Here is a 121896-nt window from a genome sequence, read left to right as displayed (position 1 = left end):
AGTCCTCCTGAACTTTTCTGCCCTACCACTTTCAAATGTCACCAGCCGCCACTGATTTCCACTGCCCCCCGCCCCTTTGTACTTCGTTTATACTTGTATATCCCTGGACCCCCACATTGACGGGTCAGGCTCCTGCAAACTCGGCCGCAGTGCCCACGTTCGCAGGCTATTTTTCTCCTTCGTATCCACCGGTTCTGGCCTGTTCCGTTCTGAGAATCTCACTCCACAGTAAAGCGAGTTTGTTTCGCCGCATTAATGAGGTGGGACATCGCCCCAGAAACCTGGCGCCCCGAATCGTCAATGTTCACAGGTTTACCATACTTTACATCGACTCGGAGAGGGAGGAGCTGGCAAAGAGAAGCAGGTCCACGCCCAACCCGAAACCATTTCCTGCCTGCAGTGATTTCCTGCTTGTTAGCCGCAAGCGGAACAAGCTCCGGGTACAAGCGTTGCGACGTTTCTTCCTACAGCGGCTGACTCATGTCTGTTCCTCACTCTGAGTCCGATGTTTGAGCGCAGCTTGGCTGTGGGGAAGAGGGCGAGGAGAACCGGAGCGCCCCCTCTGCACTGTGCGGTTTGGTTTAGCAACATCTGGTGCACTGGGCATCGGAGGCTCGTCTGTGACGAGAAGGTGAGGGTGTGGCGCACATGTCTCCAGGCCATACCACCTGTTGTTTCCTAGCAACTTCTGCGGTGCCAACACGAGGAGTGGGGGTTCTTGCCGCGAATACCTTAATCCACTGGTGTTTACATTAAAGCATGCATCTTTTGCCTGTTAGAGGCACTTCCAGCAGCTGCCACTTAACTCCTAGTTAGTAAACCTTTTTACACAGTAAGTGCGTCACAGAACAAAGCAGAGCCCTTCGTTTCGTCACTAGCACCAAGCTAGAAATGGCGGTTATTGTGAACGTGTACTGCTTGTGAAAATGTACCAATGGGAGCCTGCCAGCTGTGTGTTTCACAGCAGAAAAAAATACAGTTGAGCCAATAAACACACACTTGCAGTGCTTACAATCTTTACACGGGATGGAAAGACTTGTGTTTGTGTGTGGGGGGTGGAAAGACTTGTATTTGTGTGTGTGTGTGTGTGTGGGGCGGGGGGGGGTTATCTTTAAAAGGAGCTTAGCAAACCTGCTAAAGGGATGTACCCAACCCAATTAGGGGCGTGGCCTAAACCATTGGCATTGTGTGCTTAAGAAAATCATTTTCTCCCTCGTAAAGGATAGAAACTAGCAAAAGCAGGGTACAAGTCCTAAAAAAAAAGAAAGTGGGGGGATGCTGACGTCAGAGCCGCAACTAGAGCCAAATGTGTGGGGGGGCTAAGAAAAATTCAGGGGGGGGGCTGAATCTTTTAAGCCATAGGCAGAGTGGAACTGCAGGGGCTCTTAGAAGGGGTGAAACAACAGCGAGGCCTCATTAACATGCATATGGTCTTTTAAAGACCTGTGAAGTGCTCGGGTGCGGCTGTATGTGCGCCGGGAAGCTGTCTCATCCCGTGCTGCCACACACGAGGGGGGGGGGGGGGGGGGCTGAAGCCCTTTGAGTCCAATGGGTGTTGCGCGCCTGGCTGACGTCACAACAGGTAGTGACGTCACGAAAAGTGGCTTGCACCATCAGACTCATTGCCTCCCCTCGCTCACCCCTTGGATGCAATTGCATCAGAGAAGCCAGCGCATGAGCAGCGTTCTGTATGAGCTCCGATATCTCCCCCAGAGAGGCCAAAGAGTGAATGTGTGGCTCCATTTGCTCCAGTTATCGAGGTCCCGGTAAAATAAGTGGGGAGACGCTGTCCACCCGCGTGGTACCCCGACTCGAGCCCTGAGCAAAAGGGTATATTTCTTGGGGGGGGGGGGCAGGCAGAGTGTGGACAATAAAAACAGCAAATTCTTTACAATAATTTATTTACATTACTTAAAAATCGAATTGACGGCAGAGCAGGGCAAGGTGTGGCCTGACCTGTCTTTCCTGCTATGAAATACCTTTGGGCCAAGTCCGCTCTATATAAAAAAACGAAAAAAAGAAACCAAGGAATTTAATAAACTGCTTAAAAGAGAGCAACTCTTTAGACCCATGTTTGCTTTGTCGTCTTACTTCTGCCTTCATGACCCATCAGTAGTGTCCGGGTAGCTGCTTCCCCCGCCCATCCTCGCTGAGTTCCATGTGGTAGGTGCTGTACCACCGCACCCTTGCTCGCTCGTCTGTGATGTCCAGGCATGGCTGGACACGCGCTGCACTGAGGCTAGGCCTCCGACGTTCGGTCGCAGCAAAAATGGGACACAGGCACGTTGTACTGTGTATGAGCTAAGACCTAGAGCGGTCTTGAGCTCCTTTGTTTATGCCTTCAGGCGAGCCCGCCCTCAGGCTTAGGGTGACTAGACGTCCCCGTTTTTCCAGGACGGTCCCCGTTTTTGGAGAAGTGCCCCCGTGTCCCGACACTTTTCTCCAAGTGACTCAAATGTCCCTGTTTTCAAACAGTGTCCAGGTTAAACACAGAAATGTCCCTGTTTTTCATTGTTCCGGTTGAGCATGCACGCGCATGCTCTCCTTGCACTGTTTACGGCATGTGTCGTCACTGAGGTGAGCGCTGTAGGAAGAAGGGAAATCCTTTGAGACATTTTACACGTAGCTCCACCTACGTCATTGTGCCAGCCAAAGTTTCTACTTTGGATAAAACAATATTTCTCCGTCCTGTAGCTTGTATTCATAACCATACAAACTTTTCAGTACCCCTTATGCATACCGTGCAAGGATTAATGCATTGCTCATTGCATGTTTTATTTATAACCAATTGATGCATGCTCTGTGTTCTCCATATCAAAGCTATGACTTTACCTTTTGACTGACCTTTCAGATCACGGCAAACTGTTTAGCTGGAAAGGACTTAAAGGAGCTGTATTAACACCTGTGGAAGAGGCGAGCAGCGCTGCTCGAGCTTTTTGCTCAGGTCTTCACACTATTGCACTATGAGATGATACCAATGGCTAGAGTGCACTATACATACCCCAGTAAGGTAACATGACATCCCAGCAGTGACCACGCAAATGTGGGAGGACTGTGGTTGGCCAGCCTTTGCCGCCCTTAAGACCCTAAGGCAGCAATACCTGGAGAGAAGTGTTTTTTTTTTTTTTTTACATTGGTCCATGACTGCCATTTGGCAATTTAGCATTCCGCAGTTTACCACTCATGCTTTTCTGTCATGAGCAACTAAGCAACATTGGTGAGTTGTACTTTATGTGGTGCTGACGCGCAGCTATAGAAACTAGCATTGATAAATCTAGTAAATCTGGTGTTTGCTAGCCTGTGATGTTTTATTGATTTTTGGCAAATATATGCTATAGTCCTTAAAAGTGTAAATGTAATAAAAAGTACTAATGCTGCTGTGTAAAGGAGAGGGGTGCCAATAAAAGACCGCTGATTTGTTGTCTGTAATGCTTCATCTCGGTCTGTGGAGGGAGCTATCATTGTAGTCCCTTTTCTAGGTCTATGACAGCTGTCAAATAGTCCTACTTTTATGTCCATGGTTACTGCAAACCGTAGTCCTACTTCTATGTCTATGACCCGTCCCCGTTTTTTGTTTTGAGAATCTGGTCACCCTACTCAGGGTGCATGTATGTATGCTACATTGTATAGGGCGGGCCGGGTGGCTCCGTCACTACAGTCTCCTGTCTCCGGCAGCTGATGAAACCGGCTATGCTGGGCAGCCAGAGCACAGCTTTTTTGTTGCAGTTTTAAATTACAGGAACTCAATCCAAAGGTATGCCTGCTCCTTACACGAGCCCCAGTTACAATTCAGAAGGACACATTCATTATTATGAATGAAGACACAGGAAAGCAAGTAAAGAGCGAAGAAGGAATGAGAGAGATCTAATCAGTGGTCAAATTATAACCTGTCGTTTAAAATCCCAGCGTTTACGCTTTACTAAACTGCATGATCATTGCCATGTCTCTGGGGCCTGTTTACCTCAGGCCGGGACACGTGGCTAGGCCTTGTGCTGAGTTGCGGCGTTCAAAACAGGACACACACGTGTACTTTGATTATAGCGCGGGACTGCCTCAGCGCAGCCGCACCTGTTTATTTATATGGGCAGCCACATGACCGCGGGCACAACCAAACTGGTGCGGTCAGGCTGGGACACCCCTGCATGGCCGGCCCCATTACATTTTTTTTTTTTTTGTAGTTTTATATAGTGCGAACTTGTCCCGGAGGTATCAGTGCACTTTGCATGAGCACCAGTTACGTTACAGATGGCCACACTCATTTTTTTTGTTGGGCACCTTTATTATAACAAAAATAAAACTATAAACTAAAACGGCTAACTCCCTTAACAGTGAGGTTCCCCTCAACATATTGCGCAGACCAGGTCCCATGGACAAGGTCCCTACAACAGGATCCCCCTATACGAGGGCTAAGTACTTGGATGCACTGTAAACGAAAGAAACAGAGGGTAAGTCAAAAAGGATACAGAAGGTTCTCTTCTCTGTTCACACTGGCTAACTGCCACCTCTTGGTCAGTCCATCACGAAGTCCTGGAAATGTTGAGACGGTGCCAGGTTTTTCCTGAGGTGGTACCTTAGGAGACCCCGCTTGGGTCCAGGCAACTCAGTCCCAGAGTGGACCCTCTCCATGCCAGGGGCTGTGTTTTCTGATTGGGCGGGTTCACCCTACGTGCAGTTGGGCGGTGAAATTGAGTCTATCAAGGGGATGTGGAGTGGGTGTTAGGTCAGCTTCCTCTTGGTAAACTTGTGACTCCAGCATGTCCTGATTCTCCACCCCCAGCTCACGTGGGGCTCATGGGTTTCCTCTGAACAGTTTGAAGCAGGATGCACTTCGTGTGACAATATCTCACCCTTGAGAGGCGGCTATCATGGATCCACTGACTTCCGAAATCTTCCACGGATTCAGTTGAAAGGGATGCTGGAACTTGCTCCCTGGGTGTCAGTCCTTTACGAGCACCCAGTCTCATACGGCGTGCTTGGAGACTTGCGCTCTTCTGTGATGTGACGATTGGCGGTTTTGTTCCTCGTGGGGGTTTTGGTGTGGTTCTGTGGCACTGGGGGGGAGATGACATTTGTGACCCTTCTCCTAAAACAGAGAGTACATGGGGCCACCCCAGTGGTCGTGTGGGGCATCAGCCGATAGTTTAAAAAAAATGTGTATATGGCTTTCTTGATGCACTGCTGCTCGGCCTGTGCAATGTGGATAGTTTTTGTGATGGTTTGCATGAACCATTCTACCTCCCCGTTGTTTTAAGGCCAACAAGGGTAATCCAGCGGTGTTTGGTCCCTCTGGACGCTATGTAGCTCGCCAGCTGTGGGCCATTGTCTGTGCGTAGTTCTCGGATGAGGCTGTCAGTTGCTATCACTTTTTCTAGTTTTGGGATGGTTTCCTTAGCTGAGGTGGTCCAGACTATTTCCACCTCTGGGTAGCAACAGAAGCCATCCATGACATCGAGGAGATGGTTGCCGCCTGGCAGGCTGCCAAAGTCTGCACTGGCACATTGCCAGGGGTGGTCAGGAGTTAAATGATGATATGCGGAGGAGGGTCACCCCACGCTGCCTTGGCAGAGGCTACACTGTTGGACTGTTCTTTTGTCCTTCCCATCGAGGCCGGGGAACCACACCTTACTTCTTAGCCTCCTCTTAGTCTTTGACCCTTTGGTGTGACCCATGTGCAAGGTCTAACATCCGTTGGGTCAGCTTGGCTGGCACCACCAGGTGAGTTCCATGGAGCAGACATTCATTGGCTGAGGCGGAGAGGTCTTCCTTCACGTGGCGTAGTGATTTAAGCGTGTCCCACTGTCCTGACTTAGGTGGCTGTTATAGCTTGTTGGAGGCATTCATTAACTTGTGCAGCTTCGATAATCTCGGCCAGTGAGATGTGAAGTGGGCGCTATCTCTCTGCCATGACTTTCACTCCTGCTTCTTCGGCCTCTTGCTCTTTTTGGGGGTAGCAGGCCCGGCATGCCGCGAGAGGTAGTCAGCCGGGTTGGGAAACTTGGGTCGGCATTCCACAGAGATGTGATACTCTTGAAGTTGTAGGATCCACTTCTTGATTCTCGGTGGAAGCTTAGACTCCGAACCTTTGAAAAGTGGTAGAAGAGGCTTGTGGTCTATGATGACCTTGAATGGGTGCCTGTAGAGGTAGATGTGGAAATGCTTGCAGCCCCAATGGATAGCGATCTCCTCTTTCTCAATGTGGGAGTCATAGCACAGCTGACATAAGCAATGGGGGCCCACTTTTCACCCAGTTGCTTCTGGGACAGGACTACCCCCAGATCTGGGGGGCATGCATTTACTGACAGCTTGGTGTTTTTGCTGGGTTCAAAATAAGCAAGGGTGGTGTCAGCGGACAGAGCTTGTTTTGTGTCCAGGAATAATTTTTTTGCTCTGGACCCCATTGCCATGGAGCCTACACCTTGGCAAGTTCCCGCGGCAGCCCAGTGAGCTGGGTCAGGTTTTACATAAAACTGCCACAATAGGTGGCCATTCCAAAGAAACTTCTTACTCCTGTAACCGTGGAGGGGGCTGGTGCATTCTGGATGTCGCTGAGCTTGGCTTGGTCAGGTGTGTTTCTTTTTGCAGACAACGGGTATCCAAAGAAGCATATCTCCTCACATTTCTCTGCGTAGAGTGAGGCTACAGCTTTGGAGTTGATGAAACACAGACCACAGTTGATGGAGATGCTCTTCCAAGGTGAGGGCATGAACCAAAATGTCATCGCTGGTGTTCAGAATGCCAGCCAGGCCCGCCAGTACCCTTCTGATAATATCCTGGAACACTTCCGATGCGCTGGAGATGCTGAGATTGAGGCGTTTTATCACAGTAGTCCCAGAGGAGTGGAGAAAGTGGTCATGTGTCGTGAATTCGGTGTGAGAGGGATCTGGTGGTATCCTAAACATAGGTCCATATTGGAAAACCACCAGGAGCCTGCCAGCTCCCTCACGATGTCATCAACTGTGGGTGTTCTATGGTGTTCTCATCTGATCGGGGTGTTTGGAATTATGTCTAAACATATTTGCACTTCCTCTGGCTGTTTGGGCTTGTGCGCATCAACAATTGGTGACACTTTGCATCGGTCCCTCCACCTTCTTGATGATGTCAGTCTTCTCCAGCTTAAGTAGTTCTGCTTCGACTTTGGGACGTAGGTGGAACACCACTCGCTGGTGGCATAGCGCAACTGCGTGCACCGTCTGGTCAAAATGGTCGTGGACTGACTGGTCTTTTAGACATCTAATGCCTTTGAACAGTTGTTCGAACTTGCAGCTAAGAGTCAAGGGCACTGATGTGGACCCTATATGTGAAGTGGACTAGCTGGTTCAGTGGTGTGGTAGTTGAGCAACATGTCCACCCCTCCTTTCGTGACATAGACTTTTGTTCGGGTGGCTTGTCCTTGGTGGCTGATGGTTGTGTTGAAGACTCCTGCTAGCAGGAGGTGCTTAGAGGTGCTGTAGGTGTACACCTTAGTGGTGGGTGGGTACAAAGTCAGAGGTGTATCCATCTTCTTATGCAGAGATGGGGGTAAGATATTGATCAAGGCTTCTATATCAATCAGCACCACTAGCGGTTGTCCTTCGAACATAATTTGGCATCCCCGGGTACGGCTGACTCAACCAGGAATCAGTTTTATGATGTGAATGACGTGGACAGTGCCTTCAGACTCGTTGCTGTCATCCGTGGCTCCAAGTTCCCCACGCAACTGGTTAGTCGTCTTGTTCCTCGGTCCCTTTGCAGCCGGCGTTGATCTGCGGACCTTGACGAAGTTGCTAATTTTTCCTTAGGCTGGGCACTTTCATACTTTGGTTTGGCACTCTCGCGCCTGTGGTGTGTGACCCCCCCCCACACCCGCATTGTCAGGTGGTTTGCTGCGTCTTCTGATGGCCTTTCTTTGATTGAGGCGAGGCAGCGGCGCCAACTTGGTTGACAGGTTTGGCCTTGATGGCCCTTTGGAGCGCAACTCCCATGTGGGCAGCTCACAATTTTGAAACCCTCTTCGACCTGCCCATGGTGAGGATTTTATCCATTGTCGTGCATGGTACCTGCAGCATGCGTTTGCACAGTTTTGCTGACGCACAGCCCCAAATGAATTGGGCACCTATTTCTCATCCTGCTTATTGGGCGCATGTGGTTGCCACCTTGCAGAGCCTTGCGTAAAATTGATCTACTTGTTTTTTGGTGTCTGTCGCCCTTGCCTGAGTAGGAATCGCTCGTAGTCTGGATTGGCCAGAGGTGCAAAATGAGACGTAAGGGCCACTTTCAGCGTGGCATAGGTTTGTGGGGGAGCCTGCTTCTCCTACCTTCTTGGACAGTTTGTGGACAGCAGCACCTCTGAGGTGTAGGAGCATGGGTCATTGCCTGTTTTCTTCAAGTGCCACTTCGGAGACGTATGTCTCTATACTGTCTACCGACATGGCCCACTTTGCAGCTTGACAATATGGTGCCCCTGCAACTGAAAAGAAAAGGTTCAATGGTGGGTATAGATGTCATGTGTGTGGACGTTTGGCACTTGTTTTGCCTTCAGGGGTGGTGAGGGCACTGGTGACAAGTCTTATTCTGGCTTGGCGCTGCTGGGCACAAGCTACATGAAGGTGTGAGCTGTGTGCTTGATTGGCATGTTTGGGCGCGCTTACCGCCTCTTTTCCGAGGTGGTTTCAGCGTGGCTCTGTGATTTTTTTCCCACCCTATTGGGGCAAGCGTATGGTGCTGATTAACTGTTGCCTCTTGGATGCCAGGCTCACAGGGAAGGAGCCTTGAAGTTTTCTTTCCCCTCTCCAGACGTCTGGGGTTTCCAAAAATTGTCAAACGAATACTCCAAGCACTCAAGTTATAATAATGAGTCAATTTCCAATCCGACAATAGGTGATGTAAAGTCCACTTTAATCCAATTCGTCTGTTCAGGTCAAGGAGGTGTAGCCCATAGGTCTTCTCAAAACAAGGTTAGCAGCGGTCCACACAGCCAATGTAAATTCCAGTCAATGGTAGGATTGTACATCCACAATACATTAGTTCAGTCAATAGTACAGTTCAGCCAACACATATTTCGTCGTTAGTTAATACCTATACTTTTTCAGGGCTGTAAACATTGTTCCCAAAAATGTGCTTGCTGAGCACGTGTTTTTAGACAGGAATAGGGATGCAGTGTGTGTGTGTGGTGGGCCATTAGCTGCAGGGCTGCTGAAACTGCTGCTAACTCTTACTGGGATCAGATGTGGTCAATGGGTGGAGCCACACCGGTACCAGCTGCACTGTTTCCTGCTGCAGAGGATCTAGCCCCGTGCTGTGTCGCGGATGGTGGATCCTGTCCTCCGTTACCAGTTGTCTTATCCCTGGGCCCGTATGATTCACGCCGGGCCCTGCGCTGTGTTGTGGTGCACAAGGCAGGACACACACGTAATTGGGTTCTAGTCGGGACTGTAAGGCTGCCCGGGGGGGGGGTTGCGCAGCGGCCCGCCCCTTTGAGGGCGGCCGCCTTAGTGCCACAGGAAGGCACAGGGGTGGGAGGTCGTGTCCCTGGGATAGACCAAGGGAGACCCCAGCAGATAGCTGCTTCCGGCGGGGAGGAGCCAGGGGGGTACATATTCTGTCTCCGCCACGGAAAGTGAAGCAGAGACTCCGGGGAGGGTGGCTCCCGCCCAACCTCTTGGTGGTTCACCTGGGGGGGAATGACCTCACATCACTAGGAAGGAGAGCTTTGCTACAAGACATGAGGGATACTTTCTGCAAGTTGAGCGTGTTGTTGGGGCCGTGTGAACTGTGGTGGTCTGAGATGACACCACGCGCGATTTGGCATGGTGCTCGCTCAGGCGACGCCATCGAGGTGTCTAGAAGAAAAGTTAACAGCGCCATGCGCAAGTTCACTGAGCAAAGAGGCTTTGGCTTCATCAGGCATGGCCTTCTGCACGCCAAATCAACGGGATGTCTGAAAGGCGATGGGGTTCACCTCTCGGATCTAGGCATGGAGTTGTTTTTACTGGATCTAGGGGAAGCACTGGCAGCTGCGGGTTGCGAATAATAGGGGACTTTGGTGGGGGGCCCTGGTAGTGACGGTGGCCACTCCCAAGGCTGTGGAGGAGTTACAGGGCGATCCAGGGTCTGCACATACCAAGGGGTATAGCATGCAGCAGCACCGCGTGGTGCTAAGCCAGGATACCCAGGGATCTTTAGCGTGTCCACTGGAAGACCTACGGCGCCCCGCTAACCGACAGGCGGTTGTGGGTCTGAGCAACCGGGGGCTGCCATGTATGCTCCGCCCACCCATCACGGGGGGGCGTGTGAAGCAAGTGGACTGGTGTTCCACGGATGGGAGGGGGGGACCCTCCCAACATTAGGTAGACACCTATTGGCGTTGCCATGGTGACTCTAGGCTTATCAGACGGGCAGGCGGCATAGGAGCTGGCCTGCCCTGGGATCGCCCGTAAGATAACCCACCATGTTTGCATATTGCTTATGCTAATAAACCTGCAGCAATATTTCTCCACTTACATTCAGTGTCGTGTGTTTTATTTATGTACTTATGTGTGTTGTGATAACTGTTGCCGATATTGGCACTATGCCTCAGCGCAGCCCTGTCCATTTATTTATATGGGCTGTCACATGACCGTGGGCGCAGCCAAACGGGCAAGGTCATGCCGTGCTGTCGGCAGGAACAACCTTGCGTGGCTGGCCCCATAACAATCATCGGCATACTGCTACTAAACCACGCCTCGTTTTTCTTGGCCAGTTAATATGAGCGGCGCTTGAAGAAATTTGGTCACTTGTGCTATTTCTTACAAATGTTGAAGGAATCGTTTTTTTGTGTTATATGTTAGTCAGTTTTTTCGAATACGTTTTTTAGCGCGATTTGCGTACACATGTTCACAAAAAGCTAGGGTTGTGCTTTGACCCATACCTAATGTATAAATGTGCAGAACAATGTCTTAAAGTAGAAATACAGTCTGAGGGGCACACCAGAAAACCCTGCATGGGGCGACAACTGCCAGGTTTTCGATGCAACCAAACAGTGCACCACAGGATTGTTTTATTTAATAAAATGCAGGCTTGGCCCCTGTACAATGTTCATTGAAGCGTGTTCCTGCCGTTCGCACAGCGCATTCTTTCTTTACAGTGCACACAGCATTCACACGCCCCTCAGGTTCACATAAATACAGCATGCATGGGGTATGAGAAATTCCATTGGTTTAATTCTAGTGTTAAAATGTTATTATATTATAGTTTTGCAGTTTTATATAGCAAACTAGAACTGCGGGTATAGGAGCGCTGCACATGAGCACCAGTAACATTACACCATTACTTCCGATGGCATTAGAATCATTTGTCTTGCATTGGAGTTAGCAAGAAGAAAACACATACACCCCCCTACAATTTACTCATCTTCAGAACACAAGGCATCCAAATCCTTGCTCAGGTGGATTTCAGAGGTTCGGCAGAGTTGAGACCTATCCGTGCTGTTAGGACTGGGCCAGGATCACACAGGCTGGTTTATCTGCAAACCCCTTCGGAAAGAGAGGGAACAATTCTTCCCTTGTGGCTGAATTCCACTGTAGTCTGCATGGTTGAGGCTCCCTGTGACTGGGCAGAGAATCGGGTGTCTGGCTGCAGCTTGGCCTCTGTGAGTTCGGACTTGAGTCTCCAGCGCAGTGCTTAATTTGTTAAAAAACATAATAATACTGCCAGGACCCTTGTCAGGCAGCCGCTGCAGCTTGCACCATCCACTGCCCAATTCAGTGCCACCTGTAACAGCACAATCAATCAGTCAATCAATCAGGTGTTTGTTGAGCGCGACTACTCACCCGTAAGAGTCTCAAGGCACTGGCAAGGGGGGGTTCGGGGGGAGGGGGGGTCGGTTGCAGGTTCCAGTCCCTCAGGGAAGGGGTCTGTCGAAGAGCCAGGTTTTGAGGTTTCTCGCGAAGATGAGGAGCGATGTCTGTCTGAGGTGGAGCGGAAGTGCGTTCCAGGCTCTGGCCGCGAGGAAGGAGGAGCAGCTGCCCCCAGATCTGGTCTTTCTGGTGCGGGGGACCATGGCATAGGAGAGCTGGGCTGATCGTAGGGTCCTTTGGGGTGCGTGGAATTTGAGTCGGCTGTTCAGATATGCTGGTCCGGTGTCGTGGAGGGCCTTGTGTGCATGGGTGAGAATGTTGAAGGTGATTCTAGCCTCGATGGGTAGCCAGTGGAGTGAGCGCAGGTGCTGGGAGATGTGGCAGTGTCTTGGCAGGTTGAGGTCCAGTCTTGTGGCGGCGTTCTGGATGTTTTGTAGCTTGCAGGTGAGGTTTTTGTTTATTCCGGCGTATAGTGCGTTGCCGTACTCGAGTCTGCTGGTGACGAGGGCGTGAGTGACGGTCATTCTGTGCTCGGATCCATATGAAGGTCTTACATAGGAGGCGAAGGGTGTGTAAGCAGGATGATGCGAGGGAGTTCATCTGGTGGACCATTTTGAGCTCGAAGTCCAAGATGATTCCAAGGTTGCATGCGTGGTCCATGGGGGTGGGTGGGCTTCTGACGGCGGGGGGCCACCAGGTGTCGTTCCAGGCGTCGGGGTGTGGGCCCATGATGAGTACTTCTGTTTTGTCGGTGTTGAGTTGCAGGCAGCTGCTTTTCATCCATTTGGCGAAGGCTTCCATGCCTTCTTGAAAGTTGTGTCTGGTGGTGTTGGGTTCGTTGGATAAGGAGAGGATGAGTTGGGTGTTGTCTGCGTATGACATAATGTTGAGTCTGTAGGTTCTGACGATGGGGACGAGCAGAGCTATGTAGACGTTGAAGAGCGTGGGGCTTAGGGAGGACCCCTGGGGGACGCCGCAGGTGGTTGGTGTAGGGTCTGAGAGGAAAGGGGGGAGTCTGACCCGCTGCGTTCTGCCGGAGAGGAAAGAGTGGATCCAGTCGAGGGCCTTGTCCTGGATCCCTGCGTCGTGGAGTCTGCGTATTAGGGTGCGGTGAGTGACTGTGTCGAACGCCGCTGAGAGGTCGAGGAGGATGAGGGCTACTGTTTCGCCTCTGTCCAGTAGGGAGCGGATGTCGTCTGTTGCAGTGAGGAGGGCGGTTTCTGTGCTGTGGTTTTTTCTGAAGCCGGATTGGGAGGAGTCGAGGATGTTGTGCTTGTCGATGAAGGTGGCGAGTTGGCTGTTGATGGCTTTCTCAATGACTTTCGCTGGGAACGGGGGCAGGGAGATGGGTCTGTAGTTCTTGAGGTCGGTGGGTTCTGCCGAGGGCTTCTTCAGGAGGGGGTTGATCGCGGCGTTTGTCAGGGAGCAGTTGATGGTGTGGCGGAGCATGTGTGAGATAGTGTCGGCGGCTCTGTTGAAGATGTGGTGGAGGCCGGGGTCCGTGGGGGGCCCCGGAGTGGATTGACTTCATTGTCTTCAGTGTGTCTTCGGTATTGAGGGCTGTCCAGTTGTCAGTCGTTGGCTTCAGGGTGTTGGGGTGGCTGGTGAGGGTTCAGTGTGATGGTTGTCTTCGTCGAAGTTGTCGTAAATGTTCTTGATTTTGAGGTGGAAGAAGGTGCTGAGTTTGTTGCAGAGGTCTTATTAGGGAGGGATGTCAGTAGACTCGGTGGTGGGTTGGGCGAACTCCTTGATGATGCTGAAGAGTTCTTTGCTGTTGTGTGCGTGTGTGGAGATTCTGTCTTCAATCGCTTTTTTTTCTCGTTTTTCTGATATATTGATGGCACAAACATAAACACAGTTTGGTATCAGTTCCTGAGAGGGCAAAGAGCATGGCAGTCCAAATCGGATCTGCTGCATAGGAAGTCTCGAAAGCCAGGTTCTAGAGTGTTCGTGAGTTGAAGTCCAGGTACTCCTATGTGGGTGCTGGAAGTGCCCTCACACACCCTTGCGGGTGCAAAGCATCATCATAGGGCAAAAGCTCCTCGTGGGGGTGGCGCTGCAGTCCCTCACGGGCCCTCAAAGAGGGCGCTCTGTCGGAGATCTTTTTAGGAGTAGCCGCAGTTGTGCATGTGGGTGTGTGGGTGATGTGGGAAGTGGTGAAACTAAAAAGACCCTTTGGTACCCCAATAGTTTTATTCGTGAGTCCTCGAGGTCTAGTTAAAATAAGTCGGGGAAGGATGCGTAAATTACGCTCGAATGAGTAGGGGAAAAGTATTTTCTTGTTCTCCCGCTGCTCTCAACCCGTGTGTGAGTGTTTAAGGTGAGAGAGAAAGTGAATGGTGGGTGGTCGACATGTTTCACGCTGCCCGTGGTCCCTAATGGATCCCTTAGCGCTTCGTCAGGACCTTCATAAAAAAGAAAGAAGGACAAATAGGGACTCAGGGAGGGAAACACCCTATAATCCCTAGTAATAAATATCAGTAAGTTTGATAATGAGGCACGTCTTATTCGTGTCACATGCGTAGAACCCTCAATGATATAGGGGAGGGCTGCACCGGAGAGGACCGTCTGGTGAAGGAACCCCAGGTGTACCCCGAGTGTTAGCCTAGGCTTCTAGCTTGGAACACTCTGGGTACACCTGGGGTTCCTTCACCAGATGGTCCTCTCTGGTGCAGCCCTCCCCTATATCAGTGAGGGTTCTACGCATGGGACACGATTAAGACGTGCCTCATTATCAAACTTACTGATATTTATTACTAGGGATTATAGGGTGTTTCCCTCCCTGAGTCCCTATTTGTCCTTCTTTCTTTTTTATGAAGGTCCTGACGAAGCGCTAAGGGTCCGTGAGTGCGTCTCGGGGTGGCTCGGTAGCAGGCGGTGTTTCGTTCGGCGTTGAGTGCGTGGAGGGTTGAGGCGTCGTAGGTGAGTCGGGTGTGCTGGTGACGGCGACGACCAGGGGGTCTGGCGCTGGGCGCGGTCCAGTCGCAGACGGGCGCAGACGGGCTTACCTTTGGCGCACCTTCGGCGCAGATACGGCGCTCCCGCTGCGCGCGGTCGCTCTGAGGGCGTCATAAGTAAGGAGCCGGGAGGGAGGGTCAGCTGGGTGGCGGGAGCGGGGCAGTGAATGGGCAGGAGGGGGGCGGGGCCGCAGGGAGTCAGCGGCGGGAAACAGGAAAAAATCGGCGGGAAGGGATCGGCGGGAGAAGCAGGAGGGGGCGGCTCAGCAGAGGCTGGGTCGCCCACAAGAACGGCAAATCCGGTGGTGCCCGGGGAGGGCAGGGGTCAGGAGGCAGCAGAGTGGGGGAAGAGGTCCGCAGTGGGGCAGCAGATAGGGGTCATCAGCAGTGGGTTGGGGTGTGGGGCCATCTGCAGGGTTGGGCGCCTGTGCAAGTGCCCCACTCATACTTTCCAGCACTGGGAAAAGCTCCGGTGGAACTTCTTTGGCAGAGGGATTCCTTTTCCGTTTTCTGACTCCATTCTGAAATTGTTAGCAAGAAGTAAAATTAGCAAAATGTACATCCTCCATTGCAGGATTCATTTCGACTAACTCGAATGCCGTAACAGACAGGAGAGCAGACTTCCAACGATACCAGCAAACATCTACCATGTTGCATTGCTCTTGCGGTCAAAATTGGCAAGTTTCTTTTAGAATGCATTCAATACCCTAATCAGCCGCAAGCATGCAATAATTTTTCCTATACAGAACATCTGACGTTTTTTGCCCCAACGCTCTTAAGCATGGGGATTTTTTCCAAAGCTGTATGGAGTCGTTGTACATACATTATCCGGGGGTTTTACTCTACAATGCGGAACGTGGTTTAGAGAAGCTCTTTTATCAGTTATCAGTGCGCACAACCTTTTGTGCTTAAAATGGATAAACACACTTGTTTGCATTGGGAGTGCAAAGCAATTGTGAAACTGGGTCGGACTGCCCCTAACCCTTAAGCAAACCAGGTGAGGGACACGAGCTCAAGAGGGGCGTGGACCAAGAGAAGTTAAATTGAAAAAAATAACATTTCATTGGAACCTTTTAGTTCGAGCTCTGCAAACCTGTTGAGTCCTCTTTTGTGAGTTTTGGCACACCCACCGATTGCCATTGGTTGTTTCATGTGGCATTTAGACCTGCTGCCTTCTTATTGGTGCGTTTCTTTAAATGCCCCTCCTTTGTGTGCTTAGCTCTCTTTTAGGTGATTTCACTCAAGAAGAGCACTCGGGCCATCGCACTGTACAGCGTGTGATTGTCCCTCCTCCTGTATGGGCAATTGCAGCCTTCACACAGCTGGGTTCCCTCCCACCTCTTTGCTCCCAGCTGCACGGAGCTTGTAAGTGCTCCTCGTTGTTGTTTTGCTGACCTGCCCTACAACACTTGTTAATCTAATACCAACTAGAATTAAACATATATATTAGAATGTTTCTTTCCAAACATCTGACAAAAAAGCACCGTAAATATATTGCCTCATTGCTAAAAGCGTCTTATTACACCTGAAAGCAGCGAGGTGTGTTTCTTTTTTGTGTGTGTAAACAATAAAAATGCAAGAGTGACATCAAGTGGTCTTCTGTGGGTATTCATGCGATCGTTACATCAAACGAAACCAACCATCTATGATTAAAATAACCACATGCCTGGCTCCTAGATAAGAGCAGGAGGCCGGGCACAGTTATCTGGCTCCGGACAGAGACATAGTTCACAGGTGAGTGAGCGCTGGCAAAGCAAAGAGCCATGCATGCAACCACTACACAACAAACACACAAATAAAAAAAGAATATCATTACAACGCCAATAACCTCAAATAACAAATGGGAGACCTATTGATTGGAAGACGGTGGAGCCAATTATGCCGCTTGACTCAGGGCAGTGAGTTTGTCTGTTGACGACATTCTATGCTAGTACTCGGCACCGTATTTTTGTACCATCATTTTCCTTATGCAGTGCAGTTTCCTTCCACTAACTTTCCTAACCTTTATGTTTTCCGCAGAAACATTTTCACTATATCAGTCACGCCCCTGGGAGACCTCTCTTTGGTCTCTTGACTCGAGTCCTCACCCCTCCACGCTGAACAGCCCTTGGAGGGTCCTCTCTCTTACCATGCTTTACTCGCCATAGGAGGTTTTATATATGCGTTCAGTTTTACCTTTAACACTTGTTTAAAATGCACTTCTTTTATTCTTTGTGACTCTTGAGTACATGTGCTATGGCCCTGAGAGAGCACTATGAATTGATTGGGACAGGCTTGTGCCTTGTTTTCCCTCCAGCCGTTAATATTCTCCAGCGCAGGGGAGGCTCTTTTCTCACAGCTGCTGCATTCATGAGACCGCAGCCAGCACCACATTGTGGGAGATGTAGAGAGCCACCCGGGCTCTCTACATTGTTGCGCTAACACACGCATTCAACCACCCCTCGGGGCGGGCTCGTCCAGAGGGGATAAATAAACGTGGGGAAGACCGCACGTGGTCTTCGTGTATCCCAGAAGTATACACTACGTTTCTGTGTCCTTTATTTGGTGCCATCCAACTAACTGAGACCGAGGCCTGCCGCGCTACACTGGCGACGAGGCTGGTCGTGCCTGGCGAGCTGCTCTATCAGCCTGCGCGGGGTGCGTGCGGAGCCCACCCGCGTTGCTGACGCCCCCGCTGCTCACCTGCTTCGTTCCGGTGCCTGCGGAGCCCACCCGCGAGGTGCTGGAGGCGGGCCGCCTCCCGACGTGGCCTGCTGTTCGCGGAGCCCACCCGCATGCTGCTCCCTGCACCGGCGACTTCCTGAGCTGTGCGCGCTCTCCGAGGGTGAGTGTCCGACCCGGCGCCTTATCGGAGCTCTGCTCCCGCCCCCGCTCCGAGGCCCTCTGGAGGATTCCCCTCGTGCAGGCCCTGGTTTGAATCGGCCGATCAGGGGAAGGGGGCCTTGACAGGGCTGCCTGTTTCCTGCCTGCCTGAACTGGTGCAACAGGGCTGCCTGTTACCTGCCTGCCTGAACTGGTGCAGCTACTGAAGCCCGTGGGAGGAGAGAATAAGGCCCAGGGCAGGGGGAAGAGGTCAGGAGCAACAAGCATTGGCAAAACCAACACAAAAAATAAAACAAATACCTAGGATCACAGCGGCCTATGAATCCAGCCGTGGCAGTGCCTCAGCACCAAGTGAGAGTGCCTATACTGGGTTACAAGCACTGACAAAACCCACAGGTCCCACCAGTTCACTCGCACGATATCTTCAGGGCCGGCGGCCGGCACTGGTGTGCCACAAGCTGGAGGGTCCAACGCAGGTGCTGGCAACAACCCACCACCGCCACCGGTGGTCACCTACAACGCAGTAGCGCCCCTACCACCATTCAGCGAAACCGCAGACCCAGCTACCGCCGCCCCGCGATGGAAGGCATGGGTGGGGAAACTGAATCACTACTTCAGAGGAACCCGAGAAACCGATGGGGCAGTGAAGCGGTCACTACTGATATATCATGGAGGGGCTGAAATCTATGACTTGTTCGACACGCTTCCCAACACTGGGAATGACGATGATTATGACGCAGCGGTGGCTGCGCTGAACAGACATTTTGATCCTCAACTGAACCCGGATTTTGAAAAGTTCAAGTTCTGGAGGGCGTGGCAAACCGACACCGAATCCGTCGATATGTTCTACGCGCGGCTGCGCCGGCTGGCCAGCACGTGCCCCTTCACGGACCAGAGAGTGGAGATCAGGGATCAGATTATACTGGGCTGTCGCTCCAAACTCTTACGGAAGCTAATTTTCCGGCAGCCAGGGATCTCGCTGGATGAAATCCTAGTACTAGCACGGTCCCACGAGCTGTCCGATGCCAGGGCAGAGGAAATGGAAGCGGCCCTACATGCGCCCGTGGCCGCAGGGCCGGGGTTCAAGAGCGTACCCATCAAAGAGGAAAAGGTGGAAGCGATACAGAGGCGGCCGGCCGCACCTCGCCCAGCTCCCAAACCTGCGACAGGGTGCTCGTGCGGATACTGCGGGGACGACCACCCGGCGACGGCAGTCTGCGGGGCGAAAGGCAAGGTGTGCTCCCGCTGCAGAAGAATGAATCACTACGCCCGAGTATGCCGGGGCGGGCATTTCAGACAACTGTCCTCGAGACCCAGGTTCGGACCTCAGCAAGTGCGCCAGGTCTCGCAGGAAGACCCGCTGCCAAACGAAGACCGTCAGCCACAGTCGAGGTCCCCGATTTACGAGGACAACGAGGTATTTGTAGTATCATACGTTAGCAGGACAGGCTCCCGGCGGAGGCCGCCGCCCATGTGTTCAGTCAACGTGGGGGGCACCGAGGTCCAAGCCCTCATCGACACAGGGGCGTCGGTCAATGTGATGGACTCCGACCAATATGCCCGTCTGTGGCCGAGACCCCCCTTGACGCCGTCCAAGGCGCGGATCTATACATACGGAGGGACGGACCCTCTTCCCCTCTGTGGCGTCATCAGTGCCACCATCGCCAGTGGGGGATACTGGACTCAGACCCAGTTTCATGTCACAGAAGGCAAGAAAGGGACGCTGCTCAGCTGTCATACTGCAGAGGACCTTGTGCTAGTGTTCTTTGCGAACCAGGTTCATGACTCCCACGCCGAGGACATACTCAAGGAGTTCCCAACACTCTTCACCGGCCTGGGAAAATTAAAGGGCAAGAAGTTCAAGCTGCACATAGACACGTCCATACGACCGGTGGCCCTCAGACATCGGAGGGTGCCGTTCAACCTGCACCCACAAGTGGAAGAGGAGTTGTGGAAGCTCGAAGAGCTGGATGTCATTGAGAAAGTCTCCGGCCCCACTCCCTGGGTGTCCCCGCTGGTCGTGGCGCCCAAGCCCAAGCAACCAGGGGCCATCAGACTCTGTGTGGACATGCGGCTGCCCAACACAGCGGTGAAGAGGGAGCGGCACATCACCCCCACGATGGACGACATCGTGGCGGACCTCAACGGGGCCAAATGGTTCTCGAAGCTGGACCTAAATGCTGGCTACCACCAGCTGGAACTAGACCCCAGCTGTTGATACATCACCACGTTTTCGACCCATGTCGGCCTCCGGAGGTACAAAAGGCTGAGTTTTGGTGTCTCCTCCGCGGCAGAGGTGTTCCAGAACGCCATCCGAGAGACCCTGTCCGGTCTGCAGGGCGTGATCAACCTCAGCGATGACATTCTAGTCTACTCCAACACTCTGGAAGAGCATCACGCACACCTGCGGGCCACCCTCCGGAGATTGGCAGAGTGCGGGCTGACGCTACACAAGGCGAAGTGCTCGTTCTACCAGGACAGTGTAGACTTCTTTGGATACACGTTCACTCGAGAGGGGTTGCTGGTAGATCAGAGAAAGGCGGAAGCCATCAGAGCGGCACCCACCCCGTGCAGTCCCACTGAAGTAAGAAGCTTTCTTGGGATGGCTACCTACTGTGGGCGGTTCTTCCCCAGGCTAGCCGCGATGTCTGAACCACTACGCGCCCTCACGTGCCATGATCACCCATGAGAGTGGACCCCGGCGGCCTACAAGACGTTCCAAGAGATCAAAGAGGGGCTCCTCGACAAAACAATCATGGCCTACTTCCACCCCCGGAGAAAGACGGAGTTGGTAGTAGATGCCAGCCCGGTGGGACTCGGTGCCGTCCTCTTGCAGGAGCACAGGCACGAAGTATGGAAGCCCGTTGCGTACGCCAGCAAGGCGCTTACTGACACCGAGACGAGGTATGCCCAGATAGAGAGAGAGGCGCTGGCCATCAAGTGGGCCTGCCAGCACTTCCACTTGTACCTGTGCGGACAGGACTTTACCGTCGTGACGGATCACAAGCCGTTACTCCCCCTGTTCACAGGATTTGCAAGGCTGGCACCGCCGCGGATCGAGCGCTGGGTCATGCAGCTCCAGGCGTACCAGTTCAAGGTGATCTACCGGCCGGGAGTTCACAATCCAGCGGATTACCTGTCCCGGCATCCGCGATCAACCCCATCGGCTGCCATCCCGGAAGACACATGCAACACGGAGGCCTTCGTCAGCATGGTATCGCAGGGGTCCTGCCCGAAAGCTATGACCCTGAAGGAGATAGGTCAGGCCACTCATGAAGACCCTACTCTCACCCGCGTCCGCAGGGCGCTAGACAACAACGGATGGGCCCGCTTCCTAGACGGGGCTCGAGCCCTGCGATCAGAGGTCAGTCACGCTCGACAGCAACTATGGCAGGTCAGGAGTGAACTCAGCATAGGGGGAGAAGGAGTCATTCTGAGAGGACGGCTCATCGTGGTCCCGGAAAGCCTCCAGAAGAAAATCCTGGTGCTTACGCATGTAGGCCACCAGGGGCTGGCCAAGACTAAGGCCCGGCTCCGGGACAAGGTGTGGTTCCCGGGGATGGACGCGCAAGTGGATGAAATGGTCCGACAGTGCCACGCTTGCACTATCACCGGAGGAGATCCGGCTCCAGCTCCAGTGCTTACAGAAGAAGCCAGTAAGACGTCGTGGACTCATCTCAGCATTGACTTCGGGAGTTTCCCAGACGGCAGGCACATGCTGGTCATGGTCGATTCCTTCTCAAAGTTCCCGATAGTGGAGGTGATAGCGTCCACCGCATTCCCTCACGTCAAGAAGGTTCTGGATAGAATATTCGCAACTATGGGGCTGCCGGAAGAAGTCAAGTCGGACAATGGGCCCCCATTCCAAGGGCGGGAGTTCCAGGAGTACCTGACAAGTCTGGCGATCCGACACCGGAAAATCACCCCCCTCTGGCCTCAAGCCAACGGGAAAGTGGAGCGGCTGATGAGGACGCTCAATCGAGTGCTGCGGATTGCCGTGGATAACGAGCAAGATCTGGAAGCAGCTCTAGATCAGTTCCTGGGAGTGTACCGCCAGACCCCACACAGCACCACCAAGTGCGCTCCTGCTCATCTCCTGTTCAAGCGAGCCCCGCGGGACAGCATTCCGGCGGATCCAGGCTGGGCCCCGGTGGAAAGAGACAGGGTAGCCATTCAGGCGCGGAGGGAGACAACGAACCGGAAGGCTAGCGAGGCCCGGAGAGCCCAGGACACCGTGGTCTGAGTTGGAGACCGTGTGGTCATCAAAGATCGGCACCCTGGCTGGAAGTTCTGAACTCCCTATGAGCCTGAAGTGTGGACGGTGACCCAGGTGCAAGGGACCATGATCACAGCACGAAGAGGACACCAGACTGTCACCAGGAATGTGTCGAACTTCAAGGTGGTTCCCGAGACGGGCATGGATGGCGAAGGGCTCGAGTCGCCAGGGGTTTTGACGGAGAGTGGTGCCCCGGCATCTCCCGGCGGAGGGGTGTCGCCTCCGGCAAGCGGGCAGTTGGCGGCCCCAGGTGGAGAAGATCATCAGAGACTACCTGGGTGGGGTCCCGCGGCCGGGGCTCCCGGGGGTATCCCGCTGGATGGGTCCCCCGATCCCTCCACCCGAAGTCAACGGTATGGGCTACACCCCAATCCTGCACCAAGTCAGAGACTAAAAGACTATGTATATACTTCCCCGTGACGGGGTGCACCAGGGGATAGCTAACTAAAAGAAAGGAGGGATGTATAGAGCCACCCGGGCTCTCTTCTACATTGTTGCGCTAACACACGCATTCACCCACCCCTCGGGGCGGGCTCGTCCCGAGGGGATAAATAAACGTGGAGAAGACCGCACGTGGTCTTCGTGTATCCCAGAAGTATACACTACGTTTCTGTGTCCTTTATTTGGTGCCATCCAACTAACTGAGACCGAGGCCTGCCGCGCTACAGGAGATATTGCTTTCAAAATAAACATGCTGAGGGGTTATTCCTTCAATTTATTTTCATTTTAAAGGGGTCACACTCAGGTCCCCTCCCTCGAGGTGTAAAGCTATGGGGTAAATGGTGCGGAAAATACGTCCTTTCTCTTTCCTTGAATAAATGTGACTTATTTGAATCAAAACGGGTTGATCGATATTTGTGATTTCAAAGAGAAACATGACAACTGAAGTAACTGAATAAATGAACATAAACAAAATACTTTTTGACTGTTCTCTAAACCAATATTTTTGATTTCAAAGAGCAACGGGATCCTACCCCCCCCCCCAACACACCCTTGCACAAATGGCTTCCGCACCACAAGTGTAATGTTTGAGGGCCCTAGGCCCTCATGCCTGGAGAATGACCACGCAGACACGAATAGTTAGGGTGTAGAACTGGCCACGAGGACATGCGCTCGGCCCCTTTTATTGTCAGGGTCACATGACTGGTGATGCCTGTGAGGGGTGGGTCTAAAGTGTGGTTGCAGGACACTGCTAAACACTAGACCAGTGATCAGACAATCACTACATCCCTCCCAAACTTTATTAGAAGTCAAAACAATAAGTCCAAACATGTGGGAGAGAAATATAATTGAAACAAAATACAATATCATAGCAAAACTTCCTCGAAGTTTCGTTAGCTGCTTGCCAACCGCCGGCAATGGTATCCTTGCCGTCGGGATCACTAGTTCTCTTTGGCACGATGTCAGGGTGCCCGGAGGATCCCGTTGCTCTTGGACTCCCAAACGTGTAATGATACTCCACAGTCTCTCTCTTCCTGTTCTCCGTACAGTGACGGTACATGTGGAGTGATGGTGGACGAGGTACGTGTTGTCTTCCACCACACAGTCCTGGTTAAGGTAGTCGCTCCTCATGGGTAGTATTGATCCTCTCTGCAGATAGGTTTGCAGTTGCAGGATGTCCCTCTCACGGATGTCCCTCTCTCGAGGTTGTTCTCTCTCACCGAATAACCCGGAGGCCCTCTTCTGCCAGGCTTCCACTGGACCGGGTGGACTTCCGCCGTGTCACTCCAACCTCGTTGAAGGAATCGCTACGGGCCACCTCTCGTGTCCCACGCTCCACCTGAAAGGGTTGTTGTTGGCTCCTGTCCTTTCTCACGAGACCTTCGTCCCCCTGGAACCTGCAAACGAGCGGTTGTGGATTCATCTCTTGTGCCAAGACCTGCTGCCACCGGCGTCCCTGAGGCCCTTGCTCCTTGGATATCCATGGTCTCCCGTTCTATCCCAAAGGTAGGTGTTTTTCAATGGTCCATCCTGCTTGCCTCTGCCGTTACCAGGAGATCTGGGGACTCGTAGGTAGATGTCGTATATGGATATTCACTCCCTGTGTCCCTGATGTTGGTTCCAGGCCCTGTACTCCGATGCGCATGCACTATTCACTTTTCCCTTCAGGTGTTTTCCTTCTGGTGTGTGAGTTGACTTGTCACACACTTCTTTAATCTTCTCCTTTGCTTTTCTTCATCACCATGGAGTCTTGCTACTCGACTTCCATCTTCTCTTTTCCTTCCTTTGCGACGCAGTCTGGCCTTCTCTCTTGCTTGTTCGCCCTAACCAGGCTTCTCCGTGTAGCGTGCACTCCACACGTTTCCCCCTGGTCTTGTCCAAACACTAGGACACTGCCTTCACTTCGCTCAGTGACTGGACCTGTCATCGCGACCTTCTTTCATTCGATTACTTCTGACTTCCGATCACTATTGTCAGACTTCTCTTCTGATCTCTTTTTCGGTCCATGTTCCGGACCTCTCCTTGGTCCTCTTCGTGACCCTTTTTCCGGCCATTCTCTTCACGGACCACTCCTTCCTTTTCCTTGTCGGACTTCTTGTCCGGTCTCATCTCACGGACTTCTTCACTGGTCATTTTGCTCACTGACCTCTGGTAGGTCGCCTCCTTCGCAACCCTCTGGCGGGTCGGCTTCTTCCTTGCTACCGTCTTGCAGGTCGGCTTCATCCATGCGACCATCTGGCAGGTCGACTTCTTCCTTGCGACCATCTGGCAGGTCAGCTTCTTCCTTGCGACCGTCGTGTAGGTCGGCTTCATCCTTGCGACCATCTGGCAGGTCGACTTCTTCCTTGCGACCATCGGGCAGGTCGGCTTCTTCCTTGCGACCGTCGTGTAGGTCGGCTTCTTCCTTGCGACCATCTGGGTCTTCGTGCTTCTGGTGGTCTGCGCAACCACTTCTTCGTCTTCTCTCTGGTTGCATCGCTTCGGCGCACTTCTGACAGCGCCCTTCGTTTGCTTCATTGAATTCGCTTGCTGCGCATTCTCTTCAGTCTTTCGCGTATGCAACTGTGGCAGCTGTTCCTGTGCTGCTGTGCACTTGATTGGTGCTGTGTTCCTGAACCACCCTTGTTCTTCTGGTGGTGTTCCTTCCCCTTTTCCTGCTGCTGCTGCGACAACCTGTAGCCACCAGGTATCACTACACTCTCTGTCTCAGCTATTTTCAGTGCTCCCTTCTAGCCGATGTCCTCCTCACTGTCAATGGGTTTTCAGTCACTGTTCCTGCGCTGCCTTTCACCTTAAGCGTCCTTCCGGGTCTTCATTTGACACCATCATCTGACCCCTGGTGTTCCACCTCCTACGCATATTCGTCTTGCGCTCCCTCTGGATTTGCTTGTCCCTTCAGCCAGAGCATGTGCACTGACCTTACCATCTGTTGTGGGTTGCAATAGCGGTCTCGGTGGTGCATTCATGTACTCCTGAAGCTTTCCTGCGCACTCCTCACCCAGGGGCTTTTAGTGCTTTCCTCACGGCCACCTCGTGTTGCTCTTTCTCCTTGCACTTGTTTATTTTCTTGATGCACCTACTTGTCATCAGGGCAACTCTCCATCAGTCATTCCTTCCTGGTAGGTCACTGCCGCTTTCCTTTCCACTGTGAGCTCCCTGTTCCTTGTTCTTAGTATGCTATGCGAAGTCCCACAATTGGCCACTAGATGGCAGTGAGTCCATTCATCTCCACAGTGTTTCAACGATGCGGGTCTCGTGCTCACTGCTCTCATGGACGGGGCACTTTCACCGATGGCCGCTACTCACACCCCTTCACCAGGACTCCTCCAGGCCGCTGGACAGCTCTCCTCAATGCAGTAGGTGTCTTTTGTTTCCCCAGTGCACCTCAGATGGGTGCAGCTGCAATTAATTACCCGCTTGGCAGCCCTCACGCGATTTGGCTCTTGTGGTGGTAGCTTGGGCTGAGATTGTCCCCGCTGTGCTTGGATGGGCCTCAGCAATGGTTACTCGCACTGCGGGCCGCACTCTACTGCCTCTTTGCTCACGCTTTTGGCAGTACTGGGTGCACACCGTCTCTTGGTGCTTTCGGTCCCTCGCAGCAGGCTCCTCAAACTTCATGAACTACGCGGGGACCAGCGTTGCTACCAGCAGTCTGCTTACTTTGCTGGGGGGGGGGGGGGGGGCTCACCTCATTCCTGCACTGGACCAGCCCCATTTCTCTAACGCTGGAGGCTGTTTCTGCTCTCCTCCACCCGCTCACACGCTGCGTGGGAGCGGGGGGGCTGGCTTCAGTTCACGCTGGCCATACTGAATGGCCACAGGCCGCCCGCTGTCTCCTTTCCCTGATTCACCCCCACTGCAGCAGCCTCTGACACTTCACACGCTGCACGGAGGTGTGGGGGGCAGGAGTCGCTGCTGGAGACTGTGGACTTACTTCACTCCACACCAGTTTCTCTCCGGGAGAGTCCTTTTCTCTCCTCCACCCCACCGCCGCAGCCTCACTCCTCACACGCTGCGCGGGGTGGGGGATGTTCGCGTTATTTCCAGGGGCTGCTTACTTCATTGGGGGCATTGGGCACAGTTCATTACTCCTTGCGGGGACGGGGGAGTGGGTAGCTACTCCACTCTCCGTCCTCCCGCCTTAGGATCACTTCGCTGCCCCGTATAACCATGCTCTGGGCTCACCTTCCGCCCGATGTTGGGCCTTACATCACTGGACACACGGGCAGCAGGCACTTCCGATGCGGGGTGGGCTCCCGCTCGGATTCTTGCAACCCCGGGGCTCTTGTCACGCCCCATGGGCTATTGGGCGCGTTGGGCGCCTCCTCTGGGGGGAGTGCAGGGACACCAGGTGCGGGGTGGGCTCCCGATCACCTTCTCTTCACCCCTGGGGCTCTTCACATGCCCTGTGCGTCTTCACATCAGTGCGGGGTGGGCTCCCGAACACCTCTCACGCCCAGGGCTCTTCACATGCCCAGCGGGCGGTCAGGTGCTTCCCTCGCCTGCTCCAGGGGGTGTCCTCGACACGGGCAACACTCTCCCCCTTCCATCACCTTCAAAAGGCGGCTGCACACCCGGGATTAGCCCGCTCGTCGCCAATGTAATGTTTGAGGGCTCTAGGCCCTCATGCCTGGAGAATGACCACGCAGACACGAATAGTTAGGGTGTAGAACGGGCCACGAGCACGTGCGCTCGGCCCCTTTTATTGTCAGGATCACCTGACTGGTGATGCCTGTGAGGAGTGGGTCTAAAATGTGGTTGCAGGACACTGCTAAACACTAGACCAGTGATCAGACGAGACGACAAGGAACAAAGTTTTTCCCCAACACTGCATGAGGCGTTCTTCTGCATAGGCGAAACGCGCACTACAATGTGCACCATACCTGTGTGGGTGCAACTGTTGTTGGAGGCTGACTGCGAGTCAGCACGAGTGGCAGAGAGACCACTGAAGGCACCGTGATCAGTTCTGGAGTGTATTACGCATTGCATTATTTCTGCATAACGAACTACCTGATTGTCATATTACACATTGCAATATTTCTGCATAACAAACTACCTGATTGTTGTATTACGCATTGCATTGTTTCTTCTGCTTAGCGAACTACCTGATTAGTGTATTACGCATTGCATTATTCCTGCATAACGAACTACCTAATTAGTGTATTACGCATTGCTTTATTCCTGCATAACGAACTACCTGATTAGTGTATTACGCATTGCATTATTTCTGCATAACGAATTACCTGATTGTTGCGTTATGCATTGCATTATTTTTACATTGCAAAGTGCCTGATTCTAGCATTACAAACTGCATTATTTTTACATTGCAAAGTGCCGGATTCTAGCATTACGAACTGCATAACATTGCATTAGGACTGCAATGGAACGTTTAGAAGTGCTCATTAATATCGCCAGAACTTACAAGGGCTGGCTGGCCTAACAACCGGCCAGGAGGAATATTACAAATACGCATATGCTGGATTTATATTGTGTGGTCTTATCGTATATCTTTTTACATAGATTTATACTCGTTTTTATGAAACTCGTGTGGAGTCCATTTGTTGTGTCATCATTGGGTTGCTGAGAGCGTGGTTGCAAATACTTTAAACATTTGCCTTGAAGATAAGCCTGGTTGCTCGTGCCAAGCTACCAAGGGGGTGAGCGGGGGCTATCTGAGAAGGTGTCCTTCCTTTCCCTGATGTGGAAACGAGGGTCCCTATTTGGCCTAAGGTACCTACCTCAGCCAACCAGGGATTCCGGGTCTAACATTTGGTGACAGTGGTGGCATTTGAACGTGTATTTGCAAATTCACTCAATGATTGGTGTACATCACAAGTTTAGCGCAGACAACGACGCAACCACATATTGTGTTTTTTATTTTATTGGTTCTATTTTTGAGCGACCTTTAAGCCACACATCATGTCTCAGAGGAGTCAAGTAGCCAGAGAGGCTACAGAATTAGAGTTCAACATTGAGGCATTGCTTACCTACAAAGTTGATCAATTGAGGCAATTCTGCAGAGCTTTGGGATGTCCCATGAAAAGTATCGCCAAGAAGGAGATGCAAATGGCCTTGAGGGCCTGGTGGGAAGCCAAATTGGCTCAGGAGACGGGTGATGTTGAGGTGGATGAGGATGACCCAGGGAATGGATTTGGTCCACAGGATTTGCCAGTGGAGGGACCAGCCTCAGGGGCTGGTAGTAGCCATTCAGGAAGGAGTTTTTCACCAGAGTAGCTGGAGGAAAACCAAAGAGTCAGAGAGCATGAGTTGGAGGTTTTAAAACTTAAAACTCAGGCAGAAGAGAAGAAGCTGCTCATTGAAAATGAAAAGCGAGCAGAGGAGAGCAGGAACGCTCTCGCCTTGGAAGAGAAAACGATTCTCTTAGCTCATGAGTTAAGCATGAGGGAACTGGACGTTAAGGTTAAACAGGCAGAGTCCATTTCAAATGGTAGCAGCGTACAGCCAGTGCCAAGTGTGGATGAGTACAAGCATGCACTGGATGATTGGGTGTTGGGGAGCATGGCAAATGATTTGAAGGGGTTGCTCAACTATGCCCCAAGGGAGCCTAGGCTCAGTAATTGTTTTCCAGGATTGCGCCAACCTGTGTTAGGGTGTGAGCTCTTTGATTTCCGTGAGCTGGCACAAGAACCGGACCCCTGGTCATGGGTCCATGGGTCTGAAAAGACCTTTAGAAAGGGAAGAGAGGCGAAGTAGAACCGTTAGGCCCCAGAGTAGTGGGGGGGGCATGCGGGTTAGCGCCCTATCTCAAGGGAGAGGGAGGGAGTGTGAGCAGTGTCCCCAGGGGTTCACCACCCCACCCCAGAGACTGGAGGGTTCCTTAGAGGAGCACCAGGTTGGAGGCCTAGCTGTGTGAGGAAGAACACCTAGCATCAGAAGGGCGTGGCGCATCTGTCACCAGAGCTCCCGCAGTCCTGAAGTTCATGGGTGCCATTCCTAAATGGCAGGCACAGAAGTCTAAATGGAAGGTTAAGGGAAGAAGGTGTCTCCCCGTGGGAAAATCTTTGGGACCGTGTCCAGCCAGTAGGGCTAGGTCTCCTAGGGGTGATCAGGGTACACCCACTTCTAACCTGGAGGACAGGATAACTGGGAACAGTATCCTGACTGATGGGTCTTCCATGGATACAGCTCTAGGTGGGGGTTGGCAAGGGATCGGCACCCCTAGAGAGGCCCCAATTGCCTGGAAGTACCCATGGAGCAGCATAGTTGGCCCAGGGAGTAGTGACCAAGAGAATCCCCTGGGGTCAGGTAGGCATACAACAGTAGGGTGGCCTTGCAGTAGCGGGCCTGCATCTGTGTTCTAGCGCCCCAAGCAGGGAAGTCCATCAAGGTAGTTGATTGGTCTACCCTGGCTTTTGGCTGGAAGGGGGTTGTGTTGGACTTGGCCCTTTTGGCTAAAGTTCTAAAACATTTTGCTTTTCCCCTAGACCTTTTTTCTGACATGGTGTTGCCAACTTAGATGCTTTGGGAACTTTGCCACTGCTGATCAGTGTCGAAGTGCAAGTGTTCCCTGTGTAAAGTGTAATGGTAATTGGTTGTCCAGGATTGGTATGTTTGCCTTACTATTAAAGTCCCTAGTAAACTGCACTATGTGTGCCAGGGCTGGTAATGCAACTGCTACTAGTGGGCCTGCAGCACTAATTGTGCCACCCACACAAGTAGTCTTAAAGAGAAAACTCAGGCCTGCCATTGCAGTGCCTGCGCGCAGTTTGTTAAACTACCATGTTGCCCTGACAAGTGCACCCACTTGCCAGACCTTACCCTTCCCTTTTTATGCACATCAGACACCCCTATGGTAGGCCCAAGGTACCCCCTGGACAGAGTGCAGTGCATGTGAAAGGTAGGACATGTACTAAGGTGTGTACCATGTCCTGACAGTGAAATAATCTCCATTTAGTTTTTCACTGTTGAAAGCCCATCTTCTCCATAGGATAGAATGGGGAGGCTGTGTAATATGTTTTTCCAGCCTATCTTCCCAAAGGCTTAAGATGGAAAGGTGACGTTTAGTATGACTGAACTCACAATGTAATAACACATCTTTTTAGGAAGGTGGTTTTTGCATTGTGTATTTAGAAGCCATTCTTTTAGAAGTGGCTGGGTTTTTGTGGTCTAACATTTCTGTGTGTCTCTGCCTGGTTGTGGATTGACTGTCAGGATTTGAAAGTGATAGGATCTGGGGAATGTCTTGACCCAGGGGAGGAGGTGAGACAGCAACAGGCTGCCCTGCATCTGGAGTGTAGGGGGAGGAGTAGCCCCTAGGGGTGAAGAGGCCTGGGTTGCTGCCATAAAATAATTGCATCATCTCCTGCTGAGTGATTGAGAATCCAGACCCCCACTAATCAAAGGAAGAAGATGTCACTGGCAGGGAGGCACCCAGAACTTGTATGAACAGGGGTCAGTGCCCCCCTGAACACAAAGATTTCAAAGAAATATAGGGGTATAACTATCAGAGCTGAAACCCCTGAACTTTGGAGAGATGGATTGATCAAGTTTGGACAAGACTTAAGCTACTTCGTGGTCAAGAGGAACCTTTGCCAGGGAAGAAACAACTGAAGCGACTGAAGGAAAGGACTGACCCATGCTGTGTGTTCTGGGGCTGGCCTGCAGTTTGCTGTTTTAACCAAGGGGAGGCTAAAGGGACTTTGCTGTGTGCTGTGTCCCCCTGCTTGAATGGACTTTGCTGTGTCCGGAAGTAACTTATCCCCAAGGGCCCGAGGTGAGCTGGCTCCCTGTTGTGGAAACTCAGGAACACAGACGTTTTCAGGAGAGTCTCAGCAATGCTGTGTGCATGTGCTTTTTGCAGCCTGAGACCCTTTTAAAAAGTGCCCTGTGATCATGGGCACCTGGAGTCCAAGTGAGTCTCAGCGACGCTGTGTGCGTCTGCTTTTTGCAGTATGAGCCCTTCGTAAGGATTGTTCTGTGACCGTGTGCATCGGAGTCCAAGTGAGTCTCAGCGATGCTGTGTGCTTTGGGCAGCCTGAGACCTTCGTGAGGATTGCCTTGTTATCGTGCACACCTGGAGTCCAAGTGAATCTCAGCGATGCTGTGTGCTTGTGCTTTGTGCAGCCTGAGACCTTTGTGAGGATTGCCTTGTTATCGTGCACCCGGAGTTCAAGTGGGTCTCAGCGACGCTGTGTGCGTGTGCTTCGTGCAGCCTGAGACCTTCGTGAGGAGTGCCTGGTGATCGTGCACCTGAAGCTCAAGTGAGTCTTGAGTGCTGTATGCGTGTGCCCTGTAGTAGCCTTAGATCTTCGTGGCATCAGCGGCCCAGACCGGCAGCCTCGGAGAAGCTGAGCCGCCGGCCCGAGCCCGCCGTTGCTAGAGAGGGACCTCGAACCAACCTCATCGAGGGCAGGCCCGAGTCCCACTGCCCGGAATTAACAAAGATTGCATCGGAGGCCCAAGTCGCTGGAAGAGGAGGGGAGATCGAGGTCGCACCCCCCAGGTAACGGGTGTTGACGTCTGGGGCGGGGTGCGGGCTCAGAGGCAGACTCTCTCGGCCTCTCCCATTCCTGCAGTGTGAGCCTCTGCTTCGGCTCGTATCGCAACCCGTACTTGCCAATGAACTGGCAATACCGGGGCCGGAGTGGGGAGCTGCAATTTTTGATTACACCATACCCGTGTGGAGGCAACTGTTGTCAGAGGCTGACTGAGAGTCATCACAAGTGGCGGAGAGACCGCCGAAGGCACCATGATCAGTGCTGGAGTGTATTACGCATTGCATTATTTCTGCATAACAAACTACCTGATTGTTGTATTACGCATTGCATTATTTCTGCATAACAAACTACCTGATTGTCGTATTACGCATTACATTGTTTCTGCATAACGAACTACCCGATTAGTGTATTACGCATTGCATTATTCTTGCATAACGAACTACCTGATTAGTGTATTACGCATTGCATTATTTCTGCATAACGAAGTACCTGATTGTTGCGTTACTCCTTGTAATATTTTTTAATTGCAAAGTGCCTGATTCTAGCATTATGAACTGCATTATTTTTACATTGCAAAGTGCCTGAATCTAGCATTACGAACTGCATAACTTTGCATTAGGACTGAAGTGGAACGTTTAGAAGTGCTCATTAATATCGCCAGAACTTACAAGGGCTGGCTGGCCTAGCAACCGGCCAGGAGGAATATTAAAAATACGCATATGTTGGATTTATATTTTGTGGTCTTATCGTATATCTTTTTACATAAATGTATTCTCGTTTATGAAACTCCTGTGGAGTCCATTTGTGGTGTCATCATTGAGTTGCTGTGAGTGTGGTTGCAAATACTTTACACATTTGCCTTGAAGATAAGCCTGGCTGCTCGTGCCAAGCTACCAGTTGAGCAGGGTCCTTCTGAGAAGGGGGCCTTCCTTTTCCTGACGTGGAAAGGAGGGTCCCTATTTGGCCTAAGGTACCTACCTCTGCCAACCAGGGATCCCGGGTCTAACAGCGTCAATGGGTTAACATTTTTGAAAACCATTTAGTTGCTAATGATGCTGCTAAATTTTCTCCTACTCGCAATGTTGCAGTCTTACATAGTTGTCTGGGTCTTGCAGCACAACAGACCTTTGAAAACTTGCCTTCTGTTCCCCCTCCTCAAAGAAGCTCTGGCGATAGTGAGCATTGGGACGCCTACAAAGAGGCCTTGGCTTGTTTAGCTAAACGTTATGATGAGGAACCGAGAATAATGTTGGCGAGACATAATTTTTTAGGAAGTTCTGATGAAAGTGTGGATGATTACATTAATGCTTTGCGCGTCCTGGCATCCACTTGCGAATTTGAAGCACACGCTGACATTTATATTAGAGATCAATTTGTTTTTGCTTGTTTTTCAAAGAAAATTCAAGAACTTTTACTTAGTTGTAGAAAACCCTCTCTGCTGGAAACTATGTATTGACATTGCAAAGAGCATTGAACGGTCTATGGTCACCTCAAAGGCACTTCATAATGAACAATTTCTAAATGAAGTAAAAATCCCTGTTAATGAAATAACAGATACTGTAAATGTTGTAAGTGCACCTAGGGATGCCAAGCAACCTCCGAGCCAAAATAGTACCAGTGGTTACAGGTGCGGGTCAAGGTCAAACTTAAGCAATAACCCCACTTGTCCTGCACTGGGTAAGAAGTGCATGCTTTGTAAAAAAAAAAAAAAGGCCATTTTCCAGGATTCTGTAGGTCAGGGAGATTTACATCAAAAGTCAACAGTGTTGAAGGTGTTGAAGCAGTTGATAGATGCACAGAACAATTGCAGGATCTGCTATTAACAATATAATGTAATATGATTTTTGACGGCAAAAAGGTCAAAGGACCTTGGTGTAATGCATTATTTGGTAGATTTGAGGTTCCTATTATGGCAGATTCAGGATCTCTCATCACCATTTTATCAGAAATGTTACTTTTAGAGAAATGGAAGGGATGTGTCACTTTAATGAACACTGACGTAAATCCCAAAGCCCTTGGAGAATTTGATATAGACATGTTAATTTATTTCATGTCGAGGGTGGAATGCTTGGGTAGATCGATTCGCACAAAGGTTTATGTTGCTATCAAAGGACGCAACATAATTGGCTGACAAGATCTAGCTATAATGGGGTTACATCTTATTCCAGGTTCAGATTATCCCATTGTGTTAGGAGAGCCACCTAAAAGTTATGTTGATATTGAATTTGATGATGATGCATACCAAGTAAATTGATTGGGACTTGAAGAGCACAATGCGGCTGTTAAGAGAGTGTTAGACTGTTTTGCCACCTTGTTCTCTGACAAGATTGGGACTTTCAAAGCTTTTCAACACCAGCTAATACTCAAAGCTGATGCTCAACCTATAGTTCATAAGGTACGTCCGCTTCCCCTAAGTGCCAGGAGTGAACCTAAGACAGTTCTTAAGTCTTTGTGTGACAAAGGTGTTGTTGCACTATGTGACTCTTCGGAATGGGTCTCTCCCATTGTAGTGGTTAGGAAGAAGTCAGGAGAGGTCAGGTTATGTGCTGACTTGCGCTCGCTTAATAAGAACATCCTCTTTGACTGTCACCCCCTTCCCAAAATACAGGAGCTCCCTGCTGGTCTTGGGGGTGCGAATTTTTTTTCAGTAATTGACTTACGGTCAGCGTATCATCAAATATCTTTATCTGCTGACTCTCAGGTTCTTACTACATTTGTCACTCCCTTTGGAGTGTACAAATATCTCAGATTACCTTTTGGCCTGGCCTACGCAGCCAGTGTCTTTCAGAAGTCAATGGATAAACTTTTTGGAGACCTGCCAGGAGTCCAGGCCTACCAGGACAACATCTTTGTATTTGCGAGTGACTGTGAAACACATTTTGTCAATCTTAGAAAGGTTTTGAGTGAGCTAACTAAAACAGGTATGACCATCAGGATTGACAAGTGTAGGTTTGGCAAGAAAGAATTGGATTATTTGGGTCACACGGTATCGTCAGAGGGCATTAAACCCAAATTGTCCTTGGTCAAGGCAATCAGTGATACTGGCTGTCCTAAAGATAAGGATGCTCTGTGATCTTTTTTTGGATTGGCAGAGTACTATGCAAGATTTGTAAAGGGTTATGGTCAGATGATTGAGCCTTTGCGTGTCCTTTTCGAAAATGTAAACAATTTGCATGGAGAGATGAAATTTCAGCAACTTTTGACCAAGTGAAAAAAATGATTATTGATGCACCTGCGCTACTTGCCTTCCAAGACAGCCGTAAGTGTTTTCTCATGGTAGACGCAAGTCTTACTGGGTTGGGCGCGATACTCGGTCACTGGGTTGATGGCAAAGAACACACAGTAGCTTTTGCTTGCAGAATGCTGAAGTTATCGGAAACACATTATCTAATACACAAGCTTGTTCCTCGATGAAACTCAACAAAAGAGAGTTTGATATGTGTGACTGGTCTAGTTGGTTGCACGATTCAACCTCAGTTGTTTCTCAGCCCCTGATTGAAAGTAGCACCGAAGTACTTACAGATTCTAAGCGTGATACTTCTCATGAGCAACTTGATCCTTTTTCTGTTGTTGATGGAACCTGCAAAGAAGTTTCCAGAACTTCTAGAAGAGTTGTCTCCGATAATGAAGGTCTGGGCAGTCACTTGAGAAAAATACCTTCAGAGTTCAATGATTATATTTTAAGTTAAAATATGTAACCTTTGAGTTATATATGTTTTCCTTTGCTTTTTCTCATTTTGTTATTTGTGTTTTCACTTTGTTAAGGAGGGAGAAGTTGTGGTATGGGGCTTCTCGTGCCATCCCTGTGCGTAGATGTTCTCTGCCACGAGCTCCCTACATGTTTTAATTGTTGTTCCACAATCGATGCTGGAACGATGTGTGCAGGAGCTCTGGAAACGTTAATTTAGTTTCCAGAGGTCTACGCAGGCATCAGGAGCCTCGATCGTGGGTGTCTGCACATATATGGAATAAATCTGTTAAAAGCTTATCTGCTTCCTGTGGATCATTCTTCATTTAACACAGCACCACGAGTGAAAGCTGGATGTGTCACAGCAAGTGTGCTGACAGGGGGTGCAGCTAATAAAGAATGCTGGAGAGCCTGTGTATTTGCTCAATCATTCAACCATACACTCATGCAAGTGGATTAAAACTCTGCTCCAGAAATCTGATGTGTAACCTAAATGCCACTGAGGTCTTAACCACATCTATTCTGCTAATGGTGGAATCCTGCATTATTGTGGCAATGCTGTAGCAGTTCTGGAGGGAAGGGAAGTTTGCACTGCAAATGCCGTCTTTTAAAAGAGAAGCTTGCTTTGCTGTTGCCATGCTGTACCTGACAGGAACCAAATCTAGTGCTGCTGCTGCCCAATTTGTTCCTGCCAGTGAGGTTGGAAAACTTGCACCTTTGCTCCTGGGAGGGAGGCAAGCTTGCACTGCAGCTGTTCAAGCTGTACCCCATATGTGAGAGAAGACGCCTGCACTGCTGCTACCCTTCGACTCCAATTCAGCTGTCCTGAACCAGGGGGTGTTACCCAGGAGTGGGTTCTGTCTGGGAAAAGAAGCAGGGCGGGATAGTGGGTTGGGAGGTGGGGGAATGTGGGACGATGGAGACAAAGAGAAAAAAAAGAAAACAGAACTTGTTTGCCGCCCTCCAGCATCGTGTCGTGCTCTACTGCTCCTCGCCTCTTACCTGCAGGAAGGCACTGGCTCCAAGCCTGCCTTGCAGCCAATCCTGAAGCTGCTCTCATGCATGAGAGCAGCTTCAGGATTGGCCTCAGCGCTGATGATTGTGCTCCAGGACAGATTGGGAGCCCGTGCCTGCTCTCTCCAACTCCTGCAATGCGACTGGGATTGGAGAGAGCTTCACTACGCATGTGGGTTTGGCCAGCCTCAGACAGCCGGCCAAACCCATATGTGCATTGAAGGCAGTTCCCACTCCTCCAGCCTGTCACCACCCTCCCACGCCCCCAAGACTCTGCACAAGAAAAATAAAACGATAATAAAACAGGTTTTAAACCCATTTTATTACGTTTTATTTTTCACATTTTTGAAAATGCCGGCATGGAGGACGAGGCTCCTCCGCCACAGTGGAGGAGCCGCCCTGGTGATACCACTGCTGTTGCCCCATATATATCTTTTGGGTGTGGACAATAAGATTGTAATGCTGACACGTGAACTGTAGCTAATCTGAGAGGAAGCAAAGCTTTCAATTTTGCTACCTGTGTTGCGTGTGTTTTATGAGCGTGAGAAACAGAACTTGGCTCTGTTCCCCCTTTTGCTTTCACTTCTCTTGTGCATATTGTTTGTGTTAGATAAAGGCGCACCTCTGTTGGCTGTACTGTACTCTTGTTCTGTGTTAAGAAATCTTGTTATATAAAACTTTTCCCTATACAAAAGCCAAAATGGTTTCCATTGCCAGTATGTGTTTTAATGCATAACAGAGTAAACAGTTACAAAAGCCAGTTTTTAAAATATACTGCAATATTTTGAAATTTTTAAAACATACCTGCCAAGTGGCTGCTTTTCAAAAATGATACGTTCAGCTTATCCTAACTTTTTTAGGCAGCATCACTTTTCACTGTGGGATTTTAAAGACCATAATGATAGTGGAACCTAACTACATTTCCCAGACTGCAATGTGCTGTTACCTCAAAAGCTAGGACTAGGTTATATTCTCACATCATTTATCCACTTGCAGGGTCGATAAAAGATAACAATAAATAAAAATGTATTCATTAATTCTCTCTCTTTTTTTTCTTGGAAGTACTTTTGGATTGAATAGTCCCGAGGAGGAGAGGGCAACAATGGCATTTCAAATGCAGATGGAACATCCCGCTGCTAATGGGTAAACATTACCACTGTCCTAAAGCAAAGGTGTGTGCTCAAAATAACTTATTTTTGGCTACTCAAACACCTCTGGCAAACCCCACGTCTCCTCTGATTGTATTGTTGCACTAGCACACTGACACATGATAAACAAGTATTGGCAAAGCCACTATGTCTGGCATTGGCCATCAGCCTTCTGGCAATTGTTTTGTTTTGTCATGGGTTTTGCAAAACTCAATGGTTTGGGAATATGCCAGGACCTCATCAATCTAAAAACCGAAATCATTTGGTACAGGCAAAAAAAGTTTTTGAGTCTAAAAAAACACATGCATTACCCTATTACTCTCTGGCACAGAAGAGAACTATGCTGTGTGTGGAGGTGTTCCTTGTGAAAGGGCAGCATGCCATAAATCATATTGAAGTTAGCCAATGCCTGAGGTGGGCTAACATTGTCCCTTAATGCATGCTGGAGTAGGTGGAAAAAATATGAGTGACACCAACCACAGAATAATGAATGATGTCTGGCTGAAACCCCTATAAGTAACTGTTACACACATGATTTTTGTAAAAAAGGTCTCTGCTAGCACATACCTAAAAAAGTCAATCAGTTTGGCATTGGCTGCAAGCCTCTTGCCTTTGATAGAGAGGAAAAATAAAGAAAGAAAAAAAGAAAGGAAGGCAAGAAAGAAAGAGGAAAAATGAGAGAATGAAGGAAAGCGAGAAAGGGAAATAAATCAGGAAATAAAGAAAGATGGAAAGAAAGAAAAATAGTAAAAGAGGATAACTTAATACAGAACAGTTTAAATTAACACAATTTTGTATGCTGTGAAACAAAAACAGCCAGAAAAGCAAAACAGCCTGAAAGGAATTGAAAACAGCATTGGCAGGAAATGGGGTCTCATAAAAATGGAATGTACATCAGAAGCTTCCTGTTATCACACCAGGCTCTAAACACAGATGCCACACTAAAGTAATTATAAACTAAAAACAAAAACACTGCAATGAAGGGAAATAGCTAGTGTGTGGGTGTGCTCCTTGTGATTGAACAAAATGCAATCACTCTAAGTGAAGTGAACTACTGGCTTAAGTACGCTGACCCACTGCCCCATGCTATGTGCTGAGGTTGACGGAAGCAAAATGTGAATGACACAACAGCCTAATGGATGAAGAGAGGTGGCTAAAAGTCCCTATTTGTAAGTATATTGGAATGCCATTGGTCTCTTATTTGTGAAAATTAGAGCTCTTGGCGTTGAAAATTACAATATTTTTTACTTTAGTTTTTTTTATTTGCAGTGGAGTGATCATAATGAGCATAACACTATTGCAATTCGTATGACCTCACATCACTGAAGAACCAGAAATGGAGAACAGATTATGAGGGAGGGGAGACAAGAGTAATATGCTGCCTGAATTTTTTTTTACATTCTATAAAAAGCAAACATGCAAGATTAAGTCAATCATATGAAATGTAAGCAGGAACAACATGGCTACTGTAATGCTTTTGCACTTATTATTCAGAAATCAATTAGTGTTTTTGCCTGAAAAGTTAAGGACAAGACTACTGGGCCTGGAAGGGACCCGTTTAAATGTCCATTGCTTATATCCTTACAAACCATAAGCAGTATGGTTTAAAAAGACCACATCCCTGAACAAAGAGCCACAGTGCACATTTTAGAAACGAAAATAAGGAAAACAGCTGATAAGGATCACAATAAACGTTTTCCACTCTACGCATCAACCAGGTATTGCAGTACCTCCAGAAATGGTGCACTTCCCCACCCGGGAAAAACAATATTGTTCAAAGGAAGACAAGAAAATGAAAGTTGAGATTCACTGGCAAATTCTGTAAAGTGGCGCTAATGTGTGTAGGTGTGAAAAAAAAACAACCTGGCCACTTTGTGACCACTCTGTCTTGCTTTATTTCATTTTTTATTTATTTTTTGTATTTTGAACCTATATTTTTGGCTTTGTCCAGAAGGTGCACTTTGGAATAGAAAAATGTCAGAAAAAGATGATATTTGCTACAAAAGTGTTTCTTTCTCTTTTTGAATCCACATCACAGGAGAACAAATAAAGGAAAGAGAGGGTTAAGAGCCGGTTGTTGAAGTCACTGGGGCATATTTATGAGAGCAGTGGCGGAGCGTGGCGTAAGCTTCCTTGGCTTAACACCACGCTCCGCCACTTCTGAAACGCAGGGCTGCATTTTCCCCTCCGCTGGCGCTAATTTTGCTGCCTAGCCCCAATGCAGGCACTCTTGCACCATAGTGCAAGGGTGTCTGCGTTGCAGGGGAATGATGTTTATGTGCAGGAAGCTGTCCCTTCCTGCACATAAACAATCAGCAATGACTATTTGTAACTTCTGTGTGTGCTGCTCAATGCGGCACATAAACAAACAATGGCGTTTTGCTGTTTCTATGTGTGTTGCACAATGCAGTGCACATGGGCACAGCAAAAACGAGGAGAAATAAGACATTTCTCCTTGTATCGCCTGTTTAAGACCAGGTTTTCCCTGGTCTTAATTTTGGCACCGCCTCCTATTTATGCCACCCTTGTAAATAGGGGACAGCTTCAAAATCAATGGCTGTTGTGGTGGAACGCCCACTGCAACACCCATTGCCCTCCCCTTTCACTGTGTGTAAGTGTAGTGTGAAAGGGTGCCTTATTTACAAGGCAGCGTTAAGCCACGTTAAGTGGCCTAATGCTGCCTTGTAAATAAGGCGAAGCCCCTATAGCCACCACAACGTCTGAAAAAATGACGTTGTGGTGGCGATAGGGGCTTGTAAATATGCCCCACAGTTTTCAACAAGCGAGGAGGAGCTAGAGACAGAAAGAGAAAGACTAAGAGGAAGAGGAAGAAAGAGAGGGGGACAGCTGCCAGTGGTAGGGCAGGAGAATGTGAAAAATGTAGGGAGGTGGGCAGTGTGAGATGAGTGTGGTAAGGGGGGATTCACCATATTTAGAAGGAGGCCCCTACATTGTGGTAAGGCAGATGAATCCATGCGATCGGTTGGATTTATTGCGAGTGGACCAAAGACGTGCATTGTGACTAAACATACACAAATAAATAAAATATTCTTGCTTGTGGATTTAGGAGTTTCTGCTTCTTTTTTTCTGTTAACGAGTCACATGCACTATTTGGGGGTAAAAAACAGCGGTTACAGAGCCCATTTTATTTGTTACCACAACAGTACCATAAAAAATAAAAAAATAAAACGCTGTAGGTGAGGTGGAGTTGGGGAGGCAGAGAGCACTCATCCTGAATTCTGCAGTGCCTAAAACTCATCTTTGTGTTTCAAAGAGAGGATATTACCACCTATATGCAGCATGAGGGTGTTCAGCAGGAGCAGCCGGTCCATTTGGGCTGAGGGGCCACGCCCCTCCATCCTTTGCCCCTCCCGAGCAGTGCCTATCAGGCTGAACAAAGGTCAGCCTGACAGACACTGTTCATTTCAGGTCAGGTAGCCAGGAGCCAGACATGTGCTAAATGCGCAGGCTCCTGGCTGCCTGTGCTGAACTTTGCTGAGCTGACGAAGTCAAAGCTCCTGTGGGTGTGACCTCCACAGCTCAGCAAATGTCCCTGAGACCCTCCTCTCAGTGACGTGGGGAAGCGTCACTGATTGCCTCACACCTGGGCGCTTCAGTTTTAAGCCCTGAAGCATCCAGGGTAGAGTTTCAATCAGTGACACTTCTTCACAAAGTGGGGTGGGGTGGGGTCAGCAGTCTGACTGACCCCATCCCACTCTGTGATCACGTTGGGACCTTCGGTCAGCCCACGTTGGGACCTTCGGTCAGCCAATGAGGTAAGGCAGCAGTCCCAAGCCTCTTGGAACCTCCTAGGCAGAGCTGGTTGCATGTAAGTGTGTGTTTTCTTTAAATAATGTTTGGTGTGTGCGTGTGTGTATGTATGAATGTTTGGTAAAGAGTGTTATGAATGGATATGTGTGTGTGTGCTCGATGTGAATGCATGGCTGTGAGTGTTATGTGTATATGTGCGTGTGCTTGTGTGTGTCCTGTCTGCCCTCCTTCCCTCCAAAACTTACCGGCTGCCACTGGTGTTCAGGGCATGTGCAGCAGAGTAGGGAACATTAAGCGAGAAGGATGTTGTGACACATTTAAACTCTCAGCAAAGGGGAAAATAGCTGATAAGGAACATATTAAATGTTTTCCAGTCTACCCATCAACCAGGTGTTGTAGTACCTCCAGGAATGCTGCACTTTCCCACCTGGGGAAACACTGCTGTTCAAAGAAAGATGAGGAAACAAAAGTAGGACTGCACTGGCAAACTCTGTAAAGTGTGAGACAGGTAAATCCATGTGATTGGTTGTATTTATTGTGAGTGGACCAAAGACGTGCATTGTGACCAAACATATACGAATAAATAAAGCATTCTTGCTTGTCCAAAACATGATGCGCAGCACCTGTGAAGCGGGTGCCATACTGATATACAAGCTGAGGGAAAGCAAAAAAATGAAGCAATATTACATGAAGCAACTAAAGGTGTCGAAACGCTGAGTAATGGATACACACTGGCACCAAAAAAATGTGCATTGACTCTGGGTTTAGGAAAGCAAGTCTTGACTTTGGCTCGATATCCTGTGATTCTGTGAAAAATACCTTAATAAACGAGTTGTGAGCACATAAGCGTGGTGCGTGATGTAGTTGTAAAACAACAAGTAGGAGGGAGGAGAGGGAGCGAGCATTCACATATGTGAAGAGCACTGCAGCTGAACAATATGCCAAGAGTGCACAAACACTACGGACAAATCCTTCAGAGAAAGAATACCATACTAGGCCAATACTCTAGGGGAGGAGTAAGACTTGATAAGGTGGGACATATACCCACAAGAATTCATAGAGAAGAAAGTTTTTCGGTACAACACACGCTTTAACCAATTGGCAATGAGGGCACGGCCAAAGCCTGTAGAAGTGAATACAACATGCCTCGAGGAGCAGCACATGCATGCTGCTAGGCTGGACCTAAACACTAGGGGTGTGTGAAATGTACATAATTTTCTTTTACTTAATTCCGTGAAATTTCAAGGATATTACGCAAAGCCGCACAAACAGCAAACCAGGAATTTAGTGCAACTGTTTAAGCACGAAATGCTTCCTTGTGTCCATTTTGGACATCAGGACGAATTATGCACTCAATTCTCATAAGGGGAAGAGCAATCGCTTGTATTCTGTTCATATGTGTTGTTAATGTGATCTTGCAAAAGATTTGTTCTGCAAAAAGTATGGAAAATTGAGCACCGTGGCGTAATTTTGGTATTTCGTCTAACAAGCTCAACGTGAAATGGCAGACAATTATTTCGGTGTTGCAAGAAATTCACAGGCCCTAAAAATCGTCCCCTTCTGAGCACACATTCACCTACTGAATGGCTTGTTTCACAGTGCCACAATTACAACCCCTTTATGAAGCACCCTGCCTTGAACAGGTGTCGCACGAATTTCAGGTGCGGCACAATTAGGTACGTAAGTATTGCACATGATTCACACAGCACAGTGCAGCCCCCCGTGAGGCTGCGTTGCGCGACAGGGAGGGAGCAGGAGAGCACATTATTTTCAAAGATATGGCTCTTTCCTCCCATTTCCCTTGCGCCAGCGATGATTACAGGTGCCGTGCCCCAACCACACGTCTTAGCGCCATAGCACTAGGGTGTCTGTGTGAGTCCAGCATAGTCCAGCATAGGATTTGTAGGATACACTTCCTGTACAAAATTCTATGCCTAGACACAAGGGAAAGCTTTTCTGACTTTGTATGCGTGCTGCACAGCATTTCTCCGTGCGCCTAGTTTAAAAGGGCACAGTTTACTCTTGCTAAACCCAATCTACTGTGTTTAGTAAATTGGGTTTAGCGTGAGAATGCTCATGCACCGCCCTTGGCACGCCACCATGGCCAAAGTAATGCATTACTTATATGTTATTTCCAGCGCGCGCTGGAAAGTAAATTGGAAAAAAAATATTTTGTGCCGTTTTGCATCACTTTTGCGATGCAAACATGGCACAAAAGCTTAGTAAATCTCCCCCTTCATCTTTTAAGAAATCAGGCACGCAACGCCCGTTAGGCTGAATGGGCTTCAGCCACCCTTCCCCCCCCGTCAGCGTGTCTCAGCCCGGCCTGCTGCTGTGGGCTCTGCTTGACAGTGTCTAGAGTCTTATCTCCAGCATGCCCAAGTTTTTCACAGGTCTTTAAAGACCATTTGCATATTTAAATACTTTTGTAAACTGGTTACGGAGGCTTCGTTTTTTTTCTGTTTCCAGTACCCCCTGGGCCCCCACTTTGCCCATTCCTTCCATTGTATTTTACATTTACTGCCTCAGTGTAAGAATGCATTTCATGAAAAGGAAGTAGGGTTGCCAAAGAAAAATGCCAGCCATGCGTTGTTTAAAGAGCCTGCAAAAACCTAGTCTTGACAGTAAATAGCGTTATAAATAAAAAAATATGTATTCATTTGTAATGTGACTTTTCTGTCTTTGTTCCCTTTAATTATCAGTCATGTATCATTCAGGCAGCCCGAAAACACAACTAAAAGTGCTTTCTATTTATATTTGCTATTCAATGTATGCACAGAAAAGTGCTGAAAATACGGCTTTAGATGACTGCTTATTTTTGTACCATCTGGGACATCAAAAAATTAAGCTGTCAATCCTAATCATAAAACTGGAGGTTTGTTGCAGGATCAGCACATTGTTTATTTCCCCACCCTCGATTACTGATTAATGCCATAATAGCAGGGTTTTAAGTGGGCCGGGTCGTGCCAGTGCTCAGCACCATCAGTTATTAAAAGCAGGGGCCAAGATAGGTACCTATCGGGCTCTCCATTTTCACCCTCACACTGGAAAAAAAAATCTTAACTCTGCAGCAGTTCAATGTTTTAATGTAACTTTTATTTTTTTGCAGTTCTGTATTGCTAAACTAAAAGTGCTTTACATGAGCACCATTTATTTTTTGGTAGGCACAGACAATTACGTGTTTTGCCCAGAAAAAAGGGATATTGAGCCGACGCTGAGACTCAAACCTGCTTCCTCAGCTCCAAAGTTGGCAGCTGTAGACATTACACCACAACCTCTTGCACAAGAACTAAAGCATTTTCAATATTATATACAACGAAGCCATAGTTGTATGTATGCATGTAGTATGTTTATCTTATGCAACTGACAACCTTTGACAAAGCCAATAGTCCTAGCTTGTCGTAGGTGTAATGTTACTTATGTGGAGGCAATAACAGAAGCAGCGAAATACCAGTCGGGCGTCATATTTTGCTGAGCACAGATTTTTGCAAAAACAACAGTTGATGGACAGAACCAAGCATCCTAGGACCGGTTTCGGGTTTCACTCCTCTTCAGCCAGGATAGCTTGATTCCAGTGGCATGGAGAGCACGGGACCCACATCTGGGCATACCCATCCCACTCAGGGTGACAAATGCAAAAACAACAGTTGATGGACAGAATGCAGAACAATGTCATACATTCACCCCAGTACAGAGATCTGGGCCTAAATCCATCGTTTTTTTGCTCACCATGCCATTCCAGTTTGAACCCAGCCATATGCAAATCAGTCTTGACCCTGTGCCTCATGGGAACAGTCCAGCCCGAACTGCCAAGCCAGGTCTTCAGCCTATGTTGGCAGGGTATGCCCAGACGTGGGTCCCTTGGTCACTTTGCCACTGGATTCAAGCTAGCCTGGCTGATGACGGCTGATTAGCCAGAAACCGGTCCCAGGATGCTTGTTTCCGGTCCAGGGAAGACATGGCTTGGCAGTTCGGGCTGAACTGTTCACATGAGCACAGGGTCAGACAGATTTGCATATGGCCATGTCTGAACTGGGGTGGCGGAGTGAGCTAAAGAATGATGATGGATTAAACCTAGATCATTTGACTGGGGTGAGTGCTTGCAATGTTCAACACTCCGTCCATCACCCCTTTTGGTTGAGCACAGATTTTTAGCATAAATGTTATAAGCCACACCCTTAATTATTTCGCCCCTTTGAGAGACCCGCTGTAGGAAGCTGGCTCTGTATATACTATACCAAAATGAGGTATACTGTGCACAGAGTCCAGTGGAACCTCAAAGGTAGGCAGTGGTAAAAGTAGATAGCACCTTACACTCTATTTGTGGTAGTGTGGGCGAGCAGTAAAGCTTTATCAGAGGATATTGTTAAGCATTTATTGTACACACTCAGGCAAGAAATGATGTCACACACTCGAAGTCTGTACTCAGACCAATTTGTTTGTATAAAAATAATATTTAATTATTTTATTTCTAAAACCAAGCCAGGCCTGGTACAGGTAAGTCAAATAATACTTTGCAAAATCTTATGCAGTGATTCACAGTTGTACACAGGTTCAAATGCAGTTGGTTGATTTACAGATAAGTCAACAGTTCGAAATTACTTTTCTGTTACTTTACAGATTACTAAGTAATTCTAAGTAATTCAGTTTTTACACATATGCTATTTTTTCAATGTTTCATACAAACCAACTCCACACTGGAGTACTGGTTTAAGGGAGTTGGTATTCTGGGGTTAGAACGAGGGTTTCCCCTGGGTCAAGGATGCACTCTCAAAACACCCTCAGTGGCACTAGGTTGGCCGGGTGCAGAGTGCTAAGACCCAATGTTATCCAATGGGGGATAGGGGGCCTCCGGTTGGTGGCTGACAAGCAGGCCACAAGGTTGTGGGAGCAAAGCTCCTGGTGTTAGGCGCAGGGCAAAAGGGGTCCGAGTTAGCACACAAGGTGCACCCACAGCGGCACAGGGACGGCTGGGTGCAGGGTGCTGTTTTGGCATTGGGTGCCCTGTTGTTTTCAATGAGGATTGCCGATTTTGTGTTTTGGCTGCAGGCTCGGTCCAGGAAGACTTCCAGGAGGAACCAACAGCTGGGTAGATAAGTTGGAGGGCTCAGGGACGTAGGTGCACCTCGGGTTCTCTTCTCCAGGGCGCAGGGCGGCTAAATGCAAGGGTGTCTTTTGAGGTCTGATTTCACCTTACCAGGCCACTTGCTGTTGGGGGGGTCTCTGTGCAGAGGTCGCAGGTGATGTTGGGGAGTCCTGGAGGGGTCAACCCACAGTGGACTCAAACTCTGGAGTGCTGGGGGACCTCACTGGGGGAACTCACTGGGACAGGTTGTCCACCCAGATTCAGGCTGCAGGCGTCGGGTGCAGTGGTGGTTCCAGGCATCGAGTTTCCTTGTCCTCATCAGCCACAGAGTCTGTCTTGGGAGTTTCTTTTGAACAGAGCTGCTGTCCGGTCTTTGGTGTATACCAGTCAGGGAACCCACCAGAGGCTGGTCATTTTTCAGGGGGCATCTCTAAGATGCCCTCTGAGTGCATTGTATAATAAATCCCACACTGGCATCAGTGTGTGTTTATTATGCTAAGACGTTTGCTACCAAACTTCCCAGAATTCAGTAATGCCATTATGGTGCTGTGGACTTCGTAATGACAAACACCCAGACCATATACTCTTTATGGGTTTACTGCACTTAGAATGTCTAAAAATGGACGTAGACACTGTAGGGGTACAGTGCACATGCAACTGTACCCTCACCCGTGGTATTGTGCACCCAGCTAAAGGGGTGTCTTTACTATACCATAGGCAGTGGGTTGCAGGCATGGCACACAGGAATGTGTGCCATGTCGACTCTTCACTTTTCTCTGCACCAAAACACGCAGCCTGCAATGGCAGTGTGTGTGTGTTAAGGTACAGGACCTCTAAGGGTGACACAATATGTGCTGCAGCCCTTGGAGTCTTTCCCTGGACACAGTGCCCTTGGTACATTTTACATGGGACTTACATGTGACCAGAGGGATGCCAATTTGTGGTACAAAGGTACAGTTTTGGGAAAGAATACAGGCCCTGGATACCTGATTGGAAGGGACCCAGGGCACATCAAGTTAAAGTGCATCAGAAATATAGCAAAACGTGGCGAGGTTACTGCAAACCCAGCTTCTTACACTCCCCAGGTTTTTCATCTCACTTAAAGGACTGCATAATAGCAATAGTTTACTTGTATCTTAAACTCTATCCCGCCATCAATAACATGCTGAGTTACTTCAAGTGTCTGGGTAGGCACCCTGCATTCACACAACTCACTCATTCTCGCCCATCACTTTCACACTCACCCTGCACTCACAGCGATCACAATGCACTCACACTGATCACACGCTCACCCTGCACTCACAGCGATCACTGCACTCACAATGCACTTGTGCTGTTCACCCTGTACCTCACCCTGCAGTCACACGAACACACAACTCACCCGAACTCATGTGACACTTCACCCACCTGTCCCCCTCACTGCTTAATCTGCAATCTCACTCAAACAAGCCCATCACTAACCATGCATTCATTTGTCACACTCTGCACTTACATCTGCACCATATGGTCACCTCACTCACCCTGCAGTCACTCCTCTTACACAACTCTCACACTGTCACATCGCTCACCGTGCACTCACATGGGCTCTCCTGCCACCCACATAGTGCAGAGGATTAATGTGCCTGCTACAAAGAACGTGTACCATGCAGATCACATAAATGAGTGTGTGAGTGTACCATGAGTAGGGCTATCAAAAATATAATGTTTGTCAGAAAGGTGCTATAGAGAAATGAGGTTTATTGTTGGTGAGTGGTACTGAGGGAATTCCTGGAAAAGACGGAAATGGGGGAGAGGGCGCCAAAAAATAATGTTGCACCGTGTACGACCAGTGCTAGGGCCAACCCTGGCTGAGAGTGTTCTGCCCCAACCCGAAGTTCGGGTCTAGTTGCGACCCTGTTAGAAATATTATCCACCCCAACACAGAGACTCTTTCTTCTTGGAGATACTGTTCTGAGAGTTTCAGTTTGTGATACAACAGCGGTAGAAACCAGTACTACGCCGCAAGTAGTACACGGCTCTCAGTCCGCGGCGGATCAGGACCTGTGGACGTGCAGTCGAACACGCACGTGACTAGGTGGATGATGCTTTGTTTCCCTAAAGCACGGGTACTCTTAGTACGGCCCGCGGGCCGCCAGTGGCCCGGCAAGCCTTCCTTGGCAGCCCGCGGACCTTGCAGACATCGTACCTGTGTTTTTTTTTTGTGTTTTTTTAAAAGTGTCAGCAAACACCGCCGGTTGCAGCAGCGCAGACTCCAAGAGACTCTGCTCTATGGGGGCCGGGCGATTCCAGCGATAAAGTGGAGCTGCAGGGGGCGCTAAGAAGAGGTGAAATACAACAAAGCCTTGTTCGCAAGTCAATGGTCTTTTAAAGACCTGTGAAGTACTCGGGTGTGGCTGTGTGTGTGCCTGGGAAGCTGTCTCAGCAGGGTCGGAAAGGATTCTACTTCTTTCAAGCAACATATTCAATTTCTAGTGCCGTTGATGAAGATTACATGTTCACATTTAGAACCTTTTTGGAAGACATATATTAATGGCTTAACATCAGATTTGTCCTACAAAAAAATAAACACCACCGCCCAGCATTCTTATGACTGAGGCACCAGCACGGTGTATCCCATTGCACGTTCCTCATTAATGTACATGTTCATGACGTTAGGAGCAATGTATAAAGTGATTAATAAATAAGCGCAACAGGAACCACCTACACCCACAGACTACGCATTTTTCCATGGGTGCCACAGCCCGCCATCCAGTACAGTAATAAAAGGCCTTAATAGATAGATTGGGCTACTATTCAATTATAAATGTAGCATGACAAGTTCCCACGCGACATCAGTTTCTTCCGCGAGCTATCGAGTTCCTCATGCTGCGAGTGTCCTGGCCCTAGTCCAAGTGTCGCAGCGGTGAGGTGACAGAGGGTGACAGAGGACAGCAGGGTGTGAGAGTGAGGTGACAGAGGGCAACAGGGAGTGAGAGCCGGGTGAGGTGACAGAGGGCAGCAGGGAGTGAGAGCCGGGTGAGGTGGCAGAGGGTGACAGAGGGTTGCAGGGTGTGAGAGCCGGGTGAGATGGCAGAGGGCAGCAGGATGTGAGAGCCGGGTGAGGTGACAGAGGGCAGCAGGGAGTGAAAGCCGGGTGAGGTGACAGAGGGCAGTAAGGACTAAGAGACGGGTGAGGTGACAGAGGGCAGTAGGGTGTGAGAGCCAGGTGTGGTGACAGAGGGCAGCAGGGAGTGAGAGCCAAGTGAGGTGGCAGAGGGCAGCAGGGACTGAGAGCCGGGTGAGGTGGCAGAGGGTTGCTGGGTGTGAGAGTCGGGTGAGGTGACGGAGGGCAGCAGGGAGTGAGAGCCGGGTGAGGTGACAGAGGGCAGCAGGGTGTAAGAGCCGGGTGAGGTGACAGAGGGCAGCAGGGACTGACAGCCGGGTGAGGGGACAGAGGGTGACAGAGGGTAGTAGGGACTTAGAGACGGGTGAGGTGACAGAGGGTGACAGAGGGCAGTAGGGTGTGAGAGCCGGGTGAGGTGGGTGAGGGCAGCAGGGACTGAGAATCGGGTGAGGTGACAGAGGGCAGCAGGGAGTGAGAGCCGGGTGAGGTGACAGAGGGTTGCAGGGAGTGAGAGCCGGGTGAGGTGACAGAGGGCAGTAGGGAGTGAGAGCCGGGTGAGGTGTGCGTTAAGAGCCTGTGATGTGATGTTTCCCATCAGCCTGTAGGCAGAGGGTTGAGCCAAGGCCAGGGAGCTCAGGCCTGGTCTCCGCTCTCGCAGCACAGCGCACAAATGCTCGCCACCAGGTTGGCACTATATATAATTGATGCATGCATACCTACACGGATGGGTGACTGGTGGCAAAGGGGGGCTTTGATCTGACAGCTCAGGGGTGAGCGACAGATGTGACCCCAGGCCCAGTGGTGGGACACAAACCAGCAAATTCAGAGAGAAAACGAGCTGGTTTTTACATTACACAGGGAGCAGGGGAACGGGGGGGGGCTGTCTCTGGGCTGGTAACGGGGAAGTGTAGACACAGTACGTGTGCACTGCCCGAGGCACAGAGACAGAGAGAGACTTAGACAGAGACCGATAGAGATAGAGACAGAGATAGACAGACAGAGACAGGGACAAACTGACGGATAGAGACAGAGACCGATAGACGCAGAGCCAGATGGAGGCAGAGACAGATAGAGACAGAGACAGATAGAGACATATAGAGACAGAGACAGATAGAGGCAGAGACAGATAGAGGCAGGGACAGACTGACAGAGGCAGAGACTGACAGAGGCAGACAGCGATAGAGAGAGAGACAGAGACAGACAGCGATAGAGAGGGAGAGACAGAGACAGATAAAGAGACAGAGAGGCAGGGACAGATAGAGGCAGAGACAGATAGAGGCAGAGACAGACAGAGCTAGTGACAGAGAAAGACAGAGATAGATACAGAGACAGGGGCAGACAGAGACAGAGAGACACAGAGAGATGGAGAGGGAGACGGAGGGAGGGAGAGAGAGGGAGGGAGACAGAGGGTGACAGAGGAGGGAGAGGGAGGGACACAGACAGAGAGGGAGACAGAGAGAGGGAGACAGAGAGAGACAGAGGGAGTTAGAGAGAGGGGGAGGGAGACAGACAGAGGGAGAGAGGGGGATAGAGAGATGGAGACTTAGGGAGGGAAACAGAGGGAAGGAGACTGAGGGAGACAGAGAGAGGGAGACAGAGGGAGGGAGACAGACGGAGACAGACAGAGGGAGAGAGAGGGAAATAGACAGAGAGAGGGAGGGAGACAGAGAGAGAGGGAGACAGAGTGAGGGAGACATAGGGAGAGAGACAGAGAGAGAGAGGGAAACAGAGGGAGGGAGGGAGAGAGAGAGGGAGACAGCGATATATATATATATATATATATATATATATATATATATATATATATATATATATATAGAGAGAGAGAGAGAGGGGGGAGGGAAACAGGGAGGGAGAGAGAGAGAGAGAGAGAGAGAGAGGGAGACAGAGAGAGAGAGAGAGAGAGAGAGAGAGAAAAAGAGAGAGAGAGAGATGTGTGTATGCCGGGTCTGGTGGCTCAGTGGACGAAGGCGTCCGCTGCAGGGGCCTGTGTTCAACCTCATAGTCACACTTTTTTTGTTGCTCTAGCCCCGCCCACTCCCTCACTGACCCCACCCACACCGGTGCGGCCCTTGACCACAAACCACACTGTAAATTTGGCCCCCGAGAGAAAGTTTGTGAGTACCCATGCCCCAAAGACTTCATAAAACGTGACATCCCTAGCTTCCCAGTATGGGATATATAACTCTCTGTTGCCATCTTGTGGCAGGTTGCTGTCACTGAAATGTATTAAATGTGAAATCACATCGAACCCTTTATGCGAGCCTTCGCTATCTTCTGTTGTAGCTGAAGCATTGTGTGACAACACAAATACAGAATGTGTTCTGAGTGAAGCGATGTTGTGACTGGGAGTAGTCGGATGGATGGTGCTTCCTGCTGCCCCAGGCCTTCCAAGTGTTTGAAAGGGACGGCCGAAATTCCCCATGGTAAGCGAATGCGAAACTATGCACAATTTCAGCATTTCTGCATCTGCCTGCCCCAGATTTAGGGGTGGGCGGAATTTGCGAAAGTGACTTTCGCAAATTATCGCGAAAATATTACAAATCTCCGCAAACACGCGGAAATATCGCGAAGATGCGGAAGTTTTTTTCCCGCCCGTTCGCGGTATTTTCTGCATGGTCGCGGCTCGCCAACTTACCCAATGCGGTTGCTTGCGGGCGCGGCCATCTTGTTTTCACTCTTCTCACGGTGCATGATCGCGAGAAGAAAGACGTGATCGCGCGACCAATGACATTACTGCGGGCGCGAACTGTCGCGAGACAGCGCAAATGGCTACCAACAATCCAACATCTTGTGGAGAACGCGACCGGATCGGGAAAACTTGTCGGCGAACACGGGGATTCAGGTAAGGCGATCGCGCGCGTGCGAGAATGCATTATTTTACAGCGCGAGCAAGAAACAAATTATCGCTAAGCTGCAGAATGCGGAAATTTTGACATTTTCACGCTCTCCGTGGAACGCGAAAATGTCAAATTATCGCAATTTCCGCGAGCGGAACGGAAATTTAGCCCAGGCCTACCCAGATTGAAGAAATAGATGAATGTAGGCGAAATGCGATGTAAAACAATCATTCCTTATTCCAAGCACTGCGAAATGCAAGAGCGAGGAATTTACATAAAATAATTACATTGACTACAGTGCTCTTTAAAGAAGCTGTCCCAGCATGGGAGCATTTGAGTGGTGCCTCTTTGCTGGGAATCTTACTTCCTTACTGGGAAAGTTACTTTGAAGCGCACTGTCAGGGGTCCTAGCATTGCATTTATCTAAATGACATTGCCATTAAAGCAAATACATTGCAGTGGCCCAAACAGATGCTCCAAAAAGCAATTGTGCTTTTTATTTTTTTTTCTGCCCCAGGAGCAGCAGATTAGACCCAATTGTAGTCCAAGGGCGGAAAAGAAAAAACAGGTTCCCATGTTCCGCTTTCCACACTGGAATTTCTCCCACCTCTAGTGTCTAACACAAAGTGCACCACCCTACATAGGGTTTAATCACTCGTGGTTTTAATTTTTTATATCTGATTTATTGCTCTTATTAGTAGAAGTGCATTTACTCCTGCCTCCCCCGAGCTAGAGGGGTGGAGACACAACCAACTCAAACTATGACTGTAAAGTTACTAATTTAGGTATACATCATCCAAACATAGAGGGTCATAAAATTCCCACCGCCGAATTAGGATGTCTGCGACGGTTCCGCAAGGCGGTCCTTTTCCACCCGCCTTGCGGAACCAAAACACAGGGCAGCATTGCGGCGGTGCCTTGTTGGCACCGCCGTACGGATTACGATATGCCTTTCCGCCTATCTTTTCGCTGCGGTCATCCCACTGCGAAAAGACAGGCGGAGGCTGCATTCGGGTGCCCTTTGCGGGTCCCCTTTGTGTTGGAGGGTTGCACTGCATTTCCCTGCACTGCGTGGCAGGCACCACGCGGTGCCTGCCAGGCAGTGCAGGGAAATGCAGTGCATGCCTTTTCAACATTGCGAATGGTGCTGCAGCCATCAGCACCGTCCGCAATGCAAGAGCCCCGAGATGCCCCTGCCAGTAATTTGTGTGGTGGGACCGTCGCGTTACTGGCGGGCGGTCCCAACCACCACAACGATGGCGGGTGGACATAGTAATGAGCCCCATAGTTCTGCATTGCGTTGGCGGGAAGCTTTGCCTACACTATGCAGAACTTTGAATTGAAAAGAAAAGGGAAGCAGGCATAATATGAAGAAATAGCACACATCTGATACACATTACTCCTGGAAGCAGATAAATCCCACACTCTGGGCTCTGACCTTTTTGGCAACTGCAAGATGCTGTGTGTTCAGAAATGAACTTCATTTGTATTGTGTTTGAGTGTCATGGTGCATCTCTGGGCGTTTATTTGGAACGCTAATTGTGTGATGTGTCTTTCAGTGTGTGAAGATAAGTATTGGATGTGGGATGAGCCATATTTTTTAAATCATTAAAAAGTTCATATTTGTAATTCCTTAGCTAGGCAGATCTTTAACAATTGCATTCTATAATGTGATTTGTTAAGGTTGGCTGAAATGTTTACAGTTATATGACTTTACATTTTGTATTTTTATTGTTTTAAGGCTTGTAGTATATTTAATCATTTTTTTTTATATTTGTGCAATGTCATGTAGATGAGGATATGTAAAGTGGATATGTATGTGCCATTGTTTTAAAATATTTATTATCTTTTTAAATTTGCACAAAGAAGTGTTTATGAACAGCTGCAATAATCGACCCATTTTTTTCTTTTCTTTCTTTTAATTTTTTCACCATTGGGCTTTGTGCTAGTTGTGATATAATCAAAGCAGTGCATGAGGAGTTGCTCTTGGCTCAAGCCAGTACAGCTGCAACACTAGCACTGCTCCCAAAAAAAGGAATGATGGCCACTGCTCCCTAAGTAGATAAAAATATTTTTTATAACTCTATTCATTAGTCTGAGTTATACAGATGCCTCTCATTCATGGCCGGACTGGGACCCAAAGCAGCCCTGGCAAAGTTTGCCAGACCAGCCCCCGCATGGTGCGTAGCGAGCGAGCCTGACTTCTATGGGAAGGTGGGTTGAGGAACGGTGGGGGGGGGAGGGAATGGCAAAAATGATGCATTCTACTACACATTTTTCATTATATATTCAATTGTATAAGCTTTCACTCACTACTGACTTTGTGCTTAACCCCATGTTGCTGCTTCTATTTTGATTCCAAGGGTCGCAAGCTAAAAAGTAAAAAGGTGCACAGAGAACTGTCCACATAAACACATAGGGACAAGTTAAGCCCTCTTCAGACCAACAGGCATCACATCCCCTTGACAAGCTGCAAAACAGGGAAGAAAGCATGCTTCCTAGATCCTTCAGCCACCTCGCAGTTCTGGGAGAGAAAAGGATGAGAAACGGAGTAATCATAAGGGGAGCCTGGGTAATAGTTATTTATATGAAACAAGAAGCATGATATTTCTCAGAGAAACACTGTTCATAGAGAAGGGTGATAGTTAGCATGGTATGCTGATAAGGTAAGAGAAAGAAACCAAAGTGGATGCTTGAGTCATTGAACGAAGAGGTAACAAACAGATGAGACAGTTTAGTTTTACAATAGGCTAATGTACAAAATGCATAGTACATGAATCCTTTGATATTTATTACTCTCTGATCACTTAAGATAGCTCTCAAGGCTGGCTTTGAACTCACTGAGCATGGGTCAGGCATGGATGCAAGTACATCATACATGGCTAAGACATCCTCCAATTCGATAATTGGCAACTTTGGTCGACGGTGATTTGTGTTGCCAATTATTGAATTGTAGGATGTCTTAGCCATTTGACTGACACCCATGGGTATGTGTGCAAAGTTTTTATCTGTGGCGGTGGCGTGAGGCAAAGGCGTTTAAATAGAGACAAGTCATGGTGGAGCAGATCGGAGCTTCCGAATCCCCTCTACTTCCACGGACGGAATGATTCCACAGTCACACACGCATACTCACATCACACGCTGGTGGGGCCCATTACACCAACATTCACCCTAAATCATCCTATCCGTGCCTTGTAAAGGAGAAACACTTTCAAAATACACCTATCCAATCTGCCTGTACTTTGAGGTCAATGTGACCAGCTTAGTTGCTTATGAATCTAGCAAAATACATTAAGAGAATTCACAATAAATTCAACAAACATGACAAGAAATAACCACCCGAGACAGAAATTCAAACAGATTGTTCATTTATCTAAATTGTAAGAAAAGCCAATTAAATGCAAATTCATTTCTCTCATATTTACCTATTCTGTCTAAATGTCAGATCCTAAGTCGGAACCGGTCCTCAGTAGGAGAAACAGAGTTTCCTGCAGTCATGTAGAGTCTCCGTCCTCTTCGTCAGCATAGGGACCTCGCATCATCAGCTCGGGAAGAAGTGGCACTAGATCTCTCTAGTCTACTATTATTTATACTAAAATTTACATTCTAAAAGTTACATTTCTGTATTCAGAACAGATGATTTGGCGGAAATAATGTCATCTTGGTACTTTTTCGATATTCTGCAAGATTTTCTCACGCATAGTTTGTCCCAAATAATGAATAGCAGAATTGAACGTCCATGACTAATTTGTTACTTTTACGGATGTCTCTACTAGGTGAATTTGTTTCAATAGTGGGATCAAACAAGTTCGAATAGTCAATATTTCCACTTTTGTAACTTTTCCGTCTTCCAGGGGCTTTTGGCAGATGTCCCGGACTTGTCATCATGCTTATGGCTTTTCAGTTCATCAGAGGTGCAAGGTCACAGGCAGAGCGAAGCCTTTTTGTAAATTTCCAGCAACTCCAATGCAGGCTGCGGGTGGTGGCCATTTTATGACAGGCCACAATGGACAACTTTAATCAAGAATAAACACAAAACATAATTACTGCACGGAAATGATTATACAGTGTTATTCCCCTTACTAATACCCTTATGTGTATGTATTTATCTAGCCATTTGCGACATCAAAAGCCATTAATGCATATTAATTTAAAGCGCAAACACAGTAAACATCACATAAGCAACATCCATTTCTGTCAATTTGCTCACCAACTTAGTTCACTTATTATTGTAGCCATGCAATAGCATTCCCACGTGTAATTCTCTGGTTAATAGGGTTGATTAGTCAACATTTTACAAACTTTTAACACTTAATAATTAATCAGTAGTACTTTTAGTTATAACATACGAAAATGAAACAGGTATTCGGTTTTAAAATAAAAACCCTGCTCCATCAATCCCCCCTTTGGTGATATATAATCACCACAAAAATCAAAACCCCCCCAAAAAAAATCAAAAATCAATTTAGTTTCCCCTTTTGGAAGAATTCAAAATATCTTCTTGTTTATGATTTAGACCCTTGTTTCCATCTCATCTTCCTTTTTAGTTTCTATATACATACTTTCTCTTAGCTCTTCTAATTCTATTTCTTGTGGATCTCTTTCTGGTTTCTTTTGTCTCTTTTTAGCATTTTCTTTTGTGATTTTCTTTTTATTTTTTCTATATCTACTACACATACATCCTAATCTAAGGATCAATAATGTAACTATTACACAAGTTAATGAAAATAATATCTTACCAAATATGGTACTACCTATTTTAGCAACAAAGTTTTTGATAGCAATCATCTTATTAGCCATTTTAGTCCAGATACTTTCAGCTTCCAGTGGTACTAATTCTTCATGCAGATCAGTAATATTTTTGATATAGACTTTTAGATCTTTGCTTTCGTCAGGAATGTAAGTGCAACAATGTTGAACTTTCAGCATTCCACAGACTCCACCCTCTTTTGCCAAAAGAATGTCAAGGGCAAGTCGATTTTGCATTGCCATAGCGCGTAAAGCAACCATTTCAGTATTTACCACAAGAAAGCCTCCAGCGGTGCTTGCTGACAAGCGATCCACTACTGTTGACAGCTTCCGAATGCCATATGCATTCAAAGAAATTCCCACTGCTGGGATTAAAGCTCCAAAAATATCTCCTACAATTTCTGCCCATGTTTCTCTTTTATAGCGTGTTAATGTGTTAGAATGTTCAGCATCATCTACTCTATCCATGTGAAAAATCTTTGGAAAGACCAGGCCAACATAACATGTACCAAACCAATGGTCAGGCAAACGGTAATAAGCCTTGTTCTCACAAATATAACATACTCCCGGAAAAACTGGATCTTCTCCTCCTCTAAATCCCCATCCGGTTGCAATAAAGTATGTATCATGGCACTCACTAGTCCCTATGAAATAATAATCATACCGGGATCTCTTCCTAGTAATGCACAGTTTGCCTTTCTGTGGGGCATTTTTAGCCATAGTTGGACTGGCTCCATTTTTCAATTCCTTTTCTTTCTCAATATCCCACATTGTGTCACTCATTTTATGCCCTTCTGCTTTCTTGTGCATGTTCAATCTTCTTCTCTCAACCATGTCTAGAAAATTCTTCTCCTCTCCTCTCAAACTGCAAGTTAAATTATTTTTAAAAACATATTCTAAGGTTAATTCTTTGGTTTCTAGAAAAATCTCTCCTAAAGTGTTAGCTTCTTTTGCAGGATTCAATGCTTTATTCATAGGCAACTGCCCAAGAATATTATCTATATTAGACATATTGTAATCTAATTTCCCTAACTGATAAAATATACTAATCAACACACTACAGGAAATTCCATACGTAGCCGGAAGATGATGATAAGTCACTCCTTCCGAAACAGAGGCAGGTAATTGCATGCAGACATAGCAATCCCTTACTTCCATTGTCTTTACGTACTCATACAACAATTTAGAAAAAACATTGCTCGAAAAATCATTAATTGACCTATCCTTATGTATATGTAAATTGCTAGTTCTAGTCGGTACTATTTTCTGTGAACTTTTCCCTATATTAGTTTTGTTCTCAGTATGACCTTCTAAAGTGTCTATAGTGACTCTAAATGAAATCAATAGAGCAAGCACGCTCCAAAGCAGCATTAATAAACCTGTACAGCAGCAGCACATCTTGCACCATCTTTTCAGAAAGGTACAATCACTTTTATTCTCAGTGTTAGCCATTTTGTTAATTTGACCGTGTCTTTTGACTTAGCCTCTTCTACTCCCCTACTGAACTTTTAAGGGCAGCAAGTACCCAACAGATTATTATACTCTACTAATTCTTAGTATTTCTTCACTTCTTCTTTTAACTCTATTCAATTTGGATTTTCATCACTTTTCACTGTTTCTTCATCATCATCAAACTGTATCAGGTCCTGAACATCCGTTTCTTTTCCAATGTCGGACAAGATAACTCTCAGGATTCCCACAGCTTCTTCTTCAGCAACCTCCTTCAGTAAAGCCTCCTCTGGACTTCCTTGACTGTCTGCCTCTTCTCCTTGTTCAGGCAGTGCCACATACTGTCAGAGCCGTATCAAAGCTTGCTTAAGGCCTCACAGGAGCAGAATGATGCTAAGCACCTATGCCCCTCTCAGAACTTCCCGCCTGGTATTTGAACGCCTTTGCAGGTAAGTTCCAAGGGGGGAAAAGGGGTTGGGACAAGAAGAGACAGCACCAAAACTCTGCCAGGCCTTCTTCGTCTTCTATTGTTCTTCTTCTTCTGGCTAAAACATTTATGCAAATTATAAACTGTACCTTAACTAAAACTTACTGTATTTTAAGTCTATAGATAACTTGTCTTACCAGGATGGCGTTTTGGGCTTGCTACTCTTCATACTTCTCTTGTGCGTAATTCTACACTAAGTGAAGTCTTCACTCTGTTCTCTTTTTCTTTCTTTTATAGGTTGTCTCCCTGTTCTGATTCAGGACTGTAGAGAGGGTGAGAAAATCAAGGTGAGTATATTTCTTTTATTATATCGTGTATGTGGTTGTATTTATCCTTCCCCTTGCCACTTATGAGATGAGAACTGGTGAAGCCTGTATGCAGTCACAGGATATAAATTCTTTGTCAGCCTTTATTCTGCAGAGGTCTAAGTAAGCGCTTCTCTGTAATTCCAAGTAACTATTTATTTTAGTTGTATGCGAAAAGGAGTTAAGCTCTTAACCTCTGACTGAAGTCTAATTAGTCAAAAAATGGTTCCTAAACCTTTAGGAATGTGCCTGCTTGCTCTTGTTCCTAGGCTTTTAGTAACACGCGTTTATTTACTGGAACGCGTTTAAAAATGAACCTTTTCTTTCTCTTGAGGGAGATTCGGGAGAGAGCGCTGCCATGCGAAGCCTCGCAGACAGCTTCAAACTATTAATCTCACGCTAGTCTGAATCCCTGTCAGAAAGCGCTAATGCTATTTTCGTTGACTCGCTGCATTCACAAGCAGCGTTATGCCTGAATTAGTTTCGGTTGATTGCCTCTGTGAACTCGACAACGGAAGCCTCCGTCTGACGAGTTTTCTCAGATGTTTGACTTCGCGCCTAAAATGTCAAACTTACTTTAGGCTCTCTTTAAAGCTGGCATTCATATTTTTGAAGCAATTACCACTAATGCTTCTTAGGAATTTCTCTGGCTAATTGCAGCTTTTAAAAGAAACAAACATTCGGTTGACTAAACGAGTACTAAGGAAATAAGTAGTGCTAGCCAAATAATTACTCCTGTATTCTTATCCTCTTTTTATTTAGTACCCTAACCTAATTAAAAACTTCTAGCATGTCCACAGAAATTTCGGAATTCTTTCTAACAGAAATATTATTTAACCAATATTATTTGCATGCTAACCTGGTTCTTGAAGTGTATGTTGACCGGCGAATTCTAACCCCGAGATTTCGCTTCTACCCTAGCTATCTTCCACGACGCCATGAATTCAGGTGTTCTTCTGGTGATTTCCTCAGTGAAGTGCACCGAGGAATGTTGAAGAACATTCCTCAGGCAGTTGGTACTACAAACACTAGACTGCTAAACAGCGATATGCTGTTGCAGTATGGAATTATTGGCAGCCATGTTGGAATTTCTGCGATGCCAGCAATTGCTCCAACTAAAGAGGTCACTTGCACTAGAAATGGTTTGTAACGAGAAAATAGTGGCCACGGTGGAGTTAGAGGGAGGAAACCTCCCGTGACTCCTGACACATACGTCCATTCCGGTGACTTATACCTCTGGTTTGGTTTTCTTATTCTTTTTGCTCTCTCAGGTATCTTTGTTTCTTCTTCTTTGGTTGGATTTTGACTTGACACTTCGTTCACTTGTTCAGCTCTCGAAGAGTTAACTCGTGTCAGTCTAAACCTCAGTCTCTTTATCTTATTTGGCCAAAGATCTCCTTTAGCATTTCTCTTTTGTTTTCCTTCTTTATTGTTTCTTTCTCCAAGCCAAGTTCTCTTTCTCAGAACTCGTCCTCCATGTATCTCATTGTCACTTTCCTCCGACTCTGTCTCAGTTGCTTCTGGTTCATTAACAGTTTTCTTTTCACCAACAACTCCCTTTTCTCCAACAGTCTCTTTTTCCACCAATTGAGATTCCCCTACTTCTGTCCCTCCTCGGGTCTCCGACATGCAATCTTCTTGCTGTCTACTTGTACCTTCACCTAGCTTGTTGGTGCTGTTCCCTACACCTCCTCGGGGTTTTTCCGCAATCTGTCCCTCACTATCTTTGTCTGTCCCTCTTTCTTCAATATTTATCTCAGGTGGAATTTGTCCACTTTCCTCATGTGATTCGGATGTCTCTTCTGTTGGAATGTTCTTTTCTTTTCTTTCTTTCTTTTTGTGTTGGTCACTGTCAAGCGGAACCTCAGGTACTTCTTCAGAATCTGAACTCGTCTCTGCAGTTTGCACTGTTCTCTTCAAAAATTCTTCTGGTGGGATGAAAATCTCCCTTGACTCATTCTCCCCACTTTCAGGATTCTTTTTTCTTCTTACTGCCTCAGTGTCTTCATCATCACTGGAATCTGATTCTTCAAAGTATTCTTTTCCAGTACCATCTCTTGGATTTGGAACTCTCAGTGTGTGACTTGCATGTATCCAATTTTTCACACCAGCACACTTCACAGCAGTCGTTGTGGTTAAGATGACTTGTCTTGGCCTTCCCCACCTTGGAACCAGGCAATTCCTTCTTCTGTGGACTTTTATCCTTACCCAGTCCCCTGGGCTCAGATCATGGGCTGGTTTCTTTTCAAGTGTGGTGGCGTCTTCTCCAACCTGGTGAAACACAGAATGAACTGCGTCAGCCAGGCCTTTGCAGTAATCCAAAATCATGTCATCAGTTATAGTCATCAGCTTGTTCACTGGTACATATGCATGCCTCATAGCACGTCCCATGATAATTTCATGTGGACTCAAACCTGTTGTTCTGTCTGGAGTAGAACTAATGGTCATTAGGACTAGAGGCAAGACATCGGGCCATTTCATTCCTGTGGCTAAGCACATTTTGCCAATTCCGTTTTTGATGGTACCATTCATCTGCTCAACGACCCCAGAAGCCTCTGGTCGGTAAGCACAATGTAACTTCTGCTCTACACTCAATGCTTCACAAATTAAACTCATGATTTCATTATAAAAATGTCCTCCTCTGTCTGATTCAATTGTTACTGGGAACCCGTACCTTGGGATGAACTCTCTTAACAGTAATTTGGCCACTGTTATCCCATCATTTCTTCTGGTTGGATATGCCTCCACCCACCTAGAGAACAAACAGACCACCACCAGGACATACCTCAATCTGTTGACTGGGGGCATTTCAATGAAGTCTATCTGCATTCTTGTGAAGGGTCCTCCCTCCCTGCCTATTGTTCCTAGGCTCACCACTGTTTTCTTTCCAGGATTGAATTGCTGACATATCCGACATCTCTGGCAGAGACTTTCTGCTATCAGTCTGAACTTGGGACTGTACCAGGTTTGCTTGAAGGCTCTTATCATAGCATCCCTCCCCAGGTGTCCTTGGCCATGATACATACTTGCCATTGTTGACACCATGCTGTTTGGCATGACTGGTCTTCCATCCCTATAGACCCACACATGATCTTTTTCTCTAGGTGCACAACCTGCTTTCACCCAATCTCTCATTTCCCTGTCTCCTGCCTCATCCTGCAGCTGTTTCACCTCCTCCCATGCTCCCACCTCATTAGTGAACATTAAGGAACAAGAAGATATTTCTCGCTCTTTACTCCTGTTAATTGAATGATTGTTTCTTGCACAATATTGTGCTATGTCATTGGCGAACTTGTTTCCCACAGTTACAAAATCATCACCATGACCATGAGCAGCACATGTTACAACTGCTAGTTCTTTAGGCAGCTGTATCGCCTCTAGCAATTTTCCAATTACTTCAGCATTCTTTATAGGAGTTCCACTTGAGGTCAGAAACCCTCTTTGTAGCCATAGCTGGCCAAAATCATGGACAACTCCGAAGCCATACTGGCTGTCAGTCATCACAGTCACTCTCACACTCCTCCCAATCTTGCAGGCTTTGGTCAGTGCCACCAATTCTGCCACCTGAGCGGATTTAACTCCTTTCAAAGGTGATGCTTCCACAACTTCCGAGACTTTGCACATAGCATATGCAGCACTCAACACTCCTGCCTCTGTTCTCAGACAAGATCCATCCACAAACAACACATGATCACTTTCAGGCAGTGGTAGATCTCTTATGTCTGGCCTTGGCTTTGTGCAGTAATCAAGTACATCCAGGTAATCATGATCAACATCATTTCTCACTCCCACACATTCAGCATCAGGTAACAGTGTTGCTGGATTCACATTCACACATCTCTCCAGGCTTACATTGATTGCACCAAGAATGACCTTTTCATATTTAGTCAGCCGACTATGAGACATGAATTGTGTCCGGCTCCTTGTTAAAAGGATAGCCACATCATGAGGTACGAATACCCTTACAAGATATCCCATTATGATTCCTTCACTTTGTTCCAGACTTTTACAGGTAGCAGCTACTGCTTTCAAGCAACCTGGCAAACCCACAGCTACTGGGTCAAGAGTTGCTGAGAAATAGGCAATTGGCCTCCTCAGACGTCCATGTTTCTGGATTAACACTGAAAGTGCACATCCATTTCTCTCACTACAGTACAGTTCAAAGTTCCTTTTCATAATCAGGCATTCCCAGGGCAGGAGCTTCACAAAGTCTGTCTTTTAACTCTCTGAATGCAGCCATTTCTTCTGGGTTTAGTTCTAATGGGTCTTTTACCTCACTTTTGGTCAATTTAATCAATGGTTTGGCAATCAGGGAAAAGTTACTTATCCACTGACGACAGTAACCCACCATTCCCAGGAACATTCTCACCTCTCTTTGTGTCATTGGGGCTCTCATTCCTCTAATGATTTTGATCCTGTCAATGGTCACCTTTCTCAGGCCTTTCTCAATATTATGTCCCAGATACTGGACTTCCTTCTTACAGAACTGCAATTTGGCTGGAGATACATTTAATCCTCCATCTGCCAAATGATTCAGCAATGCAATGGTGTCTACTTCACAAGCTTCACGTGTTTTCGATGCCACAAGTAGGTCATCAATATATTGGACCAAGACTGAATTTTCAGGCATTATCAGACTTTCCAGAGATTTCTTTAACAATTGATTAAATATTGAAGGGCTCTCTGTATACCCCTGTGGAATTCGGCACCATGCCAAGATCCGTTCTCCAAATCTAAAAGAAAATATTGGCTGGCTGTCATGATGCAATGGGATTGAAAAGAAAGCATGACACAAATCAATTACTGTATACCATTCTGCATCATGAGGTATCAGATACAAAATCACTGATGGATTTGGCACAATGGGACAACATGGTACAACAATCTTGTTAATTTTCCTCAAATCTTCTACTATTCTGAACTTTCCATTAGGTTTCTTTAGTCCCATTATTTGTGAATTACATGGGCTGCTCAATATTTCTCTTAACACTCCTTGCTGGATCATCTTTTCAATTAAAGGTGTTATTCCTTCAATTATTTCAGGTGTCAATCTGTATTGCGGTATGTTTGGGTAAACCACTCCCTCTTTCACAGTAATCTTTACTGGATCTACATTTCTCATCAGACCCACATCTTCTCCAGTAAAATCCCAAACTGCTGCTTTCACTGTCTGTTTCAATTCTGGGGGTAATGCATCAGGATTAAATATTGCATATGTTCCCAAAACCTCACATTCTCTGTTATCCATGGTCATTCTGTATAGAACATCCTCATCAGGTGTTTCAAAGGTTATTCCATCTGGAGTACAGAAAATAGTGCAATTCATCTGGCACAGCAGATCCCTGCCTAACAAGTTCACAGGACTCGTGTCACACACCACAAATCGGTGCATGTCTGAAAATTTCCCTATCCTGACCCTTACTGGTTCAGTAAGTAAAGTCTTAATCTGTGTGTTGGACACACCAACCACTTGGATTGCTTCGTCCGAGAGAGGAAGATTCTTTATATCAGCTGACCTGACTGTTGATCTCGTGGCCCCTGTGTCAACTAGAAAAGTGACATTTTCACCATTTATTTTTCCATCTACAAAAGGCCCTGCCTGGTCTATTTCTAGAGTTGCGCCAAGTACGCACTCCTCTTCCTCTCTTCGGCAACATCAGAAGTCTCCCTCGGAGTCACTTCCCTCATTCTTCAGCCAGTACTGAGAAACTGCGCTTGCGCGTTTTTGTTTGATTACCTGCTCTTCATCGTAGAATCCCGACTCTTGACTGTACTTCTGAGATCCTTTTCTCTGTGGCAAGGGTGGTTTTGGCACCTGATTCTGCTGCTTATCAGCCTTCTGCTGTTGCCGATGCTGACCACACCCCTCACTCTGCACCTGTGAATTCATTGAGGGATTATCTTCGTTAGTAGACGGTGGATTCTTACACTCGGATTTCCAGTGCCCCAATTTTCCACAGTTGTGGCAGGGAAACCTTTTCTTGGCTTCCTCAATGTTTCCTTTTCCTTTTCCCGGAACAAACCTGGGCTTATTTCCTGTGTTATTTGCCTGTTCAACCAACTGAGCTTCCTGTCTTTCTGCAACTTTCACCTGTGCCCACATTGCCTTTTCTTTTAGCTTTCTCTGCTTTGCCTCAATCTCATCACTGAAGTATTTTGCATGTCTCAGAATCTCATCAATCTTCTTACTCTGCCAGTCTACGGTGTGCTGCCGTATCATTTCACTGATTTCAGGCCGCAAACCGTACACAAATATATACACAAAATGGCTCAGGTCCTTGTCACCCAAGTGTTTATCTCCACTGAACTGTTTAAAAGCTAGTATCAGTCTTTCATAGTAAGCATGGACTGATTCTTTCAATTCTTGATGTGTTCAGTCTATTTTAAACCAGTCTGTTTCCTTGGGGGGTACTTTATTTTTCAGGAAGGCCATAACCTGCTCATACTTCTTCATGACCTCCGGGTCTGGAGCTCCTGTTTTTGGGTCTCTCTGATATTCCTTAGTGGGCCAGTCTACGACTATTTTACATTCTGCCCACAAGTCTGCTGGTACAATTATATCAAACAGACTATTTAGGTCAATCCACAGTACTTTTGACAGCTTTACAAACCTGTCGACTTGTCTGTACCACTCAACAGGCTTTTCCCTTAAACGAGGGAAATCATTTGTAAATGATAAAATATCCTGTCTAGTCCATGGGACATGTACGTACCCACCTCCTGGAATCTCTCTCATGGGGTAAGCTGTCACTGCCTTTTCTTTTTCTTTCAGAGGAAATGCCGAGTAAGTTCTATCTGGCCCATCCTCTCGCTTTTGGTACCATCTGTCTTTCCATCTTTCTACATCTCCCCATTTCTTCAGCAAGGCAATCATTTCCTTAATCTGTCCTGTTCGGCCTGCATTGTTCAGATTCTCAATATCCTTGTCTGAAAAATCCACTCGGTAAGACTTTTGTAAAGCTTTCACCTTATCCATGTCAATTCCCAATTCACTGGCTATTCCTTTCAACCTATCGTGTATGTTCTTTGCTCTCCATGTGACGCTTTTACACAAGAAGAGGATTTCCCCTTCCTGATAATCCTTCAGCGTTTCTGTAGGTATGGTTCCTACTATCAACTCTTCCATTTCAGCCAATCATTCAAATCCTCAGCAGTTATCACAGATTTTTCTGCACCCCCTGGTTCTGTCACTCTTTGCGGTTCTAAAATTGATCCTCTGTTCCCTTCCATACATCCAGAATTCAAAATTGAGTTAGTCTGCACACTCGATTCTCCTCCACATATGGTATGTCTCCACTGATTTTCTCCTGCTCTCCACTGTGTTTCTCCTGCTCTCATTTCTGCCTGCTCCGGAGGAACAATCAATCTATTGCCCACATATGGTACCGTTAATCCATTCTCACCCGTCCTCTGCTTGTCAAAAATAGGCATAACCGGACCTATTGTTACAGGCACTGTAACTGCCTCAAGATTTCTAGTCAGTTCTCTGATTTCCTCTGTCAGTTCAAAGGTAGTTCTTGCTAGTTCTCTGGTCTTTTCATCCTCAAGTTCATTCTCTCTCTCTTTCTATCTCTCTCTCTCTTTCCCTTTCTCTCTCTCTTTCTCTTTCTCTCTATCTTTCTCTCTCTCTCTATCTCTTTCTCTTTCTCTTTCTGCCAGAGAACAACTGCCTTTCAACTCAGGGGCTGTAGCCTCTGTCTTTATAATCCGCAGGGTGTTTCTTATTGGGGTAACTGCTGTTCCTACCTCCGGTTCTCGTCTATACGGGGGTGGTCTTTTGTAGAGCATGTCTTCTATGACATCATCATCAGACTCATTTGCCCCATATCTCCTGGTCTCTACATTATGTTCTTTCTCTGTACACTTTCTTCCTCCCGATTCCTCTATTGTTCTTACGGGATATAATCCTTCAGTCATACTGGCATCACGCCACCTTCTCATTCGTTCATGATGGGTTTCGCGATCATACTTTCGCCCAAACATGTACCTGTAGTTACCCCCACTCCTCTGCTTTTCTCGCTCATGTACTTCATCTTCCCATTCCACCAACGCCTCAAATTGCGTCGGCTTAGGCCGAGGCTCTAGAATCATCATCTTTTCCCGCAAATTTCTTAACACGGCCAGATTAAATGAGCCATGTTCTGGGAAAGCCAAAACCCCATCCTCTCTAGTATACTTCGCCCAGTTGTCTAACCAAATACAGGTATGATACCCATATTTTGCAACCATAAAGGATGCAGGGGTTCTGGTCGGAGGAAGTAACTCTCCTTCCCTAGTTATAATATCCTTATCCTTGTCGAACCAGGTCTTTACTTTACTGAATAAGGACTTCTTTTTCCTCTCTCCATTATGGTAATACATTTTCCTGTTTTTCGTAACTCTTAGTCTGTTCTACAACTGTACGATGTCTTATCCAATTGCAGCGCGACACACACTAACGCACCAATCTGGAACGTTTACGTCACCCTGTCTGTCTCCCAATCCTAGCACGGCGTACACCAACGCACCAATCTCTGTGCTTCCACCGTTCTAACCCACTGTCAAATCACAGCGCGGTCTCCCTGACGTCAGCAGTCGCTGCAGTCGCTTCTGCTCTTGTCTCCTGTTTCTCATCTACCCCTCCTTTACAAGACTACTTAGTAGACTTTGTTTCAACTTCTACGAGTCTGTTAGTTACAACATACAAACATCTCCATTGTCTGCTTCGCTAGCCACAGAACAGCAAAAGACCTTTCCCACGAGAATTCTGCCTTTCCCGAGAGCAGCGCTTACCTCTGCCCTACTACAGAATCGTTACTTCCGTTGATAAAGTAGCACATCCCTCTACTTCACCCTTCTAACAAGCATTAATTAACTGTTTCCCTCCGGAATGCTCCTAAGAGTTTCACGATTAACCAGAATGCCTTCTCATTCACGCCCTTTCATACCAGAAAATGTAGTACATTCACACAGAATTCTGTCTTTCCCGAGAACAGCGAAGAGTCTGTCCTACTACAGAATTTTATCACACGTTAACAAAGCAGCGCTTACCTCTGCCCTGTCCTTCTAACAAGCTCCGTGAATACCTATTACTTCTCTAGCGGTAAGCTTTAACGGAATACCTTACAGATCCCTGGGACCTAAGACCAGAGTTTCACAGATAACCTTCGCTATCATACACACTTCTTTCACATAGAAATACGTTTCTAATGGTAACACACGGCGATGCTACCTCATCGAACCCAGACAATGCGACGCGCAACTTCAATTGTCACACGTTTTCCCCTGTCTGCATACAGGGCCAACAATCCCGCCTTTTTCCGAGAGCAACACTCCCTCTGCTCTACTACGGAACTGTCACCGACTCCCTACGTCCCAGAAGCCGTTCACAATACATAAAACTCAATACGACTTCAACATAAAGTGTTAGTACAAATATCAATCAATAATCAACAAGCCTATATACACGCAATTTCGCTAGACCAAGACAATAGCTAACCATCATTCTGCTACCAAGAAACTGGAGCAGATCGGAGCTTCCGAATCCCCTCTACTTCCACGGACGGAATGATTCCACAGTCACACACGCATACTCACATCACACGCTGGTGGGGCCCATTACACCAACATTCACCCTAAATCATCCTATCCGTGCCTTGTAAAGGAGAAACACTTTCAAAATACACCTATCCAATCTGCCTGTACTTTGAGGTCAATGCGACCAGCTTAGTTGCTTATGAATCTAGCAAAATACATTAAGAGAATTCCCAATAAATTCAACAAACATGACAAGAAATAACCACCCGAGACAGAAATTCAAACAGATTGTTCATTTATCTAAATTGTAAGAAAAGCCAATTAAATGCAAATTCATTTCTCTCATATTTACCTATTCTGTCTAAATGTCAGATCCTAAGTCAGAACCGGTCCTCAGTAGGAGAAACAGAGTTTCCTGCAGTCATGTAGAGTCTCCGTCCTCTTCGTCAGCATAGGGACCTCGCATCATCAGCTCGGGAAGAAGTGGCACTAGACCTCTCTAGTCTACTATTATTTATACTAAAATTTACATTCTAAAAGTTACATTTCTGTATTCAGAACGGATGATTTGGCGGAAATAATGTCATCTTGGTACTTTTTCGATATTCTGCGAGATTTTCTCACGCATAGTTTGTCCCAAATAATGAATAGCAGAATTGAACGTCCATGACTAATTCGTTACTTTTACGGATGTCTCTACTAGGTGAATTTGTTTCAATAGTGGGTTCAAACAAGTTCGAATAGTCAACATTTCCACTTTTGTAACTTTTCCGTCTTCCAGGGGCTTTTGGCAGATGTCCTGGACTTGTCATCATGCTTATGGCTTTTCAGTTCATCAGAGGTGCAAGGTCACAGGCAGAGCGAAGCCTTTTTGTAAATTTCCAGCAACTCCAATGCAGGCTGCGGGTGGTGGCCATTTTATGACAGGCCACAATGGACAACTTTAATCAAGAATAAACACAAAACATAATTACTGCACGGAAATGATTATACAGTGTTATTCCCCTTACTAATACCCTTATGTGTATGTATTTATCTAGCCATTTGCGACATCAAAAGCCATTAATGCATATTAATTTAAAGCGCAAACACAATAAACATCACATAAGCAACATCCATTTCTGTCAATTTGCTCACCAACTTAGTTCACTTATTATTGTAGCCATGCGATAACATTTCCACGTGTAATTCTCTGGTTAATAGGGTTGATTAGTCAACATTTGACAAACTTTTAATACTTAATAATTAATCAGTAGTACTTTTAGTTATAACATACGAAAATGAAACAGGTATTCGGTTTTAAAATAAAAACCCCGCTCCATCAATGGCACTGAGGAGACTGAAGGGCAGCCCATTCGGGGTGGAATTATGAGGAAGACTGAAATAACAATGGCCATCCTTGAACGAGATACTCAGTACTATTGTTTTATGTCTCTGCAAGACTGATATTGTATTGGCTCATTTGTGACTGTATACATGAGGAATATAAAAGACGAGGTACTGCCATTTGGATTATATGAGTGCAACAACATTCCAGCATGGCTGCCGTAATAACTATAATGGCAGCAGTCCTTCCTTGTTTGCCATGATGATATCGTCCAATAAGATCAGTTCAAACGATTTTTAAATGCATGTTATTAACTCAGTTGCATAACGAACGTTGAGGGGGCCCCCTTGCTAGGTACAGGGAGGGCCCCCCGCTCCAGATTTAATCCAGAGCTCTCTGGCCCGAGTACTGTGCTGAGGGGCCCCTGCAGCTCGGGGACCCCCCTGCACCACGGCAGATGCGGTGGCCTGTGTTACGCCCCTGCATTAACTTTGCAGTGTCAACTTTATGAGCATTGAGGCAAATCACCGAAATGCGTTTGCTCATCAAATTAACTGTCTACTAAGACCCCGTGAGTGCTCCGTGTTTGTTTTGGAGATAAATATTCGCAAGCCCATCCTCACGATAAAGGATGCACCCCTCCTTGGAGTTTGGCAGTCTTTGTGGAACTTGTGTTGGGATATATATATCTATTACTTTGCCACTGGATTCAAGCTAGCCTGGCTGATGAGGGGTGTTACCCCGAAACCGGTCCCAGGATGCTTTTTTCCAGTTCAGGAAAGACCTGGCTTGGCAGTTTTGGCTGGACTGTTCCCATGAGGCACAAGGTCAAGACTGATTTGCATATAGCTGGGTTTGAACTGAAGTGGCGAAGTGAGCTAAAGAACGATGATGGATTCAACCCAAATCTGTGACTGGGAGTGAGTGTCTGCAAAGTTTCAGCAGTCCGTCCATCATCTCCTTGTGTTTGGATGAAAGTACAACCGTAATAAAAATGCACACGCTCCCAGATGTATAAAAGCGCACTCCTTGGATATCCTCAGCAAGTGAAAAACGGAATTTGAACTGATTACCTTTATTGTACTTAAACAAGTTTGCAAATAACAAATAAATAAGCACTATTAAAAAAAACGTAATACTTTAAGCAAATAAAGTCCTTTTACGACAAGAATTGCAGCCCTGTGAGTCCAACAGTGTAGTGCAAGACCTTATAATACCCTGGGTGTGGAGTGCATGGAAACACTTTGTGGTAAGTACCAGTTAGAAGGGAGTGAATGGATAATGTGGTAAGACAGACAAGTAACTGGTGGAAAGAGCAGAGGATTATTGAGTAGTTTGGGACTTGAAGGGGGATGAAGATGCACATGAAGTATAGTAAATGAGAGACAGTGGGGATGAGGACATAGTGATGCCTTGTTTTGAAAATACTTGTATTCGGTGTGGTTGAGAGATTAAGTATGTTCTAGGTGCTAAGGTTTTCTGGGGTCCTACGTTTACTCCATTTGCACAGTCTGTTGTCTCGGTTTCTTTGCCCTCAGTGAACAGAACACTGCCCTACATTAATGTAAATTTTAGAAAGCAAAATACTGATCTAGACTCTTGAGCCCTCAATGAACACAACACTGAGTCATCAGGACGCTGAGTCAGGCTTATATGCCCTATATAAGCATACTCCTGTGTGCCCCCAGTGACTAGCGCTCTGTGCTAGCTTCCTGTAACTTCAGTGAGCAGCTCGCTCTGCAACGCTCCTGTGCTCACTCACTGAGCAGAACAATGTTCTAGGCCTCTATGTCCATTGAGCATCCTGGCTCACGAGGTGATAAACCGGATAGTGTGCCCTAAGTGGGCATGCCATATTGCACCATGTGCTAGCGCCTTCTGGTCACTATGGACTCTCAGAGACAATATTCTTCCTCTTTCAGCCCCAGCTCATTCTCAGCCAGAACACTGACAGAATCATAAGGTAAAGGCCAACCTTGCATCATTTCCAACCTGTGATTCTTCCCCTAGACCGATAATGCCCACAGAATGTGTGAGTGATGGGTTAAATAAGGATACACAGTAGGACTGCCAAAGCCTGAACTGCCGGCCCAGCATTCTAACTGGGAGCACATGCGATCATGTGCATGTTACTACCTCCTTCTATGCAGAAGCTCAGGCTTGCAACATGTCATGTGTAATCTTGTTCACATCCCCCCAAACACTTATGAAGCTGTAAATCAGAGTTGTGGTCTGGGGACTGCTGTTGAGCCAAGAGAATACAGTTCTCATTTAGTTGAACAATGTGTTATGACAGCATCTCTCTGTGTTACAGTTCCCTTTTCTGTCCTAAAAAGGGGAAATTGTGTCTAACACTTCTGCACTAGTGAGAGTGCCAATAATGAGATTTGCATGGATTCTAGCACTCCCTACAATACAGAAAACTCCTTGGGTTCTGACAAGCCTGTGTTATTGGGAACTCTGCATATTCTCAAGTGCACCATCTCGGCCCCCTTCACCGTACTCCTTTCCTGTTCCTTCGGGTGATTCCTCAAAGCCTCAGCCCTTTCCTGCATGATTCTGCCACCTCCCCCCACCCAAAAGCATCCTCCTGTGGTGGTAATTTCTTTTACTTGAGTCCATGTAAGCACTGGCTGGCCCTGGGAGGCTGGAGACAGGAGAGATTATGCTGTTCAGGCACGCTGATTTCCTTACCGGGGGCGATATTGTAGCGCTGCTGCACAACTGGCCCCCAGTAACAAAACCAACCTCCCTACCCTTCCAGCCACCCATTGAAGCACCCAATGCCAGCCCAGCCCGTCCAGTCCAGCCTTGCTCTTATTTTTGGGATCACATTCAACCATTCCCTCTGGTTGCTATTCTGGTTAACTCTTCCTCCAGATTTGTGTGTGTTTACACAATACATTGAGACTGCTCACAGCATTTGACATTATTTCCTATCTCTACTAGCAATGGCAAAGTACACATTTTTCACTCAGATACAAGACCATCACCTACAATTGTTTAGCAGAAGCTCTTTCTGATAGGGTGGTACAAGTATGATTGTCTCATCACTTCCGTCCCATAATGAATACAGTTGATTTCAGAGTAAGTGTGGCCCTAAAGCAAACTTTGAACACATAGGTGTTAAGCCTGGGCCCTTTATCTCTAACAGCGTGCCCTCAGAGACCTGCAAAGGAATATGCTCTATTACAAGACCCCGTTTCAAATACTCGTTGACATTCTACTGCATGTTTTCAATCCTTCCTGAGAGCCAGATCTCAAATACAATGGCGTATGATCTATTACAGAACCTATTAGAGACAAGTAGAAATCATCAAAATAGCAAGATATTCCAATAATGCCCATCAATGATGACGAAGGCACGGTCTGGACTCCAAACCAGGCAAGCTCTTGCTTGAGAAAATCCCTGAGAAACACACATTTTGCCATATATGCCATCCACCTCTTTTCTTCATATGAGTAAAAGGCCCACAAATTGTGAATTGACCACAGCTACCTAGGTCCAATAAGTACCACTTTGGAGGCGATAACGATGTTGTTTGGAAACTGTTCTGAACGAATCGGTCTCGAAATTGTTTCCGAACTAATTGGCTCCTACACGTCCGAACGACCGATTACGATGCTTCCCAACATAGTTCGGTCGGACTTGCATTGACTTCAATGGGAGTATGTATTCCGAACGAGAACACAGGCGCTCATTGAACAAGCATTTACAATGCAATGGTCTCGGCATTGTTAAAGTTAGAGCTATTGGCATTGCTCATGACATTATTTTTGTTTATGTTTTTGTTTTTAAAACATTTAAAGAAACTGCATTGTTATTTACAATGTCAATAGCTTAATCTCTCTCAAATGCGAGACCTATTGCATTTGCACCCACACAGAGCCACACACACAAAGCCACCCACACACACAGAGCCACCCACACACATAGAGACACCTACACAGAGCTATTCACATAGAGCAACCCACACACAAATAGAGCCACCCACACAGAGCCACCGACACACACACTGTTACCCACACACAGACAGAGCCACCCACGCATAGAGCCACCTACAAAAAAAGCCACCCACACAGAGCCACACACACAGAGGCACACACATATACACACACACACATAGAGCCTCCCACACACACACACAGAGCCACCCACACTTACAGAGCCACACACACAGAGCCACACACACAAAGCCACACACACAGAGCCACACACACACAGAGCCACATACAGAACCACACACAGAGCCACATACAGAACCACACACACATACAGAACCACACACACATACAGAACCACACACACATACAGAACCACACACACACACATACATCTAGACACATACACATTAATCTTGTGAGCCAAAGCAGAAGTGGCACCGTTGTTTGTAGATCTTTGCATTTATCACTAAAAATTAAGCATTTAAAAGTCTTTGTTCAGTAGGTGATGAAGCTATGTAGTCATAATGATTATAGACTTTTTAAAAGTTCACCCTCCAGAAAATTCGTGCACCGGTCTCTGCAGGCATTCGTCTGGGAACTCACCATGGTTGTTGTTTGTACTGGCCCCGCTCCTGCATGGTTATTTCAGAGGAGACTGAATCGCATACATCTTGAAAAGAGCTCTCGCTGCAACATCACTTCATTCCAAAGGCATGGCATAGTCACACGATCTCGTGTACTCCCAAACGCAGTGAAGTGGTCACCATATGCACACACCGTGGTAACCATGGCGACCACGTCCATTCGCGCAGGGTGTGTGGGGGGAGACAGGGGGGAGCCCCACAGATGTGATTGTAAAGCCCTGACAACCCTTGTGTGTGTGGGGGGGCAGGGGGGGCACAGATGTGATTGTAAAGCCCTGACAACCCTTGTGTGTTGGGGGGGACAGGGGGGGTTGCATGAAACTGAAGGGAGCAGGGTCACTTTGATCTTGTTTGTTTCCGTATTAATAGAGAAGTTTTACATTGGCGGGAACAAAGGCGCAGTGGTAACTCTAGGATTACACATTAGTCGGCATTAAGTCTGTGTCATTGATTGTGGTGGGGAAGGGGCTAGCTCTATTCTGAGGGGTGTGGCAGTCCGCTAGCCTTGCTGTGCATCCCCGTGGCTTCCGAGTGGTCTGGCAGTCCGCTAGCCATGCTGTGCATCCCCGTGGCAGAGAGTGACGTCAGTAAAGATTTCCATCACAAGGAGTCGTCATTCATGTTAAACTTGAGCGACGGGTTCCATAGGAGCAGATACAACCTCACTGCATCAAGTGCCCCGTGGGCTTGTAAAACTAGGTGCAGCTGTAGGACACAGGCATAGGGTTGCATGGGGTGTAGAGCGTCCGTGTCCCATTCAGGGGTGTCTGGTTGCACTTAGGAGGCAGCGAAGAGCTGTAGGAAAACTTTAAACCCACGGGGTGACCGGTTTTGAGGGGCCATGCCTATTGTTGCTTTGACAGCCCTCGCCTCGCCTCCCCTCTGGCGGATACTGGTATGCTGTGGTTAGCTGGAGCGGGTCTTTGGAGGGGGGTGGTTCCTGGATTTCCTTCAGCCATGGTAACCCCGGGAATGCGGCAGTGACGGCCCGCCCGTGCTTTGGGCGGAGGGGGCTGGGGGTCGTCCAATGTGCGCTCTGCACGGGTGGGCGTGGGCCCCCTGTGTCCACATTCAACGGAATAAAGGTTTTATGACTGAAAGGAGAGGATTGTGTTCCTGTAGTAAAGGGAGGAGCGCCTGGCCGTGTTCCAGGCCTCTCCAGACACAACTTTCCTCGTGAACGGCCGCAGCCGAGCGGTGACTTCGCGCGGAGCGAGCCCGGTCCCTGGGGACGGAGAGGAGGAAGTAAAGGGGGTGGAGGGAGGAGTAGAGAGGTGGGAGTGTAGGGGCCGCCACAAGTGTCACCAGACAGCTGGACCTTAACGTTGTGCGCAGGCAGCCTGGGGAAGCTCGAATCAGGGAAATCCACAGCAGTAAGTTTCCTTGCATTGGCCGAGGCCGCAGGGCACTTCAGGCCAGAGACGGGGTGGCAAGGGCGAGTGAGGTCCTGGCGAAGGCGCAGAGACCCGGAGGAAGTGCGGAAGCGAACGAGGGGTTGGAAGCGGGCGAGGTGAGGGCCAGGAACACCACCGCCTTTCTTCGAGGCGAAGCAGAAATGCCTCGGAGAAACGCAGTGGCGGTTTCGAATTCGGGGGCGTGTTTTGCTGTTATCTCCTCTTGCCATTGGCTGGAGGAGATAATTCGACTTTCTGCAAAAAACACGCCCCCCGATCCGAAAAGGATGGGGCCTGATCGGAGTGACGGGACCTCTTCTCCAATGGCTGGCCAGCATTGAAGAGGCCAGCCAATGGAGAACAGGGGAGAAGAGGGGCGGGTTCAAGCCCCTCTTCTCCAAGTCATTAAATCTCCGACTTCCGGTTCTGCCTTCGGCAGACCGGTGGTCCTCGACCTAAAAAGGGGTAGTTGGGGAAAACCTTGAACCCTGAGGCGGGCACCCCATGGTGCCTGCCACATTGTGCATGGTTGGAAAGAGGGGTCCCTTGGGTGCCCCCATGGGCCCCAATCGGATGCCTCTGTCTGAAGGGGGGCCCGTAACAGGCCCCCAAGCACCAATTCCAGCAGCCCTTTCGTGTCAGGCAGACTGAATCGGAATGGCTGTCTGAATCGGTCATCGTAATCACTCGTTCGATAACCATGTCCATAGAGCTGTACAATTTGGCTCCGAAAGACTCGGACTGTACGACTGCCTTTCCTAACCGATTGGGACTGCCCAAACGGTTTCCGGGCATCGTAATTGGTCATTGGGAAATGCGTACAATTTGTTCGGAAAGATAGGTTCCAAATCAGATTCTGCAATACCGAATCCCATTCGGAGCCTTTCCGAACGACATCATAATCGGCCCCTAAGTGTTGATTGACTGTGTTAAACCTTATCATGGGGCCAGTTTTCTTTAGTCAGTCGCAATGTTGTGGTGTGTCCACTCCCCAAAAGAACTTTCATTCTGCCCATGGAATCAGACCTCCTTCTGCTAGTGGATGGTGGAGGGGTTTGCACTGTTTCCAAAGTCCCCCTATATGCAGCAGAAACAAATGAGGAATCCATCAGTGACACATTGGTAGCAGCGGCGGCTGGTCCTTTGGGGCTGAGGTGCCATGTCCCTCACCTTTTGCCCCTAAGAACAGTGTCTGTCAGGCTGAGCAAAGGTCAGCCTTACAGACACTCTTTTTTTGTTTAAGGTTAGGCAGCCAGGAGCTAGACGTGCTAAATGCGCAGGCTTCTGGCTGCATGAGCTGAACTTTGCTGTGCTGAGGATGTCACAGCTCCTGTGGGCGTGACCTCCTCAGCTCAGTAAAGGTCCATGAGGCCCTCCTCCTCGGTGACGAGGGGTAGCATCACTCATTGCCTCAGACTGGGTGCTGCAGTTTTAAGCCCTCAAGCTCCTACGGCTGAGTGTCAATAAGTGGCACTTCATCACAGAGTGGGGTGAGGGTCAGCAGTCTCACCGTTCTCATCCCTTTCTGTAACTAGGTTGGGACTGCTGCCTTCCCTCTTTGGCTGACTTAAAGGGAAGGCAGCAGTCCCAACCCTCCTGGGAAATTCGAGAAAGAGCTGCAGTAAAGTGTGATTTAAAAAAGATTTATGTTTGGTGTGTGCGTGAATATTTGGTAATGAGTGTTGTGAATAACTGTGTGTATGTGCACGCTTGCTTGAATGCATGGGAGTGAGTGAGTAAGAGGAATGGACATTTTGTCCATGACGTTCCTTACATATTTTTCTTTATATCTCACATAATAGGTTTCCTACCGGTTTTTTTTTACAACTTCCTAAGGAGAAGATTCCAATGCATTGGGAGAGGATGTAGCCTTTGGGCTAGAGAGGTCGACCTTGAAGCTGGGAAACTGGGTTCGAGTCTCGGCAATGACGTTCAACATCCTGCGATTCTGGGCAAATCACTTAATCTCCCCGTGCCTAACAAAAAAAATTAATGTGGCCTTCTGTAACGAAACTGGTGCTCATGTAAAGCACTCTGATACCCGATGTCTCGAGTCTAGTTTGCGCTTTATAAAACTCTAAAGAAAAAAAAAGAAAAAACTTTGTTTTAGGATTGATACATTTTATTCAATTTCTTAACTACTTTAATTTTTATGAAATGTATTATCTACTCCAGGTATGTCGATGGCTGGCAGCACTGAACATGAGTATGCAATTATAGATATATTTGTATTTTCTTTTTTTTAAAACAGCATGTATTGTAACATCCACATTGAAGCCGAAATATCAAAAAGTGGTGGGACGAAATATTTTTGCAATTTGAGCAGGCATACGATCTGAATCACAAATGTTTGAAAAGTACTTACAGTCAACACATCACTTGGTGAAACACAGAATCAGTGAATTGTCTAGATACAACAATCATACTGTACAATGGGAAATTAAAAATGGATATTTAGGTCAAAGCAGCAGATAAAAATATCTTACTTTTGCACTGTTTTCACCCAAAACTGCTGATAGATAATTTGACATTCACCCACTTACTACGAACTTGGAAAACCGTGACCAATCCAGAGTTGTAAACATTAAAATAGCAAGAAATGATATACACCTCTTCACAAATAGGATATTCTCAATCTTTATCCAAATAAAGCTCAGCAACACATTGTAAAAACACCACCTAAGCAAGCCTTAGAACCAACACAGAGAAACCAAGTCCAAAAATTAAAGGTAATTTTTTCATATTCAGCACAAGCTAAATAAATATTGAGAACTATGCACAAACATTGGACCTTTTTACAAAATGGTTAACATTGCAGATCATTACAAAAGAAAAACCATTAACAGTTTAAACCAGAAAATTCAGTTTGAAGGATTACGTGGTTAAAACAGGCATACATTGTGAAAACAATAGCAATTACCCATATGAAAGAAATATACCATTGCTTAAATTGCGCCTTTATCCATAGTATTATGAGGATCCAATCTATAACATCCTCAAACTATCCAACTCATCCCGATCCAAACCTATGCAATATATGTCTTTCAAACTATAATGTATCGGATTAAATATCGTGATTAGGGATGGACAATTAAGTCAAATATTGGCGAACATAAAATGATTCACAATTCCATAATGCAATCCAATGTTGTTCTGCATTGTATTGAAAATCATCACCAAATAGCATAAACTGAGATATCAATTTTGTTAACAAATAGAATCTCCTTCCAAGAGGATGATATGAACAAAAGGCCGTCACAACATGAATTATTGTTGTTTCATAAATTAGTAACAAAGCAACCTTTGGGGCTAAATCATAAAGATAACTGATCTTGTTTATTATAATTGGTTTGCTTTTTAAAGGGAGCTTGAAGAAAATGTCTTTTACTTTGATAGTTTTTTTGTCTTTGCGGAACTATAATGACAGCAGGCTTTTGTTCGCTCATGGCAACAGAACAGACAAAGTCAATTTGACACAACATTTGAGATTGTTAAGCCTGTTTGAAATGGACTGCATGTCAAAAGATGATTGTGTCTTTATTATTGAGTTAATTAATATCACTGAGATAACTTTGTAAATGTTTGAGGAAACCATAAACAGCATTCTTAGCAATACGAGATTTAATGTGTAACACTCACTGTTTGAAATACAGGAAAGAAGGCAAAATGAACCTGATGTTTGTATGTGGCGGATTCTAATCTGTCTCTTAAACACTGTTTGTATGTTTCTCGGAGCAAGTAGCTGATTTGTTAAGTTTTTGATTACTGTAAGGATATTTTTCCAAATACTTGTGACCATATATGTATGATTCTTCTAAGGATATCTTTATAAACCTATGATTTTTGCCATATATTGAATGTGGTTTGTTTGATTTGAATTGCAAAACTTGCTTGAAAAGACTGGACGTCATGTGAAGAAGAGAAAGACCCCAAACCACTTAGAGCAGATTCGCTCACTCACAGAATCTTGGTAAAATTTAAGCTTTTGTTGATTAATTGAAATGTGGAGGTTTTTGTGTGAACCAAGTAAAATTTTGTTTTAGCACAGTACAGAACCTTCATAATATCTAAATCATTTATATTGCATAGTGAAGGCAGGATATTTAAATATTTTCTTTTTTACATGGGTCGTAGTTGCCAGATGATCCAACCCCTGTTCCATACACTATGAAACTCCAACCACATTTGTAATCTGACAGGGGCTTATTTATGAGCCCTTGCATCACTTTTGCGCCGTCGGTGCGTCACTTTTTGTGACGCACCAGCGGCGTAAAAAATGCGTCATGTTGCGTCATATTTAGAAAGTGACGCATCTAGGTAGATGCATCACTTTGTGAACCCCTGCGCCACATTATACCTGCGCCAGGTATAATGTATGCAGGGTGGGCATTCCGACGCAAGTAAGCCTTGTAGAAGTGACACAGTGAAATCTATGAGATTTCACTGCGCCACTTCTAGGACGCAAATGCGTCAATATCTTACGTCTGCCTCACAGCAGGCGTAAGACTGATGCACCCACATTTGAAATGGGACTTGCCCCATCTGAAATGACCCACTGCTGGAGTTGCGCCACTTTTGTGACACACTCCAGCAATGCGTCACTTTTGTGCCTACAGATACGTCAAAAATACTGATGTATCTGTAATTACTTGCAACATGATGCGTCATACTGTAAATGTGACGCGTCCAGCATGTCGCAAGAAAGGCGCAATGAAAAGTGACGCATTGCTGCTTTCACGCAGCGATGTGTCACTTTTCATAAATGAGGCTCACAGTATTTAGAGAAACACAACACCATCATTGGTATTCTACTGACGGAAGTCATTTTTTGGTGAAAGTCAACTACCAAACCCTAGGCCTGGCCACACCTAGGCAAATAGCTCATATGTTTCATATTCATTTGGATGCCAACATTTCTTAGGACTTTATAACAGGCCCGGCTGAGATATCAATGCGGTTACAGAAATGTTGACACGCTTAAAGAGTTATGTAACCCATATTTCTATAAATAGAATTCTAAGACATGTTTTGTTTTACTACTATGATAATGAGTATGTTCATATTTCTAGAGCTTTCTGTGAAATCTACAAGCACAATCCAATGCGTTATATGAGCAGGATAGCTTAATTTAAAGAGAAACTGTATTTAGTTCCTCGATGGTTCTAGATATAAGATTGCAAAACGTAGAGTGATTTATTCACCTGTTTATATGGAGTGATATGTGACATCAGGCTATGCATTTTGGAATTCTTCGATTTCTTTTAGCTGTGAATTGGAAACCGAACCTATGCAAATGAGGCGGTCAAAAGCACATTTCCCAGCGCATATGAGCTCACATGATTTAATAGTTCCAGATGACACTGTCCAGGAGATTTTAAGCTTAGTTTTTGCAACACTTGCGTGGGTGCACATTCTGTTGGCTCGTCAGAAGAGCTTGTCTCATTTCACTAACTAGCCTTGGCTTGCGGTGCTCTTTCAGATAAATAGGTTAAGGAATTAGTAGCAAAAATTAGCTTTTTATTCTAATATTAGGCTTAAACAAGCATTTACAATGCAATGGTCTCGGCATTGTTAAAGTTAGAGCTATTGGCATTGCTCATAACCCCCACCACAAATCTTCAACACAACACTTAACCAGCACTCTTAACCCCCTTTATTCTCCCGATGTAGGCAGCAGTAGAACGAAAGCACCAGCTGGCAGAGTTATATATTTATATGGCGCGAACTCGCCCGGAAGTTATTGGAGCGCTTTACATAACCCCGTATTTACATTACACATTCAGGCACGGGGAGATTTGGAGCGCCCCGCATGAGTGCCGGCTATGTTACACATTCAAGCACGGGGAAGGATGTGGATGCGACCCCGAGGGACGAACTCTGGCTTCCAGCACAAAAGTCGGCAGTGTAGCCGACGGACAAAGTAATGATATAGCGTGAACTCGACCGGAAGGTGTTGGAGCACGCCACATAGCACCGTTTTTTCATTACACATCTCGGCACGGGGAGATTAGTAGCGCCTTACATGAGCGCCAGTTATGTCACCCATTCATGCACGGGGAAGGATGTGGACGCGACCCCGAGGGACAAACTCTGGATTCCATCACACGGCGAGGCAGAAAACAGGCACACAGGCAGCATCTGAATACAGAGAGGCTTACTCCCAGAAGAAAACAAGCACACCACTGCCTTTCTCCGAGGTGAAAGCAGAAATGCCTCGGAGAAAGGCAGCGGCGTTTTTGGATTCGGGGCCGTGTTTTTCTCGAACAACAGGCCCAGAGAAAAATCGACAAAAAACACGCCCCCGAATCGCAAAACGACGGGGCTTGTTTGGAGAGACAAGCCTCTCCTCCAATGGCTGACCAGCATTTAAGAGGCCAGCCAATGGAGAAGAGGAGAGAAGAGGGGCGGGTTCAAGCCCCTCTTCTCCAAGTCATTAAATCTCGCGAGCGAGACTGCGCAAGCGCAGCCTTCGCTAGCCGAGACCTAAAAAGGATTGTGTTCTGGCCCACACAGGCGAATGAACGTATGAGGTGCCTCTAAGGAAAGCTTCCCATTGCATTTGCAAATATCAAGCAATACCGAAGGCTCTGTCCTGCCACTATCACTGCATTTCGCAACCCACAAATGGCATTGCTGGATATAGCCTTCACGACAAATCACACCGCAGTCAACATCTGTCACTTCCTTCCTGACTCTGGTGGATCCTGATTTTCCTTTGGTGGGTAGAGCATTTGAATATTTGGCACATACTGCTCAAATGTAAACTGTCTATAGTGCCTTGCAGCTATACTGCTTGTGTAATATCAATATGCATTTGTTTGATCTGCTGCCTCTCTTTTTGGCAAACATTGCTCACTGATTTTCACCTCTTATATTTTGCTACTTTCCCTTATCCAAGGTGTTTTACTCACCAATTTTTGGGATCATTTTTGTATGCATTATATTTTCTTTCAGGATTAGAGAGTAATTAACAAAAACATTATATTGTATTCGGTGCGACAAATACAAGAATTGGGAGGAAAGCCTATTAAGTCGAGAGCAGGGAACTTGACTAGACAAAAAATCAATCAAATTAAGAGCAAGGGACAGACTTAAAGCCCATTCAAATTATAAGTTAAATTATAGATAACAGTGTCATTGAAGTGAGCTAAAACAGTCTGTAGTGAGGCAGCAACAACCATAATGATAATATTTTTTATATAGTGCTTTAAACAACATGACTGTCATATACTGCTATAAATAACAGGTGTTAACATTGGAACGGTACTCACTTTATTGGTGTTCGGGCGGAATGAATGCCCAATCAGTTAGCAGGCCTTCTGGCTTTAAGACTGAAGTCAACACAAAATTACTTTTTCCACTAAATCCTTTTTCCACAAGGCTGTATCAAAATGTTTGCACTCGAATGAATGAGGGTCATCTTCTTTGAACTGCAAGTAACTTTCTTGATGCCTTTGGGCTTAGTCTGCGCGGTATAAATCGTCTTTCATTCATTCATTTGTTCATTCATTCAAGACACAACCACCACCACCTTCACCTTGCTTCCCGTGGCCAACCTTCCCAGCTTCTACTTCAACGTCAAACCCGCTGTTTAACTGCACCCTCCTCCCCCACTCACATGTACAACCTTGCTTTTCTCTCCTTCCACACGTTCAGACTGATCGAATGTTGTCATTTGATATGGTGCAATGCCTAAAACATTTGTAAATATATTAATATTGTTTCCTTGACTTCTGAGAACACTGTGTGGTAGTGTCCGACACAAACAACCCTCAAGAGTTATTGTCGGGTCTGGAGCAGTCTCAGTTGTGACCCATGCTCGGTGAATCCGCCCACAAAGGGTCAGTGAGACCCCTGTAATCTGTCCCCACTCTGCGGACACACAGTATCGGGTACCAAGGGCCAACATCAGAGTAAAAAGACGATCAGTTGACCAATTTACACCTGGTATAGAGCAACAGGATATCACTGTGGAAGTTAGAAAAAAAGCAATAAAATGGCTTAAAATATATGCACTTTTTAAATCACTGGTGGAAGGGTTACATAAACCCAAAACTGAGATGAATCTGTCTACTCTTTAGTGTACCTGCAGTAAGACCTGAGATTCTATGATTCAGCAAAACCAAATTCAGCAGATCCAAATCCAACAAGTCTAGCTAAGATTTTACTGTCTGACCGTGAGAGCAAATGAAGCAAGACACAAATCTTATTAAACTCTTTTAAATATTAGTCATGAAAAGTATCAGAAGGACACTCAGTAAAAACATATATTGCTGCTGTGCAACATAAGCAAATAAAATAAATAATTAAATAACATTGCTTATGCCATAAAGAGGAGTAATGCAGACCGAGTATAGCAGTGGTAAAACATCAAAGTTGTTAAGCCACTCTCAGATGTGTGAATAGTTATTGTTTCTGCTTTTTCTTTGCATTTTGGTACTTGTAGTTTTGATTTCTCATTAAAAATAAAGTACTGTGAATATCGCAGTAAAACAAATGTAATCTATGTCCTCAAATTAATGTGGGTCAGCTTAAACCTGTACATTGAGCTAACATCTCTTCAACCCTTTTGTGAGGGTTTGGGTGTTTTATATGGTAAAGTTTTGAAACATAGCTTGGAGGAACATGGCGGCCGTAGTGTGATCGGTCACGGGCTCCCTCCCTCGGACTTTCTTGAATTTTTGATGGCGGGTTAGCAACTAAGCCTTAATGTGGTTACCTTTGTTTGTGTGACGACTGGTTCATCGGTGGTGGGTCCCGGTCTTCCGTTTCTCGACCGTCTGGCGATGAGAGAGGATTTGCGGAGGTACTGGCAGACTCGCTCCTCCGTAGCCGAGACTAGCGCGTCGGATTTCCAGAACGGGGGCGGAGCAGCTCTCGAGAGGCCACGTTGGAGTTGGGAGGCGACGGCAGCTGCGCGAGGAAACAGCGGCCTGTACTCTCTGCTTCTGCGGTCCCTGGGGAGAGGTCCAGCCCAGCGTCCAGAGGTCAACTACCTGGTTTCAGTGCAGGTAGGGAGGGCCCGGTCAGCACGAGAGGCTCAGACCGAGGTCTCTGAAAATGGGGGTGTGTTTGCACTGTTGAGACGCCGGGGGTCTGGCATTTCTTTTTCTCTCCCCGGTGGGTTTGGGTCTGGTAAAGAGAGTACCCGACACTCGAGTGAACAAAGGGGGCGCTGTTACTCGGAGAGGGGGGCTGGCTGCTTTCAGGATTGTATGGAGAGGAGCACCAACACTCAAGAGGGCATCTCCCCCCAAATTAAATAGATACTCATTACGAGCAAGAGCAGCACACTTAGCTGCCAATAGAGACATTATACATTTTCCACAGCGGGTGTCTCCGCCCGTAGCAATAGCACCAGAAGTTAGGAACGAACTCCATCAAGACAGCACAAGCAGGCGCTGGGGGTGCAAGATCCTCCCGGGGGGACAACCTTTGCCAAGCAGTCGCAGGGCAAGGTTAGACCACAGGAAAGGAGGGAAAAAAAATCTGCAATTAAAACAAAAGTTACCCCATCGTTGAAAACCTTTTACCAGATCACTCATCGACAAATTGGAGAAGATCACGGCAAGGACTGAAACACTCGAGGAAGAGATCCCAAAATTGAAAGAATCTCTAGTGTCTACCTCATTTAGGTTAGAATCTCTCTCTTCCCAGAACAAAGAACCGAAGAACGACCTGGAACGCCTAGAGAACTACCCAAGGCGAAACAATCTGAAACTCCTGAATGTCCCTGAGGCAGTGGAAGGGGAGGACATAAAGGGGTACTTGATTGGCTTGTTAAAGGCAACAGTCCATAAAAACCAACCGAATATTGACCTCAACTATGAGATTCAAAGGGCCCATAGGGATCCTTTTAAAAAAAAGATTGGGAAGCAAAAACCACGTAAAATATGAGTTAACTTTTTATCATATTCCGTTAAGGAGCTCATCCTTTCAGCGGCACTAAAGGAAGGGATTATTTCTTCACCACCTTCCGACCACCCCACTTTCTCTTTTTCCATCAGATCCAACATTTCTTACATAACGGCCACGAGACAGTGGGAGCTGGGGAAGAGACTGGAAGAGCTCAATAGCCTTGGGGCAAAAGCACAATTAAGGTTTCCTACAACCCTCCGGGTAATGTGGAATAACCACATGCATATGTTACGATCCTCAGAAGAGGTCGATACACTCCTTGCTAAAATTCAGCATGAAAAACAGGGTGTTATAGCGGCCTAGTCTGGGGGTTTGGTTTTCCTTGCCCGTGAGATATTTACAGTTCCCAGTTAGGAAAAGAAGTCAGAGGGAGCAACATCCGAATAGGCCTAGCCTATTGGAAGGGAGGGTTCCTCAGGGTAAAGGGAGGTATGGGGGATTGCACTTAGGGGAGGGCAAGGCAGAAGGAGGGTGGGAAGCACTGGGTGGGGAGCAGAGCAGGGAAAAAATAAAAATAAATGCCTCATCAAACCTCAATTTTCACTTTTTCAATAAGGGAGCAATAAGGAAGTGCATTAACTATGATGATTTCCATGGCCATGACGGGTAGCGTGAAAGATGGCCGTAAGATTCACTGTATTTCTTGGAATCTAAACGGCCTGAGGTGTCCGCGTAGGCGAAGATTGATTTTAAAGTATTTAGAGCTTGCACCAGTACAGATATGTTTACTGCAGAAGACACATTTAAATCCAATAGAGGGGGCGTGGCCAAGATGGCGGAGTGAGCGGTCGCACTCTCCGGGAGCTCCCGAAACCCCAGGCCCCTGGACCGCGATTTTTAGCAGTATCTCCCCCATATCTGCTGGGAGATCGCGGAGGAAGAAGGGGACTGCCAACGACCCGGCGGTGGGGCTCAGCGTGGCCCCCGAACGATATCGCAGGAGGCCGCGGAGGGCAGGCGCGGGACGGCGCAGCAGAGAGGGGCCGAGAGCTGGAGTCTGCCGACGCGGACCACGGTGCGGAGCCGCAGCACTCCCGAGGCTGGGCCGGCGAGAACCAACCCCAACTGCCGGAGCAACCGGGAACGGGACTGCCAGAAGACCCCCCCGGGGAGAGGTCGATTGGAAACGGCGGGAGGCGGAGCCGAGGCCGGGGACCGGAGCCACTGCGCTGCGCGGAGCTGGGGGCGCGGCCTACAGGCGGACAACGAGGTGGAGAGTGACGGCGGAGCCGCGCATCGGAGGCATCGGTGAGGAGGTACTCTGGAGGGACAGCCTGTGCAGCGGCCGGTCCTGGCATCCGCGGGGGACGCGGCAGATGGCCCCGCTAGCCGCCTGACGTCAGAGGAGGTGCAGCAGAGAGGTACATGGCCCAGTGAGGAGTGCGGAGGAGCGTGAGGGGTGAGCGTGGCAGGAGAGTAGGTCGAGGTGCACCCGGCGGCCTGGCCAAGGGCCCAGCACGCATCTACCTGGGGGAGTCGCCCCTGTATAGCACAGAGGCGGAAAGTTCACTTTGCGGAGTAGCCGGTGAGCCCCGGAGGTCTGAAATAGCGGAACTGGGCATGGATCGGGCGACCCAGGCCCCGGGGAGGACACGTGGCATCTTACGAGGAACAGCCAGGGGCCCGCGAAGGGCGCCACCTGCGTGACCGGGGCCGGGTGGAGGACCCCCCCCTGGCCGGCGCTGTTACCTGGGAGGGACTGCAGAGAGAGAACGTAGGCCCCACGGACTTGCGCTGCCACCCAGGGGTGAGAGGCAGCAGCATCGGGGCTGAAGGCCCGAGAGAGGAGTAGGCTGCGGAGACCCGCCTGCGGGGTGTCACGTCAACGGGCCCGAGAGGTGAAGTGGGGGCTCGGCGGGGCCCTGGTGGTGGTGGGCTGGTGCCGCCCGACCAACCGACGCAGCAGGAGGACGGGTGACCGAAGGAGCGTGGGGCGAGCCCCTGAGGGCTAGCGCTGCCGGCGGGCGAGTTGAGCACCCGAGACACAAGAAGAGCCGGCCGCCCCCTCCCAATGGTGGGCAGCAGAAGCAGCAAGAAGGGGGACCGCACTCTCCCGGAGATGCTCAGCAGGAACCACCAGAGGGTGGACAGGGGGCAATCGTCGCCGGGCTCCTCCGGAGGTACGCAGGAGACGGACGAGAAAGAGCCGCCGGTGACTAGAGCCTTCATGGAGTCACTCTTCAGCTCCCTCAGGGATGACTTCCAAACGCTGAAACAGGAGGTCGCCGGGGAGATGCGAGAGGTGCGCAGAGAGGTGGACGGCCTGGGAGAGCGGGTGGCTTCCATGGAGGGTGCTGGTCAGAGGAGGGACGAGGACATTGAGCAGTTGCAGCAGGAGGTGCTGCGCCTCCGAGACCAACAGCTCGACCTTCAAGCCCATAACGAGGACCTTGAAAACAGATCCCGGCGGAACAACATTCGGGTCCGGGGAGTTCCACACGCGGACGAGGGGTCCGATGTGACCAGCTACCTACAGAACCTGTTCAGGGAGATCTTGGGAGAGGCGACGGACTTCCCCATCCGGATCGACAGAGCACATAGGGTGGGACCGCCGAGACGCACGTCGGCACCACCGCCGGATATTCTGGCCTTTCTACCGGACTTTCCACTCAAGGAGCGCATCTTGGCTGAAGCAAGGAAGAAGCCTTCCCTGACTTTCCGAGGACACCCGGTGGCTTTGTATCAGGACTTATCTGCCATAACGCTTCAGAAACGCAAAGCTTTCAGGATTGCCACAGACTTTCTGAGGGAGCACAGCACGCCCTATGCCTGGGGGCACCCCTTCCGACTCATTTTCCGGTGGAATGGCACGTTGCACCAACTACGCTCCCTGCGGGAGACCTGCGGGGTATTGGGCATTCCTGAGACGGAGGAAGACACGGCTTTGCCGCGCCGGAGGCGCATTACTAGAGATGGCTGGCAGCGGGTGACGGGGCAGAGCTCTTCTGGCCGCGCCGAGAGGCCGGACTCACCCACCATCAGGGCCGGCATGGCCGACGCGGTGCTCGAGGTGGCCAGAGACACTGCCGCCGGTGACGTCGCATTGACGGCGTAAGAACACTCCGGGGGGAGATCATCACAGCTTACTTCACTCTGCAGGTTTGGGGGCTCTGGGGGTGGGGGGGGCTGCGGGGAGGAGACGGTGGCTGGACGTCCACTTAAGTTACTCACCACAGACTAGTCCCTCGTGGGACTCGACTGGGACTATGGTTCATTGGGGTTGGGGGTCGGAGGAGTGAGGGAGGGACGGGTGGGGTCTGGGGTTGTTCGATTATTGTCCAAAGGGTTGTTTGTTGGGGTTAGGGGGGGGTTGCGTAGGTCGTAGGGTTGAGGGAGGGGAAGGGAGTGGTTTGGGGGTTGAGTGGGAGAGTTGGGGGGGGCTCGGGAGGGGGGGGATCGTCCAGTGCACCACAGGGGTTACGGCCGCCATGGCGGCGCTCTTGAGACGAACTCCGCGTTTGCGGAGGCTTTGCGCTAATTCACCTGTCCTTCCCTATGCCGCCTACCACTCTTAAGCTCGTGACACTCAATGTTCGGGGCCTCAACAACCCGGTTAAGCGGCGCGCTGTGTTATCCCTACTAGAAAGCACCCGAGCAGACATCTGCCTCCTCCAGGAGACTCACTTGTTGCCTCGGGACTGCCACAGGCTCCGATCCCACAAATTTCCAACTCAACTCTTCTCTTCTGGCAACACTAAGACGGCGGGGGTGGCGATTTTGGTGGCCAAGCAGTTCAGGGGAGAGATCCTACACAAACAATCCGAACAGAAAGGAAGACTATTAGCCTACAGGTTCAGGGTGGGGGGTACCCACTTCACAGTGGGATCTGTGTATAGCCCAAACGAACAACAAGAGCGCTTCTTACGCGCAGCTTTGGAAGACGTCACTGCCTCACAGGACAGGCACATTATCCTCGGGGGCGACCTCAATATGGTCTTTGACTCGGCCCTAGACAGATCCGCGCGTCGCTTTCCGCAAGCGGGGGAATTCTCAGCCGGGTGTAAGACACAGCTGGCGGAGCTGGACCTCCACGACCTCTGGCGTCGCATGCATCCCAATGATAGAGACTATTCATACTACTCCCACGCACACAAAACTTACGCGCGACTGGATCACTTTTTGGTCACCGAGCCGGTATGTGCGATGGCTACCGCGACAGAGATGGGGGTGGTCTCCCTGTCTGATCACGCTCCGGTCACTGTCGAGCTTAGACTGCCGCCGATCTCGGGTCCACCGCGGGTTTGGCGCCTGCGGGACACATTATTGCATAGGAAGGCAGTAGTCACGCAAGTGACGCATGCCATTCAGGACTACCTATCCCATAATGCGGATTCCAACAATTCGCAGGCGACACAGTGGGCTGCCATGAAGGCGGTGATACGGGGGGAGTTTATAGCTCTTTCCTCAGCCGACAATAAGGAGCGGCGGCACAAGAGGGAGGAGCTCACCCAGCGGGTCCGCGAACTGGAACAGGTGCACCGCAGGACGGGGGCTCTCCGGGTATGGCGGCAGCTGAAGGAGGCCAGGAAGCTCTTGGCGGCCCTGGACATGGACCGCGCGGAGTACACGGCTTTGCGCTTGCGCCATGCCTACTACACGGGAGGGGATAGATGTGGCCGGCTGCTGGTGAACAGGCTTAGAGCGGCTCGACAACAACAGCTAGTGAAGGAGGTCTCCGACTCCGCGGGGTCGACGGTTACGGAGGACGCCCATATAGCTGAGGCTTTCCGGGGATTTTATGCGGACCTCTATTCGGGGGACCCCCCGGATGCATCTGCGACGGCGGCCTATCTGGACTCGATTTCCCTCCCCGCCTTGATGCCTTTGCAGGCGGAGCACCTTGACAGGGATATACGAGTTGAGGAAGTGATTTCCGCCATCGCCCGACTTAAACACGGGAAGGCCCCGGGGCCGGATGTCTACACATCCCTTTTCTATAAAACGTTTTGTGCGACGCTGGCCCCGCTTCTCACGCGCCTCTTCAACTCCTTCGCTGCTCCCGGGGCCATCCCGCCGGACCTGCTGCAAGCCTCTATCACGGTTATCCCCAAACCGGGGAAGGACCGGACGCAATGTGGTTCCTACAGGCCGATCTCACTTTTGAACGTGGACCTTAAGCTGTACACTGGGATCCTAGCGGCCCGGTTGGCTTCCCACCTACCAGGCCTTATAGACCCAGACCAGGCGGGCTTTGTCCCGGGAAGGCAGACGGTAGACAACACCAAGCGGATAGTTCACCTCTTAGAAAAAGCATCACGGATCCCAGGGGAGAGGATGATGCTCTCGGTGGACGCGGAAAAGGCGTTTGACCGCGTCCACTGGCCTTATCTGGAGCAGGTTCTGCGGCAGGTGGGTATAGGAGACAGATTCCGATCATGGATTCTCAATTGCTACAAATCTCCGACGGCAGCGGTGCGGGTGAATGGCTACAGATCCAGAAGTTTTGACATTGAGAGGGGCACGAGGCAGGGTTGCCCGCTGTCGCCCCTGCTCTTCGCCCTGTACATGGAGCCTTTCGCCCAACGGATGCGTCACCACCCAGCGGTGAAGGGGGTGAGGTTCGGAGGCTTCACTCATGCCATTAGCCTGTATGCGGATGACGTCATACTGTCGCTGGATGATCCGCTCACTGCCCTTCCGGCATGTATCGAGGAGTTGGACTCCTTTGCCGCGGTTTCGGGATTCAAAATGAATGTGGGGAAGTCAGTGGCATTAGATGTGTCGCTCAAGCCAGCCACTAGGACTTCGTTGCAGGACCTCTTCCCGATGCTCTGGTCGAAAGATTTGGTGCCTTATCTCGGGATTCAGCTGGCTCCCACCTTGCCGGCTATGGTGGCGGCTAATTATGCCGCTTTGGGCAGGAAGATTCGGGAGGAGATAGGCCGGTGGGATCGCAGCGCCTTGTCATGGCTGGGCAGGATAGCTGCCGTCAAAATGACTGTTTTGCCCCAGATTTTGTATTTGTTTAGGGCGTTACCATTGCAGCCGCCTACGGGCTGGATCCAGCAGACGCAGTCGGACCTGGCGCGTTTCATATGGCGGGGCAAGAAGCCCAGGATGAAGAGGGCGCTCTCTATGCTTGCGCAGGAGGCCGGGGGGCTGGGGATCCCGGACCTCCGCAGGTACTTTCAGGCAGTGCAGTTACGCTACTTGGTGGAGTGGAGTAGGTGGGAATCCGACAAGCACTGGCTTTTTCAGGATCAAGCGGTGGCGGGTAGGCCCTTGCAAGAGGTGCCGTTCCTTCGAAGGGCTCACCGCCCGGCGAATCTATATGCTGGGATGCTACCAACGCCGTGCACGGCCTGACAACATTCCCTTCACCTCTCACACCCTTGCTGGATAACCCGGACTTTACCCCGGGACTGGAGAGGGGGGCCTTCGCTCTCTGGCGGGAGGCGGGGTGTCGAGCCCTGTGTCATATGTATGACCCGGAAGGGGTCATCCCCTTCGTGCGCTTCAGACAGGAGTATGCGCTCTCGGAGACCGAGAGGTTGCACTACCTACAGGCTCGCCACTGGGCGTTGCATCCACAGGTGCGAGAGACGGCTGATAGGAGACTTCTCCCATATGAGCGCTGGCTTCTGACCCGCACGTCCGACGCGAAGCTGATCACCGATCTCTACAAGCTGTTACAAACACCCTCCTCACACTTCTATAATCCGGGACGGGAGCGCTGGGAGAGGGAATTGGGCAGGTCGCTGAGCCATAAGGAATGGGAGCAGGTGGCATATAGGGCCAGACACTCGGCGTACCATATGGGACTCACTGACACGTTCACCAAAGTCTCGACGTACTGGTACTACACCCCGGAGCGTATACACGACATGGATCACAGCAAAGACGCGAACTGCTGGAGGGGATGCGGGCGGGTGGGCACGCTGCTACACATCCTGTGGGGATGTCCGCTCCTCGACTCTTATTGGAAGGAGGTGATAGACGATATCGACTCCCATTTTGCCACTGAACTGCCGCGCTTCCCCGCATACATATTACTGGGCCTCCCGAACGGGTTGATGTATCCCTTGAAATCCCGCAGGGGTAGACAGATAGCTATTGCACTGGGATCGGCGATGCAGAACATCCTCGCGCACTGGCGCTCCAAGACACTCCCCACTGTCACGGGCTGGCTTCACAGATTATGGCATGTGCTGGGGATGGAGAAATTGTCGCTTACACTGGCAGGGGATATAGAGCAGTTCAATGATCTCTGGCAGCCGTTTCAGTCCCTGCTGGTTACCGAATTTAGGGAACTGACCTGCCCGAGATATCTTCGCCTCCTGCGGCTTACGGCGCTGGAGGAATCGGCCTCTTAATTGGTAATGTGGTGGAGCCCCTCTGGGAGAGACCGGGAGGGGGAGACGGAGAGGATCAGACCCACGCACTGGACGGGGGGAGGGCAGGGATGGGGGTGGTGGTATGGGGATTAGGGGTAGGGGGGGAGGGGGGGGGACTGTTTTTGACGGTTACAGCACTGTTTATCCTCGAGGGTCACAGCGGGCTACTGTATTATTGGAATGTTCACTACAGGGCCTCCAGCCCGGCATCTGAATTCGCCGCTGCACTCAGATACTCTCGATGTGTTGTATTGTTTGTTTATGGGCATTGTAATAATAATAAAAACATCTTAAACCTAAATCCAATAGAGTTTCATGCAGTTTTTTCAAAGATTCTATGGGAACAGTGTTTTTGTGTCTCACAACAATCACTGAGCAGCCGTGGGGTAGCAATTGTGGTTAAGAAGGGTTTTCCTTGCAGGATTAAGTCTGTCCAAACAGACCAATCTGGTAGATGGGTAATTGCCCTCCTAGATTTTGGGGGAGCTGAGATGACCTGTTCATCTTATTATGGCCCAAATACGGACGACCCTTCATTTTTAGCTAAACTACAAGGGAGTTTAATGCTGGTAAACCCCCCCCCGATAATAGGAGGGGACTTTAATGTAAGACTCGACCCAGTAAAAGATAGTTCCAACTTAAGCTACAGAATAGCAACCCCTAAATCACAAAGGATAATGAAAAATTGAATTTCAAATTTAAACCTAGTTGATCTACAGAGATCTAAGAAAGGTGATGCCCAGGGATTTACCTATTACAGCAAAAAGTATAGACACTCCTCACGGATAGACTATATATTGGCCAATAAAGAAGCTCTTAATAATTTTATTAGTATTTCAGTCCAGCCTATTCATCTATCTGATCACACCCCCCTATTAGTTATCTATGCAATAAGTAGCAATCGTTCACAACCAAGTTGGACACTGAACAGAGTAATGCTAATGGACATAGAGATTATACAATCCATTAGAAGATCCTCCTTAGAATTTTTTTCTCTCAACTTGGGATCAACTTCAATTGATCAAGTATGGGATGCCTATAAGGCTAATCTGAGAGGCCTATTACATGCCCAAATAAGCTTTAAAAATCGAATAAAGACCCAAGAATTACATGCCCTCGAGGGGAAGATATCCATCTTGGAGGCGGAAAGGAGGAAGGTTATTACAGGAGATTTGGGGGAATTAGAGTCGGTAGATAGTACACTGGAGGAGGCCAGACAAAATCTTAGGTCTTTCTTAGACCAGAAATGTAAGGCGCAATGGCAAGCTAGAAATATGGAGATTTTCGAGTATGGAAAGAAGGCAGGGGCATCTCTGGCCTGGAAGGGTAAGTTAGACTGGGCAAAGAACGACATCAATGAGATAATTATTGATAGCAACGGGAACAAATCAAGTAATCTGGAAGAAATACAAAAGTCCCTGCTATCACTCTGTTCAGATCTATATAAGGAGGACTTTGAACCTACCCAGGGCCAGATATCCTCCTGGCTAAAAGATAAGTCCCTGCCCACTCTAACGGAGGCCTCCAAGGAGGTGCTCGATGCTCCTATAACAATAGAGGAGATCAGGAATCAAATAAAATGAGCAAAAAACAAAAAAGCCGCTGGTCTCGACGCTCTCCCAAATGAAATATACAAACTATTACAAGACGATCTCCTACCGGTACTCCATAGGTTATTCACTTCAATCTATCGTTCTAATGGGGTGATGCCAAGATCTTGGAGTGAGGCCACGTTAGTGTTAATTTTAAAACCAGGGAAGGACCCCCTGGCGGCAGACTCCTACCGTCCAATCTCCCTGCTGAACGCCGATTACAAGATCTTTATGGGAGTTTTAGCAGGGAGAGTGGCGAAATTGGCACCCAATTTAATCAATCCTGATCAGAAGGGCTTCATGCTGGGGAGGGTAATTCAAGAACAAACCCAATTATTGATTGGCAACATCGACCTAGCAGAGGTAAGAGCAGACCCATTGGCAGTAGTGGCAATTGACGCCGCTAAAGCCTTCGACCTTGTGTGCTGGAGGTACCTTTGGGGCGTATTAGAGGCCATGGGTATTGGTCCAGTGTTCGTGCAGACTGTAAAGCACTGTTACACTGGCGCATCGGCTAAAATCCTTTTGAATGGCTCCTTGACTCCAAGCTTTTCAATTCAGAGAGGGACTAGGCAGGGATGTCCCCTGTCTCCCCTTTTATTTAACCTCTATATAGAGCCCCTAGCTCAAAAGTTATGAGTGCAAATTGGCACTCTATGCCGATGATGTGATAGTTTACACCAGTGATCCAGAGTATGCCAGTCCACAACTGGACCACACGTTAAGGGAATTTGGTACGGTCTCAGGGTATCTCGTAAATTCGGATAAGACCAAAGTAATGTGCTGGAACACTACATATAGAGGAGGCCTTGTAAGTAAAGAATTTAGATATCTTGGAATCACAATAGTCAAAGATTTAAATAAAATCCAGTCGATAAATCTGGGGAAAATAGAAAAGGACATAGATTACCTGTTCGCTAAATGGAAGAACCTCCCTTTGACCAGCTAATCTGGTGAAAATGTCTGTGCTCCCTAAATTGACATATATTTTTAATGCAATTCTGCCAACTTTTCCCATTAAAAACATAAGTCATAAGTAGGATACAGGGTAAAATAGGCAGTTTTATCTGGGGCCAGAAAAATGCTAGGATGTCGTGGAAAAAGCATAGGAGGAAGCTCCTCAAAGGAGGGTTAGCTTTACCTGACATTAACTGGTATCTGATGGCCTTTCAATTTAAAGGTGTTAGGATGTTATTAACTTATCCTGAACAAACTTCCTGGGGTAGAGTACTCGGGGAAAGGGTTTTAGTGGAGGGTGGTAGTGGACAAGGTGGGTTTTTGTATAAATTTGGTGCACCAAGGTTTTTTAAAAGGGTTCGGCTAAAGGTTTTGAAAAAAGCCCTATCAAACTGGTATAAAATCAGGCGTTTATGGGGCATAGGGTATCTTTCTGACTTTGCCCCAATCTGGGATTCTTCCGGGACACCACTCTGCATGTGTGATAGTTTGGCGATACCGATTAAAAGTTCGGGGATGGTGAGATGGTCGGATCTGGTAGACTCAGAGGGCATTCTTCCCTGGGAAATTTTACTAGCCAAGATAGGCCCTCTTTTTTCAAGGTTTAAATATCTTCAATTAAAGTTCTGGTATGAGTCAGAAGCAGGTGACATCTCTGGGAGTTGGGAACTAGAGCAGTTACTGCAAGATCCCCGCCCGAGGAAGAAAGAGATAGCTCTATGGTATACACAAATTCAAGAAGCAGAGGAAGCTAAGATCCCCTCCCCAACATTAGTCTGGAATCAAACACCACTCGCCCTGCACATTGAGGAATCATTTGATTTATCACTTAAGATACTGTACAGATACATAAAGCCTGCCTCCCTGAAGATTTTTTTTTTTTTGTGATAAATAGGTTATATTACACCCCAGCCAAAATTGCAAAATTTGCACCTGTCCCGCCACCAAGTTGCCCAAGATGTAGCCTTGTTAATGCCAATGATTATGCATATCTTTTTCCAATGCCCAGAATTAACTACTTTTTAGAAAGGAGTGGGAGACACATTAACATCTATCTTCGAAATAGACATAGTTGTAGATCTACTCCTGGTGTTTTTTGGTAAGAATGATTCCATCAGTGGTGTGCTCCCACAGAAACAAATGGCTCTTCTACTATATCTAATACTCTTGGCAAGGAGAGAGATTTGTATCAAGTGGAAAGCCACCACCCCTCCGGGCAGGGCTGAAAGCCGTTCTTAACATGGCACGCCTAGAACAAGACACTGGGGAGGATAGTCCACCCAACATTTGGCGGCCCCTGTTAGGATGGGCGCGGCAAACGCACCTGATCAATTAATGAATTAAGAACTAAAAGGGTCCTTTCCCCCAAAGTCCTATGATTACACCAGTCCTCAGGTATGTGAGGAAGGCCGTGGGGCCTAGACGGAAACAGTAAGCCACAGGGGCCCCCAGAAGCGAAAAAATTGGCTTGTTAAACCTGTGAAAGTCTTTGGTTAGATGAGGACAAAAAGAAAGAAAAAGAAAAAAAAGGTATGGTTGTGCGACGTTACAGCAATACAGAACAGTCTTGGGTCCAGTCAGGCTCATTTGCATAACCTCTGAACTCCAGATAGTCATGGCTTCGACCAGGAAGATAAACAAAATAAACTTGTGTAAAGCATTTAGAAGCACAAGACAATGAAATAAGATAATCACACAACTCAATAAAAACCCAGCACCAGTTTATAAAAATTGATTATATTTTTATGAATTTTCAGAGACCAAAATGAGCAAAAACCACTGAAATGTTCCAGAAATTGAAGAAAACATAAATCTCAGTTTAACTGTAAATAAGCATTAGCAACCGTAAAGTTTGGACACTTTTGAAGAGTTTAAAAGAGCTGTGTTTGGCTACGCTGGCCTGATTGGGTTTATAACTCTTTAACCGCAGCGCAAATTCCGCTGTGTTGTGGGAGTTCTAATGAGTGGGCGGGGCTGCGTCGGCCAACGGACGTGCGCAGCACTAGCGAGGTAGTGCTCGAGACAGCCGTTGGCCGACGCGAGCACGGAAGGGGTTAATCCAGCATGGAGAAGGTCAAGAGGGCCACTAAGGAGTATTTAGACAGTTTCCTGGCCACCAAAGCATTGTACAGTCCAGTTCTGAACTTTACAGCACTGCCGACTTCAATGCAGTTGTCCTGATGCTGAGGATGCAGGAGATGGATGCTCCGGGTGCTGTGTGGTCAACAGGGGTATCCTTGCGGTTACTCCTCGATCTATTGATGAGGTGGGGCGACTTTCGCCACAGAGATCAGTGTCACTTGAAGTCCTCTTTGAGCCAGTAGAAGGCCAGCTGCTGCTGTGGTACTGGTCTCTATACACAACGGATCCAGCGGTATCCTTTAGTGGAGGCTTGGGTTATTCTGGGGTGACCAATCAAGACTCAGAGGACGCTACGGGTCCAGCAGACACAGGCGCAACTTTTGGCCATCAAAGATCATTCACTCTGGGTGCCCAGCGGCTGCTAGCAAGGATTCCAGGAATTTGGCCACCAACTTGGTGGATGGGGTTTTTTCAGCTTTGATTGCCCAGGGCTGGGCCCAGGGGGTCAGCAGACTGACCCATGAGTCAATTCAATTCAATTCAATTCATAAAGCTTTATTCGGAGCTTGACAACAAAGTCCATAAAAGCAATACACATAAAAACATCAATGATACACATAGGATAATAGCAAGAATAATTCATAAAAAAAAAAAAAAAACTTCATCAATGGGGTTAAAACAGATAATACATAAAAAACGACAATATCAATTTTAAAAGATGATAATACTAGGCCTAGCCTTGATAGCTTTTAAAAGGAATGTGGCTGTAAAAAAACAGACATCGGGAGAGGGGTTAAATATCAGTTTCATGACATCCTTAACTGTTCTGACACCGAGTTTCTTATACAGGGGTTTTAAAAATGCAATACGGTAGTTACCATATAGTGGGCAAAACAATAGAAAGTGCATTGTACTTTGGGCTGTAGTTCCATCACAGGGACAAGGACCCATGGGGTATTTTTTGGTATTAGGAAACGCCACCAAATGGTGAACAATTCCGAAGCGCAGTCTGGTTAAAACGAACCTGTGAGAGGGCCTAGTAACAAAGCTCAAATAAGATTGATAACCTGACATCTCACAGCAGCTGTCATAGAGCTTGCAGTGGCATCACCACTAACTGGAACCCCTCTGAGGCGGAAAGCCGGAGGTTTTGCTAATCACCTCGCATCTCTTCTTTTAAAAATTGTTACCTTTGTGCTGTGTTTTAATTACAAGTGTTATCTACTCACCTGTGTGTAAGCGCTGTTGTTTCGCGCTAAACAAACCCTCCATATTCTGCAAAACGCCTTCCCCTCCAGCGCGGCAAAGGTGTAGCCACGCCCACTGCGAGGCCACGCCCACCGACCTATTACTTAAACGCTCGGAAAGCGCACCGATCACCACTAACTGGAACCCCTCTGAGGCGGAAAGCCGGAGGTTTTGCTAATCACCTCGCATCTCTTCTTTTAAAAATTGTTACCTTTGTGCTGTGTTTTAATTACAAGTGTTATCTACTCACCTGTGTGTAAGCGCTGTTGTTTCGCGCTAAACAAACCCTCCATATTCTGCAAAACGCCTTCCCCTCCAGCGCGGCAAAGGTGTAGCCACGCCCACTGCGAGGCCACGCCCACCGACCTATTACTTAAACGCTCGGAAAGCGCACCGATCACCACTAACTGGAACCCCTCTGAGGCGGAAAGCCGGAGGTTTTGCTAATCACCTCGCATCTCTTCTTTTAAAAATTGTTACCTTTGTGCTGTGTTTTAATTACAAGTGTTATCTACTCACCTGTGTGTAAGCGCTGTTGTTTCGCGCTAAACAAACCCTCCATATTCTGCAAAACGCCTTCCCCTCCAGCGCGGCAAAGGTGTAGCCACGCCCACTGCGAGGCCACGCCCACCGACCTATTACTTAAACGCTCGGAAAGCGCACCGATCACCACTAACTGGAACCCCTCTGAGGCGGAAAGCCGGAGGTTTTGCTAATCACCTCGCATCTCTTCTTTTAAAAGTTGTTACCTTTGTGCTGTGTTTTAATTACAAGTGTTATCTACTCACCTGTGTGTAAGCGCTGTTGTTTCGCGCTAAACAAACCCTCCATATTCTGTAAAACGCCTTCCCCTCCAGCGCGGCAAAGGTGTAGCCACGCCCACTGCGAGGCCACGCCCTCAACAACTTGTACAAATGTGCCGACCCCCCCAGCGCAGCGGACGAGCGCAGCGGGAGCGCCGTTTGCGCGCCGAAGACGCGCCTAGGACAAGCCCGTCTGCGCCCGTCCGCGGCAGCCCGGGGCCTGGGGCCATAACCCCTTGCCACTTTTACAGTTACTCCACTCTCTCATTGCTTTCACTTAGGCCTACTGACAGCGCTGGACCCGCACCACCCGCTTTTGTTCTAAAGCGTGCTGCCACTTACGGCATTCTGAAGCCCGAATTCTCTCTCGGTAAGGCCCCTAAGCCCAGGTCTTATGCACTTCATCCTACTTCCAATGAATCTGAGGCCATTCTCAAATGCCTATACCTAAATACTAGATCCATGGTTAAACATCATCTGGATATCTTTCTCCTGCTTCAGGAGGAACAACCTGATTTTTTGTTTCTTTCTGAAACATGGCTTACTGAGGGCTCCTTACCCGATATCTTAGCGGCAGTTCCCTCAAACTACTACATTTTACACGTCGACAGACCAGCCGGTAAAAGAGGCGGGGGAGTTGCTGCAATTATTCGCAGCACCCATAAAGTCTCCTCTCTACCATCTTTTGACATATCAGGAACAGATAACTTGATTTTTAAAATGGATACTGATTCTGGATCATTACTCTTCATCCTTATATACCGCCCCCCCCAAATTACGCCCTCTTTCTCGGCCTCCCTAGCTGAACAACTTGCTCCTCTGATAATCTCCCATAAGAAAATTTTGCTGTTAGGTGATTTCAACCTTTGGCTGGACTCCGCCGAGTCCGACTCTCAGGCAGCTACGCTGAAAGAAACCCTTCTCGACATGAACCTCTCTCAACATATTCACCTTCCTACTCATGTCAAAGGGCACAGCCTAGATCAAATCTGGTCCCAAAACATTTCCTTGGCTATTCAGTCTATCACGCCCTGTGTTTGGTCGGATCATTATTTGATCAATTTTACTATGACTACCGGGAGAAGTAGAAACCCCCTGCCCAAACCAGGAGGAAAAACTAGAAGGTGGAAGAATGTTGATGTCCCTGCTTTTATTTGTTCATTAACTTCTTCCCTTCCCTCGTTTGACCGGGACACCGAAAAGATGGAAGAAGCTTTCTCAGGGTGGTTACTTCAGGCAGCGGACGCTCACGCTCCATGTACCTACTCTTCACGCTCTCGCCCCAATGACGCCCACAGGTGGTTTACACCTTTTCTGAAAACCCTCAAACTTGAGGTCCGTCAATTGGAGCGTAAGTGGCGTACAGCCTATTCAGAACAAGATAAGATTAACTATTGCAAGGCTCGCAAAAACTACCAAAAGCTTATCCTAAAACACAAAACCGACTATTTTTCGGAAAAGATTCTCAAGGCTCACAATCAATCCAAGGAACTGTTCAACATTGTGGAAGATCTCAGCACCAGTGACAGAACCTCCCTCCCGACAGTTCCCACTCAGGAACTTTGTAATTCATTAAACTCCTTTTTCTTTGACAAAATCTGCACCATTAAACAAAACATTCCTACCACTCAGTCTCCTCTTTTATTTGCAGACACTTTTTACAACCCTGCTACTTTGCACTCCTACCCTCCCATTGATAACGTTAATCTATCTTTACTTTTTTCTAAAATTAAATCCGGCTCCCCTGATGACATCTGTCCCCCTTACATCCTGAAAGAAGTGGGCACCATCATCCCTGGGGGCTTACTTCCCATGCTGAATGGCTCACTTGCTCAGGGTAAAGTTCCCAACAACTTTAAGAAAGCCCTCCTTATTCCCCTCATAAAAAAGGCAGGAGCCAACCCATTAGACCCACTCAATTACAGGCCTATATCTTTGCTGCCATACTGTGCTAAACTTTTGGAATCTCATGTATGTGACAGCATTTCCTCATTCCTTGAAAAGTCGGAATATCTAGCACCTAATCAGGCCGGTTTCCGCCCTTGCCATTCTACTGAGGCGGTTATCCTCTCGGTGCAGAATACCCTTAGGCGGAATGCGGATGAAGGGATCCATCAAGCTCTGGTACTCTTGGACCTTTCTGCCGCCTTCGACACGGTTGACTATACCATCCTGGTCGACCGTGTCGAACAGGCAGGCCTTAGGGGCCCTGCGCTGAGTTGGATCCGTTCTTTTATTACTGACCGTACTCAATCGGTCAGACTGGGCTCCTTCACAGCTCCCACCATACCTACCATCTGTGGGGTACCCCAGGGCTCCTCGTTGTCTCCCTTGCTTTTTAATTTGTATCTACGCCCTCTTTTGTATTCCCTTAGGCACGCTAAGGTTACCATTTTTAACTACGCCGATGATTTGCAGCTCATCTTTCCTCTGAACACCAAGGACTCTGTGGTAGAATTTCAAAACACCATGTCCCACATTTTGAGTTGGATGAGCTGCAATCACCTGAAACTTAACCCAGGCAAGACCGAACTGGTCTTGCCTGGACAGAGCACCCTCAGCTGGAACCCCAGTTTCTGGCCCGCCTGTATGGGTGCCCCCCCATCCAAATCATCCTCGGTTAAGAGCCTTGGTGTTTTCATTAGTGAGGATCTCTCTCTGAAAAAACAGGTCGGAGCGGTTGTTTCCTCTAGTTTCTTTCAGCTGAAGAAAATAAAAAAAATCGCCCGCTTCTTCTCCCAAGCTGCCCTCACTCAGATCGTCATCTCCCTTGTTTTGTCCAGATTGGACTTTTCCAACAGTCTTTACCTCGGGCTCCATACTGGAGAGCTAAAACGCCTCCAGCTGGTTCAAAACCAGGCAGCCAGACTTCTCTTGAACATCCCTAGAAGGCAATCAGTCAGATCTGGCTTGAAACAGCTGCATTGGCTCCCGGTTGAGCAACGCGTGACCTTCAAAGCTGGGTGTATTCTCTTCAAGTCTCTACATGACGTCGGCCCTATTTTTATCAGAGACCTATTTAAAAAATACAGCCCCTCCCGTAACCTCCGGTCTGCTCATAAAGCCCTTCTGACTATTCCCTCGTATAAGAAGAAGCGGCTCGGAGGCAGCTGCTTTGACCTTCTTGCAGCTGCCTTCTGGAACTCTCTTCCTCTTCATCTGAAACTTAGTGACAACATCCTTAGCTTCAGACATTCTCTGAAGACCTGGCTCTTCTCCCAGGCGCATCACTAGTTGTCTTTTTCTTCACCAACCGATGGCTTCGCCTGTTCCTTCCTACAGCGCCATGAAGCCTCCGGGCGTACGAGCGCTTAACAAATTTCATATAACATTAACATTAACATTAACATTAACATAAATTGCTACTGGCCTTCAAATGTTGCTCAAATTTTAGTGACAACCAAACAGACTTCATTTCGCTTTTGGACATATTATTGGCAGCATAACAGTCCTCGTATAGATTAACACCATATATGTCCTTAAAACTGTGCATAACAAATTTTACCCAGGGGATCTTCAAATGATTATCTAGAGATAAACAGTCCTTAATAATAGCTCTATTCATGGAGGTCTCCTCCTTAGCCCAGATCGCACGCCACAGCATTAAAGGTCTATGGGCAATGGAATCTAGAAGATGGGATATTCCAAATTCCCTATGGACCAGATGCGTGGATGCTGAAGTAGGCAAACAGAGTAGCCTTTTTAGAAACAGGTTTTCCTCCACTTGGAGACACCCAACCGAAACATGCCCCCAGACACCTGCTCCATAAAGGGCAATTGAAAGGCACCTCATTTGGTAGATCTTCAGCATGTCGCTAATCCGTTTATCCCCGATCTTAGAGGCGAACGTGAATACCCCGTGAGCACATTTCGCCATTCTTGCTCTAACGTGGGTGACTTCGCTGGTCCAGCTACCTGTCTTGGAAAAGGTGATACCCAAGTAGTTAAATGTATCTACCGTCTGTACCCTCTGTCCTTCCATAAAGAATGAATGTGGTTTTTTACGGCCCTTACCACATTCCATGACAAAGGTCTTTGTTTTGTTAATGACCAGCTTCCTTTCCCCAATAAACAAGGAAAACCTGTCCATGAGGCGTTGAAGGCCTACAGGGGTCCTAGAAAGAAGTACTGCGTCGTCCGCATACAGCAATACCGGGGTATAGGAGTCAAGAATGGTTGGGGCATCTGCCCCCACAGACCTTAAGACAGAGTCTACCTCGTTGATAAAAAGTGTGAAAAGCAATGGGGCTAACACACACCCCTGCCTAATGCCACGCTTAACAGCAAACTTAGGAGTACACTCCCCACCCGGGCCGTATCGAACGCTAGAGCTAAGGTTAACGTACAGTCTGGCCAGGAAATGGACAATGCCCTCCGGTGCCCCCATTCCAAGTAGTGTCTCCCAAAGAATCTGATGATTAACCATATCGAAGGCACTACTAAGGTCGGCGAAACAGAGGAAGAGGGAACCTTTCTTGGCCATAGTATATTTCCCAATTAGTAGTTCTAGGTTGAGGCACTGTTCAACTGTGCCTCTGCCCTTCCTGAATCCATATTGGGAATTGGCCAGGATATTATTGTCTTCAGCCCATTCTTCTAGTCTGACAAGGAGCACCCGGCTCATAATTTTCACGGACGAATCAAGAAGGGAGATAGGCCGATAGTTCTTAGCATCACCCTTCTCCCCCTTTTTATAGATGGGAATAATAATAGATTCCTCCCATGTAGGCGGTGCACCATGTCTCACAGCAGTGTTAAATACCTTGGTCAATAATGGGCCCCAGATTTCAGGTTCTTTTTTGTAAATATCCACCGGCACACCATCAGGTCCCTGAGCCTTCCCACCTTTACTTGCAATAATGCATTTCTTAACCTCGGCACATGTAATGTCTAGGGGAAGAATTGGCCGGACCCCACCACCATTGTCCATGTGTTTATCAGAATCAAAAATCAGGGAAAAGTGGGAAACCCAGCTTTCCACGCTGATGTTAGCTGACAGAATAGGCGCAGCCTCGTCCCTTAAAAAAGGGCTGTTGACTGTGGCCCAAAACAGCGAGGAGTCAGAGGTTTCGGCGGCCCGGTCTAACTTATCCCATGCCTCACGCTTAAGTTCTGCCTTTCTTTCCGCCACGGCTGCCTTATAGGTTGCCCTAAGATGCCGAATAAGAGTAATGTCCCTCTGTTTTTCTGCCAATGCCACCTTAAGGCTCTTCAGGGCAGCAGTACAGGCATGATCAAACCACCCCCTTAGCCGATTTGAAACGCCCTTAAAATTTTTGGTGAATACTGCTTCTATGGAGTGATTGATGTCGACAAATGTATTCAGGATTACAGCTGTCGATTCTTCACTCGCTAGGATAGTTTCAATTTCATTAAAGCAGTTCTCAATGATGGAACTAGACAGGAGGTCTGCCTTCTCTCCCTTCCACCTAATTCTATATCCATTTGGTCTATGTGGTTCAATGTTATCCACAATACTAGGTTTGGGACCTAAATTAGTTTTCCAAAAAGCCATCTCCATGGTCAGGCAGTTGTGATCACTAATCAGATTATCTACTACCAGAGGGGCAGAACACCATGGAATAAGGCTAGTGGAAGTACAAATAAAATCAATGACAGAGTTAGCGTTTCTGCCCGTGAAGGTAGGGACAATTTCATCAAGGACACCCCTCGCATTCCCCATGATCTCCATATCATATGTCATCAGGATTTTATTTAATGAATCCCCATAAGGATTATGGGGAAAATGGGCGACTCCCTCTCCTTGGGTATTTAAAAAACCACAGACCCTATGGGCAGAGGACACACAGGTAGAAATATTAAAATCACCCAACCAGATAAAATCAAAAGCGATTTCATTTCCTGTAACAATTTTAACCAAAGCTTCCTCCAAAGCAAAAGCTATCCGTTGCCTAGAATTATCAAAAACATTATTATAAAAATTGATTAAAAGGATATTCCTATCCTGCTCCTTACAAAGCCAAAGGATCTGGGAATGGTCCCCCACCGGGACATGTTTCTTTACTACAAACGGGGCGTCAACAGAAATCAGTGTCAGGAGGCCACCCTTGGCTCTTCCTGAGTTTGAAGCCACTGCAGGTATTGAATATGAGACAAACCCGTTATAATTAATGGGGACCAAACTCCAGGTTTCCTGGAAACATAAAATATTAAAAAGATTGATAAAATCAAACCAACCTAAGCAATCATCCTTGTGGGAAAGTCCCGCAACGTTCCAACAAGCTATAACACTTGAACCAGAGTTAACTAAACATGTGGAAGGGTTCTTCGGGGACCTATCCCCTCTCACGTTAACCAGATCTTCTTGGTCGCATGCCAAAGTAGAGTCCAGTTTGCTTACACCAATATTGTTAATAATAGTTGTTGATATCCTGGGGGCCCCAATGTAGCTCACTTTGCTCGGGTCCAAATCCTCCGACCTAACACCATCTATGGTCGGCTCCAGTCAGTCATTATAATCAAGCCCACTTAATGGCTGGAATCTATTAAACGTAGAGATAGTGGGTGTAGCACCCATGTCCTGTACTCTAGGTCTATACCAATGGCGCTCATCAACAGATTGAATGACAGGTTGGGTTGCAAAATCTCTATAAAAGTACCCAAGCGGCCGCAGGGATATACCATGTTCGGTCACTGGGAGAGAAGCGGCTTTAATTAAAACTGTGGAGGTAAGTTGGGGGTTGCGAAAGTTGATGACTATACAGTCGCCTTCGCAGGTCTTACGGGACTTACCAACCCAGTTAGTTCTCCTAGTACTAAGTATATCTCTAGATAGTGCTATAGGGAAGTCACACTGTCGGTGGAGCCAGTCCACAGTTTTATTCTTTAATGACGAGTGTGATTCTACACTAGCAGGATTGCTATCAAGCCTCTTAACAGGGGGGACGTTCATAAGGACAGCAACAAATGGTGCACACGTAGGTGGCAGGTTCGGTTGGGGGTTTCTGGAGCCAGGGAAGTTTACATTGTGGCCCAACGAGTCCCCCGGTACTAAAACGTCGGGTGGTTTTGTGGTGTTTTGCCGCTGAGATGGTACATTGGGAACCGCAACAGGCTTTCCAGGGGCACACCCAGGTCTGCATTCGGAACTACTGTTCTCGGCCATCATTGGGGCTGTATCAGAGGTAGTTAAGGAAGTCTCCTCAGGCACCTGAGTACCAGTAATATTGGTTGGGGCTGGTCTAGCCTTGATAAAAGAATCCAAGATACCTCCCAATCTGACTACTTCGTCGGCAAGAGTGGAAAGTTTGGTCAATAAAGGTTTAACTAATATGTCAAACTTGGCAACTATAGCCTGGGTTATAAGATCCAGCTGTTCTTTATCTAAAGTGACCTTAACTCCTTCCGTTAGCACAGATTGGGCTGGGACATTTATCTGCGGGGTAGTGTCCTTTTTGTTAGTATGGCGATTCCCTCCTCGCTTAGACTGTATGGGTTTAGTAGTGTTCCTACAGGTGCGTATTAATTTTTGGCGTCTGGGAACAGACTGACTGGGGATAGGTACAACAGGTAAAATAGCTTGTCCTGGTTCAGGGTCGATCGTGGACTCAGGAGTGTCGCTATCCGAACTAATAGTGTCAGTAACAACTCCCTCAGATATACAATCAGTGGGTAATAAGGGAGTATTAAGATCCTGAACAAGGGGGCGCTCAGAGGCCAAACAAATGGGCGGGGGGGAAACCAAACTCTGTGACCCTGGACGACCTAAAGATTTCCTACGTTCCTGATTAATTTTATCGACCATCTTAACCAGGTAATTGTCCATGGTTGTGGTCGAGGCTGCTATCTTTGGTTTGGGCATAATTAGCAAATCGGGCTCCGGGACCCCCCTGAAATTTCTTATTGTAGACACCAACAACAATATACCAGGGTTTCCCAAATAGGTTATCACATACAACCTCCGATCCCCAGGGAGCTATAAACAATAAGCAACAGTAACTCGGCAATCGATACACACAACAAAATGTGCAATGGTAAACTTAAGTAACACAGGAGTCCAAAAGCCAGTCTGCTGCTCCCACCTGCCCCCTCCTGTCCCGGACTGTCTCAGACTGTCCGCCCTTAGTCCGGGCTTCGTCCAGGGCGTCCCGCTCCGCTTGTAATGGTGCTATTTGGCCAAAACAGCATCCAATGGGAAATAGGGGAGGATCGTTATCCCGTTAGTGGGCGGGATGGCGGGAGGGCGTGCCGCTACACAGCTGCGGCGCTGCGGCGCTCAGGGCTCCTGGGACCTGCAGTCCCGTCCGACGACTCCTTCAAAATCTGCCACCAGGTAATGTGAGCCTCCACCTCCTCCTTCTGAACGCTGCGGGACCCGCGCCAGCGGGTTCCGCGAGGAATTTTATCCCGTTAGTGGGCGGGATGGCGGGAGGGCGTGCCGCTACACAGCTGCGGCGCTGCGGCGCTCAGGGCTCCTGGGACCTGCAGTCCCGTCCGACGACTCCTTCAAAATCTGCCACCAGGTAATGTGAGCCTCCACCTCCTCCTTCTGAACGCTGCGGGACCCGCGCCAGCGGGTTCCGCGAGGAATTTTATCCCGTTAGTGGGCGGGATGGCGGGAGGGCGTGCCGCTACACAGCTGCGGCGCTCAGGGCTCCTGGGACCTGCAGTCCCGTCCGACGACTCCTTCAAAATCTGCCACCAGGTAATGTGAGCCTCCACCTCCTCCTTCTGAACGCTGCGGGACCCGCGCCAGCGGGTTCCGCGAGGAATTTTATCCCGTTAGTGGGCGGGATGGCGGGAGGGCGTGCCGCTACACAGCTGCGGCGCTGCGGCGCTCAGGGCTCCTGGGACCTGCAGTCCCGTCCGACGACTCCTTCAAAATCTGCCACCAGGTAATGTGAGCCTCCACCTCCTCCTTCTGAACGCTGCGGGACCCGCGCCAGCGGGTTCCGCGAGGAATTTTATCCCGTTAGTGGGCGGGATGGCGGGAGGGCGTGCCGCTACACAGCTGCGGCGCTGCGGCGCTCAGGGCTCCTGGGACCTGCAGTCCCGTCCGACGACTCCTTCAAAATCTGCCACCAGGTAATGTGAGCCTCCACCTCCTCCTTCTGAACGCTGCGGGACCCGCGCCAGCGGGTTCCGCGAGGAATTTTATCCCGTTAGTGGGCGGGATGGCGGGAGGGCGTGCCGCTACACAGCTGCGGCGCTGCGGCGCTCAGGGCTCCTGGGACCTGCAGTCCCGTCCGACGACTCCTTCAAAATCTGCCACCAGGTAATGTGAGCCTCCACCTCCTCCTTCTGAACGCTGCGGGACCCATGAGTCACTTCTTTGGTCTGGGGCTCTGGAGCATCTTTTCCTCGAGCCAAGAGCTTAGGCACAGTCCTCTCTTCGCTAGCCCAAGATGCAGTAGGTGCTGTCCAGCAGCAGGTGCATGTTGGAACCGGTAGTGTCTGGTTGACTGGAGGGATGTCCCTAGCCAGGCAGAACTACCGCTCCCGTCAAGTGTAGGTGATTTGACTCACTTTAGAACCTGTGCGCACCCTTGGGTAGCTTGCCACTGAGCCAAGGCCGGACTGGGAACCAAAACTGGCCCTGGCAAAGTGCTCGGCTGCCCCCCCCAACCCCCCCACGGGGGTGCCGCCGAGCTCTTTGCTAGGCCCGGTTTTCGGACGATTTTGTTACAGGGCCAATTTTGCAGCTCTGCTGCAAAAACGGCCCTGTAACAAAAACGGCCCCCAGGAGCCCAAAACCGGCCCCCACCCGTGCGGCGCACCGGGGGATTGCCTGGTGCCCGCTACGGCCAGTCCGGCCCAGCACTGAGCAGCCAGGCTTACTTACTACAGGAGCAATGTGTAAAGCAAAGGTACAGCAACTACTCACGATCAATACACTGATCGTCACAAAAGAAATTTCACACAGGATGTATGTAAAAACTTTTATATTCAACACACATATTCAATAATTATAACAAAACCATCATATACTTTTGGGCATAAAACACATTTGGAAATATTACTAGCAGTACTATGCCCACTCGTATTGTTATATCAATAGTATGCATACTGTGGACAATTCCTAATCTAATCTCCCCCCAATTGAGGGAGGGCCCCCTCATGCGGTGCATGTTATCAAAATGATGTATATACACAAAAATGGAACACTTAAAGCATCACCAGGAACCGGAGCCACATGGGAAACCCCAATGTCAAAAGCTATTGTGTTTGTAGCTACAATCAATGTATAATGCGGCATCCCGGGCCAGTGTCACTCCTACTCACACTCACTCACTCCACTACTAAGTGTGACAGGTATTAGCCAGTCTGTACGGCATGCTCTTAGACAAACATATGTTCTCAGCACCCTAATGCGGTGTCCCTGGTACTCAGCCCGTCAATGGTCCACCCCCTGCAGACTACGTGGCTCAACCTCCCTCCACCCTCTAGTTTGCCTTGATTGTCCAATTTCCCCAGCTGGAAGATAACCAACCCCGCCTCCCAGACACTGGGCCGCATGCTGCTGAAGTCACACTTAGGGCCTTAGTACGAGTTTGGCGGTCCTCCAACCGTGAGGGCACCACACCATCCGCTGGAGGACAGCCAAAGTCATGGTGCACCCACCCGTCAGATTACAAGATTAATCCTGGTCTGGCGGGAGGTGTAGGGGCAGTCTGACGGTGGTGTTCTGTAAGGCTCATAGGAGAGTCTACCATGTAGACCACTGCTGTGAGAGCTCAAACTGCACATTCCTGCATAGTGTGTCATGCATACTACACCATGCAGGAACTGGGTGTGCAATACCAGGGCAGCACTACATGTGCCCCCCCTGGGAAACAGCGTTTACAAAGCTGGTAATACCACGCGGGTAGATAACAATGCAGACATTACATCGTCCGCGTTGTTACCACGCATGGCATTACATCGCAAGTCGTTTCAACAAATTGCGCTAGATGGCGCGCAACACCAGGGAATGTGTTGGATTTTAAATCCAATACATCCTTGCTGTTGCGCTAACTGGAGTAGGAATAGTAATTTATACTATTACTAAGTACAGCACACCATCTAGCGCAAGTCGTAGAAACGACTTGCGATGTAAAGCCATGTGTGGTAACAACGCGAACGATGTAACGTCCGCGTTGTAACCTACTGCGGGGTAATAGATAGCGTAGTAACGTCATACATTCGCCCCCTCCTGCATGCACCCCCAGGCCCAGGAGCGGCAGGGTCCCCTGTTTGGGCCCTCTTAGTTGCCTCTTCACCACCCTTTTCATGGCATGCTCACCGCCATAAAAGGGTTGGTGGAAAGCCAACTCAGAATTTGTTTGGCGGTGCCGCAACAGCACCACCAGCATATTGTGACTCCTGACCACTGTGCAACTGCAGCGGGATCCTGAATTCCCAGTGGTCGCAGCAGTCCTGTGGCGTCGGACCACCACACTCATAATATTGCAGGCGGGCCCGCAGTGTGACGGTGGTTGGACTGCCATCACAAGTTAGACAGTGTCCTATGGACCGCCGTACTTGTAATAAGCTCCTTAGTTGGAACCTCAGAAAGTAGGTGGGAATATGCACCAGTTTTAATTAGGAGTTGCAAGTAAACAATGGTGAGGTTAGCAGCCACTCAGAAAGTTCACCCACAGGTCTCAAAACACAAAGGAGTCAGGCAGTCTCTTGACACGCTTCCAAACTGTCTCTGAAGCATCTCTTCAACCCAGTCAATCTCTCTCACTACTACCTGGCACCAAGATGTATTCGGGAGAGGCTCGGTGTGGAGAGGGCAGTTGTCCACAACGATGAAGGTCAAAGGGGAACAGCCAATCAATGGGGAGTAACAGGGTAGGATGCGGAGTCCCGATAGGTACATGATGATCCAGGTTGCGGCCAAGCAAATGGGCACAGAGTCTGGTGCGCATAAGGATGAGTTACACCGGGCGCTTCAGATTCCAAACATTATGAGTTGCAAATGCTGCACCTTCCTGGAAAGGAGGCACAAGGACTGGTGCACGTTGAGTTGAGTTGTTCCAGGTAATTCCGGTCACACACAGCGAAGACTTGGAATTCCGCACCTCCCTGGAAATGGTGCAAAATGTCTGGCGCACGATTATACTGGATGCACCAGACCAGTCAGGTCACACACACACAGGCCCATGTTCAGCAGAGCCACACAAGGTAGAATGAGGCGCTACTCTGGGTACACCCCCACACCGAGGGTCGCATCCTGTGAATTGGACACCGCACACAATGAGCATGCATTCGGTGTGTCCCATGAAAGAAATGCAGCACAATCGACGAAACGGGCCATGCGGGGTCCTGCAACCAGTCAATCTGCTCACCACCACTAGACGCTTATAAGTGCTGAGTTCCCGGCAGAACGGGACCACATACCGTAGATGCAGGCAAGATTTCTGGGGCTCTGCACTAGGCAATCCTGTCTCCAGCCTTAGGTCCACACTCACACCACGCTACCAGTTTGGATTTAATAGCCGAGGTGGGTACTTGAGAGGGCATCGTTCTCCAGATGTCACAGGAAGATGGTGTAGGTTCCTCTGGGAGATCTTTGATGTCCCTGAGATCTCTGAGAAAACAGAAGGCCCGTGGTCAGGCCCTTGGAGAGCACACTTCAGGGTGCCACACTTCAGCAGGTCCTTGGCCAGGCCAGCCTCTTTTCAGACAGCTATCCTTCATGTGCTCAACAGAGTCCTCTGACAATGTGCACAACGAATTCTGAGTTCTCCAGTCCCGTGCCTCCACAAGCATATCTCACCGTTTGCTGAAGGATGGCACACGTTGTTATACTGCTGTGTGTCTTTGAAGTTTGGGGTGGTTTAGGGGATTTTCCCTTTGAACCACAGATGTCTCCCCTAAAGTGTAGGCCTGTCTGCCATGTGGCCTTGGGATGCAAATCTTACTCTTTAGTGGGGCAGTTATCCGTCCCCTAGAGGCTAAATGTCAAAACATCTATCTTAAATCCATCACATTCGGCCCTCAAATAGCAGAGAACTGCTGTTCCCATGCGATGCCCATGGTTTATGACTTTTGATTGGGGGATGCAATGATGTGCCCTCCCCCGACCCCTGGCATCCACTGTAGCCAGGCACTAAGTTCCCAGATACTCTTGGAGCATGGAAATGTCCGTATTCTATAAGTGGCATTTCTAAGTGAGCTATGCCAAAACCCTCATTGCAATCGAAAGGGTTTGGCACAGGGAATCTATTGATATGACCCGTCATGAAGTTGCTCCACTGCAATCCACTATTGCAGTCCGAAGTCATGTCCACCGCTTCCCGCTGTTAACCTCTGGTAAGAGCAGTCCTCATAAGTATTGAAAATACACATAGGTATCCCTCACTACATGGGTGCACATGCGCTAGTGCGCACACTGATCTGCAATGGCAGATGGGGCACATAGTTCCCAGCACCGGTGGTGCAAGTGTGCTCACCTGAGTCTGCACAGCACACTGGACATGGATTTAACTAATACGTGTGTCTGTGCGCACGCACAAGCCTGCGTTGACAGGCGGCACATGCAACCACGGCCATCATAGGTGCGGGTGGGCACTTACAGCGGCCTGGCCTGCAATGGCAAGCTGCTCATGAGTTTACTCACAATAATGCCAGTGCGCACCCACTGGTCTGCAATGACACATCAGCCCATATTTCAGAACAGTGACACGGGGCCACTTCAAACATGCAAAGGAAGGGCGTGGGCACTATCAATTGGCAGGGACAGGCCGGACACATGGCTTACCAAGCCCTAGCATCTTTGGGTCCAGTCCACCCTGCTCAGACCAGCTGGACCAGGGTGAACCCCCTTACGGGTACGATTGCGCACTCCCAGTCATCGATGTCAGATCGGGCACCTTACCAGCTAACACCATGGATACAAGCACGTAGACATAGGACTGCACCGGCAGACCTGCAGGTATACACTCATCAGGCTGCAATGGCAGGCTGGGCACCCATCCAAAATGCCATAGGTGACAGGGTGTATCCTCCAGCCTGTCATGGCAGATGGGAAACATATCCAAAACAGCATCAGGGCTGATGCGCACACCCTGGTCTGTGTTGGCAGACCAGCCCATGTTTCGGAACAGCTTGTCAGCACCTCTGCCTAATCTGTGTAAGAAGGTTCATGCACTTCTCCACAGCCTTGACAGGGAGGATGTGTGGGGAGGATGTGCGCAGGGCCCTGAGGCCACTCCTGAGAATCGGCACCCCCCAGGAGTATCAATGGGGAGGGACAAACTCTAAGGCAGGGGAAGCCCCATTTGAGGGGTTTCTCCCTACCTGGTCAGGGAACATCCACATGTGCCCTCCAGGCCTTCAACCTACCACTCCTCCCCCTCCCCGGTGCCCGTCAGGGCTTCCCTGGGGGGTACCCTCCTGATATGAGACAACCCATTCAGGGTTGGCTGCTGCGTAAGTGATGCCAACCTAGGCATGGGTGCAATGGTGCCACACAGGCCTGTCATAGCAGATCCAATATAGGGTTGACAGCTATACGGTGGGTGGCACACTCAGAGCTATGTCCTACTAGTCAGTGTCATACCTGCCCTGGGTATGTGGTGCACCTGTTTACAGGGCGCACAGAGGTATGGCACCAACAACCCATCATATACGCATCCCCAGCCCAATGCAGTTGAGGCATGTGTATGCCCTTTCCCTCTGCTGTACAGGGGGAAGGCGCCCAGTTTCCTAAAGTTATGCAGAGAGAGTCAGCAAAGACTAGGAGGAAAAAGCAAAACGTTTTGGGGTAATATCCCATAGGGAAAGAGGAAGCAGTGCAGGGTGCCAGGGGTGCCACATGTATGCCTATAAAGTGCCCTGGAAGGATGATGTGGTCACTAGCCAATGGGCTACCAAAATCCCTTCCGCCCTGTGACGACTTCTGGTTATGTGTTGCATCTAGCAATCCCAGGGTGCACTATTCTGCCCACTACCAAGATGTCTGAACCCTTCTTGGATATTAGGAGTCTGCTAGCCCACTATAGAGGTGTGGCTACCTGTGGGCTACACACCCATGGAAATACCTTTTTGGGCATTGGTCTTCCCTCTGTTTTCACCGCCAGTCTGTCTGCCTGAACAAAGGGGCAACCCTTAAGGAGTGTGATTGCCATTCACCCATCAAAGGCTGCTTCGCCTTTGAAGCCAGCCTTTTGGACCAACACCCTGAACTGCATACTACAAGGGGGAGGTAACACCTCCCTTTGCATCAGACTACCACTGTTCCTAAGCCTAGAAGTCATTCACACTACTCCCCAGGAGGGCAGAAATCTGTCTGGTGGCCAGTAGCGGTGAGAGTCCACTGGACAAACTGGGCTACAGAGTGACAGGATATTTGGCTTGGGCATCGAGTCGGGTTTAATACCATGATTAGTTTAATACCTTGAAGTACCCATTTTAGTAGTCCCATTCGGAAGTTAGCCGGGCTGAGGGGGTCAGCAGGTAACTGTGTGTTAGCCAATAGAGCTACTAACATTTCCACAGCAAAATGACAATTTGGAAATGTTGCTGTCAGGACAGATTCAAAAGTATCTGTCCTACTTAATAATATGTAGCTCCCTGTCCCAGGGCTCCATAGGCCTCGTTAGGGGAGACCTACATATATTTTTAAGGGAAGTGGGGGCTTTGCCTTTAGTTTAAATGGCAAAGTCAAGCTTAACAGTTTAAAACTGCTTTTCCAGGCTGCAGACGCGGGCCGGGAGCCATTTTGTACTTTCTCCCACACAGGGTGGCACAACCAGAGCTGCGGTTCTGAGGGGGAGACTTTGTCTTACATATGTGGTACTACATACTAGAGACTTATAAGTAAGGCTCGCAGTTTTCTGTTTTTCCTAATTTTTACAGATAATACACAGAAAACATTGTGTTTCTGGTCTGTATTTATTTTTAAAAGCAGAAAATGCTGTTTTTTTGTGAATTCCACAGCTGAGCAGATAGACATCATGGGGAGTTAAAAAAAACAGGATGAGATTTCCTTAAATACAAGTATATGTTAACGGATATATGAAGTATAATGGTAAAATGTACTTGTGGGTGTGATGTTCTGTTATATTTGGCTGCTTCATTTGCTGAAATGAGGCAGGCATAAAAGTATGAGTGCATGTTTATCAGTTAAATAAACGTGAAAATGTACCATTTTACGACTCTATTCTCAAAACACCAACAAATATGGATAAATACCAATAAGATGGCCAACCAATAAATATAGATAAATACAGAGGAGATGTTAAAAAATAAACACTATAAAACTAGGAGGCCTCCTTATAAGTCAGATTATGCCAACTGGGGGTAGCCAATTCAACGTATACTTTGTGAGGGGTTACAACACTGGTACTGAGGTCTGGTTAGTAGGCCTCACTGCACTCCCAGATTTGAAAGACCAGCAGCATCAGTCCAAAAAAAGGGGCCTGATCATGCAAAAGAGGCATTTACCTATACCCTAGAAATAAAGTGTCACTGAAAGAGTCACACATAAGCACAGAGAAATCATAAACATATTGCACGTGTCCACATGGATATCTTGGCAGCCCTGGTGTCAGAGCATGCATCTGCTTGTGTGTCTTTGCGCATGAGTATGTTTTTGGATGTGAATGTATGTCCAAGGGCATTCACCCTCTATATCAGTTTCAGCAGGGGCCAGAATAACTTGTTTTTTATTGCCCATTATTCTCTTTTATCTTTTTTCGCTGGTCACAAGATAAAAGCTAAAGCTAATAAATATCACAGGAAAAAGATACAGAGGGAGTCTGTGGCAAAAAAGGGCCAAAAGGGCCAAACACGTGACAGAAAGAAAAAGAAACGATGGTAATGTAAAAATGAAGTGAAAGTTAGAAAAAGAAAGAATAGCAGCAGGAAAGAAAGAAGCTGCAGAATTATTCAATAAAAATAGAAGGAAGGAAAGAAAGATGGAAAACTGGAAAACAAAATAAAAAATCTAAACAAATAAGGAAAGAAGAATGGGTGACAAACGGAGGAAAAGGGAAGAGAGGGCAATGAAAGGAAGGCAAGATGAAGAAAAAACAAACAAGGAAAGGCATAATGAAAAGAAGGGGAGAACGAGGGGCAGGAATATGACTAATAAGGAATAAAAAGAATGAACAAGGAAAGATGGTGAGAAGGTAAGAAAATAAAAGAAGAGCGGAAAGGTGGCAAGAACACCAGAGCTGGAATTGAAGAAGAGTGGACCAGAGCAAATCAAGTTAGAAAGAAGGGATCAAAAGAGAGTGCAAAGAAGGAAAGAAAGCTATAAAGACGGAAAGTATGAATGACCGAGAGAAATAAAGAAGGAAAAAACGAATAATGAGGAAAAGGAAACAAGGACCATGCAAGAAATGGTGGAGTAAATGTGTGCAGGCAGGGAGGAAGGAAGGAAGGAAGAAATAAGAAAAGACTGGTAGACATACAGCTGTTTGGACAAACTCTTTACTGCATTATTTTACTCTATTTTTTCACGGGGTAGAGGGAAAGAATTCTCCCAGGCCTGCATACAAAATGGTCAGCATCTCTCACTTTGCTCGCATGCTTGGTGTCATGTGGTTCAACGTGTCATTATATTTTTCTAGCTACTCCCTCGTGCAAGTCTCTTCATGGCTGTGCGTTCTTCCGGCTCGAGGTTCCAATAAGCTTACAATGAATCTGCCAGGGGGCTCAACAGTCTGTTCCTGCTCGATAACACTGATTACAGGTAAGAACAATAAATTACAAGAAATGTGATCAGTACTGACAAAGAAGGCGGTGTTAAGAATGTGTTACAGATTTGTTTACAGATTTGTTGGGTTAATTTACTCACACGGCACGACAGCAACTATTCATGAAAGCAGCCAAGAAACCTCTGCCTAGAGCGATTCAAAACATGATATTACACCAATAATACACCTGGATGCAGAGGACGCACGCAATCACGTAGCCACTACAACACATCTCCCTCTTACATTACAACCAAATAAAGCAAGCAAAAAATAAATCATGCAAACACCCACTAACATGCAAACAAAAGAATAAGGGGAAAGCCGTTTAATCAGGGACCTGAAAAAGACAAGAACACCATCCAATCACAAGCAAGACACAGACCCAAAGTCCTATACGAAAGAGCGCGCAATGACGCAACAAAAATGCAGCAAACTTATAATATTTTATATATTGGTTCATATCACGCTGCCTCTGTTTTGTTACTATTACCTAATTAAACAGTAGTCGATTGATACCAAGTCGGTCTTGTCGGGTTCGAAATGATGACGAATAGGTCACTAAGCTTTCCACTCACTGAGCCACTGTCTAAGTGAGGACACAACACCAGTATGTGGTTGCAGACTTTATTGAACTGAGTCAGGAGCGTTCCACCTCTTTGCAGTCTAGACTGGTGTGTGCCAGCCCCGCCTTCTGATCTTCTCCTAGGCTGAGACACGTCACTTCCCTTTCCTCCCCCCCCCCCACAACGAGTCCTAGAGTTCGACTCTACACCTCCCCATTTTTTAAACATGCACCCATCCTTCTCTCGCAAGTCTACAGCTCCGCAATGAGACCTTGAGGTCTGGTCGTGTGGCGAGTGGTCTTCTTCGATGGCCATTCCTCTTTCACCCCCAATCCACTAGAGGGGCCTGTCTGCACCTCAGGATTTGTCTCTCTGCTGCAAGTGTGTTCCTTGTGCAGGAGGGTGGGCGCCTTAAAATGTGAGGCATTCCCTGTGATGGACTTCCCTGGATGATTCACAGTGACCATGCTCCCTTTCTGCTCTGTCACAGGGATGGTTTGAGCTCATATGTGTTGTCCAACTTCTCCACTGTTGTTGTTTGACCACCAGCCACTCACCAATCTCAGGAAATGTTGTGTGCACTTGCCGCTTGGTGTCAGCATACATAAACTTTCATCTCTCCTTCTTCTCGCTATCGTGATCTTGATTTTATCAGGATTGACGGGGCCAGTTGCTGTCCATTGCAGAAGTTTGGTTTGGATGGATTTCCTAAACATGAGGGTGGCAGGGCTCTTGTTGGTTGTTGAGTGAGGGGTGGTTTGGTATGTGTGTAGGACTTAACACAGTACTTTATCAAGTGCTAGGCCTTCCTCAGCGGCTCTCTGTATGGACCTCTTGAGGGTGCCCTTGAATTATTCCACCACACCGTTGGCTTGGGTCCAAAGTGGGGTTACCCTGAGGTGTTTGATTTCCATGAGACTTACAAAAATCTTAAAGTCTCTACTGGTGAATGGAGGCCCGATGCCTGACTTCAGTTTTTTCGGGCACCCTTATGTTGTAAAGATGTCGTCCAAGGTTTGGATTACTATTGCAGCCCCAGTTGATGAGATAATCTTGACCAGCGGGTACCAAGAGTATTCGTCTCTCACCTTAGTAGGTATTTGTCGGTTGTGAAGAAGTCGACCGCCACCAGATCCCACACACCATCCGAGAGTTCTGACTTCTCTAGAAGCAGCTGTTTTGATCCTGATGACAGGAATGTGCACATGTGGAATGCTCATAGTTCAGCTTTTACCATGGCATCTAGCTTTGGTAAGCACATTCTCTCACGCAATGCTCTCTTGGTGGTGACCATTCACCGATGTCCTTCATTTGAGAGTTCAATTACTTGTTTGCATAGGCTCTTGGGGATTACAATTCACGATCACCTTAGTATGAGTCTGTTAGACTTGGGGGTCTCTAGCTGGCACAGGTATGCACTTGTGACAAATAGGGACCCTCTCCTCTAGTCAGGGTAAGGGGGCACACTCCTAAAATAACCCCTGCTCACCCCCTTGGTAGCTTGGCACGAGCAGACAGGCTTATCTCAGAGGCAGTGTGTAAAGCATTTGTGAACACATACAGTAACCAAGTGACAACACTACAGATGGACACCACACAGGTTTTATATAAGGATTCTTTATATAGATTTACCACAAGACCATTAAATGACAAAAAACACACAATACTGTTACTTTAGATGGTAGAATTTTGCTTAGTTCTCTTTAGTTCTTAAATGCGACACTTTAAGTCAATGTACCTTTTAGATGCGACACGTTGGGCAACGAAAGTGTTGCAACGATGATGATGCGATGAAGTTTTTGGTGCAAATAAATAAAGACGTGAAGATCTTCCAGATGCGGCACGCTTCTCCGATGTTGCGAGAAGACTCGATGCTTCAGCTGCAGCGGCGTCACTCTTTACGCGATGCGACGACAGCGGCCTTGGCAGCGACACTCTTCTCCGACGTTTGTGAGACGCTTCCGCTAGATGCGATGTTGCAGCGGCGACACCCCTTTACGTGATGCGACGACAGCAGCTCTGACGGCGGCACGCTTCTCCATGGATGCGAGGCGCTTTTCTTGATGCGGTGCAATGCGACAACTACGATGGCTGCGATGGTGACACACTTCTTCCTCGATGCGAGACTCTTCTCTTGATGCGGTGCAATGCGTCAGCTACGATGGTTACGATGGCGACACGTTTCTTCGGCGTTGCGGGACACTTCCTGGATGATGCGAGACGCTTCTGCTCGATGCGATGCTGCAGCGGCGACACACTTTACGAGATGCGACAACAACAGCTCCGACGGCGGCACGCTTCTCCTTCTTGAGTCGTGCTTCCAGCTCCTTGCGACACGCAGTCCCTCAGAAGGCCCAACAACAGCAGCAGGCACTTCCAAAGAACTCTGGGGAGATGGGGGGTGAAGCCTTTGGTTCCTGAGACTTCAGAAGGAGGCAAGCTCTTTTCCAAGCCCTTGGAGATCCTTCACAAGTTGAGCAAAAGTACACACAAAGTTCCTTTCTCCTCTCTTTGGCAGTAAGGCAACCACTGCAGGCCAATCCCCCAGGTTCAGGGATAGTTTCCTCCTCAGCTTCTTCTGGTTCCTCCTTCAGCAGAGGTTCTTCTTGTTTTCCCAAAGTGATCTAATTTCTTGGGATCAGGGTCCCAATATTTATACCCAGAAATCCTTTGCCCAGTCCAAACCAGTTCCTGAGCACTTTGTTTACCAGACTTCTCCTTTCCTTTCACAGTGCAGGGCAGAAACATTAGACGCCCCATAGGAGGTGGAGCCAGCATTGTGGAAGGGAAGTATAGCTCTGGAGCACTTTGTTGACAGGATTCCTTCTCTTCATTCACTGTGCAGGGCAGAGACATCAGCCGCTCCCCAGGAGGTGGAACCAGCATTGTGGAAGGCAGGCACAGCCCTATTGAGATCCCAGGTGCAACTCCTCCCACCCATCTGGATGCAGATCTCTCTATTCACCACTGGGACACCTCACCCTGTCTCCTGGAATTCCCCAGCCCTGTCACTCAAACTCCAGAAAAATGGAATACACACAGCCTAGCAGATGCAGGTTTGAATGGTTAGACAAGAAAATGCCTACTTTCTAAAAGTGGCATTTTCAAACACAGAATGTTAAAACCAACTTTACTAAAAGATGTATTTTAACATCCAGTTCAGGCATACTAAATTCGAATTTCTACCATGTTCTCTGAGTCAGTTAAGATTATAAGATGTAATAACCAAACTTCCCATTCTGGCCTATGGAGAACAGGTAGCCTTGCAATAGTGAAAAACAAAAATGGCTGTAATTCACTATTAGAACATGCCACACACACCAGGGCATGTCCTACCTTATCCTTACAATGCACCCTGCCCTTGGGTCTACCATAGGGGTGTCTGATATGAAGAAAAGGGAAGGTCTAGGGACTGGCAAGTGGGTGCACTTGCCCAGTCAGCCTGACAGTACCAGACTGCACGGCACGCAGGCTCTGCAATGGCAAACCTTAGACACATGTTTACAGGCTGCTT

General features: G+C 48.0%; 1 long non-coding RNA gene across 1 annotated transcript; it reads left to right on the top strand.

Annotated features, from left to right (window-relative positions):
• Positions 1–407: 407 nt before the first annotated feature.
• On the top strand, positions 408–80085 carry LOC146866736 (uncharacterized). The gene is made up of 3 exons (XR_014960556.1): positions 408–631; positions 59341–59390; positions 78037–80085. It is a non-coding gene; the product is annotated as an uncharacterized LOC146866736 (long non-coding RNA).
• The last annotated feature ends 41811 nt before the right edge of the window (positions 80086–121896 follow it).

This window comes from Triturus cristatus, chromosome 1_2, assembly GCF_964204655.1.
Source record: "Triturus cristatus chromosome 1_2, aTriCri1.1, whole genome shotgun sequence".
Taxonomy (NCBI): Eukaryota; Metazoa; Chordata; class Amphibia; order Caudata; family Salamandridae; genus Triturus; species Triturus cristatus.
Note: the sequence above shows the minus strand (reverse complement) of the source record. Positions and strands in the feature narration are given on the sequence as shown.